The following is a 127,876-nucleotide window of genomic DNA, read 5'->3' on the forward strand; positions in this document are numbered from 1 at the left end:
CTATACCTATTTGAACATTTTTTTAGTGGTTGCTCAATATATATCCTTAACTTTTCACAGTCTGCTTAGAATTAACATTGTACACTTCATATAAAATGTTAAGGAGACAGTAAGTGCCTAGTTCTCCTGACAGCAGTTCTGTACGTTTTTATTACATCTGTCAAGATGTATCAACAAATGTTATAAACCCCCGGTATAGTTTTATAATTTTTGCTTTTTAAATAGTCCTATGTATGTTAAAGAAATTAAGACAAGCAAAGAAGATGGTCTTTGATATGTATTTGTATATTTCCTCTTTTCAGTGCTCTTCATTACTTCTTGAAGGTCCAGATTTCTATCAAGTATCATTTCATTCAGCCGAGAGAACTTCCTTTAGCATTTCTTATAGTCCAGGTTTGGTGACAACAGATTTATCACTTATCTTAAATTTGTCTTTATTTCACTTTCATTCATTTTTTTTTTTTCTTAATGGAAAACAAAGGACGGTATATGTTAGTTGTAATGCATGCATTTGGATCCCAGCTCCTTGCTAAACAGTCCCGTGCCTCCGGCCCTGCCTCGGGTGGTCAGTGCCATATGGACACCATGTTCTGCCTGACGCCACCCACTTGAATGCACCAGTCGGAACTCCTTTGGCCTGGCTTTCATTGCTTCAGCAGATCACTTAGAGGATGGTCCATTGTCAAAGAGATGATTCTTGCAAGGAATGCATGTCTGGCAAACAGCCTCTAGCTTGTAGATCGTTGTGGAATCTGTGATAACGAGGATTCTGTATCTTCCTCTAATTGAAGAAAATTTCTTGCAGTTTTGTGTGATGACGATGTGTGGTTCTTGACGTCGGAATGAACTGATACAATTCTAACAGTAGAATTCCTACTGTTACACATTCCTGTGGCACTGGTGCAGTTTGTACCGAATTGCTTTATAGTTTTCAAGGTGAGCTTGACATTTTGGGATTACTAGTACATCTGCTTTACATACCAGGGAACTTTTCCGAATATGGGTGAAAGTTTTGGTTACTTCCTGGTTGTTCCTACAATGGTGATTTCCATGGGCAAAATCTGAAACAGTCCCTCTGGGGGTGGTGCTTCAATCTTCCTTCCACATCCTGTGGTGGTTTGTGAAGAATGCTATCCTTACTGTGAACATCTAGATCAATTCTGTGGACGTTTCTTTATTATCCCAAAAACTGCAGAGAACAGGGGTTTTGTAATAACTGATTCAGAAATTCCCTTGCACTTTAGGAATGCCTAATAATAAGCAAAAGCAATGAGAGAGGTGAATATTACCCTGTACTTAAGAAAACTCAATTCTGCTGCCCCATCAGATTGTCTACTAAGTCTAAATGGAAGATGTAAAAAAAAAATTGAAGTGGAAAATTGTGAAGGATTCCTTCTCTCCAAGACCTACAGTGGAAATGCCTCTTAGGAATTAGTTTTTTAATTAACTACTAAAATATTGTAAGTTTAGTCTCCTAATAAATTGAGTATTGTTACTGGAAGAGGTCTTGTAAACGAATCAGCTGAAACGTCACTTCTACTTACGAGAATAAAAAAAAAAAAATGTTAAGTAACGTTATTAACTTCCTGTCATGTTTGTTTCTTGGCAAGTCCAGACCCTCTTACCAATCCAGTTTCACTGAATATGAGCTCATTTTTCCTGTTTTGATATTTTTCTTGAAGGCTTTAATTTTAGTAGTTGAAATCATCTTAAAGAAGATAAAGGACATATTGGATAAAAAGATGAAAGCATTAAGAAGGAAGGGAAAAAACCCTTCATTTCCTTGGAGCAGACATTGTTATTCACAGTGTTTAGGAAGAAATGGTAAACACCGTGGCAGTAAGACAAATAATGATTTGCATCCCAAAGGCTGTTGCATGTAGTCATGTATTAAGCCATAAGAGAAAAAAATCAACCCAGTTTTCCCTTGGAAAAGCTTAAGAGGCAGAGGGAGTAAGGTCAGAATCTTATAGCTCAATGGAAAATTACACCAGCTATTAAAAAATTCTGAATTCTACTTCATACCATGCAATCCACAACAGGGTTATACCGAGGAGAGGTCTCGGTGACCAGGTCTGAGGAAGGGACAGGGTGTGTTCTAGTCCACCGTGGTGCAGAAGAGGTAGGTTCACCCTATGAAGGGTTAGATGTGAAACAGTGTGTGGTCTCAGCGGGCTGTGGTACTCTTCACTCTCTTATTTTATTTTTTTATTGAAGTATAGTTGATTTACAATGTTGCATTGGTTTCAGGTGTACAGCAAAGTGATTCAGAGATATTATATATATCCTTTTTCAGATTCTTTTCCCTTATAGATTATTATAAGATATTGACTGTAGTTCCCTGTGCTATACAGTAGGACCGTGTTGTTTATGTATTTTATGTACAGTAGTGTGTGTGTGTTAATCCTAAACTCCTAATTTATCTCTCCCCCCTTTCCCCTTTGGTAACCATAAGTTTGTTTTCTATGTCTGTGAGTATGTTTCTGTTTCATAGGTAAGTTCATTTGTGTCATATTTTAGGTTCCACATATAAGTGATGTCATGTGGCATTCGTCTTTCTCTTTCTAGCTTCACTTAGTGTGATAATGTCTAGGTCCATCCATGTTGCTGCAAGTGGCATTATTTTCTTATTTTTTTATGGCTGAGTAATATTCCATTGTATGTATGTACCACATCTTTATCCATTCATCTGTCTGTGGACATTTAGGTTACTTCCATGTCTTGGCTATTGTAAATTTCACCTTCATTCTTTGAAGATATTCTTGCTGAATATCTCGGCTGACAGTTTTTTTTATTCCTTTCAGTTCTTTAAAGATACTGCTCCACTGTCTTCTGGCCTTCACTGTTTTTAGGATGTTACTCATTCTTTATATTGTTCTCTTATAAGCAGTCTGTGTTTTCTCTGGAAGCTTTTGGGATTTCCTCTTTTTGGTTTTCAATATTTTTATCATGTACCCATGTGTATCTGTTTGTGTTTATCCTGCTTGAGAGCCTTTAAGCTTCTTGAACTTGTATGTCGTCCACTACATTTGGTAAACGTTAGGCCTTTACTTTCCAACAGGTCTCTGAGGCTTTTGTTTTTAATTTCTTTTCTTTTCTGTAATTCAGATTGTATAATTTCTATTTATTGAGCTTCATATTCACTAATGAGTTCTTCTCTATTAAGCCTTACTCAATAAGTTTTTAATTTCATCTATTGGTGTTTTTTCAGTTCCTGAATATCTATTTCTTTTTATAGTAATGTTTCTCTGAGATTTCCAAACCATTCATTGATGATGTGTGTAGTTTCTTTTTCATCCTTAAAGATTTTTAATAACTGCCCCAAATGCTTGTCTCTGTTTTCAACATTTGGTCATCTCAGCTATCAGTTCATTTTCTAATATGAGCAGACAGAGTCAGAGGAGTTACGATGACTCACCCAAAGTTACTCGGTCAGTTGTAGTGGAAGAGGGAGTCCAGCCGTGTCTTCCGACTCCAGATCTCTTACGTCTTCCTCTGCATCGCACTGTCTCTTCAAACTTTGTGTCATGGCATTTCCCAGGGAAATTTACGATTTGAGAGAGAGAATGTGGATCAGTAAATAGATTTTCTGGTCAAGTTATAATGGCTACAATGTAGAGAAGATAAATCTGGGAGCTTCAGTGTGCATTAAATTTTCACATGTCCCACTATTTATTTTTTTTTAAAGGAATATTTATTTATTTGTTTGTTTATTTATGGCTGCGTTGGGTCTTCGTTGCTGCACGTGGGCTTTCTCTAGTTGAGGCGAGCGGGGGCTACTCTTTGTTGCAGTGCGTGGGCTTCTCATTGCGGTGGCTTCTCTCGTTGCAGAGCACGGGCTCTAGAGTGCAGGCTTAGTAGTTGTGGCACGTGGGCTCAGTAGTTGCAGCTCACGGGCTCTAGAGCACAGGCTCAGTAGTTGTGGCTCGCGGGCTCTAGAGCTCAGTCTCAGTAGTTGTGGCTCGCGGGCTCAGTAGTTGTGGCTCATGGGCTCAGTAGTTGTGTCGTGGGCTCTATAGCACAGGCTCAGTAGTTGTGGCGCTCGGGCTTAGCTGCTCCGCGGCATGTGGGATCTTCCTGGACCAGGGCTCGAACCCACGTTTCCTGCATTGGCAGGCGGATTGTTAACCACTGCGCCACCAGGGAAGCCCCTCAAGTGTCCCGCTATTCAGAGTAGCTCCTCACGTGGAGCATCAGTGTGTGACGGTAGTGGGCGTGGTGGGCGTGCTGCGGGCATGCGCCGGGGAAGGAAGGTAAAGCTCGCTGTGTGGGGTGCCTCTAGCAGCTTCAGTCTCACCAGGGGGACAGGGACAACGGGAAAGAAGTCTGATTGATTTCACGTACCCCTGGGTGGCCATCAGAAAGGAGCCAGTCAGGTTTTCTTTAGGACTGGCCTTACTCTCAGTGTGATGTTATGACAGAGCCTCCAAAACAGTGTCCTTTCACCTGTCAGCTTTGACCTAATCTTTTTCAGGATGGGAACGAGGTTCCTTTTATAATTCATTTTAAGAGGCTTAAGATGCAAATGCGAGGATGACATGTCTGTGCTGGCGGCATAACACAGAAAGGATGGTGGTCAGTGACAGCTCGGAAGTAGCACTGACCGTGTGCTAGGCAGTGTTCTGAGAGCTTCTTGTGTGTTATTTCATTTTAATACAACAAGCTGCTGAGATGAAGAAAGGGTATCTTTTTATAGTACATTAAGACGTAAGAGGCGCCTTGTCCTCGGTCACAGTTAAAAGGTGACGGAGCTGAGGTTGACACTCAGGGGCCCCAGAGTCCACGTCTCAGCTGCTTTTATGACTGAGAAGCCTGCTCCTGCCCCGGCGAGGCCCTGCACCCGGAGCGGTGACTGCGTGCGGATCTGCCTCCATCCCCTGCTGGCCACGGCAGGCGCTGGTCGCAGTTCAGGCACTTGGGTTTTCCTGCACCTCAGAGCCTCCTCGGCGGGTGCCCAGGAGTCACCGCTCAGCAGTCACAAGGAGGGTCCCCTTTGCCGCCCCAAGGAGCTCTTCTCCAATGACCCTTTGCCTCTAATCCATGGTCCAAAGCGCATTTGCACTAGAATGGAATGAGCTAATAAGCAGGGGAGACTGCTAATAACGGATTCAGAGGAGAGGACCAGGGAAAGAAAATAAATGAAATGAGAGGAGACAGAGGAGTGTCAAGGGGAATCTGGGGGGGCGAAAGCTTCCTCATGCTGGCGCACTGGCCTCCACCGAGCACGTTTGTCCCTCCGTCCCCATAAACCATTGCGTGGAGATGGTGCCGCCTGCCGCTGGGGCTGAGGACACTCTTTGCGGGGTTCCTTGTGACGGTTTATGACAGCTCGTCGGGTGCGGTGGATGTGTGGCTAACCTAGGACGTGGAGTGTTCCTGACCTGCATGACGGGACAGTGCGGGATCCTCGACTGCCCTCTGCACGAGTAGGAGTGTCACAGCTGCAGCCTACAGGTCCCAGGAGGCACGGTACCTGGTGCAGGGCTGCTGCCTCTGCGCTTGGTTTACCCGTCATTTCAGGTTTCTGAACGCCGTGCAGTTTTCTAAACAGAAAGGGGAAATATTTCGCTAACTCATTGCATAAGACGTCTGTTTAACACTGCTTTGTTTCTCATTGCCCAGGTGTTTAAGGAGGAGAAGTACTTGAAGGATGCCATGGAGTGCAGCGATGTGATTTGGCAGCGAGGTTTGCTGCGGAAGGGCTATGGGATCTGCCATGGGACCGCTGGGAACGGCTACTCTTTCCTTTCCCTTTACCACCTCACGCGGGATAAGAAGTACCTCTACCGCGCTTGCAAGGTAAGGACATCTCTATCCAGACCACTTCTGAACCCTCCAGGGCACACACAGAGCCCACATACAGCTCTCTCCTCCTTCAGACGTGTTTCTCCCAGCTCTGTGGTTCCTTCTGCAGAGCCTTGTCCCTGGCGGCCACGTGCCTTGGCCGTTCCATCTGTACAATGGGACTGAGGGGTGGAAATGCATTCTGGAGTCCCATGACCTGTTAGGATGCCCTCCTGTGCATTTATTAGCTTCATGACTTTGGGGCGCCCCTTCTTCAAGCCTCAGTTTCCTCATCTGTAAAAATACTACCCGCCTCCTAAATTTGTTCCAGGAAGAATTAATTGAGGTAACGGGCAGGTCGTCGGTAGTTGCCCCTGCTTAAAATCCTCCAGTGGTTTCCCACTGCCCGTGAGCGGCACCCACAGCCCCGAAGTGGAGAGCCCCGTGCGCCTCGGCCCCTGACTGCCTCTCCCCCGCCTTGTCCCATGCTCTCCACGGGGAGCAGCGTTCCTGGGACTTCCCCGAAATCTGCCTGGTGGAGGCAACCTCTGAGGTCTCCCCGGTGATAGAGTCACCAGAGCACTCACCGTGCGCTTCTGCTTGTTCTTGAGTGTGCCGCACCCTAGACCACGAGCTGCGTGATCTTCCTAGTCAACGTCCCAACCCTACCTAGTACCTAGGGCAGCGCCGGCACCAAGGACAGGCTTAATAAATACGCATCGGATGTGCGAAAATGGACGCACAAAACAAGACTCAGTAAATGTTTGCTGGTGTTTTTATTACTATACACACTTCACAAAATAAAGTTACAGGAACACAGAAAAAAAGATTGGAAGGAAATGCACCAAAATGTCCAGTGACCCTTGATAGAGGCATTCGGGTGGCTTATTCTGTATATTTATTACTGTTCTGAAGCCTTTTCTCACACCAGATGGAACAGAGCCCTCCGACCCGGTGCCCCGAGACACGCACGCGGTCGTGGTGCCCACACTCAACAGAGGCCACGCAGGGTATTGTGGGGATGCAGAGGGCAGGTGCCTGACCCGGGCGTCAGGGGTGCCATGTAGGCTGAGACCCAGAGCAGAGCTGGAGCGTGAGCAAGCGGGTGGGAGTGGTGCCGCCAGCCAAGGAAGCTGGCGGGGTGAGCACCCTGGGGCCCGCAGCGTTCCCTTGGCCAGAGCAGAGCAGGGCAGGAGCTGGGGTCAGTGAGGCGAGGGGCAGTTCGGTTGGACGGCAGTCACAGTAGCAGATGGGTAAGAAAATATGGGGATTGGGGAAGGCTTCATGGGGGCTGAGGCACAGCTAGTTTTCTAAAGATGTGGAGCTTTTCAGGTGGGCCAGGAAGGCAGGGCATGGGGAGGCGAAGTGCACCCCAGTAGGAGAAGAGCCCCTGCAGAGCCGCAGAGGCAGGCACGGCACAGTGAAGCCTGACCCCGAGCGCTCAGCATGGGAGGGTGCAAGGCCGAGGGGTGAAGTCAGAGGGGCCGAGGCCAAAGAAAGCTGGTCCTTCCCCTTAGTCAGTAGATCTGAGCCTTGGTTACACCTTAGAATCACTGGAGCTTTAAAAGGGTGCCTGGGGCTTCCCTGGTGGCGCAGTGGTTGAGAGTCCGCCTGCCGATGCAGGGGACACGGGTTCGTGCCCCGGTCCGGGAGGATCCCACATGCCGCGGAGCGGCTGGGCCCGTGAGCCATGGCCGCTGAGCCTGCGCATCTGGAGCCTGTGCTCCGCAATGGGAGAGGCCACAGCAGTGAGAGGCCCGCGTACCGCAAAAAAAAAAAAAAATATGAGTGCCTGGACCCCACCCTGGGCCCGGTTCTGTGGGAGCCCAGGCCCCCAGGTGCCAGCTCCTGGGTGGTTCTCATCTGCAGGCGGGGCTTCCCAAAGGTTTGTGATTCATGTCCAGACTCCTCTCAGAAGGATCGCCGTGACCACGGTGGAATGGATGAGGTAGAGGTAAACAATTTGGGTTTCTCCAAATTGTTGTTTAATAATTAATGCAAGAAATGTTGAGTTATAAACCCAAGGGTTGGCTGTGATACTAAAGAGGAGAGATTCAGAAACACTTAAGGTATTGATACAGCTGATTCACTTTGTTATAAAGTGGAAAGTAACACACCAGTGTAAAGCAAGTATACTCCAGTAAGGATGTTAAAAAAATAAATTCCTCTTGATAGACACTAAAAAAAAAACAGGTATTGAGCTGAGCCCACAGAATTCAGTGGGTTTTTTTAATGTGGAGAAGACAGAAATGTATGAATGTCTCTCTGATCTCTAAGGAAACCAGATAGATGGTGGTGCATCAAACAAGCTAGAAGAGTGAGCAGATTTGGAGGGTAGAAAGTTTTATGGTATATGTGCTGAATTTATGATTCTTTATATACATATGACAAAAAATAAGTTACCTTAAGCAAAGAAGGGAAATTTATTATAATGTTATAAAAATCCATTGAAGAGGTTTAAGAAGAAGGGGTCGGGGAGCTCAGAGGAAATTGCTGATAAAGCTAAGGGATGAGTTTTCAAGATGAGCAGGGTGGGCAGTGGGCAGTGGGTGGGCCGGCCGGGGAGCAGTGGGGAGAGAAGGGAGGGAGGGCTGCGTGTTCAGTAGAGGGGCTGGCGGTGAGCCCAGAGAGCGCAGCCAGGCGAGCGGTTTCAGAGCCAGCGTTTTAATCTGGACGGAGCGCCTGCAGGGGCAGGAGGCGGTGCTTAGAAAAGACCGGAGGTTGTTGGGTTGTGAGATTTCTTACTTCAGCCTTCCCAACAACCTTCCTAGGTAAATTCCCCCCCCCTACGGAGGAGGAAACAGGCCTAGGCAGGTGACAGAGCTTGCCAGGACTCACCTGCTCAGAAGAGGTGGTGCCGAGTCCCTCCGAGCTCACACTCCTGACCACTCTGTTGCCTGGGAGTCTGCTTTCTTTGATTCTTGGTGAATGCACTGCAGTGTCTTAGGCGTTCCATTTTCACCAAGTGAAATCCCCACGCTTAAAAAGAAATGTCTTTCTCCCTAGTTTGCAGAATGGTGCCTAGAATATGGAACACATGGTTGCCGCATTCCTGACAGACCCTATTCTCTCTTTGAAGGTAAGAGTGAGGGAAAGCTCCGGGTTTAAGTATGTGGGTGTGTGCATTTGGTTCTCCTGACTCTGCACCATCACAGTTGATCTTAAATCGCTGCACAGCTGGTAAATACCGTGAGCAGAGTCGTTCATTGCAGAAAATTCTATTGAGCCTCTTTACCTTGCCTGTTTTGTGTGTGAACTTCCTCCAAGTAGTTTTAGATCTTTTGTGACCCGGATAGGCATAGGCTGTCTGCTGCTCAGTAATGGAAGAAAGTAACGTTTACTCCTGTGCGTTTCATCGGTAATGTGCGTGGAGTATTGATCTGTTCACAGCAGACTTGGTCAGTTACTTAAATGTATTAAGTCATGTAAAGAAGTACAAATAATTAATATTAGTAATTTTAAAGTATTAGTAAATACAAGTATTAGTAGTTGGAAAAAATAATGAGAATATTGAAGACAGTTCTGAAAAACAAGAGCAATGAAAGAAACCAGCAGACACATTGCGAGTCTGCTCCAGGCACACACGATACATAGCATTAATTCGGGAAAACAAAGCGGAAGTCCTACAGAGACTCAGATATTCTTTGTTTAGTGTGTGTGTGTGTGTAATGGTAATTTGGAACATAGGCCACAGAAACCAGAGGGCAAACGTTAATGGTGTTACGATAAATGGATGGTGACTTTTTAATTACTTTAGAAATCATCTTAAAGTGTCAAGATACCTTTTATAGTAATTCCAAAATAAATTTCAGAAGGAATAAATGAATACTTTTTAAAACATCAGAAAGTAGATGGGTGTTGCATTTTGTCAGGTGCCTTTCTTGCATCGGTTGATAAGATCACGCGGTTTTTCTTCTTCGGGCCCCTAGCAGTGTGGATCACATTGGTTGATTTTCAGATATTAAGCCAACCTTGCATCTCGGGAATGACCCTTACTTGGCCATGGTGTACAGTTCTTCTCATGTATTGCAGAATCATATTTGCTAATTGTTGTCGGTGATTTTTGTGTCTATATTCATGAAGAATATTGGCCTGTAGTTTTCCGTTCTTATACTGTGTTTGTCTGGTTTTGCCATCTGGGTAATACTGGCCTAATAAACTGTGAGAAGTACCTTCTCTGTTTTCTGTAATAGATTGTATATTAATTGGTGGAAGAATTCTCATTTAAATGTTTGGTAGCATTCTTCAGCGAAACCTTCCTAGCCGAGAGATTTCTTTTCCGGGAGTCTGAAGTTTACAAATTCAGTTTGTTTAATAGGTTACAAGGCTGTTCGAGTTATCTGTTTCATATTCAGTGAGTTTTAGTAGTTTGTATTTTCAAGATATTGCTCCAGTTCACCTGAGGGGTTAAATTTCTGTGCATAAAAAGCTTTGGTGGCAGTCCTTCGTTATCTTCTTGATGTCTGAACTGTCTGTCGTGCTAATGCCCTGTTTTATTTCTGCTACTGAGATTTTAATTATATAATAGATAAACCAGCAAAAATTAGAGCATTTGTCATTATCTTTTGCAGAATAAGATCTTTTTAATATTCAAAGAAACTGTAACGAAAAAATGTTTCTCAGAATAAAAATTTTCGTCTTCTGGGTCATAAAAATGAGGTGTATTTGTATCAGATATAACACAGTTAATACCTGAACTCTAAATGGAGTTGATTCAGGTTCATAAATTCAAGTTGATCATGGCAAATTCAAAGCCCCAGCGGGTGAAAAAGCTTGGAATGTACCCTCCCGAGAGGCTGGGAAGCTCTTGCATTCTTCTGGGCCCCTGTGCCTCACAAGTGCCTGGCAGGAGACACTGACTAGGTTCTCGTTGGATGGGTGAGTGTCGGTGTGGAGGCCACTAGGCTGGAAGGGCCCACAGCGCCCAGGACCCTTTGTGGAGGAGCTCCCTCCTGCCAAGGGATCCTTCGGGTAGGCTGCTGAGTTACTGCAGTGATTGGCGGTGGGGATTTTGACCAAGCAAGTAAAGTTCGTTTTAAAATAACATTTTTGAAACCCAAAATGCAACCTTCCGTTTGGAATAAGAACGTAAAGGCTCTGAGAGGACGTTTATATGTTGGAATATCACCGTAGCAGCGCGCTTAACCTTTTTGTTAGCACTTCTGTGAAATCATCTCAAAGTGTCAAGATACAAGATTAAAGCTCAGAAACCAATTATTTTTAAAATTAAGAGAATGAAGAAAACTGGTATTACCTGCTGGGTGCTGATGTGAAGATTTCCTTTTTGTGTGTGTGAAGTTATTTTCAAAGTCCTCCCCACCTTTCCCACATCCTTACAGCCCCAGTAAAGGCAGCCATCAGAGGTCACTCGGTTCTGGACCCTGCCACGCACCCTTTCTCACGAAGGACCGCGTTTTGCGTTGCAGGTATGGCTGGCACTGTTCACTTCCTCTCCGACATCCTGGCCCCAGAGGCATCACGGTTTCCAGCATTTGAACTCGGCTCTCCACAGAAGGATACAAAGGTGCAAAAAGACGACTGAGAGATCCAACTGGACCAGAAGCCACCGGCTTGCTTAGTGCCTGACACAGAACCAAGTGTGAATCCTGAAAGAGGGAGAAAAAGGAGAAGCAGGCACCCTCCCAGAACCCTGTGTCAGAATGTGATGACAGACCATCCCATCAGCGTTCTGTAACAGTGTCCCCTCACTGGTGTACAATATGAATTCCTCGTGTCCAGTTCTCTGTAGTGTGTGCATGTCTCTTGGTGTTTGCTGTCTGTAGGTGTAGGTTGTTCTAAACGGAAGCCCTTCTCTGTCCATGAGCCCGAGCTGGCTGTGCATGAGGGCACGCGGCAGCCTCTTCGCTGTACATAATATTTAAAGTGGGGTGTTTTCTGTACTGACAAACAGGAAATAGGCAGGTGGTGTCTCTCCTATGTAACAGAAGATTCTCCGCAGTGATGTCCCAGTCATAAGACTTTCCAGCATTTTCTGTGGGTACCTTTCAGATCAGCACGAGAGAAAGACCACTCCAGAAATGAAAAAAAATAGAACAGGTAGAGGGAGTTTGCTGGAGTAGGGGGTGGTGAGCCTTTCCACCAGGTAGAATGCTCCCTCTTTGTGTTTTGTGCTCACCTCAGTGTTTTTAAGAAGCCAGAGGGGGTGCATTGCAGCTCTGCTGGGGCTCCCATTCTCAGGCTCTTCGTGTGAAGTTCCGGACCCTGCTCGCAATCCAGGGCAGCTCGTGCCCTGGGGGGTGGACTCATGACACCAGGGCCACTCGAGGGAGCCGTTTTCGTGGCCACATTGTAAATCATGTAGCCGTGACTGGGGGTTGGCCAGTCTAGACTCAGTGTGTGTTAGTAGAGTAGGCTGCGCCTCAGTTCTGTCAGTGTTGCAACAGTGTTACAAGCACAGCGGGCACAATCCCAGACGCACGATGAGCGGAAGGATATGCGTCTCTTCCATGTCCCTCCAGCTGAACTCACTCCAGAGTTTGCTAAGTCGTCCAAATACAAATTTGGAATGAATTTAGTCCTTATTTCTGTCTACTATTTGGGTGATAAAAGTCTCACCTTTGATGAAACGTATTAGGCATAAAGTACTAGTCTGCATTTATGCATATGGAAAACAGTCTCCTACCCAAGAAAATTACGATTCTGTCTGTCTGACAGTTTTTATTTTAAAACTGGGCGTTAATTTGGCTTAGCATACCCTCAGTAATTTTACCTTGTACATCTGTTTTTAGAAGAGTTTTGCTGTCATGGTATGAGTGGTCTAGGACTTTGTACAGACTTCTCATGAGCTACGGCCAGTTCATAAAAGACAAGATAGGTCTCTCTGATGGTCTGGTCCTTATCTACAAGGGACTGCCAGATGTTTATCAGCCTCGTTTCCACTCCTTTCATAAAGGTGAGAGAGTGTCCATGTAGAAGACAGATCCCTTCACACGTGTGTAATTCTGTGCAGTCCTCAGGACCCTGCTGAGCCTTGGCGGTGGGCCCGACTCCCGAACACGTGCCCTTCGGTTTCTAAATGACGCCTCATGAGTCTCCGTCACGACTGTTCAAGTTAGGATGATGACTTCCATGGGTATAAATCCTCACGGTTGTGTTGTAACCGTCTTCCCGGGCCTGCTCATGTGCGTCCCCGGGGCCTGCAGGCGGGACGTGAGTGAGCCGAGGGGCTGTTTGTCCGAAGAGCTCCCCTGGTGTCGCAGCTCAGCCCAGCTGCAGTGCTGCCACCTCGCGGGGCTTCGGCACGGAGTTTTACCCAAGCCGCCGCATTTCTCAGGGGGGCCAGTGGGGCTGCACAGGGTTCACCCCCCTCAGCAAGAGGGGGCAGCGCGTGGAGGCCCTGGTCCTGGCCACGTGTCTCCTGACCGGAAGCAGTGAGGGTGACCCTTCGTGACACCTGGGCGTCACGATGCCTTGTATGTTCGGCTTGTTTCTGCCTCGCACACTGAGGGAAGATGGAGTGCTTGTGAGGTAAACGGAGGAGATTGTATTTGCAGGGTTTTTTTAGAAGCCAGCTGGACTGACCCCTCCCGCTGGCCCACCAGATGTCAACAGAGACGCAGTCTGTGACTCCACAGTAACCCGCTTCCTGGGGCGCGACACGGGCGGCTGCACGGTGCCAGGTCCAGCTCTCAGTCCCCAGAGGCAGCGGGACAGAGGAGTCCCAGAGCTGGTTTAGTGGTTGTGATGAGTGCAATTTCGGACCTCAGAGCAGCTCACGGTGATTTCTTAGTTTGTGTATCCAAGATGTGTCTAAGTGTGTAAAATAATGTGTACGCACAATGCCATTTTAAAATAAGAAAGAGAAAACGTTGATGTCCACAGAAACTCTGTGGGGTTCCCTGTTTCGGTACTTAGTAAAAACATGGTTTTGTTGTGACACTTGCGGGGTCTTCGTCTCTTCTCACCTCTGCCTTTGAGAGCGACGGTTGGAAGCCTTGGCCACTGTTCTGAAGATGGCCTTCCTCGTGGAAAACGTGGCCGTTGCTCACGTTATGGCGTCCTAGGTGCTTCACTAGAATGACGGCTTTCTCTCTCTATCCCAAGGGCCTCCGAGCCCTGGGCAGTACCAAGAGAAGCCTGTCTTGAGCCTGCCCATGTGACAGGCCTTTACACTCACAGTCACCGTGAATGGCCCCAGCACGGCTGGGGTCACGGCGTGCATGGCGGTGGGCACTTTTCTCATCACTGTCTTACAAATGAGAAAGCTGATGGCCTTGACCAGGGTCACAGCCCGAATGAGGGACAGTCAGGCTTCCGACCCGACGGTTCTTGCCAGTGGCCATACTTCTGACTTGTACTCAGTACCTCTTCCCCTACGTGCCCAACACGGAAGGTGAGAAATTGAAATCCCGGAGAGGCCCTGTCATCTGTGCTCCTGCCCTCCTGGGTCCCTCGAACCATTCAGTGCAATTCCATACTCTTAACTTCGTAAGGCAGTTCTCAACCGCTATTACTCATTTGCTAAATTCACAAAAGCAGGACCCAGGCGTGAGGTCCAGGTCCCCCAAACGTTTTTACAGACTGTCTTTACTCCTTCCCAGTCTCTCTGCTGAGCTTCAAGGGCCCCTTCCTTTCAGGTCTCTGTTTTTCCACATCATGTTTTCTGGAGGAGAGCCAGGTGTCCATTCCAACCAGACGGTCACCCCCAGCACCTGTCAGCCTTCTGTCAAACTGGCCGGTGGCCTGGAAGGCAGTGCTGCGTCGTCGCTTCTCCTGATCAGAGGAAGGCCGCAGGCTCCTCCACGGCCCCTGCTCCCTGGGGTGGGGTCGCTGGGTGACGGAGGCTACGACGCGTCCAGTCGGCCTCACAACGCGCCCCTGCCCCCATTTCCCTCTCCAGTTTGCTCAAGTCCTCCACCCAGCATGCCAGGCCTTGTGCTCTGTGCTGAGAGTGACGGCGACAGCCACCCTCCTGCAGCTTGCCCGGCCCCGCGACGGACGCCTGCGGAAGGGCGCAGCCCCGCTCAGGCTCAGGGCCGGCCCGCCTGTGTCAGCACCTCGGACAGCTCCTCCGCAGCGCGGGCGCGGCGGCGGGCCTCCGGGCGTGCACTTCTGCCAATGGCGGGAGGGCACCGCGGCGAAGTGTGACCGGTTCAGCCTTGCGGCGCCGTGACCTCTGGCGTGAGGCTGCGGCTGGCCCCCGTCGTCAAGGAGCCTGTGGAGTGGGCATCCAGCGCAGAGGCTGGAGCAGCCTGTGTGAATTTGGATCAGCCGTTTCCTAGAGTCTCTCTGTGTAATCAGGACCTTATTTGGACTAACCAACCTTATTTGGTTAGTGGAATAACAAATGGAGAAAGCATCTAGCACGTGGAAGTGCTCTGTGATGGGGGAGTTGAAGGTGTGCGTGTAGTGCTTGTGTGTGAAGAAACGGGCTCACTCTCCTGAGCAATGAAATGAAAACCCAGGTCTGCCCAGCTCCAAAATCCCAGGCCACGCCACCATCGCGCACCACTGCTCTGCCTAGCATCCCCGAGCTTTCGGCCATCGTGGGCATGGGCGTGTGTGTGCCCAGCCGCACCAGGGTCCTTCAAGGGGAAGAGTCTGCCACGGGGGCAAGGAGGAACCAAGCCACAGTTTCAGGCTTACACAAAATCTAAAAGTTCAGAGAGGCTGGGTGCTCCGTCCTCCAGCCTGATCTTTGTTCAATGCCCCTGGAGGTCTTCCCGCTTCTGCACCAGGTAGATCCTTGTGGCTTTCATAAGATCATCATCAGATGCAGTGCTGGTCACATGTTAACAGGGACCTCACGCCCTCCTTAAAGTATTGTTCGCGAGAGAATAAAACATGTAGCAAGCAGCATGATCGCATATCCACCCATAATCATACAGATGTCTCCCACGGTCCCACGAACTGAGGAAGCCAGCTTTTCAAACCGTTTCGTCAGAGAGGCCACAGGGTTATCCAGCGCTTTATGCTTGGCTGCTGGGAACTAAAAGGGGGGTAACGAACAGGACGGTGCTGCCTCCAGAGGCTCTCCGGTAGCAGGAAGGGCCATGCTCCCTGCAGCTGAGCTGAAAGTTCTGAGAACTTGCCTGCCTGAAGGGCGTCGTTGTTCTGCCCTGACACTTGAATCAGAGATTGTTTAGAGAATTCTGCACTGGAAGCCACTTTCCTCCTGAAATTTCGAGGCATCATACTGACTTCTAGCTTCCAGTGTTACCTCCGAGAACCTCAGAGCCGCAGTGATTGTTTCCTTGTGCTCAGATGTTGTGTTTTGATGTGAGCACTTTGCAAATTGTACAGTTTTATCTCTGTCACAATGATGAGCCTAGTCCTGGGTTTTTTTTTTTTTTTCTTTAACATCTTTATTGGAGTATAATTGCTTTACAATGGTGTGTTAGTTTCTGCTGTATAACAAAGTGAATCAGCTATACATATACATATATCCCCATATCTCCTCCCTCTTGCGTCTCCCTCCCACCCTCCCTACCCCACCCCTCTAGGTGGTCACAAAGCACCGAGCTGATCTCTCTGTGCTATGTGGCTGCTTCCCACTAGCTATCTATTTTATATTTGGTAGTGTATATATGTCCATGCCACTCTCTGGCTTCGTCCCAGCTTACCCTTACCGCTCCCCGTGTCCTCAAGTCCATTCTCTATGTCTGCATCTTTATTCCTGTCCTGCCCCTAGGTTCTTCAGAACTTTTTTTTTTTTTTAGATTCCATACATATGTGTTAGAATACATATGTTTTTTTTAGATTCCATACATATGTGTTAGAATACATATGTGTCCTCAAGTCCATTCTCTATGTCTGCATCTTTATTCCTATTCCTGTCCTGCCCCTAGGTTCTTCAGAACTTTTTTTTTTTTTTAGATTCCATACATATGTGTTAGAATACGGTATTTGCTTTTCTCTTTCTGACTTACTTCACTCTGTATGACAGACTCTAGGTCCATCCACCTCACCACAAATAACTCAATTTCGTTTCTTTTTATGGCTGAGTAAGATTCCACTGTATCTATGTGCCACATCTTCTTTATCCATTCATCTGTCGATGTAGTCCTGGGTTCTTGGTAGGCCCTTCCAATCTGGGAACTCGTGTGTTTCAATTCTAGGAAATTTTCTTGAATTATTTCTTAATGTTTTTTTCCCCTCCACCTTTTTGCTTTCCTTTCCAAGAGATTTCAACTTTATTTTCAAATCCTTCCATTGTGTGTTTAGTTCCAGGAGTTTTTCTTGTTCTCAGGGTATCTTTTGTGTATATCCTCTTCTTGTTGCAATATTTTATCTCCTTGAGGATGTTAATTTACTCAACACATAGTCATGAAGGGCTTATTCAATGCCACACATTATTCTGGGCACTTGGAATCCATCAGTGATCAAAACAGTCAAAAAGTTTTATCTTGTAGAGTTTGTGTAGCAGCGAGAGACAAGCAATAAGGCTAAATAGACAGATTTTCTCCTATAAGGTAATAAATAATATGGAAAAAAGATAGAATAAAACAAAATAAGAGGGACTGATGGTGGAGAGAACACAAATTACTGTTTTAAACAGGATGGTCAGAGTAAGACTAGAGACGGTGACATTTGAGCCAAGACTTGAAGAAATTAAAGGAGTTGGCCAGATGAGTATCTGTGGAAAGAGCACCTGACAAAGGCCGTGCCCTGTTCAAGAGTGGAGTGAATGACCACGCGGGGGAGGGGGCGGGGAGGAAGGAAGGCCCGGGCCTGGAAGGCCATTCGGAGGAGTTTGGCTTTTGCTCTGGGTGAAGTACAGAGCCACTGGAGGGTTTGAGCAAAGGAAGGACGTTATCTGATTTATGCGTCGAAGGGGACATCCTGAGAGAATGCCTGGTGGACCTAGGGAAACCAGAAGGCTGGTCCAGGAGAGAGATGATGTGGGCTTGGCGAGAATGGTCGGCCTCTTGCTGTGTCCTAGAGCCAGTAGGATTCCTGACGGCCAGTGCAGAGCATGAGAGAGCAGAGTTAGCCTTGGAAGGGGCGTCGCCAGCAGCTGAGATGTGGAAGAGGCCAGTCGGGGGTCCGGGCATGTGGAGTCTGAGGTGACCGGGGACGGCTGGAGTTTGGAGAGAAATCTGGGAGGGAACTGTCACTTTGGAGTCATTTGCATATTGATTATTTACAGCTGTGAGCTGAGAGAGCTCACCCAGAAAGTGCGGGGAAAGGGAATAGGGAAGGAAGGAGCTAAGGCAGAGCCTTGGCCACATAACACCAAGAATCGGGAGGAGTTTGCTCCAGCAAAGGAGGATGAGAAGAAGACCTCTACCTCATTGGGTAGAGGTCTGTTTTCCTGGAGGCCAGTGAGGAAATTTTACGTGTGCAGAGGAGTGACCAGCTGCTTCAGCCGATCCTGATAAGTGAGAGAAATGCTAGGAGTTGGCCATTGCATCCAGCAGCCTGGAGGTCCTTGGTGAATTGGTGAGCAGGACAGACAACGCTAAAGGGAGTTTGGTTGCAAAAGAGAGGAAAGAAATGGGGCCATAGTTGGTAAGAGAAATAAGATCAAGAAAAAACTTTTTTTTTTTTTAAATAACAGCATGTTTGTAAACCAATGTGATCCAATGGGAGCTTTTAAAAAACATGATGTAGGGATTTCCCTGGCGGCTCAGTGGTTAAGAATCCGCGTGCCAATGCAGGGGACACAGGTTCAATCCCTGGTCCGGGAAGACCCCACACGCTGCAGAGCAACTAAGCCCGTGTGCCACAACTACTGAGCCCGCGTGCTGCAACCACTGAAACCTCTGTGCTCTAGGGCCTGTGCTCCGCAACAAGAGAGGCCACCGCCATGAGAAGCCCGCACGCTGCAGCAATGAGCAGCCCCCGCTCGCCGCAATCAGAGAAAAGCCCGCACGCAGCAATGAAGACCCAACGCAGCCAAAAATAAAATTATTATTATAATAATGTGCTGCGTAATCAGTACCAGTGTCACACCTGAGAAAACTAACAGTGATGCTGTAACACGGGGCATCCAGGCCACGTCCGGTGCCCCGACCGAGTCAGGAGGGCTTTAAGTCTGTATTGTTGTTGTTTTGCGTCAGCATCCAATCTAGGTTCCTGCTTCCTATTTTGTTAATCTTTTCATAACCTAGGACACTCACCTGCTTTTTTGTTTTGTTTTTAACGATATCAACTTTCTGAAGACACCAGGACTGTTGTCTTATAAATCTCCCCCATGAGTTTGTCTGATTCTTTCCCCACGGAAACTTGTCCTGCCATCTCCCCACTTCCTGAAACTTGGAGGTTCAGTTTGGACTCTGGAGCTACACTGTCCAGTATGGTAACCACTAGCCACCGATGAGTATCTGAATGTAAATTAGTTTCATGAAGATTAAGTTAAATTTTAAAATCCAGTCCCTGCATCTCCCTAGCCTCATTTCTTTTTTTTTTTTTTTAACATCTGTTGGACTATAATTGCTTTACAATGTTGTGTTAGTTTCTGCTGTATAACAAGGTGAATCAACTATATGTATCCTAGCCTCATTTCAAGTGCCCAATATCCACATTTAGCCCGTGGCTACTGTACTGGACAGTGCAAGTATTTCCATCATCATAAAAATGTCTGTCAGACGACACTGCTCCAGATGTGGTTATATCCTGGTTGGACATTTTTGGCAAGACTGTTTCTTAGGTGGTATTTTGTACTCCGTACTGCATCACATGCAGAGGCCTGGTTGGGAGTCCCAGGGTGTCCTGAGGGACTTGTAAACTGCACTAGGAATATCACACGCCCTCCACATCCTTCTGTGGTCGTCAGTCGGGATGCTACATCCTGTGATGGAAAGATTTCTAGGGAAAAGAAAATAAAATCAAAGAATTTTAGAGCTGAGAGGGAAGTTTGATTATTTTATAAGCAGCTAAGGAAACTGAGGCCCATAGAGGTTCAAGACTTGCCCAAGGTCACTATGCTGATTGGAAGCAGAGAATCACCTTCGACAAGCATCTTCTTACTCCTGGCCATTCATGTATCAGAGTTGAAAATACCCTGTGGCAACTGAGATCACACTACTAAAAAAATCACAAAATACCTTTTGTTGAGTATCAGTGTTAGGTACTGTATTTAGTCCTTAAAAAAATTACTTCTCACAACCACCCCACAAGGAAGGTTACTTACAGAAAATCTCTGATTCACAGGAATTTATTGTTTCAGGTAATAAACCTAGAATTGGTTCAACCCTATGAAAGCTGGTATCTCTGTGATCATCTTGGCCTTTCCATCATGGTCACAAGGTAGCTGCTGCAGCTCCAGATATCACATCAGTGTTGAAAGCAGGGTGAACCTGCATGTGGCGGTGCCAGCAACTCCAGTCTCATTCATGACAAAAGTGAAATCTTTCCCAGAGGCCCAGAGTAGACTTCTGTAGTATCTATCATTGGCCAAGACTGGGCCCGTTGCAAAGAAAATGTGTGGCTCTTCTGGCTTCTACAGAAGAAACAGGGAAGGGAATGGGGGTTGGATTAAACCAAACAACATGGAGGTGTTCCTGTCCTCACGGTTCGGTTGAGGAAGCTGAGGCTCAGAGTGCAGAACCCCTCACCGGGGGCTAACCAGTGAGTTTAAGCGGCAGAGATGCTTCGACTCCGGAGCCCACGATGAGTGCGGTGTGCTCACTGAAGAATGAAAATGAGGACTCGGGTTGCCAGGTCTGGGCTGGTTCACACACTTCAAGGGGTAGGATGTGTGTGTCCTCAAAGAACAGGGGAGAGGCTGCCCCAGACCGTGATGCTGCCACCCGAATAATAAGCTGAGGAAGGACATTGAGGAGAAGAGTGCCGCAGGTATCTGGGGGTGGACAGCTTACAGAAGTCTTACTTACTCCACTCGTAATATATACTTAAAGCTACATTTCATGTATCTATATACTTAATGCCGTATATATTCAGTGCTATGTTTCTATATCATAAATATTTCATAAATATATTTATTTAATATATGCCATATTTCATGTTTTCTCCCCAACCTTCTCTCTTCCATGAGAGCTTGGTCTTTCCAGCCTTGGTCTTGCCAACCACACACCTCTCGAGAAGGTGCTTCTCACAGTTGGTGAGAGATTCATGTAATAAATGATACAAACTGAACAAAAATGGGGCTTCCGGCCCCTGCTCAAGTTGGCAGCTATGCATGGACCGTGGCTCATACTCAGTGCCTGCCAAGCCTGGTGGGACACGTCAGCACAATCTTCCCAGTGGGAATATTTGCCGAAAGCCCGGGAAAATGTACAGATGCTTCGAGCCAGCAATTTAAGCCTCAGGTTTTATTCTGAGGAAATAAATGTGGATGAACATTTAAAATGGTCACAGGCTCGCTCAGCACAGCATTGTCCATAATAGGGGAAAATGAGCAACAGTTTTTGCAAAAGAAGCAAGTTGGAGAAATACATTAATACCGAAAAGTGAAACAAAACATATATGTGGTAAAATTAGGAAGAAAGGCAGGCGGTGGTAGGCGGCGCAATGGAGCCGCTGCGCGGGGCGCCTCCGTCCTGCGTCCTGAGTGGCTTGCGTGTTCACGTGAGTACATCTGCTCTGCAGCATCCGCAGTTACGCCAGCAAACTGAGAGGCGTCACCAGAAAGCCTGGTTTTCCACGGCAGCCACCGTCCTGGGGGTTTGTAGGCGATCTCGGCCCGCACAGTCATCCGGGACTAGGCGTCCACGGCCCGGGGACCGGACTGGCGCGGGAGGGAGCGCCTCGGGGCCCGGCGGGAGTTCAGGGCGACTCGGGTCCCCTGCGTCCTCGCCCCACCACCGGCCCGGCCCCTCGCCGCTCGCTCCCGAGCGTCCGGCCGGCATCCACCGTACGCCTTAGGCAAAAGTTACACTCATTATTCTGGGTGTGTAGAATACTTTGCTGTTTAAAAATGAAAAATAAAATGGAGCGACCCCCAAATTAGATCGGAGTGTGTGGGTTAAATCACCTGCGGCGCAGCCGTGTGGTGGGGCGCTGTTTAATCATTGCAGGGAAGAAGCAGGAGACTATTTAAATGCCAGGAAAAATGCTAGAGGAAAGTGGGCTACGAAGGATCCCGCGGTGCACCTGTGTCGTCAGAGCGAGGGACCTAGAAAGCGACGGAAACACGCCCAGCCGCAGTCTCGGGATACTGGGGTCGCAGGTGATTTCAGTTTACCTTTTGCTTTGTGCTTTCCTGTACGGTCTACATTTTAGATTAAAAATAAAGGCACGGGTTGGGTTTTGAGTAAAAAAGTATCAGCAGGGACTTTGCCAAGAAGGGCTAAGCAGGGTCCCCTCCTGGAGCCTCCCCGGGGCCGCCCCACCCGCTTCGCGCAGGTGCCGCGCCCCAGCCTGGCTCGGGGCGGGGCGGGGCCCAGTCTCCCGTCCCCTCTCTGGGCGGGCGATCTGGGCGCAGAAGCCGCGGTCCCCGGTCCCGGGCTCATCGCGGGGTGTCGCGTGCGTCGCTGGCTGTCCAACGCGCACCACACCCTGGGCGCCTCCGTAGCCCCACTTTCCAGATGGGGAAACGGGGACACCAGGACGTCCCGTGCCCCCAGTCGTCAGGGCGACTCCGAGGCAGGGCGTCCGGAACGCCCGTCCATGGGCGCGTATGGTCTCTCCGTGCCCACCCGGCTCCACCGCGAGCGCTAAGCCAGGGCCCTCACCACAACACAGGGCGACGAGGACGGCCGGCGAGAGCAAGCGCAGAAGGTGGGCAGAGGGAGGCGGTCTCCAAGGTCAGCGCGCCCAGAGCGTCCTCCCCAGGCTCTGGGGGACTCGGCTGGCCGGGCACCGGCCTGAGCTAGGCGCGGACGTGCCTTCCCAGGGCTCCCCAGAACCGAACCACACGTGCCGGGCACTGGGACCTTTGGGTACTTGAGGACGAGACACACGGACCCTCCCCGCTCCGCCGCCTGGAGGGAGGGACCGGGCTTCGCATCTCCCCAGGGGAGCGCAGAGAAGGGGCGTGGAGAGCGGGACTGCCTGCCCGGGGACCTGGAGACTGGAGGCCTCCCGCCCACCAGACTCTGCCCTCGGTGGATCCTGTCACCTTCTTTCTGCCCCGCTCACCCCTCCACCCATCCAACTCCTGCACCTGCATCCTAGGGCCCAGCCCTAGACTCCGGTGAGAAAGGTCCTAGCAGCCTGTGAGTACAACCTCGTCACCTCTGAGGGGAGAAACTCATTCAAGGGCACGAGTGGGTAGCAGGTTTTGGGGGATGGGGCTCTGGCGAGAGGACACGACTTCTGCCACCCGTATCCGCATCTCTTCTGCACCCACACGGGGGCACGCTGCTAACTTCCTCCTGACCATGACAGGCGTGAAGAAGCCAACTACCGCCTTTCCCTCCCTACCCTTGCTTGAGAGCAACTCACCTTCTATTTCAGAAACTACAGTTTCTGATCTCGCACTTTTTTGCCTTGATAACTATCATGGACTTTTGGGAGTTCAGTGAAATTTGGGAGGGACAGACAAGAGTGAGTACTGTTTGCCATCTCCAGTCATGACCTTTGATGTGTAAATGACCTGCTCCCGTTTCACTGGGGGAAGCTGAGGACCAGCGGGTTGTCCAGTGAGGCGTCTAAATCAGCTCTGCGTTCCCCACCAGCAGGCAGGCTGGCCTCTTCCACCTTATTTCCTGTCCTGTTTTAATATAGTAAATTATAAGACACTTTTTGATAAACATTATCTCAGTTGGTGATTCATCTAAAATACAGCCTAACTGTAGCAGCTATAGATCTGTGAGAGAAATACAGTTTCTGACCAAATAAAGTTGGATTCTTTCTTTTTTTAAATAAATTTATTTATTTATTTTTGGCTGCATTGGGTCTTCGTTGTTGCGCGCGGGCTTTCTCTAGTTGTGGCGAGCGGGGGCTACTCTTCTTTGTGGTGCGCGGGCTTCTCATTGCAGTGGCTTCTCTTTGTTGTGAAGCATGGGCTCTAGGTGCACAGGCTTCAGTAGTTGCAGCACGTGGGCTCAGCAGTTGTGGCACACGGGCTTAGTAGCTCCGCGGCATGTGGGATCTTCCCGGGCCAGGGCTCGAACCCGTGTACCCTGCATTGGCAGGCGGATTCTTAACCACTGGGCCACCAGGGAAGCCCTAGAGTTGGATTTTTAAAATCAAGGCTCCCCTACCTATGCAAAGTACACTCAGGCCCCCAGATAATTAATATCAGTATTAGCTGTGAGTCCACATAATTAATGCTTCTGTCTTCCTATTCTGAGAATTTTTTCCTTAGCTAGATATTTTAAATGTGTTGGTGAAACAAAAGTTCCTTATCTTCTTGGATAGCATCTAATTTCCAGTTCTCCTGAGACTGGGTGCATTCCTCACGCACTCCATCCACCCCACCCAGCTGAACTGAGAGCCCACTGTGCATCCTTCTTTAGAAACGTCGTCTCTCCCCTCTTTCCCACTCCCCAGCAAAAGAGTCAAAGCACACACCCAAATTTATTTTTATTTTGCATACATAGGAAACATGACCCTATCAAAAGTACAGAAAAGAGAAATAAGCCAAGTGTTACAAGAGGAAAAGCACGCACGGATCTGCTCCCAGCTCCTCCTGGCCACACCTGCTACGGAACTCTGTGGAACTTCACACACCAGGAACTGGACCGGCTCCAAGCGGTGGGCACTGTCCACCGACAGCACGGGGGGAAACAGAATGGGCAGGAAATGTCACTGCGAGTGGAATTTCCACACACAGTGTCAGTGCCTGGGTTCTCACCCTGGTTCAAGGGAAAACAAAATTTATCTCACACAAACATGAATATAAGATTGTTGAGTGCTACGTAAATCACTGTCTCAAGATCATTTGCTATCAAAAAGATAAACAGAATTTCGTCACGGACATTTGGGTGGCTACTCAGATGCACCCAATCCAGCTCGGGGGAAACTGGACCTGAAGATGCAAAACGAATGACCTGGAGGAAGAGGACCTTCCGGACCCATGCAGCTGTCCTGGGTTGTAAACAGCAAATGTTGCGCTTCGTTGTCTCATTCGAATCAAGGACTTGAGTGCGGGGAGGTACTAAGTTGGGCACAGGAGTTCGGAGGTCACACTCGGTGGTCAAAGACACCGGCAGCAGCATCCGTGTTCACAGACTGTTTCCAAGGGGTTCATCTGGCTCCAGGAGCGTCCTGTGGAATTCCCGGGGATCCCCCACCCTTAGAAAAGGTAAGTCAGTGTGGCCCCATCCTGATTCCTCACTCCTACGCCACAGACGTGTCCCAGTAGAGCAGGGACACGGAGACTAGGGCTAGGGAATGAAAACCCTCAGTATCCACTCGGTGAGATGTCCTGACGCTCAGGTTCAATGAGTGACAACTCCTCAAGAGGCTCTGTTGAGTTCATTTCAAAAATAAGCACTCTGGGCTTCCCTGGTGGCGCAATGGTTGGGAGTCGGCCTGCCGATGCAGGGGACACGGGTTCGTGCCCCGGTCAGGAAGATCCCACATGCCGCGGACCGGCTGGGCCCGTGAGCCATGGCCGCTGAGCCTGCGTGTCCGGAGACTGTGCTCCGCAACGGGAGAGGCCACAGCAGTGAGAGGCCCGCGTACCGCAAAATAAAAAAAAAATGCACTCCACCCCACCACTACATATACAGGGACCTACATGTCTCGGCTATGCGGCTTTGCCCTTCCTATACGTGACCTGTCAGGTCTCACTCTGGGTTTAAATACGCGACCGTGGGCATTACTCACTACGCAGAAGAACAGGACCCCGGCCCCCTGACAACCCCAGGACTACCTGTGATCCCAGGGCCAGAGAGGTTTCTGAGCCAGGCTTTGCGTTTCCAACCAGATCTTCTTTATTCTAATTTTGATGAATTCATCATCAGTGAAGCCTGTTCAGTCCTTTCTGAAGAGATCGCTCTGCAGTCCTGGGGTCTTGCGTTCCCGCCTCTTTCTTAGCAAGCTCCTCCCGCTCGGAGCCCGGCGCACACCTGCTGAGGCCAACCAGCCAGGGCCCAGGCCTGCCCAACCCAGGCTCGAGCCACTGACTGCGCCCTGCTGGGACACCTCTCTCCAGAGGCTGACGTGGCTTCCCAGCCGGATGCGCCTGTCTGCTTTGAAAGTGTCCATCACAACGCACCGTCAGAGCTACCTCAGGGGACGGCGCAGAGCTGTCTGGCCGTGATCACAGGCCAGAGAGCTGCCGATGTCCAGGAAAGACTCCGAGTCTGACCTCAGGACAGGACTCCACGCCATCTTCCACAGGACACACTGAAAAGGGCTCGAACACTCTTTTCCCCAAGTCAGACCAAGAGCTCATCAAATGCAATGTCCGGTTGGAGGCAGGGGGCAATTTCCCATGAATTTAAATAACGTTCCTTAGTGACTTTCAGGTAACTATAGACAGCAACTTGGCCTGATTCTAGATCCCCATCTCCTTGAGGTGCAAGCCGTGCCCAGGGCTCTCCCAGCCCTGGCTGTGCAGAGGGCAGCTCTGGTCTTCAGGAAGGGGATGGAGAAGACGGGGCTCCGAGGCTGCGCCACCAACGCCTGTTTTCTCTGAGAGCCTTTGGAAGAGGAAGACTGATGGGCAAGGGGCTCACACAGCTGGCCCTGTGGTGCCTCGTTTCAGACGGGCCGCCTGCCGTGTGTGGGGCCTTCCGGGCGCCCTGGGCCCCTCCTCGCGTTCACGCGTACTCACCTGCACGCGCCCTGCCTCACCTTCTGCCGGGGTCTCTCCCCTGAGGGTCTGGATGCGCCACCCTTGGGGGTCAACCCTCGGGACTCTCCACTCGGCCAGAGCACAGATGACATTGGAAACAGAAGCAACAGAGGAGACACGAGGTGAATTCAAATACTGGTCCTCCAAGGAAAACTTGAAAGGAAGCTGTGCTTGCTTTGAAGATATCAGAAAGGAATTTGCCCTTAGTGGCTCAGAAGACCATTCCTGGAGGTGAACAGTGATGGGGCGCCAGGGAGGGCGGGTGACAGCCTCCCCCGGCTACTTGGCCTTCACCACCTGTTCATATGGGGGCGGTGGCGTGTTGCAGTAGGAAGGGGGCGGTGGGTAGGCCATGCTTCCCTGGGGTGAGTTGGGTTGGACCTGGAAAGCCATCGCCACAGGGTTCCCAGCAGGGTTCATCCCTGGTCCTCCAGGGTCGGTGTAAAACGGCAGCCCCAGCTGCTGGGCTCCTGAAAGACAGGCAAGCAGATGTGAGCACAGCAGAAAAAACCCACAGCCCATCACAGCCAGGGCCCAGACACAGCAGGGCACCTGGGATCAGGTGATGAGCAAAGGGGACATGCCAGCCCCCGCCTCCTGGAGCTTCTCCTCTACTGGATGCAGACAGCCAGAAAGCACCACAACCCAAGAGGGTGTCTAAGTGATGGAGGGACGTCAGCGGGATCAGGTGTGGCAGGGACCAAGCCGCAGCCGAGTGACACACCAGGGCAGCTCTGCCAAGACCTTGGGGAGGTACACCCAAAAATTACCGACAGAGAGGGCCGAGTGTCCCTTAGAGCCTAAAAAGCCTGGGCGTAGAAAGGTAAGTCAACTCAGAGAGAACTGAAAAGAGGACCCTGTATTCCCGAATCTCGGCCAGAATCATCACCGGCACCTCCACGCACTTTTTGAGAACAGTTTGCTGAAGTATCAGCTCCACTCCCACCTGCTGGATTAACGTTTAATCAGGGCAGATTACCTGTCATCCAGGTGAGCCCAATTCCCAGATAAGGCGACGACCTACGGGGCGGATGCCAGCGGGGTGGGCTGACATGTCTGTGGACTCTCTCCCTGCCCTGGATGCTGCAGGAGAAGGATGCTCTTGTCTCAGGGAGACTGTAGGATGCAGGCTGAGCCCTGCTGCGGGCCAGGGTGCAGGGCACGGGGGTCCAGAGAGCATAGACGGTGACAAGAGGGAATATACTGGTCACCCTGCCCAAAATCTAGCCCTAACTCTCTTTTTCTTTTTCTTTTTTTTTTTTTTTGCGGTACGCAGGCCTCTCACTGCTGTGGCCTCTCCCGTTGCGGAGCACAGGCTCCGGACGCGCAGGCTCAGCGGCCATGGCTCACGGGCCTAGCCGCTCCGCGGCATGTGGGATCTTCCCGGACCGGGGCACGAACCCGCGTCCCCTGCATCGGCAGGCGGACTCTCAACCACGGCGCCACCAGGGAAGCCCTCTCTTTTTCTATTTTAACAGTAGAAATACCTGAGCTGCTGCTTTGGAGCCTATTCCTTTGATCTGCTTTTTCTGATCGTGTTGACAACATGACAGGATACTGACTAAACAATTAAAGAATCGAGAAGAGAAACTGTGGGCTCCGGGTTTTATGTGGGCTGGGCTAGGCCTCATTCAACCCAGGAGACACTCGGGCACAGAGAGGTCGTCTCTGTGTGTGTATCGTTTAGGGTCTTTTTTTGTGCAAACCTTCCTCTGCCACAGTTTAACTGAATAAAGGTCAGATTCCCGGAAAGATGCCCACCAAGGTGTGCAGGATGTCTTGGAAATCTACAAGTGTGCTGAAGGAGAGCGTACAGGACAGAAACACCTGGCCAGAGATGCACTCAAGGGTGTCGGGAGGACAGCAGTCAGCCACGGGTGGCACCTTAATCAGCTCCTGCCTCATCTCACACCTGTGTGGCCCAACAGACGGCACCTGCTTCTACTGGTGCGTCTTGCCTGCTGCCAGGAGACGCGCTCGTTTACAAGACATGTTTGTATACAAGCCCGTGACCAGCCAGGACCGTGTGCTTCTCAAGGGCAGAGATTATATTTTATTTATCTCTGAATCCCTTTATATTTTATACAAATAAAAAGTTAAAGATGAATAAAAAGAAGCTAATGTAATAGTCTGGGAAAGACACAATAGAAGCCTCTGAATATGAGAGAAGAAATGGGGAGGAGAGAATGAGAGAGGGGCTCTGGAGGTGTATCCAGGGACCTGGGACCAGCTCAGTGTGGAGCGTGTCGGGAGGAGGAGAGGCCTGCGTCGGAAAGGCCCGGCTTCTGGCGTTGATAAGGGGCTCACCAGGCGAGAGAGGGGACAGAGGAAAAGGGCAGGGCCCGCGGGAGCCCAGGCAGCTCTGGGGGCCTTCTTTGTGGAAGTGGCAGCACAGACGTGGCCTTGGCCGAAACCTCCCAGGAGGAGTGTGTAGAAGGGACAGAGGACGGCTGGGGAGAGCAGCGCAGACAAGGCCAGCACTCAAACGAGGAGAAACACAGGAGGCGTAGGCGGCGGCAAAGACTGAAAGGAGAATGCGAGCAAAGAGTGAAGCAGTGAGGCGGGAGCTGTGTCACCGAGCGGGGTTCGGGAGGGGACAGGGCAGCACCGCGCCTTCTCAGCCCACAGGACATTTGGGATTTCTGGCCAACAGTTTCAGCACCATGGCTGGCACAGGAGCCCAGCTGCCGGGGCAAACAGCTGCTCCAGGGTAAGGGGTGAAGACCAGAGGGGAGAGGTGGTGGCTAAAGGGATGCACGACAAGGGCAGACGTGTTTTTGTTTTTGTTTTTTTATTTAAAAAACTGCTTTAAGGGACTTCCCTGGTGGCGCAGCGGTTAAGAATCCGCCTGCCAATGCAGGAGACACGGGTTCGATCCCTGGTCCAGGAGGATCCCACATGCCGCAGAGCAACTAAGCCCGTGCGCCACAACTACTGAGCCTGCCCTCTAGAGCTCGCGAGCCACAACTACTGAGCCTGCCCTCTAGAGCTCGCGAGCCACAACTACTGAGCCTGCGCTCTAGAGCTCGTGAGCCACAACTACTGAGCCTGCCCTCTAGAGCTCGCAAGCCACAACTACTGAGCCTGTGCTCTAGAACTCGTGAGCCACAACTACTGAGCCTGCACTCTAGAGCCCGTGAGCCACAACGACTGAGCCCGCGTGCCACAACTACTGAAGCGCATGTGCCTAGAGCCTGTGCTCCACAAGAGAAGCCACCGCAATGAGAAGCCCGTGCACTGCAATGAAGAGTAGCCCCGGCTCACCACAACTAGAGAAAGCCCACATGCAGCAACAAAGACCCAACAGAGCCAAAACAAAACAAAACAAAACAGAAAAAAACTGCTTTAAATTAAGGTACAGTTGATTTACAAGATTATATTAGTTTCAGGTGTACAACACAGTGATTCTAAATTTTTATAGATTATACTCCATTTAAAGTTATTACAAAATAATGGCTATATTTCCCTGGGTTGTACAATATATCCTTGTTTATTATTTTAGACATAGCAGTTTGTACCTCTTAACCTCCTACCCCTATCTTGCCCCTCCATCCTTCCCTCTCCCCACTGGTAACCACTAGTTTGCTCTCTATGTCTGTGAGTCTGCTTCTGTGTTGTTATATTCATTCGTTGTATTTTTTAGATCCCACATATAAGTGATAACAGACAGTATCTGTCTTTCTCTGTCTGACTTACTTCACTTAGCATGATACCCTCCAGGTCCATCCACATTGTTATACATGGCAAAATTTTATTCTTTTTTATGGCTGAGTAACAGTCCATTGTGTGTGTGTGTGTGTGTGTGTGTGTGTGTGTGATGCAGTATATATATATATACACACATATATACACCAGGTCTTCTTATCCATTCATCTGTTGATGGACACTTAGTTTACTTCCATATTTTGGCTACTGTACATAGAGCTGCTAAGAATACTGGGTGGCATGTACTTTTCAAATCAGTGTTTTCATTTTCTTTGGATGTTTTACCCAGGAGTAGAACTGCAGGATCATTTTATTTCTATTAGTTCTATTTTTAGTTTTTTGAGGAACCTCCATGCTGTTTTCCACAGTGGCTGCACCAACTTATATTCCCACCAACAGTGCACAGGGTTCCCTTTTCTCCACATCCTTGCTAACTTGTTGATGTTAGCCATTCTGACAGGTGTGAGGTGATATCTCGGTGTGACTCTGATTTGCATTTCCCCGGTGATCAGTGATGCTGAGCGTCCTTTCATGTACCTATTGGCCACCTGGATATCTTCTCTGGAAATATGTCTATTCAGGTCTTCTGCCCATTTTTTAATCAGGTTGTTTGGTTTTTTGTTGTTGAGTTACATGAGTTCTTTATATATTTTGGATATTAACCCCTTATATATGATTTGCAAATCTTTTCTCCCATTCAGAAGGTTCCCTTTTTGTTTTGACGATGGTTTCCTTCCCTGTTAAAAGCTTTTTAGTTTGATGTAGTCCCATTTGTTTATTTTTGCTTTTGTCTCCTTTGCCTTAGGAGACAGATCCAAAAAATATTGCTATAACATGTCAAAGAGTGTTCTGCTTTATGTTGTCTCCTAGGAGTTTTATGTTTCAGGGCTTACGTTTAGGTCTTTAATCCATTTTGAGTTTATTTTTGTATATGGTATGAGAAAATATTCTAATCTCATTCTTTTACATGTAGCTGTCTAGTTTTCCCAGCACCACTTACTGAAGAGACTGTGTTTTCCCCACTGTATATTCTTACGGTAGAAGTATTTTTAAGGATGGGAAATGCTTGAGTGCGTTTATAGAGGTAGGGGCAGAAATACAGGAAAGAGAGAGGATTTCTACAGAGAATATAAGCTCAATGATGGCAGGGACCTTATAAGCCTGGTTCAACATTTGAACGCCACTGTCTAGCAAAGAGCCTGGTACACAGGAGGGCACCCAGCACGTCCTGTCAATTGGGCAGAGAGAAGCAGCACACAGGGACCCACAGTTCCGTGCGTGGGAAGAAGGACCCGGCGCTCACACAGGCAGCCTCTGTACTGCGTGCCACTGCGGGTCGGTGATTTGAGCAGACACATTCCAAAGTCCTCAAAGAAGACATGCTCACAGACAGTAGCAAAATGGTGACAAAGAGCGGCACAGCCAACTGGCATGGGATTCAAAGTAGCCGGGACTGTAAGGGTACAGAAGTGATGGCCAGGAGACAAGGGGACACCTGCACCATCTCCCTGACTTAGCGGGGGCGGAATGTGGGAGAAGAGAACTTGCCCTTCAATTCTGAAGGCTTACGGTGGATGGTTTAGTTAGAGAAAGAAAAGACAGAGTGTCTGTGAAGAAGCTGGAGTTAGAGGAAGACTGTTTCTCCAGGAGATAGAGAGGAAAGGACCAGGAGAAGTGGGCAAAACAGCTGCAGCCACACCGCTGCCCCGCTGTTCCCTCATCTGCATTGCATCTCTACCCTATGCAGAGGGCGCGGTGGGGACAGCAAGGGTATCGGCATTGCATCCACTTTCCTGAAGACACGGAGGCTCAGCGAGACAAAACTTCCCAAGGTCACACAGCTGCTATATGGAGGCACTGGAATTTGAACCCAGTAGTGTACTGGCAAGCCCAGGCTCTTTCCACTGTGACGTGTGTCTCATAACGGGGTGAGGAAACGGGGGAAGAAGTTCCGGCTAAAGAGGGACGGGCAAACCCAGAGAAGGCTGGTGACGTGAGGGACCTACATTCTGGGCGCCATCCCAGGACTAAGGGCTTGGCTGAGGGCTGTCACGGCCCAGGCTCCCCGGGCTCCACCACCCGCCCCGGGCTGCGCTCTTAACCCGGCCACAGCCTCCTTCTCCAGAGACTTGAAGTTATTCCACCCCCTGCAGCCATCGTCTCTTCCTCCTTGAGAGTCTCTGTGCGATTTGAGGGGGAGCCCTAGATTCAGCAGAGATGTGTTGACTGACAGGCGCCCCACCCGAGCGGACACACCGTTTAATGCAGTTGCCCAAGATTTTTGTATTTATGATCATTAAACATGATCCAATATAACTTTACTTTGGTTACACTAGGTTTACACGTTATACTAGCTTTACAAAACAAATTAGGTAGATTTCCATAATTTTCTATACTTGTAGTAATTCATAAGCATTGACGTGAACTGTTTCTTCAAAGTTTCAAAGATACCATCTGCCAAAGGAGGGCCTGGCCGCCAAGCTTTCTTAACGACGACCCTGCCGCCACTCGGCCAAGCTCACCGGCCAGTAAGTCATGAGGAGATAAGCTAGGCCAACCTTTTCTTGGGATGCAGAAGAACCTGGCTGGCCGCAGAGAACGGAGTGGGAACGCAGGACAGCTGATGGCCACCTGAGAAAGACCGAGTGGTCTGCCAGCAATGGGTCCGCCGGGTCCCAGGGCCCTGCTGTCTGACTCCATCCGTTCCCCGCGCCTTTACAATCAGCCCAGCTCAGAGCTGGCTCCAGTGTTCTCTTCCTCCACACGCTGCCTGTGTTCTCACGGTTTAATCAGAGCCCAGGCGCTACACCCACCTCCTCCAGCGAGGCTGCTTCTCAAGGTTCAGGCAGGTTTCTCAAACACATTCCAGCAGACACAGAGCTCACCCCTCCACCTGTGACTCGAATGTCCTGTATTCGTTCCCCTCCGTGTCACCACAGCCACCAATCCACTCACAGGACAGTAAGCCGAGTTCCCGTACGAGAGATAAAAAGCCCTCCGTCATCAGGTTCTTACCTGTTTCGAAGTCTCATTTCTCACCATCCTGCCTCATTCTTTACCTCCCAACAACCCAATTGCTTGCACCCTGCCCACCTCTCCCTCACCCTCGTGAGAGAGCAGCTCCTGGGCATCCAACGTGCAGACCACTCCCCCTGGGACGTCCTTCCCCATCTTCACACCACTGCTCCCCGGCCTCTCATCGGGTCAATTCCCATTTATCTTTCAAGTCTCAAATCAGAATCACAGCTCACTGACTCCCACCCCCATCCTAGCTGGATTAGGTACCCTGTCCTCTTGGCACCCAGAACAAAACCTGCATATCGGCACCGCAGTTCAGTAGAATACTTTGAGTCTCTGCACTTGAGGAGAGGATTCCACTCACCTGGGAACCCTCGGAGCCCAGAGCAGCCCCTGGCATTGCAGCAGACATTGAATGGAAGAAGGGACGAATAGTGATTCTGGTCTGGACTTTGCCTCTGCCACACCATGCTGGACACACACGGCAGCTTCCTGAGACAGGCCTCTTCCTGATGTGACGCGAAGAACTGGCTGCCCCAGCCCAGCAAGCCTGCACCAACCCCACCCGTTGCCCTCGAGGACAGAAGCATCTGAAGGGATGACCCCCAACTCCCTATCACAAGTGATGGGGGGTCTGGGGCTGTGATCTTTGTACCAGAGGTGTGCTGCAGGCGTGTCTGGAATATTCACGCAGTGTGGTCACTCACACCAGAGGGTAACGAGAAACAGTGGCAAATGGGTCCAATTTAACTGTTATTTTTATGTTAACGGTCACAACTCATGGATATTGCTGGGAACTGGAAGGATGGGATCAAAACATCTGAGCACCTTAGAATATTAAAGAAATAGAACAGATGGGAGGTGGATAAATTAGGTACTTGTCAAGAACATAGACCCTGAGGTGAACAAACACAGGGATGGAACTTGCTAGAGAGACTGGTTGAGGGCACAGGCAATAGGAACGGAGCCTGTACCCTCGTGGTGAGTGTGACGGTTACCCGGGCTAGATGGGGCACCAGCTGGCACAGAGGACGAGGGGGTCCCAGACATTCAATACGCTTGGCTCATTTGGCTAAAGCAGAACCCTTGACAAGACACTGACCTGGCTGGGCATTCAAGCTCCCACAGAGAAGAGAAACGGAGAGGAGACAGACTCAGTTCTGACTCACTCAGGGAGGTGGAGGGAAGAAGACACCATCGTATGTGTGAGAACCACAGACAGGGGAGGCCAGGCAAGAACGGGTATGTGCCACAGACTTGAGAGAGATCATTTCAAAAATGTCCCCCCAGATCTACAAATGATTGAATGGCAAAAGACTCTAGAGTCCAAAGCATTTTAAAATCATAGTCAATCAATGGAACAGGACAGAAAGTCCAGAAATAAACCCACACACCTATGGTCAATTAATCTATGACAAAGGAGGCAAGAATATACAATGGAGAGAAGACAGTCTCCTCAATAAGTGGTTCTGGGAAAACTGGACAGCTACATGGAAAAGAATGAAATTAAAACATACTTTCACACCATACACAAAAATAAACTCCAAGTGGATGAAAGACCGAAATGTAAGGCTGGATACGATACAACTCTTAGAGGAAAACATAGGCAGAACACTCTTTGACATAAATCGAAGCAAGATCTTTTTCAATCCACCTCCTAGAGTAATGAAAATAAAAACAAAAATAAACAAATGGGATCTAATTAAACTTAAAAGCTCTTGCACAGCAAAGGAAATCATAATCAAAATGAAAAGATAACCTTCAGAATGGGAGAAAATATTTGCAAACGAAGCAACCGACAAGGGATTGACCTCTAAAATATACAAACAGCTCATGCAGCTCAATATCAAAAAAACCAACAACTCAATCAAAAAATGGGTGGAAGATCTAAATAGACATTTCTCCAAAGAAGATACACAGGTGACCAAAAAGCACGTGAAAAGATACTCAACACCACTAATTATTAGAAAAATGCAAATCAAAACTACAATGAGGTATCACCTCACACCAGTCAGAATGACCATCATCAAAAAATCTACAAACAAGAAATGCTGGAGAGGGTGTGGAGAAAAGGGAACCCTCCTACACTGTTGGTGGGAATGTAAATTGGTGCAGCCACTATGGAGAACAGTACGAAGGTTCCTTAAAATACTAAAAATAAAACTACCATTATGACCCAGCAATCCCACTCCTGGGCATGTACCCAGAGAAAACCATAATTCGAAAAGACACATGCACCCCAATGTTCACTGCAGCACTATTTACAACAGCCAGGATATGGAAGCAACCTAAATGTCCATCAACAGAGGAATGGATAAAGAAGCAGTGGTACATGTATACGATGGAATATTACTCAACCATAAAAAAAGAATGAAATAATGCCATTTGTAGCAATATGGATGGGCCCAGGGACTGTCATACTGAGTGAAGTAATTCAGACAGAGAAAGACAAATATCATATGATATCGCTTATATGTGGAATCTAAAAAAGGGGTACAAATGGGCTTATGTACAAAATAGAAATAGAGTTACAGATGTAGAAAACCAACTTATGGTTACCAGGGGGTAAGGGTGGGAGGGATAAATTGGGAGATTGGGATTGACATGTACACACTACTATATATAAAATAGATAACTAATAAGGACCTGCTGTATAGCACAGGGAACTCTACTCAATACTCTGTAATGGCCTATATGGGAAAAGAACCTAAAACAGGTGGATATATGTATATGTATAACTGATTAACTTTACTGTACACTTGAAACTAACACAACATTGTAAATCAACTATACTCCAATAAAAATTTTTTTTAAATAATAAAATTATTATTTCAACTCCATAATCGCAAATAAGCAGGGTGATAAGAAAAATTTCAAAGGTCCCAGGGCTTCCCTGGTGGCGCAGTGGTTGAGAGTCCGCCTGCCAACGCAGGGGACACGGGTTCGTGCCCCGGTCCAGGAAGATCCCACATGCCGCGGAGAGGCTGGGCCCGTGAGCCATGGCCACTGGGCCTGCGTGTCCGGAGACTGTGCTCCGCAACGGGAGAGGCCATAACAGTGAGAGGCCCACGTACCACAAAAAAAAAAAAAAAAAGGTCCCAAACCAAGCCAATATGACTGATCCTACACAACAAAATTGAAAGTGGGAATATCCTCAGAAACAAACGCAGAATGGAATCAGGTAAAATAAAGCCCAACAGAGCTGAAGCTTGGTACAGACTCTGAACCAAAGAAAGAACCTTTTAAGTATATGCATGGGGGGTTAAAGAAGATTCAGAAACAAAGCAAATGGGCCAGAGAAAGGCCTCCAATCTTATTCTCTGTCAAAGCGAATGATTTGCAAAACTGAAACAGAGATTGAAACATGAGTGAGAGAAAATGAAACTCCGAGATAAGTCAGAACTGACTGGGCTTTGGGGAGAGCATTCAGATGGCCTGACTGACACAGTACCACACTGTAGAAAGTGAGAAAGGAAACCCGTATTTAAGCCCTATAGTAATACTATGAGGTATATATTATTTATTCCCAATTTATAGATTCAAAAGCTGATGGCCAAAGATATTATGTAACTTGCCCAGGGATCTTCTCCCACTGGACACTGCCGGATCTGTAAGCCCCGAAGGGTCCGTCCTGCATCCCAGGATGTGTAGAGGCAGCAGTGAGGACAGATGGCAGCGGGGGGACCGGCCTGAGCTCCAGCAGGCTGCTAAGCATGAAGGTAAACCAGGAGCCTCCGTCTTTGTGATTTTTTGTCACAAGAGATTACTCTCAAAAATAATTTTAGGCTGGCTGAATTAGGGTGTGTGTTACTTGCAGCCAAAACACCTGAGCTAATTCTTGGAGAGCACATTCTCATGACCAATAGACAAGTGTCCCCCCTTCATAACTTGCCCCCTTTCCTCTAAGCCTTCTGGTTTAATTTTGTTTTATGTTGCATCTATTCATGTTGCTAAATTGTCTCAGCTACTAAAAATACTTTTTCAGTTCATCCTCCAGGAATTTTTTTTAGGTATATAACGATACACTGTTTTTGTACAAAGAGAGTTTTGTTTCTCCTTCCTAATGATTAAATATTTTCATGTTAATACTTAAGCCAAGAATTTCTACAACAGTGTTAAATATTGATACTAAATATCCTAATTTTATTACTTTTACTGTTACACTAAGTATGTTGTTGGCAGCAGGTCTACAGTACAAAGTGAATTCATTAGAAAATTACTAAACATTCCCACTGGGACTTCCTCGGTGGTCCACGGGCTAAGACTCCATGCTCCCAATGCAGGGGACCTGGGTTTGATCCTTGCTCAGGGAGCTAAATCCCACATGCAGCAACTAGAGGTCATGCATGCAGCAACTAAGACCCAGCACAGCCAAATAAATAAATAAATAATTTTTAACATATACATTAAAATAACGTCATTGCTGGTAACACTGGGCTGAGCGTGTATCATTGAGGACTTGGTCCTCACCTCCAAGGACCCCAAACATACACTCTAAGTCTCTGTTATATTAAGAAAGAGCCTTATGTTTCTAGACGTACTACAGTTTACATTACTACTTTTGAGTTTTGATAAGAAATGTATATTGAACTTTGTCAACAGCCTTTTCAGCATCTACTGAGATACTCACTGATCTTTTCAAAAATTAAAACAAACCTAGAGAATGTTTATTGGTTATAAACAAATGACTCAAACCTGAGATCAGGTGATGGACATTTTAGGTTCAAGCAAAACAGCACTTTCACCGCTCCATGTTTTCGATACCACAAAGCACTCACCATAAGTCGTTTCCATCCATCACCATACACTTGGCCCCTTCACCCATTTTGCCCACACTGCTTCCCCTCTGGAAACCACTAATCTGTTCTCTGTGTCTATGATTTGGCTTTTGTTTTGTTCGTTCACTTGTTTTATTAGATTTTACATATGAGTGAAATCATACAGTTTTTGTCTTTCTTCATCTGACTTATTTCAAAAAGCATAATACCTTCAAGGTCTTCCTATGTTGTTACGAATGGCGGGATTTCATTCTTTTTTATGGCTGAGTTGTATTTCACTGTGTATATATACCACATCTTTCTTCATTCATCCACTGATGGGCACTTAGGTTGTGTCCATGTCTTGGCTACTGTAAATAATGCTGCAGTGAACATAGGGGTGCATAATCTTTTTGATTTAGGGTTTTCATGTTCTTTGGATAAAAACCCAGAGGTGAAATAGCTGGGTCATATGATAGTTCTATTATTAATTTTTTGCGAAATCTCCATACCGTTTTCAATAGTGGCTGCACCAATTTACATTCCGATCAACAGTGCACGAGGGCTCCCTTCTCTCCCCATCCTCTCCAACATTAGTTATTTTTTGTCTTTTCAATAATAGCCACTGTAACAGGTGTAAGGTGATATCTCATTGTGGTTTTGATTTGCATTTCCCTAATAATTAATGATGGCTAACATTTTTTTTTTTCTTGCGGTACGCGGGGCCCTCACCGCTGTGGCCTTTCCCGTTGCGGAGCACAGGCTCCAGACGCGCAGGCCCAGTGGCCATGGCTCACGGGCCCAGCCGCTCTGCGGCATGTGGGATCCTCCCGGACCGGGGCACGAACCCGCGTCCCCTGCATCGGCAGGCGGACTCCCAACCATTGCGCCTACCAGGGAAGCCCCCGCTAACATTTTTTCATGTGCCTATTGGCCATCTGTATGTCTTCTTTGGAAAAATGTCTGTTGAGATCTGCCAACTTTTAATCAGATTTGTTTTTTGTTGTTGGGTGTATGAGTTCTTTGTATATTTTGGATATTAACCCCATATTGGATATATGATTTGCAAATATCTTCTCCCATTCAGCAGGTTGTCTTTTTGTTTTGATGATAGTTTCCTTCACTGTGCAGAAGCTTTTTAGTTTGATGTTGTCCCATTTGTTGATTTTTGATTTTGTTTCTCTTGCCTTTGAATTTAGATCCACAAAAACGTCACTAAGATAGATGTCAATGAGGTTACCACCTATGTTTTCTTCTAGGAGTTTTATGGTTTCCTCTTATATTCAAGTCTTTAATAAAATTTGAGCTAATTTTTGTATATGGTGTAAAACAGGGGTCTTTTGCATGTGGCTGTCCAGTTTTCCCAACTGCATTTATTGCAAAAGATTATCCTTTCTCAATTGTATGTTCTTTGTCATAATTTAATTGTGCATATATGTGTGGGTATATTTCTGGGCTCTCTACTCTGTTCCATTCACCTATGTGTCTGTTTTGACTACTGTAGCTTTGTAGTATAGTTTAAAACCAGGGCACATGATACGTCCAGCTTTTTTCTTCTTTCTCAAGATTGTTTTGGCTATTTGGGATCTTTTGTGTTTCTATACAAATTTTAGAATTATTTGTTCTAGTTCTGTGAAAAAATGCCATTGGAATTTTGATAGGGACTGCAATGAACCTGTAGAGTGCTTTGGGTAGTATGGACATTTTAACAACATTAATTCTTCCAGTACATAAACATGGAGTATTGTTCCCTTTATTTGTGTCTTCTTCAATTTCTTTCATCAGCATCTTATAGCTTGTAGTGTACAGGTCTTTCACTTCCTTGGTTAAATTTATTCCAAGGTATTTTATTCTTTTTGAGGCAATCATAAATGGGGCTGTTTTCTTAATTTCTCTTTCTGATAGTTTATTAGTATATCATTGAGGACTTGATCCTTGCCTTCAAGGATGCTCAAGGAACACATACTCTAAGTCTTTATTATATTAAGAAAAAGACTTACATTGCTACTTACATTACTAGTTAAAACTACCTTATTAGTTTTGAAAGAGTTTTGGTGAGGAATGTATATTAAATTTTATCGACAGCCTTTTCAGCATCCACTGAGGTACTTGTTGCATTTTTCGTTGCCTTTTTGTTATTGTAAAATACACATAACATAAAATTTACCATCTTAACCATTTTTAAGTATATGATTCAGTGGCATTAAATACACTCACATTGTTGTGCAACCATCACCAAGATACATCCCCATAACTCTCTTCATCTTGTAAAACTGAAAATCTACATCCATTAAATAGTAACTTCCCCAAAATCCACTCCCTCAAGCCCTAGACAACCACCATTACATTTTCTGTCTTTATGATTCTGACTACTCTAAGTGCCACATATAAGTGGAATCATACAGTATTAGTCTTGTGATTGGCTTATTGCACTTAGAATAATATCTTCAAAATTCATCCATGTTGTAGCATATCAGAATTCCTTCCTTTTTAAGGCTGAATAATATTCCATTGTGTGTATTTGCTTATCCGTTCATCAGTTGATGGACACTTGGGTGCTTCCACAGTTTAGTAATTGGGAATAATGCTGCTATGAACATGGGTGTACAAATATCCCTTCGAGATTCTGCTTTCAATTTCTCTGGGTATGTACCCAGAAGTGGAATTGCTGGATTGTATGGTAATTCTATTTTTAATTTTTTGAGGAACCTGCATACTGTTTCCACAGTGGTTGTACTATTTTACATTCCCACCAGCAGTGCAAAAGGTTCCAATTTCTCCACATCCTTGCCAACACTTGTTTTCTGCTTTTTGATAGTAGCTATCTTAATGGGTGTGAGGTGGTATCTTGTAGTTTTGTTTTTTTTTTTTTTGGGCTGCATTGGGTCTTCGTTGCTGCTCATGGGCTTTCTCTAGCTGTGGCGAGCAAGGGATACTCTTCGCCATGGTGCGTGGGCTTCTCATTGTGGTGGCTTCTCTTGTTGCAAAGCGTGGGCTCCAGGCACGTGGCCTTCCGTAGTTGTGGCTCCCAGGCTCCAGAGTGCAGCCTCAGTAGTTGTGGTGCACAGGCGTTGTTGCTCCGCGGTACGTGGGATCATCCTGAACCAGGGCTCGAACACGTGTCCCCAGCATCGGCAGGCGGATTCTTAACCACTGCCCCACCAGGGAAGTGCCTATCTTGTAGTTTTGATTTGTATTTCCCTAATGATTACTGAGCATCTTTTCATGTACTTGCTAACCATTCGTATCTTCTCTGGAGAAATGAGCATTCAATTCCTTTGCCCATTTTTTTTTTTTTTTTTTTGCGGTACGCGGGGCTCTCACTGCTGTGGTCCCTCCCACTGTGGAGCACAGGCTCCGGACGCCAGCGGCCATGGCTCACGAGCCCAGCCGCTCCTGCGGCATGTGGGATCCTCCCGCACCGGGGCACGAACCCAGGTCCCCTGCATCAGCAGGCGGACTCTCAACCACTGCACCACCAGGGAAGCCCCCTTTGCCCATTTTTGAATAGGGCTGTTTTATTTTTTCATTGTTGAATTTTAGGAGTTCTATATTTAATCTGGATATTAATTGCTTATCAAATATATGATTTGCAAATATTTTCTCCTGTTGTGGAGGCAGCCTTTTAACTCTATTCATAGTGTCCTTTAATGCACAATTTAAAAAATTTTTCATGAAGTCCAATTTGCCTGTTTTTTTATTTTATTACCCACACCTTTGGTATCATGTCCAAGAAATCACTGCTGACGCTAATGTTCAGACACTTTGTCCTTGTTTTCTTCTAAGAGTTTTATTGTTTTAAGTCTTACATTTAGGACCTTGATCCACTTTGAGTTAAATTTTGTATATGGTGTTAGGTAAGGGTCCAACTTGATTCTTTTGCATGTGGATATTCAGTTTTCCCAGCACCATTTGTTGGAAAAGACTGTCCTTTCCCCATGGAGTGGTCTTGGTACCCTTGTCAAAAAACATTTGACCATACATGTGAGGGTTTACTGTTGGGTTCTCTATTCTATTCTGTTGGTCTATATGTCTGCCTTTATGCCCTCACCAGACTGTTTTGATTAATGTAGCTATGTAGTAAATTTTGAAATCAGGAAGTGTGAGTCCTCCAATTTTTTCTTCTTTTTCAAGACTGTTTCGGCTATTTGGGGTCCTCTGAGATTCCATATTAATTTTAGGATGGGTTTTTCCTACCTGGAAAAAAATCACTGGGATTTTAATTGGATTTGCATTGAATCTGTAGATCATATCGGGTGGTACTGACATTCTAACAATACTGTCTTACAATCAATGAACATAAAATCTGTTTCCATTTATTTACATCTTTTAAAATTTCTTCAGGCAATGTTTTATAGTTTTCACTGTACAAGACTTTCACCTTCTTGGTTAATTAATTCCTAATTATTTTCTTCTCCTTGATGTTATTACTAATGGAGTTTTTGGGTAATTTCCTTCTCACATTGTTCGTGTATAGAAACTTAACTGATTCTTGTGTGTTGACTTTGTGTCCTGCTACTTTGCTGAATTCATTTATCATTTCTAACAGTTTTGTTTTCTAGAATCCGTATGTTTTACTACACACAAGATCATATTAGCTGCAAAGAGAGACAATTTGACTTCTTTCTCTCTAATTTTGATGTCTTTATTTTTCTTGATTTATTCCTTTGGCAAGAATTTCCAGCACTATGTTGAAGAGAAATGGTAAAAGCAGGTATCCCTTGCCTTGCTCCTGATCTTTGAGAAAAAATTTTCAGTCTTTCACCATCAGGTATGATGTAAGCTGTGAGGTTTTCATATATGGATTTTATGAGGTAGTTTTATGAGGTAGTTTCTATTCCTAGTTTATTGAGTGTTTTGATCATGAAAGGGTGTTCCATTTTGTCATTTTTTCTGCATCAATTGATAAAATCATTTCTTTCCTTCATTATGTTGACAGGATGTATTACTCCAACCAATTTTTATATGTTGAACCAACCTTACATTACAGGAAATGTTTGCTACTACTTTGTTGAGGATTTTTACATCAATGTTGATCAAGGACATTGGCCTGTAATTTTTTTTTTTTGTAGTGTCTTTGTCTGGCTTTGGTATCAGGATAATGCTGGCCTCACAGAATGAGTTAAGAAATGTTCCTACCTCTTCAATATGGGGGGAAAGTGTGAGAAGGATTGATATTAGTTCTTATTCAAATATTTGGTAAAATTCACCACTGAAGCCATTAGGTCCAAGGCTTTACTTTGTTTGGAGTTTTCTGATGACTGATTCAGTCTCCTTACTAGTTATAGGTCTATTCAGACTTTCGATTTCTTCATGATTTAGTCTTGGTAGGTTTTATGTTTCTAGAAATTTGTCCTATCTAATTAACCCAATTTTTTGCTGTACAATTGTTCTCTCGTATAATCATTTTTATTTCTGTAGAATTGGTAGTAATGTCCTACTTTCATTTCTGATTTTAGTAATTTATGCCTTGTATTTTTCTTCCTAAGGGAAAAAAATATATATATATATAGCTACCCAGCTCTCTTTTGGTTACTATTTAAAGATAAGGAATATATTTTCCTTCCTTTCATTTTCAACCTGTGTTTTGGGGTCTGAAATGTACGATGCAGTGAATGATACAAATTCAGTAGAAACTATACTTGGAATTTTGATCTTTTCCTGGGCTAGTGATATGTGATAAGATCCTCTCTCACGATTCTGGACAGTGGCAGCTAACCACAGCTCCCAGTCAGCCATGTGATCACAAGGGTAAAGAGCCGGTTCACTCACAACCATTCTGTACCCAGACAACCATTCTGTTTTTCACTTTCTGTACAGTATTCAATAAATTACATGAGTTATTCACACTTTATTATTAAATAGGCTTTGTGTTAGATGATTTTGCCCAACTGTAGGGTAGTGTAAGTTTTCTGAGCACATTTAAGATAACTAGGCTAAGCTATGGTGTTCAATAGGTTAAGTGTATTAAATGCATTTTCAACTTATTATATTTTCAATTTAAGATGGGTTTCCGGGGGAATTCCCTGGTGGTGCAGTGGTTAAGAATCTGCCTGCCAATGCAAGGGACATGGGTTCGAGCCCTGGTCCAGGAAGATCCCACATGTCGCGGAGCAACTAAGCCTGTGCGCCACAACCACAGAGCCTGCAAGTCACAACTACTGAGCCCATGCACCACAACTACTAAAGCCCGAGCGCCTAGAGCCCCTGCTCCGCAACAAGAGAAGCCACCGCAGTGAGAAGCCCGTGCACCACAACAAAGAGTATCCCCCGCTCATTGCAACTAGAGAAAGCCCACGCGCAGCAACAAAGACCCAACGCAGCCAATGATATAAATAAATAAATAAATAAATAAAACAAAAACAATAAGATGGGTTTCCAGGACCCTATCATAAGCCGAGGAAGATCTGTGTTTGGATCACGTGTTTATCCATTCTGCCAATCTCTGTCTTTCGACTGGAGAGTTTAATCCATTTACATTTGAAGTATTTACCAATAAGGAGGGATTTACTTCTGTCATTGTGCTATTTGTTTTCTATATGCTTTACAGCTTTCTGGGCCCTCATTTTCTGCATTATTGACTTATGTTTTTAGTGGCTTTTTTGAAGTGCAATGTTTTATGTTTAGTGGAGCTTTTGAAAGCAATGTTTAATTCCTTTCTCATTTCTTTTTGTGTATTCTATAGCTGTTTCTTTGTGGTTAACATCCTACTGTTAGACACTGTTCAGTCATCCATCAGTTCCAGGACCCCCTGAAGACATGAACGTCTGTGGATGCTCAAAGTCCTTTATAGAAAATTATATAGTATTTGCATATAACCTATGCACATCCTCCTGTTTACTTTAAGTCATCTCTAGATTACTCATAATACCTAACACCATGTAACTGCTATGTAAATAGTTGCCAGCATGTGTCAAATTCAAGTTTTGCATTTTGGAACGTTCTGAAATTGTTAAAAAATATTTTTGATCAACCGTTGGTTGAATCCATGTATGCAGAACCCGTGGATACAGAGGGCTCACTGTAATTTGAATTTATACCAGCTTAACGTCAATAACATACAAAAACTGCTCATTTTCCGTTCTGTCCCCACCCTTTTCAGTGGTTGCTGTCACAAAATCACATCTTCATATGTTGTGTGCTCTCCAAAACATAAACTAATAATTCTTTTAAATGTATTAGTCTCTTAAATTATGTAGAAAAGAAGATTTGGAGTTACAATCAACATTATAGTAATACTAGCTTTTGTCCTAATAACTATTTTTTTCTTTAAACGTAATAGTCTATTAAATCATGTAGAAAACAAAAAGTAAAGTACAAACCACTGCTCCAATAATACTGGCTTTATAATTGCCCAGGTATTTACCTTGATTGAGATCTTCATTTCTCCATACAGCTTCGAATACCTGTCTAGTGCCCTTTCATTTCACTTGCAGGTCTCCCTTGAGCATTTCTTGAAGGGCAAGGTCTAGTGGTCATGAACTCCCTTGCTTTGATTTATCTGGGAAAGTCTTAAGTCCTCCCTCAATTTTGAAGGACACTTTTGCCAGATATAGGATTCTTGGTTGACAGTTTTTATTCTTTTATTTGAATGTATTGTCCCACAGCCTTCTGGCCTCCATAACTTCTGATGAGAAATCTGCTCATAATCACATCAAGGGTCCCTTGTTTGTGATGACTTGCTTCTTCCTGCTACTTTCAAGCTTTTCTCTTTGTGCTTGGCTTTTGAAAGTTGATTATGTGTCTTGGTGTGGGTCTCTGAGTTCCTCTTACTTGGAGTGGTTGTTTATATTCATGTCTTCCATCAGATTTTGGAAGTTTTGGGCTGTTATTTCTTTAAATAATGCTCCTTTTATCTCTCTTCTCCTTCTGAGACTCCCACCCCACGATGCCTAAGCTGATCTGCTTGATGAAGTCCCCCAGGTCTGAGGCTCTGTTCACTTTTCTTCAATCTTGTTTCTTTCTGTTCCTCAGACTACATAATTTCCATTGTCTTATCTTCAAGTTTGCTGATCCTTTCTTCTGTCTACTCAAATCTGCCTTTGAATCATGTAGTGAATTTTTCATTTTGGTTATTGTACTTTTCAGCTCCAGAATTTTTTGTTCATATCTTTTTAGGGTTTCTGTCTTTCTATTGATATTTCTATTTTGCAGACACATTTTTTTGTTTTTGTTTTGATTCTCTCCACATCTTACTTTCGTTCTCTGAGCATCTTTAAGACAGTTGCTTCAAAAGATTTGTCTAAGGCTTCCCTGGTGGTGCAGTGGTTGGGAGTCCGCCTGCCGATGCAGGGGACGCAGGTTTGTGCCCCGGTCCGGGAAGATCCCACATGCTGCGGAGCAGCTGGGCCCGTGAACCATGGCTGCTGAGCCTGCACGTCTGGAGCCCGTGCTCCGCAACAAGAGAGGCCGTGATAGTGAGAGGCCTGTGCACCGCAATGAGCGGTGGCCCCTGCTCACCGCAACTGGAGAGGGCCCATGCGCAGAAACAGGGACCCAACGCAGCCAAAAATAAATTAATTAATTTTAAAAAAAAGATTTGTCTAGCAGATGTGCTGTAGGTCTTTTCCAGGGACAGTCTGTTGGTTTGATTTTTTTTCCTTTGGATGAACCATATTTTCCTGTTTCTTTCTATGGTTTTTTGATCACTGGACATTTGAATCGAATAATGTGATAAGTCTGGAAATCAGATTCTCTCCCTTCCCCGGTGTTTGCTATTTTCTCGTTTTTGTTTCTGCTTATTGTTTTGGGTTTTTGTTGCTGTTATTGTAGGCTGACTCTGTGCAGAGGAAAAGCCTGAGGTGTAAACTTGTCTTCTCAAGTCTTTTCTGAGCCTTTCACTGGGGATGTGCAGTCACTTACTAATTTTTCCTGTATACACAGTTGTTTTGAATGTTCTAGTATTTAATGCCTGGCTCCCAAGAGGGGAAAAAGTGAAAAATAAAGGGGTATGGGGAAGGGCACCAGACATTTAAATCCCCTGGAGGTCACTTCAGCTGGAAGGGGAGGTGCAACAACAGTGGCTGCCTCCTCTTTCCTCAGAAGCAGCAAACAGCAATCAGAGCACAGATCCCCAATATCTGGAGGACAGAGTCCTTTCTGCCGCCTGTCTCCTGCAGGCTGCCCCAGAATCCTCTGCACAGCTGCCTGCCATGTGGCCTAGGGTGAGGGACAGTTAGCTGCTACTGTGTCCAGAGCGGATACTGACCAAAATTAGCTGCAATTTACCCTCCAAGCTTTCCCCTGGAAGTTACAAGCCTTCAACAGATTTCAGAGTTCCAAAACAGTTACGTCAGATAGATTCTGCCAGGACAGTTTTTGTCTAGGTGAAGGGAAAGAATCCTGGTGCTTCTGACTCCACCTTCTTCCCAGAATTTGCTGCCAATCATTGCTTTTTGATATAACTTGCAATGTTAACAGCTTGCTCTCTTTGGACATGGTAGTTTACTTCTCTGACACATTGTTTAATTCAGTTTCCCAAGATTTTTGTATTTATGATCATTAAACATGATCCAATATAATTTTATTTTGGTTACACTAGTTTTACAAGTTACACTAGCTTTACAAAACAAATTAGGTAATTTCCATAACTTTCTATACTTGTAGTAATTCGTAAGCATTGACATGAACTGTTTCTTAAAAGTTTCAAAGATACCATATGAATTTGGAGCCATTCTGAGAGCTAACTCTTTGAAAACATCCTCAAACTCTTGCTTGCTTTGTGGACCACTGAAATTTTCAATATTCTAAGGAATCTTTGGTAATGTACACTTTCCTATCCGACCAAAATTTTCCATTTCAGGAGTACTTCTTTGTAATTTTTAATCTCCTCTGGATATGTAATGTTTCAATTTATGATTTTACTTTTTCTTTATCCAGCTTTACTAACTAGATTTATCAGGGATGGGATTGGCAATGTCATTTACTTTATTTAAAATTTACTTTATTGAAGTACAGTTGATTTACAACGTTGTGTTAATTTCTGCTGTACAGCAAAGTGACATATATATATATTCTTTTTTATATTCTTTTCCATTATGGTTTATTACAGGATATTGAATATAGTTCCCTGTGCTATACAGTAGGATCTTGTTGTTTATCCATTCTATACATAATAGTTTGCATCTGGAAATCCCAAACGCCCACTCCATCCCTCTCCCACCCCTTTCCCCCTTGGAAACCACAAGTCTGTTCTTTATGGCTGTGAGCCTGTTTCTGTTTTGTAGAGAAGTTCACTTGTGTCATATTTTAGAGTCTACATGTAAGTGATATCATATGGTATTTGTCTTTCTCTTTCTGACTTACTTCACTTAATATGATAAGTCCACCCATGTTGCTGCAAATGGCATCATTTCATTCTTTTTATGGCTGAGTAATATTCCATTGTGTATATATACCACATCTTCCTTAGCCACTTATCTGTCGATGGACATTTAGGTTGCTTCCATGTCTTGGCTATTGCAAATACTGCTGCTGTGAACATAGGGGTGCATGTATCTTTTCCAATTATAGTTTTTTCTGGATCTATATTAGCAATATCGTTTACTTTTATTGCCTTTCACCAAGCACTAACTTTTAGATCTGCAAATCAATTTTTCTTTTTCCTGTAATTAATTTTTATTTTTTATTATGTACTTCTTACTGCTTTCTGTGAGTTTATTAATTTCTGAACCTCTTTCAAGGAGAGGTCAGCTAATTCACCTTCTTATTTTAAACTTGTAACAAAGAATAAGGCTATGAATTTACCTTTAAATGTCAGTTCACTTACATTGCATATGTTTTTGTATTAATTTTTCATTGATACGTCATTCACTGAGCCTGTGCGTCTGGAGCCTGTGCTCCGCAACGGGAGAGGCCACAACAGTGAGAGGCCCGCGTACCACAAAAAAAAAAAAAGAAAGAAAGAAAAGAGGCCGCCGTGTGCAGGCAGCTCAGCTCCCGGGCCCCAGCCCAGGCCTGACGCTGTGGGCCAAGCACACGTGGCATCTTGCATCTGTGGCCACACGGGCCACTAAAAATCCATGTCATGAAGACAGAAGGAAAAGGAAATTCATTAGTCTTTTACCCATTTCTCTGATCTACTGTCTGCTTCTTGAAAAAAAAAAAAATCAAAGGACTGACAACTCAGACTAAGCCAGATAAAATCTAGGTTTGGCCTCCCATTTTAACTGAAAATTTGCACTTTGCCCTATGCTGGAGCATAGATTTGAAGCTATTCAAATCTTTCCAAATATGAAAGAATAAAAATCCACTTATGCATGAAAAGTGGTACTAACCCTGAGAGAAAGTTTAAGCTACAGCAACCTCGGAACTGTTGTGGAAAACACATATTCAGATTTTTAGCAACGTTTTAAAAAAATAATAAAAGAAAACCCGGTGGAGTGTTTGGTGGAATAAAACTATAAAAACCAGACCAGCAAATGCCCATCTCAGCATCTCTGTGTCTAAAGGGCAGATGAGAGAGAGCTCTTCCCACACTCAATCCCCCAACTTCTTTCTTTTTTCTTTGAGGTGTGATCGACATACAAAAAGGTGAACATATGTAACGTCTACAACTTGATGAGTTCAGAAATCCATATACACCGTGAAGCCATCACCACAATATATGCCATAAACCTATCCATCACCTCCAAGCATTTCCTGCTGCCCTCTGAATTTGTGATGACACAACATAAGACCTCCACTCAGCAAAGGCGTGTGTATACGACACAGTGTTACTAACTATAGGTCCCACGCTGTACAGCAGATCTTAGGACTTATCTTACAGAACCGGAACTCTGTAAAAACTGGAACAGAACTCTAGATGTCCGACTGTCTCCCTATGGCGTGTGATGAATAGAGGGAGCCCGCCCACACTCTGGAGGTGGGAAGCCTGACGGGGCAGGTGGCATGCAGGGAGCCACGCGGCCACTGGCCCACCACACGGGCCCAAAGACAGGAGCTCAAGGAGCAGTGCCTCCCCAGCCCTGCAGAGTCCCTGGCGCCCCCTGCCCCCAAAGGGAAGGGAAACATCTCACATGTAATTTCAAAACAAGGAACGGGCCCATGTCCCGAGGGAAACTTGAATTCACCCACCACAGTATGTCTGAGGTTTAGGTAGTTAAAGCAGTGTTTTATAAGAATTAGGAAACCACGAATTCTTTTTGACCCTGGGGCACCACTCTGGGTAATGTTCCCTACATAGGCCAAATGTAACTTGTGCAGACATGTCTATAGCAGCACAATTAATAAGTACTCACAATACTCATAAACGCACAGCAAACGCTTATTGAATGAACGAATGAAAAGCAAAACAAAAGAAAACAAATGATCAGCAAGGACAGACTATCTAAGCAAATCACCATTTAGTAACACGATTAATATTTAGTCCAGAAGCATTAAGAATGTCATGGACAGTACAGTTTCTACATAAAAATTTACACATGAAATAATGTTTAGGAAAAAAAGAGCAAATAACGTGCTGCATACACGTGCATAAAAGATGCACCAAGAATTAGGTAAGAACAAGAGGTGACAGACATACAACACAGCAGACATTGCACTTATTATCAGCACAAATGCACAGTAAGGTTGATCATCAGAACTTAAATGAATGAACATGGCCTGAATTTTTTCTTCCAGCATATTCCGTGGCAGAGAACATGCTTACAGAGAACATGTAAACTGAAAGGAGGAGAGACAAGGACAGAGGGCTTGGCTGACCTGGAGTGGGGTTCGGGGGCTGCCTGGTGTAGGACACGTTGAACGCCGGCTCCTCGATCAGCGGCGGGGGGTACATGCGCCTCCGGATGAAGAAGCCGGCTCCACAGCAGAAGAGCACGCCCATCATCAGGAGGAACCTGGGCGAGAGCACAGGGTGAGGCCCCAGGCAGAGGCCCGGGCAGACGGCAGGGCTCCCTGGCTGGTCCTCCCCGACCACCTTCCCCCGGGACGGGCCCGGTGGAGCACACCAGGGAGACAGCTGGCTTGCAGAGCTCTGGGTGGCCCTGGATGGAGGCCACTCATGCTGAGAAGCTCTCAAAGTGAGCTTTCTGCTTCAAAAGCTCCAAATGGCCGTTGGCTTCAAAGGGCTGGTGCAATTACCTTCCTGACCTCAACTCGATATTTTAGTCAAAACAGGAGATGCCTTTTCAATCCAGTTTGAACACTACTGCTGGTCTTCACTGTCTATTTCCCCCATTTTTCTTTACTGTCAAAGCAAGAAGAGTAAGCACGTGATCCTTTCTAGCAGTTTTCTCTCCATTATTATATGAACATCCATAAAAAATATTTTTTTAAGTGCCCTTCCTAGAGCACTTCTTAATTATAGAGAAACTATAGGAATAGAGAAAACGCTCACAGTCAATAAACAGGCTGTTTTTCAATCTCTAGGTTCTAAGTATGGCTGAACCTTCTACCATGACCCTACAGTCTAACGGACACAGAGCGGACGGCTAAGGATCGGACCTTTGTTCAAATCATCTAAGAATTCTCAGATGTATCACTGGCATTCAGTAAATAATGAATGAATGAATGACTCTTCCCCCCTCACATTTGCACTATACCCATTTTTCTAGAAACAGGGGGAGTCATTCTGAGAAGGGCCGAGTTGTCTGTTCCACACAGACATAACTGAGAAACTTGCCCATCTCTAAACTGATATGACGATGGGACTCACAGAACCTTCCAGAACCTCACTCAACACGCACACACACTCTTGTAAAGGATGCACACACAGCAGAGCTGGCCATGTCATGGTCTAAAGGCACCTGTCCACACACAAATGAAATTTAAGAAAAGAGGAGACAATAAAGCCTTCAAGAATAATTAACATAATGTTAAGGGTTAAATTAAGTCCATTAGTCAGTCAGTAAGCGTTTACCGGACAACCTTGGAACGCTGAACACGAACAAAGATCAGGGGCACCAGACAGGAAATGATTCAGGAAAAGGACTGAAATTGTGGCTTTCTGATCTCTCATCTAATTCATTATTCATTCAACAAAAATTTTAAGCACCTGCCATGATCCCAGCACCAGTCTGTGCATTCCAGGGCGTAAGACAGGTGGGGTCTCCCCCTCACTGAACTTGAGTTCTCATAGGGGAGGGGGACAGTAAACAACAAATTAACAAAAGTGTTTATTTACAACTCTGACAGTGCTAAGAAAAGCAAGGATGCAACATAGGTTCGGGGTGGGAGTGGCGGGTAAAATATACATAACACACAACTCTGTTCATCATTTCAAGGGTACAATTCAATGCAACAAGAGGGTTAACAAGGGCATCTGTCAGAGTGAGGAAGCTTCTTTTCCTTCAAAGCAACATCTGAGCTGAGCCTGAATGATGGAAAGAAAGAGACAAATTGAAGGGAAGGGAAGGAGCTTTCTTCCTGGGTGGAAAGAACAGCACAAGTGCTCCCACACGAAAAGCTGGGTGGGTGACAGACCCGGAGAGGATAGCTGTGAGCTGCAGATGGGGAGGGGGGTCAGAGGGGCGCAGTCTTGGGGAGCTAGAGGAATCCAAGGTGTGCAAAACAAGGCCCTCTCCGAAGTCAGATGCTGGAATCCAAAGGGGACAGCTTCATTTGGACTCCATGATAATCTTACATTCAACCCTGGGTCCAACTCTAAACACCTGAGCAGAAAGGTAAAGCACAGGGAGGCTAAATGCACAAGAGGGTTTCCCTTCTCAGTAACACTACTGCTCACTCCCAAGGGACCAGGCTCTCTGGATTAGAAATGCAGAAGCCATACGAGATCTTGGTCTCTTCCATGAGACAAGCCAAAATGTTGGTTACACCATCAAATGGAATACATATTTCTTCCTAGACAAATAAAAGTGATACACACCTCACACCGTGGACTGCTGGAGAGCACACAGGTGCAAGCAAATAAGAACAAAGTCACATGGCAGGAGACCAACTCCCGGCTTAGGGGGCAATCATCAGACTCATTCCTTACTGAAGCAGTAGGTCTGAGAGAAACTAACAAGGGTGCAGGGGAATGAGCTTCTGGGAACAGCGGGAGGAAGCAGGGTGTCAGTGAGGGAAGGCGTGCCACGGTAAGAAAGCAGCTCTTGGAAGTGCTGTTACAGGACGATTGTTTCCTAGACATTCTCTTCCACTGCTGAGCGGGTCTGGGGAGCTTCCCTGGGATCAAGAGAGGAAGTTTGTGCCTTTTCTGTCATCAAAAGTAATCCGGTTTCTTCAATTCGTTTTTCCAGTCCCTTCCTGCCTCCCCCCCCGCAGCACTTGGAACAGCAGTTCTCAGCTCCCAATGCAGGCCCCAGGCAGCAGCAGAGCCCCTGCAGATCCAGGGCCGACCTGCCCCAGCCCCCAGCCCCGTGGGAGCCCTGGCAGCAGGGCTGCACTCACCTGCCAGGCTGCACTCTGTTGCAGTGTGCTCTCCAACTCTACACCTTCTCTGATCCTGGGGATTTCATTAGACTATCCTGGTTAAAGATTACTTAAGATTTTAGAGCTGGCAGGGACTTCTGAAAGCATTCTCCTCCAAAACCTCTTGTGTTATGGTAAGGAGCCCAAATTCCTCCAGAGTCAAGTGGGACCAGCTTGGAGAGCCGCCCTCCTTCCACGCGATGCCCAGCTCCATCCTGCCAACCTCCTGCCTGCCCTGCAAACCTGCCCCCACACCAGCTCCCCATCACCCCCTCACCAGGGGCATGCCTACGTCCCTGCCCTGCAATGTGCTGGGCCCTTCGCAGGCAAGGCCCTCGCTGAGTGCAGTGTGCTGGGCCCTTCGCAGGGAAGGCCCTCGCTGAGTGCAATGTGCTGGGCCCTTCGCAGGCAAGGCCCTCGCTGAGTGCAGTGTGCTGGGCCCTTCGCAGGGAAGGCCCTCGCTGAGTGCAATGTGCTGGGCCCTTCGCAGGGAAGGCCCTCGCTGAGTGCAATGTGCTGGGCCCTTCGCAGGGAAGGCCCTCGCTGAGAGCAGTGTGGTGGGCCCTTCGCAGGGAAGGCCCTCGCTGAGTGCAATGTGCTGGGCCCTTCGCAGGGAAGGCCCTCGCTGAGAGCAGTGTGGTGGGCCCTTCGCAGGGAAGGCCCTCGCTGAGTGTAGTGTGCTGGGCCCTTCGCAGGGAAGGCCCTCGCTAAGAGCAGTGTGCTGGGCCCTTCGCAGGGAAGGCCCTCGCTGAGGCCCGGTCAGAAGCTGTCCAGCTCCCTCCCCAACGTCTGTGGCATCAGAGGCTGCACGCTTTGTTTCCAGAACACTGGTCTAAAACTCTCCATGTGTCTAGATATCTGTCTGTTTCAGGAGCCCGGCTGCCATGGGGCCTTCTCCACACCAGACACATAACTGAGAGAAGGAACCCATGGAGCGGAAACCCTGTGTCCTCTGACTTCAGCTGGGGCACCTCAGACTTGCATCTCAAGGTACTCTCTGGCTGTATCCCCAGTTTAGAAGCTGCTATCTGGTATCAGAATCTCAACTCAGAGAACTCAACCAAACCTTCTGGTATCTGGCACCCCGACCTTGGAGACCTGCCCTCCTTCCATGGCTCTCATGAGATGCCTCTGTGTAGGGACCCACTGGCTCGCTGAGGTGCCCTGACCCTGACAAGTGACGCTGGCCAACAGCTCAGAAGCACCGGCTACCAGCTGAGGGAACGAACGCTTCCAAGGAAGGTCGACAGAAGCTGCTCTAGCAGCCAGGCCCTCAGAGCTCTCCTGGACTTTCCATTTTTCCTTCTTTCTAATCACGTGATGTCTAAACTTTGACACGTTTTCTTATTTTTAAGGAGCATTTCCACAATCTCATCATCATTCGTCTGGTGTTTCAAGCCAACCTGAAGCACGGCTGATCCCTTTCGGGACCCTCGACCACAAGGCCCCGGAGAGGCAAGTTCTGAGGGGGCGCGTGTGTAAAGCCAGGCAAAGCTCTGAAATGCCCCCTCCCCCGGCCCTCCTCACCCCAGCTTTGGTACCAGTCCCTTCCACCTTGATAGGTACACAGAGGTGTTAACATGTGGAAAATCTCAGGGTAAAAAAGTTCTCCTTCTATTACAGAGTTTGAGGCACTAGCAACTAGGAGGTGGGGAGAAGCCAACACCAGCGTGGCACTGTTCAGAGCCCGATGTGACAGGTGAGTCCAGCCCCCAAATGGCCAAAGCCCCATCAAGGAGGTGGTGATGGTGAGAACGAAAAGAGGGTCTCCTATTAAAGAAAACGTGGCAGGTGGAGTACCCACTTCCTGCTGACTTCCCTAATCAAACATTAGGAACAGCTGTCAGGAGGCAAAGGCAAAAATCTCACCAAAAATGCAAGTGTCTGCCACCACACGCTCTGGAAAGGCCTTAAAGTCTTTAGACGTCAGGAATGTCAGAACCTGAAACCCATGAAGAAGCTTAAACCTTAAAGCTGGGTCCTAATCCCTCACGGGGTTTGCCTCGAAGACTGTACCTCTGCAGTGGTGCAGAGGAGAGCGCGGCAGGCACAGGAAATGCCCTTTTGGTTTTAGGCAAATCCTTTCCCACACGTACTCTGCCATCTCTGTCATCTGAAGCCTATCTCTTATCTACAGAGTCAAATGAATCTTCAGACAAGCCTCCAAACCATCCTCTGAGGTTGGCCACTCACGGGAGGTTCCTCTCCTTAGTGGAAACTCTGCATCCTATCCTTTTAGGACTCTGTCAGCTTTACTCCCTCGTTCTCTCCCGAGGTCCAATCTTACAGACTCCAGACAGCTTTTCCAACTTCCCCCAGTAAAGCTGGAAGATGGGCAAGGATGCGGGCTGTCTGTCTGGAAAGTCAGGACTCAGCGGACACAATGCGAATACGGAAGATTTCCAGGCAGTGGAAACTTTATAACGAGATGGGCTGATTCTCTGGTTAACACAACTGGCCTCAGCTCCGTTTCAGAAATCGGTGGAGGAGCCGCTGAAGGACCAGGCTTCTGTACAGTCCAGCTTCCAAAAGAGTAAGTCTTCTTTCCGAGCCACAAGTCTGTGGAAATGGGGACGAGTTTCTCCAAACTCCGTGAGCAGAAGTGCTTGACGTGAAGCCAGCCCCAACGTACCTGCTTTCTTGAGGCCACCCGGAGACCACGGTGCCTCAGGGGGAGGTGATGTCACCTTGGCTGTGACAAACTGACCGGGCAGAGCCCTGGGGGAGGGCAGGGGGAGCAGATGAGACCAGGAAGAGTCGTGACCTACCAAAAATACCAGAGCCTCTGTATGGAGAGGGCACGCACACAGCACCTGGAGCCACAGCAGTCCTCGTAAGGGCGGCATCTGCAGGAGAGAGGGTACAGGCCGTCAGCATGCTGCGGAAGAAGGGCCAGAGCAGTCGGGAGGTCCAGGCAGACTTCAGTGCAAAGGACAGAACTGCCACCACTGCATTTTAGGAAACTAGTGGAGCTGTGGTAGTCCAAACGGGTGGCCCAAACGGAAGGTGCTGAGAGGGACAGTGTCATGCAAAGCTGTCTGCTACATATCCTGTGGGCAGAATCACAGTGGTTTCCTTCCGGGGAAGCCCTGTAACTGGATGACCAAACACCTGCATGAAACCAGAGGGGAGCGTCAGAGCGCTGTAGACCCTGCTCAGCGCTGACCCCCGTCAGAAGATGGGAATCTGTACCGACAAGGCCAGCGAGGTCAAGGGCAGAGGTTACGAAGTTAGACAAGTCAGGTGGTTTAGTCCTGGTCTTGCCACTTACCAGCTGCAGGACTTCTAGCAAGTTATTAAACCTCTGTGAACCTCAGTTTCCCCATAAGCAAAAGGGGTGGGTGGGCAGGAGCTCCTTACAGCGTTGTTTTAAGTCTGAAGGCCAGCATCCTCGTGTGAACTGCTGACAAGGGCCAGGGCTCCTCACACCTGTCCTGCCCCCGCGATGCTGACGCTCACAGCGCTCAGCACCTTCCCTCCCCCAGAAGATCCCTGAGAAAGGCCCTCGCCCTCCGAGGGCAGGTCCAGAGCAGCCAGGGGCCAGGCTCCAAGCGGTTATTTTGGCCTCCTTCAATATTCCCACTCTTCTCCAGCCCCGCCTTCTTTATGAAAAGAGAGGAGCTGTGAAAACATCTGCACTTTGGTTTTCACAGAGACACTTTCACTAAAGCAATTTCAATCCAAGTGGCAGTGGACTGGGTGTGTGCGAGGGTGGGCAAGGCTGTTTCTCAATCATATTAAATGATCACAGAATTGTGATCTAGGTTCCCGGCAATTTTTTTCTTTTAAAAACAAAGAAGTAGTTGGGAGAAATGCACAATTTGATCCAAGACCTTGGACACAATTTGTAGGTAATTCCAGTACAAATTGACTTGTTTTATGTAGAAAATAGCTCCCTATAAAACATTAGTTAAGGGTTTCCCTGGTGGCGCAGTGGTTGAGAGTCCGCCTGCTGACGCAGGGGACGCGGATTCGTGCCCCGGTCCGGGAAGACCCCACATGCCGCAGAGTGGCTGGGCCCGTGAGCCGTGGCCGCTGAGCCTGCGTGTCCGGAGCCTGTGCTCCGCAATGGGAGAGGCCACAGCAGTGAGAGGCCCGCGTACTGCAAAACAAAAACGAAACAAAACAAACAAACGAACAAACAAAAACATTAGTTAAGATGGAGAGTTATGAGTTACAATGGAACTCAGCACACCTGAGCTCCAGCGCTGCTTTTCCTTCTTTGGCTCCTAGGGCTTTACCTCTAGGTCTTTAAACACCCAGCACCCAATCACTGCTAAATCCTCTATCCTTTCAAGGACAAACTGAGCTGAGAGACCCCCACTGAACCACTGCCATCACACACACACACACACACACACACACACACACACACACACACACACGCTTCTCCACATGATCAGACGTTTCCCGCCCATTCCTCCCACAGTCTATGAATATCTCATGATTTTGACGAGATGCTCCAATAAGCTGGTGACACAAGCTAATCTGCTTAACTTGACTTAACCAACCAAGATCTAGCAGAGCACTGAAGTGTGCGCTTCAAAACACTACTGGTTCCCACAACCCATGCATCTAACAAAAAGTCACTGAAGTGCCACTCTGAACTCGGTCTGTGCTGGGTCCTGGGGGTGGAGCAATGAAAACCCAAACAGAAGTCCCTGCCATGGAGGAGCTTTCTTTCTAGAAGAGGGAGACAAACAACAAGCAAGAAAAACATGAACTGGGTCAGATGGCATAAGTTCCACCACGGTGAAAAATAAAGCAGAAGCCGGCGGATCAATAGCACGGGGGAGGGAGTGGTGGATGATACAGTTTAAGACCAGGTGTCAGGGATGATTCACTGAGAGGGTGACATATGACCAGTCAGAGATCCAGCCTGGCTATGATGTGGGCCAGCACAAGGGCCTCAGTGCTGGGAGAGGAGCGCTGGCTCCAGGGTGGCTGGTCCGCTGGCCCTCCAGCTGCATTGTGGAGAGGAAGGCTAGGTACAGAGTGGAAGACAAAATGAAATGCCCGGCGTAGGGCAGTCAGGGCGTCTAGGCCAGGGCTGGACCAGCAGTGCATGAACCGCATCATCTGCTAACACCACGTACAGCACCGTCCACAGGAACTCCTTGGTGTGTGCGGGTGTGTGTGCATGTGTGTAGAGGGAGTGGGGGAGCGCTCAAGGGAGATGTGGACTTCTCCCTTTTAGCTTATGTGGAGTTCGGACAATTAATTGTAAACAAAAAGAGATGGGACTGTTTCCGATCATGAACTTGCAAAGACAAGCGTCCTTAGCAACTATGTTAGATTCATGATAAATGTGATAATGTGGTAAAGAGAATTCAAAGAGGGCCCCCAGATTCCTGCCCCCCCCTAGAGTACATGGCCTGCATGATCTCCTGCCCTTAAATGTGGAGGGTCCTGTGAATATGATGGGATGGCCACTCCCATGATTATGGAACATTACATAAGGTGGTATGTTGTGTAAGACGGCTATAGCAGACCGGGGGCTCTCCTGCTGGCTTGAAGAAGAGAGCTAGGACTAAGGGTGATCTCCAAGAGTTGGGTGCAACCCCAGCCAGTCAGCAAGGAAACTGGGACTTCAGTCCTACAACCTCAAGGACAGGAATTCTGCCATCAACCTGAACGAATTTACAAGAGGACCCTAAGCTCCAAAAGGGGGCACAACCCAGCCACCTCCTGGTTTCAGCTTTGTGATACCTGGAGCAAGGGACCCAACGGTGCTGTGCCCAGACTTGTTATCTATAGGACTTGTAAGATAATAAATACATGTGGCTTCAATCTGGCTTTGGTCACATCCTACATTCTAGATGGCAGGTCAGTGCTTCACAACTGTCTCATTTAACACACAAGGTAAACATTATCAACCCCATGTTTGAAATAAGCTCAGAAAACAAGGCGCTAGGGATGTCACGCCTCCTCTCAGCCCAGGTCACTGTCTGCTGAAGCCAAGAAAGGATTTGGTCAGTATTTCAGGAAGGCATTTTGCATAGACACTGCCTCTTCAGTGACACTGAGTCTTCTGTCGCCAAAGGGCCACTTTCTCAGATCCCACTTGGTATTCCTGTTCTTCCAGGGCTCTGCTTAACAAGCTGCTGTGGACATCAGCACGAGGGTGTGTCGTGCTCATGAACGGTGACCGTGTAAGACTCCACAACCATTTAGCTCATGCGAATAAACCAACTGGAGAGGACTAAGAAGGGCAGTGGAGGGATGCCTACGAAAGTGAAAGGGGGTGAGAAGGTGTAGAGGGGAAGGTGATGTTTAATGTGGCAGAATTTAAAGTTTCCCAGAAAGCAAACCAAGCCCAGAAGAAACAGGAGGGAAAGATGGGAATTCAGCAAGACCATGGTAACAGACAATGTGAAGGAAGCATAGAATCCTTGGGTAAATGGCAGGAGGTCCTTGGGATGGAGCCACAGACAGAAATTCAGCAACTTTTTTTTTTTGCAGTACGCAGGCCTCTCACTGTTGTGGCCTCTCCCGTTGCGGAGCACAGGCTCCAGACGCACAGGCTCAGCGGCCATGGCTCACGGGGGCCCAGCCACTCCGCGGCACGTGGGATCTTCCCGGACCGGGGCACGAACCCATGTCCCCTGCATCGGCAGGCGGACTCTCAACCACTGCGCCACCAGGGAAGCCCCAGCAACCACTCTTTAATAATGCCTGAAGGGGTTCTTGCTTTAACTTGGAACTGCATATTGGCCAAATCGCCTACACCGTTCCATGCCAAGAACTCTCTACAATTAGTAGACGATAACGTAAGCATGAAGACAGAACTAACTTAGTAAGATGTGACATCGGGTAAAAGTATGGTGTTGATTTGGGAAGCACTACCAAAGTTCCCACAATATTATACAACAGAACAGTGTTTTCAACTATCGTGACCCACTAGTCACGATATGATTATGAAATCAAGTTATTGGGTTGTGACACGTATTTTACAAAGGTAAAGATCTTTTTTTAAAAATCAGAGGGCAATCCCACAAAAGAAGTGTTCTGTGAAACGTACGTTTTGGTCACACATACAGCCACACAGATATACGTATTCCTTCAAAGCTACTGTTGTGGAGGCCCCAGGTCAAAAGCGGACAGGCTCAAATTTCTGTTGTATCTAGATGGGCTTCTTTCATCCTCCTGGTAGGTTCTGGGCAGCTGCAGGTCCAAGTCCCCTGGCTAGCAGATCACTTCCTGATGTCAGTGGTGCTGGGCTAAGGGTTCTTTCTGGTCCCCCATGACTTCTGCCTGGGTGACACTGGGTCAGACGGCTGTTGCATTTTTGCTCCTAATTCTACTAGATGACCTGCAGTGATCAAATTCTAGAAGCTGCAGCTCTCGTTCCCTCTCCGGTGGGAATGCCCCCACTCATCTGCCGACTATCAACAGCTCTCAATGAGGGCGGGAGGTGGCTGCAGGGGATGGAGAACGCGGATGGCAGACATCTGCAGCTTAGGGGCAGAGAGACTGTGATCTTCCCAACTCAGAACAATTTCTCTCCCATTGTTGTACCACTTTTACTACCAAGATGTTTCCCAGAGAGTAGCCTGGCCCTGACTATGATTAGAGCTGCCCAGCTCTGGGTACAGTGAGGGCTGAAGGGCACCTGGAGTCCATTCCAGCCTGGCAACTGTGAACTTGGTATAAAACAGGAAAGCAGATACAGGGATAAACATTTAGTGAGGTTTTCTTTTCTTTTTTGTATGTGGGAAACTCTGGAGACCACGCTCAGAAGCTTTGGGAGGTGATGGGAGACACTGGTGATGCAGAGGGATGTTTTCATGACTGAACTGTGTCTCCTCAAAATGCCCGTGTTGAAGCCCTTACCCTCAGTGTGACTGTATCTAAAGATGGGACCTTTAAAGAGGTAAATAAGGCTAAATGAGGCCATAAGGGTGGGACCCTAATTTGTTAAAACACGTCCCTTCAGAGTTATATTCATAAGGAAATATCTGCTGCTTTGAAACCTAAGCCCCTGCAGCATACTACAGTGTTCCCATGTTAGAAGAAGCACACAACACAAGGATCTCCACAAGCTTTTAAACGTATGTAGAGCCTCCTGTCTCGAATTACACACACACACACACACACACACGCACCTCAGCCTAAGAATGAAGATTATAAGTATGCTGATTTTTATACAATGGAATACACTCAGCCGTAAGAAAGAATGAAACAATGCCATTTGCAGCGACACGGAAGGACCTAGAGATGATCATACTAAGTGAAGTAAGTCAGACAAAGAAAGACAAAAATCATATGATATCACTTATATGTGGAATCTAAAATATGACACAGATGAACTTACTTATGAAACAGAAACAGACTCACAGACATAGAAGACAAACTTAACGGTTACCGAAGGGGAAAGGGGGTGAGGGAGGGACACAGTAGGAGTTTGGGGTTAGCAGATACAAACTACTATGTACAAAATGTAAACAACAAGGTCCTACCATACAGCACAGGGAACTATATTCAATATCCTGTAATAAACCACAATGGAAAAGAATATGAAAAAGAATATGTATATGTATAACTGAATCACTTTGCTGAAACTGACACATTGTAAATCAACTACACTTCAATAAAAAAATGAAAAAAATAAAAACATTTTTTAAGAAAGTATATCGATTTTGAGTTCCTAATTCAAATTACTTCCCGCAGGCAAGACTCAACATCTAAGTGCTCTACCTCTCACTTTTCTGGATCCAAATTTGGAACACCAGCAGAAACGTGCGTTGTCAACTGGTTATCCGCTTTCTTTTCTCAAAACAGAGTGTCCTTTACGCTCTCTTGTTTAGCTGAAGACCCATGCACCCCAAGCACACTTGTGGCCCATGTGCAGTCCTGGCCTGGCCCCCGATGTGGATGCTGGGCAGTGCCAACCACTCGAAGGGGCACGCAGTTACCCGTGGGGCGACACTGTCACCCCCCTTCTCTCTGCTGCTTTCTTCCAATGAACCTGTTGGTAAATTGGGGCCCTAAGCACACACCTGCTGACATTCCAAACAGCTGTAATTCTGAAAAGAATGTTAAAAGTAGCCAACATTAGCAGGCAGTCTAGCTACTAACTAAGTCATCATCCAACACACCAGGTCTATTGCTCCCAGTGCCCAAGCCTTGAGATGGCACTGGTGTTCCAAAGGACGGCTGAAGACTGACTAAGCCCGTGACCTTCACTGTACTGCATGCAGAACAAATCAGGACGGAGACAACAGAACTGAATTTTCCTTCTCGTTCTACTCTGTGTGCCAGACCCTCAAACTTGCAGTAGAAAGGACATTGCTTTTAACTACTAAATCTACTCCCGGACATATCTAATTATAGGTCTAGGAGTCTGAAACACACACGCCTGCTTTAGAAGAGTGAAAAGAGCATGTACATTAGCAGAAATGGGTCCCTGGAGTTGCTTCCTGTTAAGCAAGTATTCTCCACCGTATCCCAGGATCCAAACACACACTTCTGATAAGGTAAGAAAACGAACGGTCCACTCCGAGCAGGTGTGAATTTGTAATTGGGTACATCACACAGGTAAAATCAGGGTGTGTAGCCTTTCCCCCCCAGGATATGAAAGGTGATGTGGTTCTGACGATGCTTGTGTCTAGAAGTATATCTGCCACAAGTTAGAGATTAAATGCAAATATAACAGGATGGCCCCTTTGGCAGTTTGCGGAGCCTAAGAAGTAAGCACATGCCGTCTCGGCACTGCCCAGGAGGGGAGCGGTCTGCCCACCACACACATCCATTCTTAGCCTTCGAGTCACAGAAGTCTCAGGAATAAAGACAGCGCATCAAGTCAGGGAGTGTCCAATGTTAATAAAGTTACAAACTCTCTTAAAAAAAATGGCCAACTGTTGCTAAGTAGGGTTTTTCATGTGGCGTAAAATGGTCACTTACATTTCAACCGATTCATGGAAAATCAACTCAGCATCTAGTAGAGCAACTAAACTATGAGTCGAGTCTTCAGGGTGGAAGCCTAGAGATGGAGTTTATGGGGGATGGATTTTTTTTTTTTTTTTTTGGTGTTAAAGAACGGGACATGGCTGAAACAGAAAACTTCAGGGTTCTAAGTAAATTCCCATCAACCCCATCTCATGCACGAGGCCAATCCTTCCTGCACCTTCTGGGTTAAGTCTCAGCGGACCATGCTCTCCCTTCTATGTATCAGCCAGGACAGTTTTTTTTTCCTGTCCAATCCCCAGTTTCTTAGCTTGATGGTTGGTCTGGTCTCCTCAATTATATACCGTATGGATCTTGATACCTGGACCTGCTTCTTACGCTGCTTTTATTGTCATCTGCCTTTTCCAAGGCAGGTGCTTAAAGAAGGCTTCCTGAGTTAGAATCAGGAAGTATATTCAAGGTTATCAGAGATTTCCAATTAATCTGTGAGAAACTGGGCTCCTTGAAAAAACTAAACACAGCCCCACAAGGTCAGAGAAAATTCCAAAAGGGAAGTGAAATTCAGGGGCAGCGCCGAGGTTGGCCAGTCCCTCAGCCATACGACACCCTTGGCAGGTGTCCCCTGAGAGCCTGAAGAGCTCTGTCCCTCCTGCCTTGTAGGGAGGAACTCACCCCCAGCACATCCTTGACTCACCTTCCCTCTTGACCACCCCACCAGAGGCTGCCCACACCTCCCATGGCCGTTCCAGCAAGAGCCAGTCCTTCAACATCAGAAGTGGTTCTCATGTTTCTGGAACCTTCTCTCCTCCAGGAAAGCATGCCCAGTTCGGGTAAAATCTTGGTTCCCCATGCTCAGGAAAAATGCCCATTCACTCTCACGACTGCAGCCTTAGACAGTACTAACATTTTTAGCAACCATAACACAGCTGAGTCAGAAGGAACTTTCTGTCAACTAAACTTCCAAGCTTTTCTGAGCCAGTAAGTTCTATCTTCCCATCCTGGACTGGTACAGGGCTTAGGGATCTAAACAGAGGATCTTACAGTTATCCATTGTAACATTTAAACGTGTGCAATCTGGCTCATTATTTTAGCCAGTCAGAATGGGATCCTCATTCTGTCACTCAAGGCACTCCTAGCTTTCTGTCACTTAAATGAAGAATCAAGCTTTGTTGGGACCCAGGAGTGCCGAACACATCCAGCCAATTCTACTCCTCCTCTCTGCAATGATCACATGGCGATGACTTAGCACGGCAATGTCCACAGACAGCCCCACGGTAAGGTCAGGTGCAGAACGAGGCTTGGGCCTGAACAGAAAGTGGAATCTTTTCACATCCTGAACCATAATCCGGAATCCGAGATCTTCCCAAAGTCTGACAGGCTGCCTGGAGTAAGCAAATCAACGGAAGAGAATGAGAGGTCACTCCACATAGAGAGTCCTGGCCTAGCTGCATGGCAAGTCAGAGAGGAGACAGCCAGCAGTGTAGGCAGAAAGGGAGGGCCCTGCAGCAGGAGAGGGGGGACATGCACCCAGGCACGTGGCCCAAACACCACCAGGTGCCCTCTGATCAGCTGTCTCGGACAGATCAGTTCACTGCCTGGATATAAAGAAAGCAGAAGTGAATCTTATGGTATTTGAATTATATATTAATTTTAAAAGAGGAAGGAAGGGGCTTCCCTGGTGGCACAGTGGTTGAGAGTCCGCCTGCCGATGCAGGGGACGCGGGTTCGTGCCCTGGTCCAGGAAGATCCCACATGCCGCGGAGCGGCTGGGCCCGTGAGCCATGGCCGCTGAGCCTGCGCGTCCGGAGCCTGTGCTCCGCAGCGGGAGAGACCACAACAGTGAGAGGCCCGCATACCGCAAAAAAAAAAAAAAAAAATGAGGAAGGAAGGAAAGGAGGGAGGGAGAGGGAGAAAGAAGGAAAGGAAAGGTAAAGAAAAAGAAAAGAGATGGAGGGCTTCTCTGGTGGCGCAGTGGTTACGAATCTGTCTGCCAATTCAGGGGACACAGGTTCGAGCCCTGGTCCAGGAAGATCCCACATGCCGCGGAGCAACTAAGCCCACGCGCCACAACTACTGAACCTGCGCTCTAGAGCCCGCGCACCTGGAGCCCGTGCTCCGCCACAAGAGAAGCCACGCACCGCAACGAAGAGCAGCCCCCGCTCGCCACAACTAGAGAGAGCCCGTGCACAGCAACGAAGACCCAATGCAGCCGAAAATAAATACACAAAATAAATAAAAATTTTTAAAAACTTTGAAAAAGAAAGAGCTGGATGCGATACCCCTCTCTCTACAACCTGAGAATGTGACTGCTACAGCATGCCTTCCATATTTTCATTCAAATCAATTATAAAATAGTGATGATGAAGCCAATGGTCAAAGACCTTCCTTCCATGGTGGTATTTTACTAATTGTACTTTTATAGGTACGGCTATTACACTAGCCACAAATCTACCTAACTGGCCTGTCTGTTTAGACCAGACTTTCTATCTTATCAGCTGAAATACGGAGTGAGTTGCTATTAAATGTCTTCATGCACCTCGGGCACACTGTCAAGCCACAGATCTCCCCGTCTCACGGTCCCATCGAAAACATGAGCCCAACCTCACAGGACATTAACAGGCAAACCCAAATTAGTTCCAAATGATCACAAAAGGCCCCTTTACTAATCTCTTTTAGATGATTCTCCCGAAGCCTTCACGGAGGTTCCCTACCACTCTGCGCTGGGTGATGAGCCCGCTTTTCATCTTTCGCACGTGCGCTGTTAAAATCTCACCCCAGTAGGCTGCTTGCTTCCTTAGCGTACTGACATCCTGGGAATTCCCGCCTCTTCCCTCCTTAAACTAGGTCTCTGTGATCTTCATGACATTTCGGGTTTCCCACTAATTCCCCGAAGCACTCTTCCCGTTCAGATGGATATCAATGTGCCACAGCCACCTCTTTCCCAATATTGAGTCTATCGTCCTAAAATATACTACTCACCACCAATTCTACCTTCCTATAACAAGCTTTTAAAATATTATTTAATGTTTCAATATTTATTTATTTTTAGCCTTATTACGGCCTAACATGGCAGACCATCTCTCCAGCCTTTTCTTAAGGGCCCAAACCTGCCATGGGAAAGTTCTCCGTTTGAACGAAGTAGCAGAACCCTCCACCTGTGGGCGTATAACAGGAAAGGAGGCAGCCCGGGAGGAACCTCTGCAGCTTCAGGTGGTCACTCTGTGACGAGCACTCTGGAAAGCAGTGGTTCTCGACCCTGGCTCACACCCCAATTACTGGGCAGCTTTAAGACACGCCTCTGCCTGTGGGTTGGTAATCGCTCCTCAGGTGAGTCTAGGACACAGCCGGGACGGAGAACCACCCGCCTGTCGGTGTTTCCTCTCGGGGCACCCGGCAGGAACATAGCAGGGGAGGAGACGCTGTTTTGGCTTTCCTGATCGTTTTTTTTAAAAAACAGTTCTACTGATGTATAATCGATATACAAAGAACTGTACGTATTTAATAGGTACAGTATGTCGAGTTTGGACACACACAAACCCGTGACACCATCATCACACAAGAGGTAATAGACATATTCTCATAAGTTTCAATATTGAATATCTGTGAGAAAAAGTCATTTCAAAAGAACTTTCGGGCTTCCCTGGTGGTGCAGTGGTTAAGAATCCGCCTGCCAGTGCAGGGGACACGGGTTCGAGCCCTGGCCCAGGAAGATCCCACATGCCATGGAGCAACTAAGCCCATACGCCACAACTACCGAGCCTGCGCTCTAGAGCCCGTGAGCCACAACTACTGAGCCCACGTGCCGCAACTACTGAAGCCCATGCGCCTAGAGCCCGTGCTCCACAACAAGAGAAGCCACTGCAATGAGAAGCCCACGCACCACAACGAAGAATAGCTCCCACTCACCGCAACTAGAGAAAGCCGGCATGCAGCCACAAAGACCCAACGCAGCCAAAAATAAATATATTAAATAAATAAAATTTAAAAAAAAAAGAACTTTCATCTCTCCAATCACAGGTTTTAGACCTTATACGTGTCTGGCTGTCAAGTCAAAAACTTCACAGATCTGAGGATGAATTGACGGTTCTTTCTGTCAATCTCAGCTGACAATTCTTATGTCAGAATATTTTCCTTCCAGTCTGACTTGATTTCCCTGACAGGCGGGGATGTGCCCGTCTGTGGAAACAGATAGTTAGAGTTTGATGACCTTTTAACACTTCATGGCAAAGTCACACATCTATGGGCTCTAAAGAGGGGACCACAGTGGCTCTAATGAGAACTGACCTTGAGCCTTTGGGGGTTGGGAGGACAGGTGCCCTGGGAGTCATTCCTCCAGAGACACATCTTTTACCAGAAAACATCTCAAACTGGAATAAACCTAAATTGTTTGTACTTATGGGATTTACATAGGGAAATTCCACTCTACTTCTTCCACGGAGAAAGTATTATAAGTGGTTATTATAAGCCCTAAAATTAAAAGACCAAATGGGTTAGAAAGTGCTCATTTCCTTGCCATTTTAACCCTTGAAAAGCTGCTGCCTCCAAGTCCAGCTGCCCCCGGAGCTGAGTGAGCGGACGAGGAAAGATGGCCTAGACGCTTTCCCATGACTGCTGACCTTGGCTGGCTCCAGATTTTGAAACTCTGCCCTTGTGTTTCTGGGGTAAGGGTTTCTCCTCTTCCACCTTTCAGTAAATTGACAATCATTTAATATCAGTTCTATTCAACTCTAACCTGGAAAACAAGAAACTTATCCTTCTATAGCTTGGGTTGATTAAGCCTTAGGTTAAAAAATAAACGCTGGTCAGTGAGGTAATACTGAACATGAAAAACAGAAGTCCTCCTGTGGTCTTATAGAATTGAAACCTGACACTAGGTTTCATTTCAGTGAAATAACACAAGTAAGGCAAACATAAATGGCATGATGAGTGTGGCCATGAGCTCTGGAAAGCAGACAGATTCCAGTCCCCGTTAGCTCAAAAATCTAGAAACCTGGATTCAGGCTGACACCCGGCTGACTTTCTCAGCTTGACTTTTACTTGAGTTGGTTTAACTTTCCTTACCTGCTCAGAACTCTCAAATCTACATTCTGTCCGTGGACCCTCCTGAGCTGCAGAAGCAAAGCCCCACTGCCTGGATGCTCTGCGAGAACTTCAACTCACCGCCCCCCTCTCCCCCTTCTGCGAAACCCCTCGCTGAACCCGTTCTCTGCACCCTCTCTCACTGTCTGCCAAGCAGAGACCACTCTTCAGCCCCACACTGATGCTTCTGAGAGACACTGGAGCCCACCGACTGGTCTCTCAGCCCATCTTCACTGAAAGAGACCCTCCACACTGTGCCCTTACTACACAGCAACCTCCTTAGCTCCAGTCTCCACCTCCCAGCCCAGTGCTGTGCCAGCAGCCTTCTGAGAGGCCAAGCTGGTGCTGTCGCCTTGCTTTGTGCAGAAGGAAGTCTCAGCTGCTCAGAAGGACATTCAAGGCCCCTCCCCGTCCTTATTCATCTCAGCCCCTGCCGCAGGCAGGGCAGCCTACACTCCAGCCTTGTGCTGCCCCAAATTCACTCTCACTAGAGCCTCTGAAACTGCTCGTCAGCCGTCAAAGGTCAGCTCTGTGAGGTCTTTCTCAGCACCATCCCCTCGTCCTCCCCGCCAGGCCAGGATCCTCCCTTTGCTGGGTCTCCAGCTCTGACCATGTACAATATTTGTTCACCGTTAAAGGCATCTATAGATCCGCCACCAGACCATGAGCTCAAGAGCAATCCTATCTCATTCCTCTACGTATAGCCCAGGTGCCTACCGTGGTTCCCGGCACATCATATGTGTTTGCCTTCAGCGGAAGTGATGTCGTAGCAGGAAGAGACTCCCTAGGATGAGACAACACATAACTAACAAGAACCCAGAGAACAAAGCGTCCTCTGATTACGGTGTTACACGCGGTGGTGCTGAGGACGGTAGAAAGCAGCCGCTCTCACACCCTGATGGCCGATTACATCATGACAACGTTTGGGAAACTAACAGCATTTATTAAAATACGAGACAAGCATAACCTTTGCTTCAGCAATTCTATTTCTGCAAATCCATCTCACAACAAAATGAGTTCTAGTACGTGTAGGAAGATGTTTAGCGAGTACGGGGACGTATCAGAATCCTTTCTCCAAGCTCCGGGGACCAGATATGTGGAGACTGAGAACTGTCTGGACTCGTGAAGTATAAGATATGTAACCACGTGCTATATAACATTACCAGCAGAAATCTGCACTGAAATACACAAAACATCTGTTAAAGTTCTCAAACAAGAAGGCCGTTAGCCTGAGGGGGCTCTGACAGGTGCGTTGCCTTTGGAAGCAAACTGAAACCTAAGGCAGAGTGGAGTGTGAATGCCTCACATTGGGAAGGAAACCAATGACCAACAGCCAACAGGACTTTCCCAGACTAGGCAATCTCTTAAACTGTAGCCAATCAAATCACTTCCTCGTTTGATTCTCTATAAACACCTCGCCCCTGGCTTCTGGCGGTGGAATGCTCGTCACTGCCCAATGTGAATTGATGTCTCCTCAGATAAACTCCTGAAAACGTTAATATGCCTCAAACACAAACGTTAATATGTGTTTTAGCACATCCTACTAAATGGAATTCTAAAAAGAATTTTAAAAGCCTCGTGTTGTCCAAATCCATTCCTGCTGCCAATTATTAAAAAATTTGTTTATGATCACTGTCTCAAATTCTGGAACAACAGGTAAGGATATGCAGACCTTCAGTGGTAAAAACAAAAGTGGCACTACCTGAATGTACAATGATTATAACGGAATGTGTAAATGAACTATGGTAACTCCCCAGGGAACACTCTGTCATTAAGAAAAGCAATGAGGTGGCTGTGTATACTGATTTAGAAGCAGATTTATAATCTATAGTTAAGGGGAAAAAATCCAGTTACAGAATATATAGAGAAACATGACATTTTAGAGGCTGTCTTAGTCTGTTCCGGCTGCTGTAACAAAATACCACCGGCTTACAAACAACATAAATTTACTTCTCACAGTTCTGGGGGCTGGGAGGTCCAAGATCAAGCTCACGGTCGTGTTTTGGTGAGGGCCCCCTTCTGGTTCACAGTCTGTGTCCTCACGTGGTGGATGGCGCAAGGGAGCCCTCTGGAGGCTCTTTTACAAGAGCACGAATCCCATTTACAAAGGCTCCACCCTCAGGACCTCAGCTCCTCCCAAAGTCCTTACTTCCTAATACTATCACCTTTGGGGGTTAGGACTCCACATGTGAATTTTGGGGGGACACAAATATTCAGACCACAACAGGAGTCTAGCGACCCGAAAGGGGGATGACGGTGAAACTTTTCTCCCTGTTCTAAGGACACGAAAATGCCCCCAACTTACACCAGCAGTCTTCAGTGAGAAGCCCGACACAAGGAGTGAGGGAGGAGAAAAATTCTTCTTTAGAGTATCTGTCCCCAGACCAGACACCTCCCCCTCCCCAGGCTGCTTCCAAAGGCTGTGCTCAGCTGCTTCATCAGCTGAAGCCTCCCCTCCCCTGCCCCACCCTGCACACACCTCAGGCTCCCCAAGCTGCTGGGGAGCTGGGCACAGAGGGCGCAGGGCACCGGGCCCAGGTCACAACACAGCCTGCTACGGCTCGGGGCGACCTTGTGTCGCAGGGCCCCTGAACTGACCTTGGCACCAACCTCCTAGCTGGGTGCGGGCTCTGCAAAGCCTGAATCTGGGATCTTGATCTGACACCTGCAAACACTTCACCCATTCACACCATTAATTATTCACAGCCGAGAAATGAACCCAGAAAGAAAGACACGATAAACCAGGGTAATGGGAGTACTTTGAAAGAAGCTTCAACACTGCAATGGGAAACTTGGGCACAGGGCCTGAGAATGGCCTGGTCGAAATCGATAGCCAGGGGAGGGCAGTGCTGGAAGGAACGGCCCTTCCTAGAGCTGCAGGTGGGCCTGAGGCCTGCCTCTGTGTCTCTACTCCCAGGGTTGGTACACACTCACTCCCTCCCCCGTAGCGGTGGTGTGCACGTAACAGGTACTCGACAAAGCACACACCAGGGTCATCAGTGCATGACCCTGATGTGTGTCCTCACTGTTTCATGCATCCTATCTTCCTTTTATATGTCTGACCAAAGTGCTTTCCAACCATCTGTTCCCTTTCACTCTCTCCCTTGAGCTGGGCAGTTGGGGATTCCCTCAAGTCTCAGTGGAGATGATTAAGACAAGCGTCCCCACATTCTCTCCTTCAGTGGTACTTAGAGCTGAACCAGAAACTAGAATAAGTGTGCAAACACAACACCCAGGACCCAAATGCCCTGCAGCTCTGTTCCATCCACGTGGCGGCCAGAGGTGTGACCCAGTCAGACAATAAGACCCCTGAAGACACTGTGGGCCCAGGTGGGTGCTTAGAATCTCCTGCGGTCAATTACCTCATTTGTAAAACTAGGTAGGGAGGGTCTTAAGGTTTCCTTAGTATTCCAGGAGAATATAGGTAAATCAAGGACCCACTTTGGGTCCCTTCCCACTGGCCAGCTCTACAGAGCGCCACTGGTTCATCTTGTTTTTAAATCACTGGTGTCTAGTTAAGAAGACCCAAGCCATTTCTAACTTACCCTCAATTTTCTGGAAGGAATTACCAGATCCAATTCTATTCATAAAGAACAGGAAACAGGCACATCTAAATCACCAGCTTTCTCTGGCTTGTTTAAAATCAAATGAAAACAGTCATGGTTTAAGTAAGCATCCATGTACCTGACTGCCACGAAGGCCCAGTTCAGCACCTAGTAAGACGTCTCAGGAACCTCACAGTCTGGAGCAGGGAGTGGTCACAGGCTCCCAGATCCATTCCACCATCTGACTGTGTGATTAACATCTCCTCCCCACTGTTGTGTCAATACTAAGACCTGCAGAAGAAAGATGACTCACTGCTTAGAAAGGAAATGTTAGGTGATTGCTTTGTACTTGGCAAGCAAGGTTGGACCCTTAATGCGCTAAAATCCATCTCTTATCTGTACCCTTGTCTCTGCTACAACACACAAGCCTGCTTGGTCGTTCACTGTTTGTTCTCTATGCTCTAAGTTATTCCGCACAGCCAGCCAGAGGGTGTCATAGAATTAAGCAGTAGAAGACCTTGGAGATTATATAGCCCAGGAAGTTGGGGCCCAGAAAGGTTAGGAGATTTGATCGAGATCACAGAGCAACCTAATGGCAGAGCAGGGCTAGAGGTCTCTTGACATTAGGTCCCTAAAACAATTTCCATCACTGAAGAATGGCAGTGAGTCACTCTTTCCTTCCCCAACCCTGCTCCAGGCCACCACGTGTGAGTTACTAAATGAGTACCGAGTGCTTTCCATGTGCCTGACAGTGTGTCAGCACGGAAGATAGAACTCGTGCCCTCAACGAACCCCCAGTCTAGGGAGGAAACAATGGATGTTTTATTTCAGCAACAGTAAGTCCGAGGATGGAGCGTGGTACCAAAGGACGAGAAGGACACAGGTCCCTCAGCTGAAACGGAGGGAAAAGAAGGGAGGGGAGGAGAGAAGGGCCACCCTCAAAAGCTCTCGGAAGAGTATACACGTAGCGTGCTCAGAAAAGTCCACTGCGTGCCGTAAGCACTCAATGAATGTCAGCTGTTATTACTCTTAGTCTTTGTATTACGATTAATTCCTGGACAATTTCCTCGCCGCCGTGGAGGGCTCCACCTCAGCTACAGTCTGGGAAAACTCAGGGACACGCTCTGCTCTGTCTTGGTCTGAGGGAGACACGGAAGCATGGGTGGCTCCCAGTGAGTGCTGGCGGGTGTGCCAGGGCACTGACGTCCTTCCACCACCGTGAACTTCGGAGAAGGCCCTGAGGTCCCTGGGCCCCATACTTGGAGACTCACACGAGTCCAAGCGGCCGACACAGACTCAGCAGCCTCCGCCTTCCACCTGGTTCTGCCTCCCACCTCTGCCCTTGGACACTCACATCCTTCCGTGGACGGCGGCTGTGGGCAAGCGAGCCTCGGGGCTACAGATCTCAGCAGAAAGTGTGACATTTCTCATCGACAGAGAGACACCGCTCCTGGTCTGAGAGGCCCCCTCTGCCCACAAGGGGGTTGACTGTGGCCGTGGTGGTCCACCAGGGCCCCTCTGGACACTGGAGACAAGCGGAAGGGCCCTCCCAGAATCACCAGGAGCGTACCCCACAGTGAGACGGGTTCGCCCAGCCCTCCTGCCTCTCTCTGGGGCAGCAGTGCCCATATCTAAAGTCAGGGGTCCCATCTGGTCACCTCTGGACACAGACCCACTGACCCTCTCCAAGCCACCAGGAAACTGCAGAGATCAGTGATGATTATAGACGCTAGGGACGCACAGGGCAGTATCTACCCTCTCAGAAACTGAATGTGGTAGTGACCATGACCACAGCCACGGGACCCCAAGAACCAAGGCGTAGAGGCCAAGGGGTCTGCTGGCGAGAGCAGCTGAAGCACAGCCAGCCCCGTGCCCCGTGCCTGCCCTCCTGCACATGCAGGAGCGGAGCCCTGGGTGCAGCTCCCAGCAGGACAGGCGCTCCCGCCAGCCACCAGGGCATAGAAGTGCTCCAGGATGTGACACTGCACTGGGACTCTTCCCTGACAACTGCCACCTTGGTCTGCAGTGCCCTCTGGACTCTGAACACACAGGAAGGAAGCCAGGCCCTACAGACGTGTGTAGCCCTGCACGGCCAGCGGCAAGGACTCCTCAGCAGGCCCGTCCCCATCTGCTCACCTCGCCCGCCCCTGCAGCAGACAGAGGGGCTGAATGAGCAAGTCCTTGGCCCAAGAACAACTCAAGTCGAGAATGAAAGCAAAGGGACGGGACTGGTGAGGCCACGTGACCCCCCTGCTATTTTTAAATCACACCGTTGCTAAGAGGACGTATCCAGTAAGCCCAGAACGAAAGCACAAAAAACGTACATTTTAGGACTTCCCTGGTGGTGCAGGGAATCTGCCTGCCAATGCAGGGGACACGGGTTTGAGCCCTGGTCCGGGAAGATCCCACATGCTGCGGAACAACTAAGCCTGTGCGCCACAATTACTGAGCCTGTGCTCTAGAGCCCATGAGCCGCAACTACTGAGCCCACAAGCCGCAACTACTGAGTCCACGAGCCACAACTACTGAAGCCTGCACTCTACAGCCTGCAAGCCACAGCTACCGAAGCCTGCACTCTAGAACCCATGAGCCACAACTACTGAGCCCACGAGCCACAACTACTGAAGCCTGCACTCTACAGCCCGCGAACCACAACTACTGAGCCCGTAAGCCAAAATTACTAAGCCCCCATGCTGCAACTACTGAAGCCTGCACGCCTAGAGCCTGTGCTCTGCAACAAGAGAAGCCACTGCAATGAGAAGCCCACGCACCACAAGGAAGAGTAGCCCCCACTCGCCGCAACTAGAGAAAGCCCGTGCACAGCAATGAAGACCCAACACAGCCAAAAAACAAAAAAAGGTACATTTTAATTAAAAGCTTTTGAGGGCTTCCTTGGTGGCGCAGTGGTTGAGAGTCCGCCTGCCGATGCAGGGTATACGGGTTCGTGCCCCGGTCTGGGAGGATCCCACATGCCGCAGAGCAGCTGGGCCCGTGAGCCATGGCCACTGAGCCTGCATGTCTGGAGACTGTGCTCCGCAACGGGAGAGGCCACAACAGTGAGAGGCCCGTGTACCGCAAAAAAAAAAAAAAAAAAAAAAAGCTTTTGAAAGCTCAGCCTGTAGATAGGAAAGAAAGGTAGTGAAGGACAGATGGAAAGAAAAAAATCATAGGAAAGAGGGTTGAAATATGTGTTGCTTCTCTGTTCAGATTCCAAAGGGACTTTTTCTTCAAAAATGAAAATACATTTTGCTTGTACATATACATATTCCATAAATGAACAAATTAAAGAAATCAAAAACCTTGATGAAGGGAGAGGGCAGACAGAGATACAGTTTGGATCAACAAACCAATCAGGGGAGAGTCATTTTACACGTCCAGGTAGCTACAGTGGAAACCTAATTATCTTTTTAAAAAATTAGCCTCTAGTAGCTTGATGACTACAATGCTAGAATGAAATTCAGGAACATGAAGACAGACAAAGGAAGCAGAAGGAGTGTCTACTTCTGGGACTTTTGGTGAGTCAAATGAAATTAGATTTCAAAAGCAAGAGTAAAATCTGTAAAACAAGTGTGTGACCTGCACGTTCTCTCCCCAGTGTGCTCCATGGTAAGTTATAAGCACAAAACAGAGGTGTTGTTTGTAACATGTTTTTCCACAGGGGGAAACCCTCAAACAGAATAAAAATACCATCTTGAGTCAACATATCTTTCAGGAATTATCTATCTAGGAGAATCTTACACAAAGCACTTTGCCCAGAAGAAATGGAAGGTAGAATATACCAGGAATATATTTGTTAAATGAGATCTGTCATAACTCATGATTTTTCAATTTAATGTTAAAGGTGCTTCAAAATATTAACTGGTCGGTCACACATTATTGTGTCCCAGCTCCCTGGGGCACAGCACCACCCCTGACCTGCACCACCGGACCCCAACAGCCGGCATGTGGCAGACACTCAACAGGCATTGGGGGATTGAATGAGGGAGGTGTAGCATCCGGCTCCTCGAGCAGTAAGCACATGGCACCGGACGTGTGTCCAGAGGCAGGTCTGGTGTGCCATGCAAACCACAGTGCTGGACCTTGATGCCCGGGCCCCCAGCAAGGGCAAGCTTGGGCTGTAAGCGAGTCTCCTTTACCTGCACCACCATCTGTGCCACGTCCACAGAAACCACGATGGGGTTGGCTTCCGGGAACGACACACAGGCGCAAGTGCTTCTAGCCTAGGTTGTGATCGGTCTGCGGCTGGTATCTAGCCTGCAGCAAATCGATCCTTGAGCAACGAAAGCTGGGACAGAGTAGAATACATCTAAGTCACTGCTCCTGACTCCCCTTGGATATAAGCACTCCATTGCCCCAGCTTGATGGAAAGCAGGGAGATGAGTTTTCACATGCTAAATGGAGCGGACGGTAAAAAGCAGCTCTTCTGCCAGCAGCACACTGAGCCCGTGGGTGTGTCAGGACACCAACACGCCTCAAGGGTGGAGGCAAGTGGCAAGGTCGGTTTGTGTAAGAACCAACCTTGTGTGCATACACAGCACAGATGCAGGCTACGCTTGGGTGTGTATACATCTGCGTATGATTTCCGTGCTGGCCATGCACAGGCCCTGAACTACAACCCAGAAGGTCAACACTCATGTTCACAGTTCACGAAGAAGCTAACTGAGGAAGGTCAAGGGGCTAGGAAATGATGGAGCAGTGATGGAAACGTCCGGAACTGGACAAAGGTAGTGACCTCACAACACTATGACTATACTGTATGCCACCGCGCTGTTCACTTCAAAATGGTTAATTCTGTGATGTAAATTTCACCTGTACTTTTTTTTTAATTGAAGTATAGTTGATTTACAATGTTGTGTTTCAGGTGGACAGCAAAGTAATTGTTATGCATATATGTGTGTGTATATATATATATATATATCTATATATATATATATACACACACACACATATATATATACACATATATAAATATATATATATTCTTTTTCAGATTCTTTTCCTTATAGGTTATTGTAAAGTATTGAGTAGAGTTGCCTGTGCTATAAAGTAGGTCCCTGTTGTTTATCTAGTTTATATATAGCAGTGTGTGTATGTTAATCCCAAACTCCTAACTTATCCCTCCCCCTACCTTCCCCCTTTGGTAACCATAAGTTTGTTTTCTAAGTCTGTGGGTCTATTTCTGTTTTGTATATAAGTTCATGTGTATCTTTTTTTTATATTCCACATATAAGTGATAATCACATGATAGCTGTCTTTCTCTGTCTGGCTTACTTCACTTAGTATGATAATCTCCAGGTCCATCCATGTTGCCACAAATGGCATAATTTCATTCTTTTTTATGGCTGAGTAATATTGCATTATATATGTGGCGTGTATATATATATATATATATATATACCACATCTCCTTTATCCATTCTTCCGTTGATGGTCATTTAGGTTGGTTCCATGTCTTAGCTATTGTAAGTAACGCTGCAATGAACATTGCGGTGCATGTATCTTTTAAATAAGAGTTGTCATCTTTTCTGGGTATATGCCCAGACGTAGGATTGCAGGATAATGTTGTAGTTTTATTTTTAGTTTTTAAAGAACCTCCATACTGTTCTCCACAGTGGCTGCACCAATTTACATTATCAGCAACAGTGTAGGAGGGTTCCCTTTTCTCCACACCCTCTCTAGCATTTGTTGTTTGTAGATTTTCTGATGATGCCCATTCTAACCGGTGTGAGGTGATACTTCATTGTAGTTTTGATTTGCATTTCTCTAATAATTAGTGATGTTGAGCAGCTTTTCATGTGCTTCTTGGCCATCTGTGTGTACTCTTTGGAGAAAGGTCTGTTTAGATCTTCTGCCTATTTTTGGATTGGGTTCTTTGTTTTTTTGATATTGAGCTGTATGTGCTGCCTGTATATTTTGGAGATTAATCCTTTGTCAGTTGCTTCATTTGTAAATATTTTCTCCCATTCTGAGGGTTGTCTTTTCATCTTGTTTATGGTTTCCTTTGCTGTGCAAAAGCTTTGAAGTTTCATTAGGTTCCATTTGTTTATTTTTGTTTTTATTTCCATTACTCTAGGAGGTGGATCAAAAAAGATCCTGCTATGATTTATGTCAAAGAGTGTTCTTCCTATGTTTTCCTCTAAGAGTTTCATAGTGTCTGGTCTTACATTTAGGTCTCTAATCCATTTTGAGTTTATTTTTGTGGATGGTGTTAGGGAGTATTCTAATTTCATTCTTTTACACGTAGCTGTCCAGTTTTCCCAGCACCACTTATTGAAGAGACTGTCTTTTCTCCATTGAATATCCTTGCCTCCTTTGTATAGATTAGTTGACCATAGGTGTGTGGGTTTATCTCTGGGCTTTCTATCCTGTTCCATTGATCTATATTTCTGTTTTTGTGCCAGTACCATATTGTCTTGATTGCTGTAGCTTTGTAGTATAGTCTGAAGTCAGGGAGTCTGATTCCTCCAACTCCATTTTTTCCCCTCAAGACTGATTTGGCTATTCGGGGTCTTTTGTGTCTCCATACAAATTTTAAGATTTTTTTTGTTCTAGTTCTATTAAAAAAAATGCCATTGGTAATTTGATAGGGATTGCATTGAATCTGTAGATTGCTTTGGGTAGTAGAGTCATTTTAACAATGTTGATTCTTCCAATCCAAGAACATGGAATATCTCTCCATCTGTTGGTATCATCTTTAATTTCTTTCAACAGTGTCTTATAGTTTTCTGCATACAGGTCTTTTGTCTTCCTAGGTAGGTTTATTCCTAGGTATTTTATTCTTTTTGTTGCAATGGTAAATGGGAGTGTTTCCTTAATTTCTCTTTTAGATTTTTCATCATTAGTGTTTAGGAATGCAAAAGAGTTCTGTGCATTAATTTTGTATCCTGCAACTTTACCAAATTCATTGATTAGCTCTAGTAATTTTCTGGTGGCATCTTTAGGATTCTCTATGTATATTATCATGTCATCTGCAAACAGTGACAGTTTTACTTCTTCTTTTCCTATTTGGATTCCTTTTATTTCTTTTTCTTCTCTGATTGCTGTGACTAGGACTTCCAAAACTATGTTGAATAATAGTGGCAAGAGTGGACATCCTTGTCTTGTCCTGATCTTAGAGGAAATGCCTTCAGTTTTTCACCATTGAGAATGATGTTTGCTATGGGTTTGTCATACAGGGCTTTTATTATGTTGAGGTAGGTTCCCTCTATGCCCACTTTCTGGAGAGTTTTTATCATAAATGGGTGTTGAATTTTGTCAAACGCTTTTTCTGCATCTATTGAGATGATCATATGGTTTTTCTTCTTCAATTTGTTAATATGGTGTATCACATTGATTGATTTGCATATATTGAAGAATCCTTGCATCCCCGGGATTAATCCCACTTCATCATGGTGTATGATCCTTTTAATGTGTTGTTGGATTTTGTTTGCTAATATTTTGTTGAGGATTTTTGCATCTATATCCATCAGTGATATTGGTCTGTAATTTTCTTTTTTAGTAGTATCTTGGTCTGGTTTTGGTTTTAGGGTGGTGATGGCCTCATAGAATGAGTTTGGGAGTTTTCCTTCCTCTGCAATTTTTTGGAAGAGTTTGAGAAGGATGGGTGTTAGCTCTTCTCTAAATGTTTGATAGAATTCACCTGTGAAGCCATACGGTCCTGGACTTTAGTTTGTTGGAAGATTTTTAATCACAGTTTGAATTTCATTACTTGTGATTGGTCTGTTCATATTTTCTATTTCTTCCTGGTTCAGTCTTGGAAGGTTATACCTTTCTAAGAATTTGTCCATTTCTTCCAGGTTGTACATTTTATTGGCATAGAGTTGTTTGTAGTAATCTCTTATAATCCTTTGTATTTCTGCAATGTCAGTTGTGATTTCTCCTTTTTCATTTGTAATTTTATTGATTTGAGTCCTCTCCCTCTTGATGAGTCTGGCTAACGGTTTATCAATTTTGTTTATCTTCTCGAAGAACCAGCTTTTAGTTTTATTGATCTTTGCCATTGTTTTCTTTGTTTCTAATTCATTTATTTCTGCTCTGATCTTTATGATTTTTTTCCTTCTGCTCACTTTGGGTTTTGTTTGTTCTTCTTTCTCTAGTTCCTATAGGTGTAATGTTAGATTGTTTGAGATTTTTCTTGTTTCTTGAGGTAGGCTTGTATAGCTACAAACTTCCCTCTTAGAACTGCTTTTGCTGCATCCCATAGGTTTGGGATCGTTGTGTTTTCATTGTCATTTGTCTCTAGGTATTTTTTGATTTCCTCTTTGATTTCTTCAGTGATCTCTTGGTTATTTAGTAACGTATTGTTTAGTCTCCACGTGTTTGTGCTTTTTACGTTTTTTTCCCTGTAACTGATTTCTAATCTCATAGCGTTGTGGTCACAAAAGATGCTTGATATGATTTCAATTTTCTTAAATTTACTGAGGCTTGATTTGTGACCCAAGATGTGATCCTGGAGAATGTTCCATGTGCACTTGAGAAGAAAGTGTAATCTGCGGTTTTTGGATGGAATGTCCTATAACTAACAATTAAATCCGTCTGGTTTATTGTGTCATTTAAAGCTTGTGTTTCCTTATTAATTTTCTGTTTGGATGATCTGTCCTTTGGTGTAAGTGAGGTGTTAAAGTCCCCCACTATTATTGTGTTACTGTCAATTTCCTCTTTTAGAGCTGTTAGCAGTTGCCTTACATATTGAGGTGCTCCTATGTTGGGTGTATATATATTTCTAATTGTTATATCTTCTTCTTGGATTGATCCCTTGATCATTATGTAGTGTCCTTCCTTGTCTCTTGTAACATTCTTTATTTTAAAGTCTATTTTATCTGATATAAGTATTGCTACTCCAGCTTTCTTTTGATATCCATTTGCATGGAATATCTTTTTCCATCTCCTCACTTTCAGTCTGAATGTGTCCCTAGCTCTGAAGTGGGTCTCTTGTAGACAGCATATATATGGGTCTTGTTTTTGTATCCATTCAGCAAGCCTGTGTCTTTTGGTTGGAGCATTTAATCCATTCACATTTAAAATAATTATCAATATGTATGTTCCTATTACGATTTTCTTAATTGTTGTGGGTTTGTTTTTGTAGGTCCTTTTCTTCTCTTGTGTTTCCCACTTAGAGAAGTTCCTTTAGCATTTGTTGTAGAGCTGGTTTGGTGGTGCTGAATTCTCTCAGCTTTTGCTTGTCTGTAAAGCTTTTGATTTCTCCATCGAATCTGAATGAGATCCTTGCTGGGTAGAGTAATCTTTGTTGTAGGTTCTTCCCTTTCATCACTTTAAGTATATCATGCCACTCCCTTCTGGCTTGTAGTGTTTCTGCTGAGTAATCAGCTGTTAACCTTATGGGAGTTCCCTTGTATGTTATTTGTCATTTTTCCCTTGTTGCTTTCAATAATTTTTCTTTGTCTTTAATTTTTGCCAATTTGATTACTATGTGTCTCAGCGTGTTTCTCCCTGGGTTCATCCTGTATGGGACTCTGTACTTCCTGGACTTGGGTGGCTGTTTCCTTTCCCATGTTAGGGAAGTTTTCGACTATAATCTCTTCAAATATTTTCTCGGGTCCTTTCTCTCTCTCTCTTCTCCTTTTGGGACCCCTATAATGTGAATGCTGTTGCGTTTAATGTTGTCCCAGAGGTCTCTTAGGCTGTCTTTATTCCTTTTCATTCTTTTTTCTTTATTCTGCTCTGCAGCAGTGAATTCCACCATTCTGTCTTCCAGGTCACTTATCTGTTCTTCTGCCTCAGTTATTCTGCAATTCCTTCTAGTGTAGTTTTCATTTCAGTTATTGTGCTGTTCATCTCTGTTTGTTTGTTCTTTAATTCTTCTAGGTCTTTGTTAAACATTTCTTCCATCTTCTCGATCTTTGCCTCCATTCTTTTTCCGAGGTCCTGGATCACCTTCACTATCGTTATTCTGAATTCTTTTTCTGGAAGGTTGCCTATCCTCACTTCATTTCATTGTTTTTCTGGGGTTTTATCTTGTTCCTTCATCTGGTACATAGCCCTCTGACTTTTCATCTTGTCTATCTTTCTGTGAATGTGGTTTTTGTTCCACAGGCTGCAGGATTGTAGTTCTTCTTGCTTCTGCTGTCTGCCCTGTGGTGGATGAGGCTATCTAAGAGGCTTGCGCAAGTTACCTGATGGGAGGGACTGGTGGTGGGTAGAGCTGGCTGTTGCTTTGGTGGGCAGAGCTAAGTAAAACTTTAATCCACTTGTCTGCTGATGGGTGGGGCTGAGTTCCCTCCCTGTTGGTTTTTTGGCCTGAGGCAACCCAACACTGGAGCTTACCTGGGCTCTTTGGTGGGGCTAATGGTGGAATCTGGGAGGGCTCACGCCAAGGAGTACTTCCCAGAACTTCTGCTGCCAGTGTCCTTGTCCTCACGGTGACACACAGCCATACCCCGCCTCTGCAGGAGACCCTCCAACACTAGCAGGTAGGTCTGGTCCAGTCTCCTATGGGGTCACTGCTCCTTCCCCTGGGTCCCGAGGCACACACTACTTTGTGTGTGCCCTCCAAGTGTGGAGTATCTGTTTCCCCCAGTCCTGTCGAAATCTTGCAATCAAATCCCACTAGCCTTCAAAGTCTGATTCTCTAGGAATTCCTCCTCCCATTGCCAGGCCACGAGGTTGGGAAGCCTGACGTGGGGCTCAGAACCTTCACTCCAGTGGGTGGACTTCTGTGGTATAAGTGTTCTCCAGTTTGTGAGTCACCCACCCAGCAGTTATGGGATTTGATTTTATTGTGATTGTGCCCCTCCTACTGGTGTCTCATTGTGGCTACTCCTTTGTCTTTGGATGTGGGGTATCCTTTTTGCTGAGTTCCAGTGTCTTCCTGTCCATGACTGTTCAACAGTTAGTTGTAATTCTGGTGTTGCTACAAGAGGGAGTGAGAGCACGTCCTTTTACTCCACCATCTTGAACCCAGTGTATGATCCTTTTAATGTACTGTTGGATTAAGTATGCTTGTATTTTGTCAAGGATTTTTGCACCTATGTTCATCAGTGATATTGGCCTGTAATTTTCTTTTTTTGTGGTAAGTTTCATCTCAGTTTTGTAAAAAAGTAATAGAGCAAATATTTGACCCCTGATCTTCTGGACCCCAGAAAACTTAAAAATCTATTTAAGTACAAGGTTCCAGAATATGGGAAATGAAATCAGGGCAAAACAAGCTGGTAGTAAACAAACTGCAAACGTGAAGACAAGCATCGAGTGCCATGCACTGTGCCATGTACTATGCCACACACTGAGGCCAAACAGATGCACACATCAAGGCCCAATCTCAGAAGCCCTCAATGGACACACAACACTGTGTGAGAACTCTCTAAGATGCTATATCAGAGCCAACTAGGAAGGAGGAACTTAGGACCCTGCCCGGCAGAGAACAAGGAAATGCCTGAGAGGAACCAGCAGAGCCAATGCTGACCAGTGGTGGTGACTGGATGGAAAAGCATCCACTCAAATCCACTTAACATTCAGGGATGTCCCCTGTGTGCCAGGCACTGTCCTAGGCATTGAGAGTTCATTTAAAAGTTGTGGGCCCTAATAGGGACATGAAAAGAAGCTCAATATTGCTAATTATTAGAGAAATGCAAATTAAAACTACAATGAAGTGCCAGCTCACACCAGTCAAGATGGCCATCATCAGAAAGTGTACAAACAATAAATGCTGGAGAGGTTGTGGAGAAAAGGGAACCCTCCTCCACTGTTGGTGGAAATGTAAACTGGTGCAGCCACTATGGAGAACAGTGTGGAGGTTCCTTAAAAATCTAAAAATAGAGCTACCATATGATCCTGCAATTCCGCTCCTGGGCATATATCTGGAAAAGACAAAAGCTCTAATTCAAACATGCACCCCAGTGTTCAATGCAGCAGTATGTACAGTAGCTAAGACATGGAAGCAGCCTAAATGTCTCTCACCAGATGAATGGATAAGGAAGATGTGGTACATATATACAATGGATTATTACTCAGCCATAAAAAAGAATGAAATAATGCCATTTGCAGCAACATGAATGGACCTAGAGATTATCATACTAAGCAAAATAAGTCAGAAAGAGAAAGACAAATACCATATATCATTTATGTGTGGAATCTAAAACACAACACAAATGAACATATCTACAAAACAGAAACAGACATAGAGAACAGACTTGTGGTTGCCAAGGGGAGGGGTGGGGGAGGGAAGGGTTGGGAGTTTGGGATTAGCACATGCTATAATATACAGGATAGGTAAACAACAAGGTCCTACCATATAGCACAGGGAACTACATTCAATATCTTGTGATAAACCATAATGGAAAAGAATATGAAAAGGAATATATATATGTATAACTGAATCACTTTGCTGTATAGCAGAAATTAACACAACATTGTAAATCAACTATACTTCAACAAAAATTTTTTTAAAAGAATGAAATAATGCCATTTGCAGCAACGTGGGTGGACCTAGAGATTATCATACTAAGCTGAAGTAAACCAGACAGAGAAAGACATATATCACATGACATCACTTATATGTGGAATCTAAAAAATGATACAAATGAACTTACATAAGTTCATTAATGCAAAACAGAAATATACTCACAGACATAGAGAACAAACTTATGGCTACCAAAGGGGGAAGGGGGGAAGGATAAATTAGAAGTTTGGGATTAACAGGCACAACTACTAGATAAAATAGATAAACAGCAAGGACCTACTGTTGTACAGGGAACTAAATTCAATACCTTGTAATAACCTATAATGGAAAAGAATCTGATAAGAATATATATTCTTTATATATATATATATATATATAAATAACTGAGTCACTTTGCTGTACACCTGAAACTAACACAACATTGTAAATAAACTTTACTTCAATTAAAAAAAAAGACAAATAAGAAAAATTTTTAAATAAAGCTGTGGGCCTTGCCTTCATGGGACTCACAATAAAGAAGATAAAACCAGCCAAGTATCATGGAAGCCTGTTTACAGTTGGCTAAGGATTTGAACTTTGTTCCTGATGTTTTTAAGTAGGAGAGTGACACAAAATTTTCAGTAATTTAGAAAGAAGTGAGAACTTGATGGGAGAAGAGAATGAAAGGAGATCCATTATAAAGTCATCTAGAGCATCACTGGAATTCCTATCAAAATTCCAATGGCATTTTTACAGAAATAGAAAAAACAATCCTAAAATTTGTATGGAATCACAAAAGACCTTGAATAGCCAAAGCAACCCTGAAAAGAACTAAGCTGGAGGTATCACACTCCCTGACTTCAGATTATACAACAAAGCTACAGTAATAAAACAGTTTGGTACTGACATGAATATAGACACACTAACCAATGGAACAGAATAAAAAGCCCAGAAATAAACCCTACCATAAAAGGTCAACTAATATTTAACACAAGAGCCAAAAGCATCCAATGGGGAAAGATAGTCTCTTTAACAAATAGCTCTGGGAAAACTGAAGAAACACATGCAGAAAAATGAAATTGAACCCTTATCTTATACCACTCACAAAAATTAACTTGAAATGGATCTAAAACTCCTAGAAGAAACTGTAGGGAAGAAACTGAAACTCCTCAACACTGGTCTTGGCAATGACTTTGGACATGACACCAAAAGCACAAACAACAAAAAACAAAAGGGACTGGGACTACATCAAACTAAAACACTTCTGTTCAGCAGAAGAAACACTCAACAAAATGAAAAGGCAGTCTACTGAATGGAAGAAAATATTTGCAAACCATATATCAGATAAGGGATTAATATCTAAAACATACAAGGAACTCATATAACTCAACAGCAAAAACACCAAATAATCCAATTAAAAAATGGGCAGAGGAACTGAACAGATCATTTTCCAAAGAAGACACAGAGATAGCCAACAGGTACATGAAAATGTGCTCAATCATCACGGAAATGCAAACCAAAACCACACAGAGGTATCACCTCACACCTGTTAGAATGGCTATCATCAAAAATACAAGATAAGTGTTGGTGTGGAAAAAATGTGAACCCTGTGCACTGCTGGTAGGAATGTAAATTGGTACAGCCACTACGGAGAACAGCAAAAAATTAAAAATAGAGCTGCCAATTCTACTTCTGGGTGTATATGCAAAGGAAGTGGAAACAAGATCTCAAAGAGGTATCTGCAATCTTATGGTTCATTGTAGCATCATTCACAATAGCCAAGACATGGAAACAACCTGTCTGTCGATGGATGAATGGATAAAGACGATCTGGTACATATATACACAATGGAATTTTATTCAGTCCTGAGAAGGAGGGAAATCCTGCCATTTGCAACAACATAGATGGACTTTGAGGGCATTATGCTAAGCGAAATAAGACAGAGAAAGATAAATCGCTATGATCTCACTTACATGTGGAATCTAAAACACAGAACTCTTAGAAAAAGAGGGTAGGACTTCCCTGGTGGCACAGTGGTTAAGAATCCACCTGTCGGGCTTCCCTGGTGGCGCAGTGGTTGGGAGTCTGCCTGCCGATGCAGGGGACACGGGTTCGTGCCCCGGTCCGGGAGGATCCCACATGCCGCAGAGCGGCTGGGCCCGTGAGCCATGGCCGCTGAGCCTGAGCATCCGGAGCCTGTGCTCCGCAACGGGAGAGGCCACAACAGTGAGAAGCCCGCGTACCACACACACAAAAAAAAAATCCACCTGCCAATGCAGGGGACACGGGTTCAAGCCCTGGTCCAGGAAGATCCCACATGCCACGGAACAACTAAGCCTGTGCGCCACAACTACTGAGCTTGTGCTCTAGAGCCCGCGAACTACAACTACTGAGCCTGAGTGCCACAACTACTGAAGCCTGTGCGCCTAGAGCCCGTGCTCCGCAAGGAGAAGCCCGTGCATCGCAATGAAGAGCAGCCCCTGCTCGCCACAGCTAGAGAAAGCCCGTGCGCAGCAACGAAGACCCAATGCAGCCAAAAATAAATAAATAAATGTATTAAAAAGAAAAAGAGGGTAGCATGGTGGTTACCAGGGACTGGGGCAGGGGGCGTGGAATGAGGAGACGTGTTAAGGAGTACAAACTTCCAGTTAGAAGATAAATAAGTAGTTCTGGGGCTCGAATGTACAGCATGGTGATTATAGTTAATAATACTTTATTATATACTTTAAAGTTACTAAAAGAGTACATGTTTAATGTTCTCATCACCAGAAGAATGTAATTATGTGATGTGATGTAGGTGTTAGCTAACGCTATTGTGGTAGTCATTTTGTAATATATAAGTGTATCAAATCATCACGTTATATACCTTAAACCTATACAGTGTTATACGCCAATTATAGCTCAGCAACACTGGGCGGGGGGAGTTTATAGAGTGCTTCAGATGAGCATCGACAGAGGCATGGACTCAGGTGGAGGCAGTGGGAACAGAGAGGAGAGGAATGGCTAGGGGATTAAGTGATATAAATTCATGTAAGGGACGTAAAACTGCCTAGCCTATATTAAGTGCTCAATGAATGCCACCTGTTGTTACTTTTATACTGAGCTTCAGTACTCTAAAGGCAGAGTGACTTTACTTTTTAATTTTTAGGACCCTTCCCCTCACCATCAGCAGAGAAGAGAGGTGAAAGGAATCCAAACCAGCAGGTCTGAGTGACAAAACAGGGCTTGTCTCTGTATTTTCTGTCAATGCAAAAACACTTTCAAAATATGTAGTGAATAAATAAACGTATAAAGGAACAAACGAGCAAGTAAGTACAAGAACAGCAAGGACCTCTGACTACCAACCTCTGAAAAACCAGGAAATGGTTCATCAGCTGATCTACAAAACAGCTGGAGAAAGAGCTCAAAGGAAGACACGGTTGATTCACACCTGCCACACCTGCGTAAGAAGTTGAATCAAGAACTAAAGCTTCCCAGGGAAAACCCATTGTACTAAGAACCAAGTTTTTCCTCTTCCTTTTATCCCACAACCATTTTTCTTCAACCTGACAACTCTGTAATTAGAACCGAAGCCCTTTTGCTGCTGCTTTACCTTCCAAGTGGATTTTGTCTTTTTGCAGTTGCAGAGGATTTCTGCCAGGACTCCCACCATGTAGGGCAGTAAGGACTCCTGCTTGTTGATATGAAGCCAAGGCTGGAAAACTGCCCATTTCCCTGTGCTTCGTCCCAATTCACAGCCCAGCAACCTTCCCCACCTACACTGGTCTCTCTGAGATTAAAAACTCCCCAAGAATGCCAGGTAAGAAAAACATACATCTTGGCCAATTAAGAACTAATCCTCTTTGTGTAGTATTTCCTGTCCAATCTCCCTATATACTAGAAAAGAGAGTGTTTCTTCTATAACACAATTATATGCATTACTGAAATTTCTCGTGTTTCACAAAATTCAATACAAGAGTTTCTGGGGAAAATTAATTTGGCTTATTCCACTCAAAACTCACAGAACTTCAAAACACTATCAAAAATAATAATTAATAATCTAGAGAGTTAATCTGGCCACCTAGGCAGAGCTAGTGGCTAACACAGCAGATATTAAAAATACAGAAAAACAATAGGGAGAAAATATGGCAATGCTTTAATAAGAGTAATATTGGCAGGTGCTGAGGGCACAGGAAGAGGCATAACCTGCCCTGAACCAAGAACCATACAAGGCTGACTGCACCTGCCTGGGGAGGAGGGGCCCGGCTGGGTGACCCTTGTGATCACTGTTGTCTCTCTCTCTCTCTCTCTCTCTCTCTCACAGTCACAGCAGCTGAGCTAAGTACTTTGTCCTGTCTTGCTCAAGTTCAAAATTCTTTCCCACTACCTTTGCTCCCTTTGCCTAGGGAGATTTGTATAAACCAGCATAACTCTGGCCTTGTTCAGACATTTTGCCCTTTGTGACCAATCATGTACAAGCTAACATGCCTCACAGAACAGAGCACCCAGAATTCCAAGCTGTCCTCAGAGCAGCTGGTCAGGGCAGGGAGATTATCCTTAGGGAGGTCGCCTGCTCATTGTGGGGTGGAGGCAGGTGAAACCAGGGGTGGAGGCCTCGTGAGGCTGGGCATGCCCCATCCCATAACCAGTCCTGTGACCTAGGAAAGAAATAATTCCCAGAGAAAGATGTGACCACAGAATCAAACCAACAGATAAGTGCAAATACTTACATATAATAGGTTGGATAGAGTCCTTCAAAATACCAGCAATGCTTTTTGGCCTCTGTGCACTGGAAATAGAAGAAAAGCTTTGTCAGTGAAAAGTAGTTTGCATATTGTTGAGAAGATCCCATGAAAAGAAACAAGGGAGGATGAGTGAATGCAGCTTAAAGTGTGAGAAGCAGGGGTTGGGGGGACGATGAACTAGAGGGAGATCCACCCCCAACATGACTTGTTATTTCTTCAAATTTTTTAAAAGAGAGGAAAACATCTATTTCCCTATCATTTTGATAGCTTTTCATAGCTCTAAATACAAGGGGTGGGGGGACTTCCCTGGTGGTCCAGTGGCTAAGATTCTGTGCTCCCAATGCACGGGTCCTGGGTTCGATCCCTGGTCGGGGAACTAGATCCCACATGCCGCAAGTAAGAGTTCGCATATCGCAACTAAAGACCCAGCAGGCTGCAACGAAGATCCTGTGTGCCACAGCTAAGACCCAGCCCAGCCAAATAAATAAATAAATAAACGGGGATGAATAATTCACTAAAAATGCAGATTAAAAACAATCCATTCTTAAAAATTCACATGGTATGATACTTCAAATATCTAAAGAATGATAGAAGTAAATTATTACAAAGATTTCCCCCGGGCTTCCCTGGTGGCGCAGTGGTTGAGAGTCCGCCTGCCGATGCAGGGGACACGGGTTCGTGCCCCGGTCTGGGAAGGTCCCACATGCCGCGGAGCGGCTGGGCCCGTGAGCCATGGCCGCTGAGCCTGCGCGTCCGGAGCCTGTCCTCCGCAACGGGAGAGGCCACGACAGTGAGAGGCCCGCGTAACGCATAAAAAAAAAAAAAAAAAAGATTTCCCCCAATATTTGGTTTTGAAAGACATTTCCCAGAGTCTTAACATTTCTAGACCTTTATATTTCAGAATACAGCTGACCCTCGAACAATGCGGACGTTCGGGACACCCACTGTCCACACAGTTGAAAATTCGCGTAGAACTTTGGTCAGCCCTCCGTCCCCACAGATGGTGTAGTGCTGTCGTATTTACCACGGAAAACAATTCAGGTATAAGTGGATCCATGCAGTTCAAACCTACGTTGTTCAAGGGTCCACTGTCTTCCAAAAGCCATATTCAAGTCGTTGATTCCCCAGTGGGCACCCATGTCTGCCAGACTCCGTGAGGCAGAACTGACCTGACGCATCCGCGGGGGCCCTGCCCTTGATCATTCCCAGGGAGGAGAAAGACGGAAGAGGGGGACAAGGAGAGACTTCCCTGTGTTTTCCGAGGAAGTTGATGCTGAACTTTCTGGAGGGGAAGGCAGGGCAGAGCAGGTGCGATGCCACCCTGGAGGCTTCAGTATCTCAAACACCTGACAAGTAAGAGGAAGCCAGCTGCACCAACTGTAAGTGAGCGCTCCGAGCAGAAACGCTCTGACCTAGCTGAGCAAGGCTCTTCTAAAATTAATCCACTCATGCCATCACTTTAAAAATACACAACTTCCTACCTCCATGATCCACGTTCATCATTCCCTACCAGCAGGAAAAGGCACAGTGAAAACAAAGCTTTCTTTGGGCAAGACAGGGACGAACTGTCTCGTCCAGCGCCTACCCCTGCGGGAGTATGGTGATGCCCTCCTGCCTCAGTCTGCCTGACAGCTGTAGAAGTTCAGAAACAGACCCCAAATCTATTGCAGAATGCCAAGGGAGAGGTGAGTTCAAATGTTATGTGTTGGACTTCCCTGGTGGTACAGTGGTTAAGAATCCACTTGCCAATGCAGGGGACACGGGTTCTGAGCCCTGGTCCGGGAAGATCCCACATGCTGCGGAACAACTAAGCCCGTGCACCACAACTTCTGAGCCTGCACTCTAGAGCCCACGTGCCTAGTGCCCGTGCTCTGCAACAAGAGAAGCCACCGCGGTGAGAAGCCTGCGCACCGCAAGGAAGACCCAACGCAGCCAAAAATAAATAAATAAAATTTAAAAAAAAAACAAAACCTCCCTTCCTGCTGCCCTGGCCACCCCAAAAGGCATCTCAATGGAGACTCAGGGCAATGCACCCAGATTTTTTTTTAAATCCACTCTCCCCAGCCCAAAGAGATTCCCTAAGTGCCATCACGGAGCTCCTACACAGGCCACCCCTTTGCCAGGAGTAACCACATGGAGGGAGGTGGGATTAACACTCACACGAAACTTACAAGAACACCCTCTCCTCCTGGGCCCTCAGATGCCACTAGCTCCACCCACTGGCGCTCAGACCTCCCAGTCTCTTCCCAGCGTTTGCTGGGGTATCCAGTAACTCCACTGGTGCTTGTTTGTTACTCTTTCTCAGTTCTTTGCTGATAACCTTTCACCATTTTTCACTAAGCCACTCAAGTAAGACCAATTTTTAAAGTATGAACCCCGTTTGTTCCTTTATTAGAGATTCTCTTAAGAAAATGTTGCGGCCATATTTCCTGAGAAGAGAAAAATCCCTTTTAAACTGAGCTGCCTAGAAGTTAAGTTCTTGAAATGTGCTAATATCCAGGCAACGTCTTCACTACTTATGGACGCTGGACTTTTTACAACAGCTTTCCTGTAAGGAATGTCGATACCGTAGCAACACGTATATATGGTACCTCACAAAAGTTAACACATTATTATATCATTTTAGAGCTGGAGAATAGGAAGAACGCAAGTCACTTTTCATGAGTCAACTGAAAAACACTGAATGAGGACTGGGGAGCTCTGATCCCTTCCATCGCTGAGCCTCTCCTCCAGTAAACGCTGGTTAACGGCACACCGGTGTGAAAGTCGGTTTGCACAGCATCCGAGAGGCCTCGTGCTAAAAATGGAGATGAGCTTCCACAGGTAGGAAGTGCAGAGGGAGATTCCTGCTGGAAACCACCCAGGATGAAGAGCCAGTTCCTGCCAAGTGAAAGTCCACCAGCAGAGCCACAGTTAGCCTACCGATTGCAATTTCCAAATCAGCATAAACACCAGGATTCAGGGCGGAGCCAGACAGCTGGAACTTTGCAGATGTGGTCAAAATGGGAGTTTGTAAAGGATGAGTGAGGCGGGGCTTTCCAGAATACTGCCCAACAATGCTGGGCTGTCAGAGGCAACCCCACAGGCAGGCAGATGGCAGCATGGGGAAAAGCAGACAGAAGCACTGTGCCAGGTTCCACGGCACAGGGGCCCAGATGAATCCACCCGATAGAGGAAGGATGGATTAAAGCCTAGAAAATTGGGTTCCAATCCTGACTGCCACTCACCAGCCATGTCGCCAGTTAGTCCGGATCTCAGCTTCCTTACTTCTAAAACAGGACAGATCGGTGCTTTGTGACCACCTAGAGGGGTGGGATAGGGCGGGTGGGAAGGAGACGCAAGAGGGAGGAGATATGGGGATATATGTATATGTACAGCTGATTCACTTTGTTATAAAGCAGAAACTAACACACCACTGTAAAGCAATTATACTCCAATAAAGATGTTATAAAAAAATAAATAAAACAGGACAGACTGTCCTCCCTGCTGAATGTATAAGACGGCTTTATGAGGTAACTGAGACCGCACATATCTAAATGCCAGACCGGGGTGTAGCTGACTAAATGCCACAGCCACAGTTAGCAACTCTATCCCGAAATGCGCACCCTGAAGCCAGCTTTCTCAATTCTCTAGAACAAATGACTTCCAAGGCTCATTTTTCCCGCGATCATCTATCATTTAAGCAGAAGCCATGCTTCCGAACCTCTTGAGAACAAAGATTCTAAATATGTAATACCTTACATTTTGGAAAACTCTGTGGTATGCAGTTTTCCAAAATCTCCCTAAAAACAATAAACCCTTCTCCAAAAAGACTTTGAAAAGTAAATACGGGGGGAAAAAAATCAATTTCAGGGTTTTATGTCTACCCCTAGAAGTAGCTGTATGCATTCTGCAAAGATACTACCGTGATTTCTCAAAAACTGACCATCTACTGAAACAGAAAATACACTTGTTAGAAGAGGTCAGGTCGGCTACTTTCTGTCACTGACTGGGCGCCCACAATAGCCAAGATGCTCTACCAGGTTCCGGGCAAACGGCAGGCCTTCCAAGAGCTCATGATGTGTCTACTGGAAGCACTGATAGCACAACCATCTATTTCCTGAAGAGAGTGTAAAGAGTAGCGGCATACAATTTATAAACTATTAACAAAGCAGAATCTGTGGAACTGTGAGAGAACATCCAGTGTCAGGAGAAATCCAAGTGAGGAATCTAAGCTTTAACCTGGAAAGGCTTGTAAGACATCTGTACTCAGGAAAGAATCCCAGTGGTCTGTTATTGAAGGACTAGGATATCTATAAATGTAGTTAAGCCCTCCTAAATATAGTTATCCATAGTTAGCCAAGATCTAAATAAGCCCCAAAGAACAAATCCTTGATAATCCCAAATAATAACCCTCATACTGACATAAATTATTCTACATCTATCTCTACCGCCTATAGGAAGAACCAGGATACCACCGTTTAATAAAATAGTACATCCTTTTTCCATTCCAAGTTCAAAGAATAGCTCTACCACAATTCTGATCGACTCTGAGAGAAGCGAATCCACCTGTGACTTTGGGACACGTGGTAGTCAAGAGCAAAGTCGAAGGGATTCAAAGCGCTGAGGATTTTATCTAAATCCTACCCCTCTTCCTTCTGTTCAGTGGCGGTTTAGGTGGGATCTTTAAATGAACAGCAAACTGACAAACGAGGGCTTCACCCACAGAACTAATCCCACCCACACCTGGAAAGTAAGGATCCTTATTTTACTTATTGTGGTAATAACTTTAGCCAGTCTGTCCGTGGGCCAGTAAGCCCACAGTCTGCTGTGCCCCAAGAGAAATCAGCCCGACGACTCTCTCCGCGCTGTGCTGGGACAAGGTGCTGCTTTCACGTTCGTCAAAAGCTGAACTCAGATGCGCCTTGAGATCCAGCTGCGTCCAGTTCAGCCCAGTTAGCATGGGCTCCACACTCTGCGGTCTGAAGGAGGGAGCCTCCCGGACGCTGGCGGGTTTTGTGCTCAGGACCAGGGAGAGAGGCACGAGGCATGGAGAGGCCTTGAAGTCTGATCAAGAATTTATGGAGGGAGTGACAGTTAGTTATCTCAAGGTCTCTGAATTTCAAATAATAAATAGGAATGATCATGCTTTAAATTCCTGTACTGGAATTTAAATCAATTCCCTAAGTGTTTATTACTTAATCCTTGGGCTTCTGGACATTCTTTTTTTTTCAGGAACACATTTCCAAGGAACCTTGGTTTTTTTGTGTTTGTTTTTGTTTTGTTGTTGCTGCTGTTTTTAGAAATAAGAGTACGAGGCCGCTCATAAACATCATTTATTAAAGGGAATAAAAGCAGAGAAACTCAAGAAAACAGAAATAAAAAATCTCCCAGTTTCTTACAGAAGAAACCACCTCATATATGGCCAGCAAATAACCAACAGAGATGTAGCGCTATCTACTAATATCCTGAAGATCTTAGGGTCATGGAGACTATAAGACATAAGTAGTCCCAGCTGCATATCCCTGGGAAAATTCTGTGAACTCCCATAACATACTCTAAATAAAGTCTCTTTGCTTTATCTGCTTTGGTTTTTCATAATAGAATGGTAGGAGAGCAGATTTCCTCAAGTTCAATTAGATCACCAAAATTAAAAGGAAAATAGAGGAAAGCATTCAAATAGAATAAGATTAATGCCCTTAAACAATAAAGAGCTTATATAATTCAATAAGAAAAGATAAAAACCCCAATAGGAAAAACATAAAAGTAATAGAAGTGAGAATTCTTCAAAGAAGAAAAGCAAAAGGTCAATAAACCTATTTCAAAAGATGCAGTTCATTATTAATCAAATAAATGTAAATTATAATAGTATGGATTTATATATCAAATTATTTAATGAAAAAGAAAAAGACCTAGTATCTACAGTTGATGAGGGCATGAAGGAAAATACATATCACATGATACTGTTGGGAGTATAATGTCTCAGGAGGACAATTTTTCAATATATGTCAAAGAACCTTTGAAATGTACATAACTTAAACAGGGTTATTAACATTTATCCCTTGTCCATCATCGGATGAATGGATAAAGAAGATGTGGCACATATATACAATGGAATATTACTCAGCCATAAAAAGAAACGAAATTGAGCTATTTGTAATGAGGTGGATACACCTAGAGTCTGTCATACAGAGTGAAGTAAGTCAGAAAGAGAAAGACAAATACCGTATGCTAACACATATATATGGAATTTAAGAAAAAAGAATGTCATGAAGAACCTAGGGGTAAGACAGGAATAAAGACACAGACCTACTAGAGAAGGGACTTGAGGATATGGGGAGGGGGAAGGGTGAGCTGTGACAAAGCGAGAGAGGCATGGACATATATACACTACCAAACGTAAGGTAGATAGCTAGTGGGAAGCAGCCGCACAGCACAGGGAGATCAGCTCGGTGCTTTGTGACCGCCTGGAGTTGGGGGGGGGGGGGATAGGGAGGGTGGGAGGGTGGGAGGGAGGGAGACGCAAGAGGGAAGAGATATGGGGATATATGTATAACTGATTCACTTTGTTATAAAGCAGAAACTAACACACCATTGTAAAGCAATTATACTCCAATAAAGATGTAAAAAAAACACATTTATCCCAAGGAAATAATATTAACAATTGTGAAAAAATGTTATTAATAAATATTGGAACTAACCAAAATTTTCAGAATATGGGTTTGGCTAACAGTATTATAACACATCCAAAAGACATTGTAGAGAAGCATACAATAGCACGGGAATATTTTGCTAAGAAAAATAAAGTCAGTAAAATAGTATATCTAAGATAGTATATTTTTGTTATAAATCATAGGAGAGAGAAAATAATATGAAAAGATATATTTCAAAATACTGATGATAAATGTCACTTTAAAAAGCAGATCATTTGCGGTCCAATACAGAATTCGAGAGTGGATATAAAGAGATATTGAAATTAAGGAAATATAATTGGTTGACAAAAGTAAACATTATCCAGGTAGGAATTAAATAAGAAGTAACAGATAAGCAAAGTTTGTTAAAAAGAATATACAAGGCCAGAAGGGGTTACTGAAACAAATACGTAGTCAGTAATTAAAACCGTATTTATAAAAATTTTAACATCATGGAAAATGCTCATTTTATGCAGTCAGTCTTAAACACATTACATATACTTGATTTTAACAATATGAAAATAAATATTAATGTATATTCATAGGAAAAAGAATGGGACTATATATAAGCTTAACTTTATAGTGTTATTTTTTGGACAGTGTGATTTCTTTCGGGTTACTTGACAAATATCTCTCTGTTGAGTCTTAAGTTCCTCTAACAATAATCAGAAGATGTCGTGGTAACAGCAGGCACATAACCCTAAATTAACGCAAAAGACAGGATCCCCTGGAGCACTCCTGTTCACCTGAGCACAAGAGTTCGGAAAACCACGTTATTCTGTTAACACAATTATCAATAGAAAGCGCAATTTATGAGACTGTCATGTCATCCAAGTTCTAACTCAACGTGAGGTTTAATTTATACACCACTGCGTTGGAAAAGCCACACTCCCCCTGTGCTTCCCTCACACACAATGACCACACTCACGGCACCTCTGATGCCCGATGTGCGTGGGCTTCCCCCTCACCAAGCAATGCTCCGACACCAGCCGGGGGTCCTACAATTCAACTCCATCTGACACTACCTGGAGACAGCGTCAGAGCCCACAGGTCAAGGGCTCAGTCCTCCATGACTGCCCTACTCCCCTCCCCTCTCAGACGTCAATCGCAAGTCCAGGTTGTCACCTGTGCTCCTGACCAACCGGCTATAGATTGGAGGTTCCCACGACCCCCTCCTTGGGTTCCGTTAATTTGCTAGAGCAGCTCACAGAACTCATGGAAACATTTTACTCACTAGATCACTGGTTTATTGTAAAGGGATATAACTCGGGAGCAGCCAGATGGAAGCAATGCATAGGGGAAGGTCTGGGGGAAGGGCAGGGCACAGTCTCCATGCTCTCTGTGTACCGCTCTTCCCGAATCTCCACGTGGTCACCCTGGAAGCCTGTGAACCCCATCCTTTTGGGTTTTTATGGAGGCTTCATTACACAGGCATGATGAAACCATTGGCCATTGGTAAACAGATTCAATCTCCCGCTCTTGTCCGTTCCTCTGGAGATCTGGGGGTGGACTGAAAGTTCCAATCATCTAATCACATGGCTGGTTCCCCTGGAAGCAGCCCCCATCCTTAGACTACCTACGGGCTTTCCAAAAGTCACTTCCTTAACCTAACAACAGACACCTTTACAGGGGTATATATTCCTCACTATAAGTCACAAAATCACAACCATAAAAGTCACTCATTTTCTTTCTTTTCTTTCTTTTGGGGGGCTCGAGCTGCACAGCTTGTGGGATCTTAGTTCCCTGACCAGGGATTGAACCCAGGTCCTCGGCAGTGAAAGCATGGAGTACTAGCCACTGGACCACCAAGGAGTTCCTAAAAGTCACCCATTTTCAATGCACAGCTTGCTGAGTTTTAGAAATTTACGCAGCTGTGCATTCAACACCACAATCAAGTTTTAGAACATTTCCATCCCCCGTAAAAGTTCTCTCATTTCCTTCTGCAGTCAAGTCCAGCTCCCACTGCAGCCCAGGCAACACTAACCAATTCTCCATCTCCATAGCTCTGCCTTTCCTACAAGGTTCAATTAAATAAGAATCATACAACTTATAGTCTTTTATGTCTGCATATGTCCATCAACCTTGCATTTATCAGCAGTTCACTCCTTTTCAGTGCTAAATAGTATTCTCTTGAATGGATACACCACAATTTGTTTATCCATTCATTTGGGTTGTTTCCTCGTTTTGGCTACTATGAATAAGGCTGCTATGAACATTTACATACAGGTCTTTGTCTGGACCTGTGTCTTCATTTCTTGGGTAGATACCTGGGAGTGGAATTGTTGGGTCAGGTGGCAACTCTACATTTAACTTTTTGAGGAACCTCCTGTTTTCCAAGCAGCCGCACTATTTTACATTCCCACCAGCAATGTATGAGGTTCCAGTTTCTCCACATTAATCATCTGGTATTGTACTGGTATCCCACTGTGGTTTTAACTGGCATTTCCCTAATAACGAGGTAGAGCATCTTTTCACTCCGGATCAATTGTAAGGTAAAAATAGCAGCCGCCATTTATGGAGAACCTATTATCCTCCAGGGGCTTTTCATATGAAATCTCATTCAACAGCGTAACAGCCCTGGGAATTAGGCAGCTTATGTACTTACAGGTGGGTAAACTGAGTACGGGAGAGGTGAATGAACTTGGCCAAGGTTAACACAAGAAGCAAGCAGAAAGTTGGGTTTGAATGAGGTCAGTCGGTTTCTAACGTCGGGGCACTTTCTCTGGCAGTATATAGACGTTGCCGTTTCCTGTGCCACAATCTCATTCTTTGGGATGTCGGACACATCTCTCACAAGGGGTCAGAAAGAGATTTATTTTAGGCATCACTTCACTGTCTAGAAGAAAACTAAAATGACAATTGAAACCACACGGAAGAGCCCACCTCCATCTCCTTTTACGGGTTCTTAGGGGTTATACTTCAGCTATGTCAACTACCAACTACTGCATCTCTGAGAGCAAAATCAAAACAAAGGTACTCAGAATGGCTGACCTGCCACGAACAACCACAAACCAAGGGGGCCCAAAGCCCGTCTTAGAGGCAAACCACAAAACAACCCCTCGTGCCCTTAGAAGAGAGTTCTTAGCTACTAAAAATACTCAGAGGTGCAACTTCGGGGCACAAAACAACATGAAGTGAATGCACGGGCTGCAGCCCAAAGAGTTTATGTGACAAATTTTCCAAATGCCCCAAAACATAATTCATTCAGAAACTGACGACTAGGAGATTTAATTAGAATGATCTGAAAGCAGTGATAACAGATGGAAACAGCAGTGCCACTGTTATCTGCTGGCAACAAACGAATATAATCAACCTTGGTTATGGGCTCAATTCCAACAGAAGCACTACAGAAAGACCAGACCTTCAATACTCTCCCTAAGGGCCTAATCCAGGAAAGGCACCCCTTTCAACGGCACTGCCTGGAGCTCAAGAGCTGCAACGTGAAGAGGCCAACAGAGCAGCTCAGCAACCGCGGGCCGGGGGCCAGGGGACACGCTGCTTTAATGACCTCATGGGGAGTGAGTGAGAATGTGAGAAAGATACGTTGTTTCCAACCACATCACACAGTCCCCCCAAATGGGATAACAGATATATACTGGGCCTAAGTCTTTACCAGCAGACCCAAAACTTAACCACCAGACAGAGGAGAAAATAGCAACTTCTCAGCTTGTGTGGAGAGGAATGCCTAGAAAGACTGATTAGAAACAGCAGCAGCTTTGAGAGCAAAAATGCCAGAGTAGGTAAGGATTCCCTAACTTAGGTTGTGTACTGCCCTCCCTCCCTATTCGATTTATGTTCTGGAAGGAATGTGTGTCAGATTGTGTGATGACAGATAGGTTTCTAAAAGTCTGGATTCTAACTGTAAAGAGGACAAGAGAGTGACAAGAGCTGAGGTTTGACGTGGCTCCCCATGGTCAGAGGCGACGTGACCTACCCCTCACCCTGGGGCAGGAACCTGCAGCCCTTTGCTTGTGCCCCGCAAATCCCATCCTGCAGCTTCGACTTACCAGGGGCATCCCTGTGCCGACTCCACGGCAGCCGCCACTCCTCCTTCAGGTCTCAGCTTAAACATGAAGTTCCTCCTAGATCTGAATCTACCCAGGAGGACTCTGCTGAACTGACCACCCCAGTGCCGTCTGAGCCCCATGCGTGCATCTCCTGGACTCTCGTCTCTCCAGGAAATGCACAGCGAGCGCAGTGCTTGGCGTTACCTGCTGTCACCACCCTTGCCCCTCCTAAACGGGAGGGCAGGGACACATCGGCATGACCTCACACTTGGCCCTTGCAGGTACACGGTGCATAATATCTGAGTTTAAAAAGTGAAAGGAAATATGCCCTGAAACAGTCCAGGGCACGTAGTCTGAATGACCTGCTGGCCCACACCTGACAGCGGCTACACTCAACCGATCTCATGGGGACATCACCGTCTTGATGCTCTGTTTTGGGTGCCACCTCACCTTTTCTCCTACTGAGGAAGTGGGCTGGGGTGGGCTGGGGGAAAACACCCACAGGGAGGAGGACAGCAGAACTCGGGTCAAAAAGGAAAGCAATTCTTTAAGTATCGTAGACAGCCATGGCTTTCCGCCCAATGCAGCACATTTCTGGAAGAATGTCAGCAAACTTTTTACAGCTCTGTCTCCTAGCTTGTCAGCTATCATTTCTAAGAGCTGTCACTGTGTCCTGCTTATTAAAATCTGTGACGGAGATTGTTTTGTATGGCTTTTTTGTCCTTAAGGGAACGGGGGATGGAGAGAGAAGAGGAAGACCGTCTGGTGGTAAAAAAGCAAATGCAAGCAGATGACAAATTCCACTGGTGGACTCAGCTTCCATTCTCATGCAGCTTTCTCCTGTGCAGTCCTGGCAAGGACAAGGTCCCGCGACAGTTACCTGCGGCACGTGCCGATTCTACTCCCAGGGCGGGCAGCTGTTTGGGAAGCTGGGGCTGCCCACAGCCTCACGCTGCATCTCTGCCTCCGTCTGTCATTCAGAGCCCGATGTTCAGTATTGCCCCCACTGGCTTTCTGCTTCTGAGTTTGCTCTGCAGTTTCCCCAAGTCTGACCTCAAGTCCCCCACGTGTCTCCATTGTGGCCCTCTTGCGGGTGTCCTGAGCACAACACATGCCAGAATGCGATGCTGTGCGGGGTTCTCTACTGAGCCGGGGACCTCTCTCCACCTGCCGCCTGGCACCTTGACCCCGTGCCTGCTGGAACCTCACGCTGGCATCCCAGCAGAGAGCCTCCACCGCCTCTGGCCCCTCGGGCTCCTAGCTGGGAGCAGCAGCGCCACCCAAGACAGCATTCCAGCCCGCCAGGGCCAGCTCCGCCCCACGCACCTGGTCAGCGAGCCTGGTCCGGGGCCAGGAGATGAAGAGCGAGCGCGTGTGGGCTTGCCCGTGGTAAAGGAAGGGATGCGGAAGACGAGGAGAGGCAGGTGGAGACCAGTGGGGACAGGAGAGCCCAGGGCCGCTCCTGCACCCCGGGAGGCCAGGCTCGGGGCGCTGCTGGCACTGCACCTGCCTCCCTCCCTTCTCACGAGACTTTACAAGGCTCAGGTGGCTACACAGGGCTCTGCAGAGGACAGCCCAGAGGGAAGCAGAGCAAGCACACCCACTCCTTGCTTGCGGTTCTCCAGTGGATCCCCATTCATTGCACGTTTCTCTTTTCTTCTTTCCTGGAGATCACAAAACCCTTCCTTCTGAACATAATTTGAGCCTAGACAGGACTGCATACATACGGAACAAGCAAAAGTGGTGGGGCTCAGAGAGCCTGGCCTGTACCGGTTTCCCCAGAAACCCTGAAAATGCCTCACTGACAGATTAAAATCCAGACAACCAGGGAAGGTCCTGGCCACGGCCCCCAGCCCGCTAGAGCTCCAGTCTCTGCCACTCCACAGCCACCTTCCATCCCCTGCCATCCACCGCCACTAGAGGGCGAGCTCCTGAAGGCAAGTCTAGGTCTTTACCTCCACCTGCAATGCTCTTCCCTGGAGCTCCCATGGTTTGGGGCCCGGCTCAGTGTCGCGTGGGTGAAAATTTCCTGAACTTTCAGAAAAGGAGATGTGAGTTTTCTCCTTGGGGCTCTATTTACTAAAATCATTAGCACAAAAGGTTTCATTTGCATTATCTTATTTGGTCCTAAAAGTGTTGTACGAATGGGCAGGCTGCTGAGGCCGGAGGCCTGCTTGGCGTGGGGTGGGCCGTCCCATGCTGTGATCGGGGGGGACCGTCCCTCTTACATCAGGGAGCGCGTCGCGCCCACCCGGCAGCTGGTAGGAGGCTGTCTCCAAGTGCCTGTGTGCTTTCCCCGTCAGGCCCACTCTTTCACACCCCTGCCCACCCACTGCTGGGGTGCTCTCCTCCCGCAGACCAGGCGTCTCGGGAGTTTAGGGGTCCTGTCACATCCGCCCTGTGACCGCCAGTGGCCGCCAGTGTCTGGCCCAGGGCAGGGGTTCAGGAAACGCTTTTGTGGAAATGCTCACGTATCCTCCCCCTCTTGTGTCTGCTCAAAAGTTTTAATTTGAGGGCTTCCCTGGTGGCGCAGTGGTTGAGAGTCCGCCTGACGATGCAGGGGACGCGGGTTTGTGCCCCGGTCCGGGAGGACCCCGCGTGCCGCGGAGCGGCTGGGCCCGTGAGCCATGGCCACTGAGCCTGTGCGTCCGGAGCCTGTGCTTTGCAACGCGAGAGGCCACAACAGTGAGAGGCCCGCGTACGGCAAAAAAAAAAAAAAAGTTTTAATTTGATTTGACTAAACACACTGCAGTTTGGACCCCGGCCCTGCTCACTTTCCAGTTAACACCGAGGCGACACTCCGCGCAGCGAGGACAGACAACTTGAAAGCCCAGCGTGCTGTGAGGGCTGCTGAGGGAACGAAGAGGGACAAGGTCCCGGCGCGTCTCCAAAAGAAGGTAGAGAGTGATGGGAAAGCACGTGACATGCGCAGGATTGAACAGTAAGACTGATCTGAAAACAAAACACCGCTGGTGGAGGACACCGGCCGGGGTGCTGGGGAGAGTGACGACAGGGCAGCAGTTCTGACGACTGTCGGGGCAGGGCGTCAGCAGCAGGAAGGGCACGCTTCCCCCCAACCCCCGTCCCGGGTCAAGGCAGGCACACCGCGCTGCTCCCCGCAAGACGGGAAATGCACTAACTCCCCAGAACTTTCACAGAAAGTGAACAGAATAGATCGTACAGTGTGAAATCCATAGCTCTTGCAGCCGGACTGCGGACGGAGGCAGAAGAACTGGCGGCAGAACTGGATTTAGAGTTGTGTCTAAGAAGTTTGGAGGGTTTAATAGAAACTCCGAGTAGTCAGAAACTTGTGGAGGGAGGGGACTGGCCATTTTCTGACAGCCGACCGAACGTCGATGGTGAGTCAAAGACCTTTCCACCTAACCCTGTGTAATGCCCTAACTGGGAAGGGCTGTCAGGACCCTCTTCCGGAGCCAGCTGGACCTGTGGGGAGAAAGGCTGCTGCCCCATAGTCCATCTGTGTGCCCTGAGCACCCACAGTGCTTAGCAAAGCCATGAAAGACGAGCCACGCACCTCTTGCAAGCCCCTCTAAGGTGAGGCAGCTAGCACTTTCGCTCGCACATCATTCCTGAGGATGCTTTCACTACGAGAAAATCGAGGGACTTCCCTGGTGGTCCAGTGGCTAAGACTCGGCGCTCCCAATGCAGCGGGCCTGGGTTCGATCCCTGGTCAGGGAACTAGATCCCACATGCTGCAACTAAGAGTTAGTTAGCATGCCGCAACTAAAGATCCCACGTGCGGGAACGAAGATCCCGCGTGCCGCAACTAAGACCCGGTACAGCCAAATAAATAAATATTTAAAAAGAAAGAAAATCGACATGAACCACACCCAGCAGGGAACAGCGATCAGGCCATCCGCTTTTGAGCAAGTAGAGGCATACTGTACGTCAGACAAAGTAACCTTACGTTCGAGTTTTGGGGAAGATAAGGTACAACGTCCGAACAACACTCTTCTTTCTGAGAAGAGACGCCCCAGCTTTGCGCCAGGCTTCGGCAAACTCAACCATCCGCCCTACGACCACCTGAATGGATAAGGCTATCCTGTGTTCAGTCCAGCGTCACGCTGGGTGCCAGGAAAGACACAGAGCAAAGAAGCACAGTCAGTGGCTGGCCCACAGTTACCTGCCATCGACAGGCCACACGAACGAAACCCATTACAGAGCGACCGTAAATAAAACGCTGACTCCGCTCATATCCTCACCCATTAAATGCAGATAATAACATCTCCCTCACTGAGGGTGTTATAAAGACTCTATGAGCTAATATGTGTAAAAGCAAGAACATGGGACTGCCACCCTTTCCCTGGCCGTCAAGAAACAACCAACCTTCCTGTATCTTCCAGGTCTTCCCACTCCAACTGCTCCAAACCATTTCATGAAACTCCAACTCCAAAACTATCCACAAAAGTTCATCCTCCCAAAACCCACTTAGTAAGTGCTAGTAAGTGCTGACTGCCATGCCAGGTACTGGGGGGGGGGGGGCACAGGGGTACTTGCCCAAGAGTTTCATGGGGCACTGTAGTAACGAAAAGCTAGAAACTACCTAAATGTCCATGAAAAGAGAGCAGATGAAGAGAGTCATGTCATTCATATAAAGGAACACTCTGCCATTCTAAGGGGAATGCAGTAGGTCGGTGCATGCCAACGTGGAAATAGCTCCAAGCAATATCCCTTATGAAAAAAGGAGAAACAAGATGCAGACCACTGTGTGTAATATGATCCCATCTGTGTCCCTTTAACAAGGTATCTAGTATATACATTTTTTAAAAGTTCAGAGGGCAGCAAAAGAAACTTAACAGTAGCTACCTCTGCAGAGAGGCTAGAGTTGGGGAGGAACTGGGGAGGGAGAGAGGCCCTCGCGTTCCGTTTCATACCCCTTTTTAACCATATACGTGCATTCATTTTGTTTAAAAAAAACCATCAAATCAGTTATCTATGAAACTATAGAACAGGATCAACATAGATGAAATCCCCAGATCATTTAAGAATGCCATTTCAGTTCATATCCACCACTTTTTAAAAAGCTCCAAACTGAATTCACTTTTTCCCGATTCATCTCTCTCTGCCCGTCCTTAAAACTAATGAGCCATGAAACGGCCAAATGTGAGTCTGAAAGGCTCGAATTCACATCTGGATAATCATCAGCTCTTCATGAGCAAGGGCCACAGCCCACTCAGACCAGCCTTGGGCACAGCTCACGTTCTCTCTAACAGACTGCGGGGTCTGAAGGAGGACGGCCGCCCCGGGCACGCCGCCTTGGTCCTGGGACGGTGACGCTCGTAGGCAGGCTCAATAAATGCACATGGAACTGTACACACACAGCCCCCATGTGGTGGAACAGCTACTGAAAAGAACACTGATGAATGAGCACAGGTACAGCCCAACTTAGAAAGCGATCGCATCTCAAAAGTCTATTTCTTTTTTTTTTTTTTTTTTTTTGGTACGCGGGCCTCTCACTGTTGTGGCCTCTCCCGTTGTGGAGCACAGGCTCCGGATACGCAGGCTCAGCGGCCATGGCTCGCAGGCCCAGCTGCTCCGCGGCATGTGGGATCTTCCCGGACCGGGGCACGAACCCACGTCCCCTAGCATCGGCAGGCGGAGTCTCAACCACTGCGCCACCAGGGAAGCCCCCAAAAGTCTATTTCTAAACCGATGGCTTAGAATTTAGGACCCATTTTCTCACAGAAATAATGGTATACATGTGGCTAAACTTCCTGGCTAGCCAACCAATTTCTTCTTAGCTCATGAAATAAATGAACCCCCCTCTGTCGTTGTGATTGGCTCAGAACTGTCTGCTGGGGACCCCCGCCCGTGCTTCCTCAGCCCGCCTCCCTGCAGGAGTGAAGCACCCCCGCACTGGCTACAGCACTGGAGGTTGATCAGCCTCGAGGACCAACTCTCTTCCAGGTCCCACTTGCTGCCCCACACCAGCCTGAGGCAGAGGCTGAAAAAGAAAGGTTTAGGGATGCCCGGCTGAAGGCAACGGATCCCTCCAGACACTGGAAAGGTCCTTGCCTCCAATGAGGCTTCGATATTGAAAACTCATTACTGATTTCCCTGCCAAGATGCATTTGGACAGAGTCTATGCCGTTGCCACACAGCTTCTGTCTTATTTATTTTTATGTCTGACTTTGATCTCAAAAAAGGTCTGAGGAGACTATAGAAATAAATACCAATTAAAAACACAAGGCATGGGCTTCCCTGGTGGCGCAGTGGTTGAGAGTCTGCCTGCCAGTGCAGGGGACACGGGTTCGTGCCCCGGTCCGGGAGGATCCCACATGCCGCAGAGCGGCTGGGCCCGTGAGCCATGGCTGCTGAGCCTGCATGTCCAGAGCCTGTGCTCCGCAGCGGGAGAGGCCACAGCAGTGAGAGGCCTGTGTACCGAAAAAAAAAAAAAAAACCACAAGGCAAAAACACCAAAGGCAAATGTATTGAAAGAAAAAACAGAAAAATAAACGGGACTACAGCAAAATTTAAAACTGTTATGCTGGGACTTCCCTGGTGGCGCAGTGGTTGATAGTCCACCTGCCAATGCAGGGGACATGGGTTCAGTCTCTGGTCCGGGAAGATTCCACATGCTGCGGAGCAACTAAGCCCGTGCGCCACAACTACTGAGCCTGTGCTCTAGAGCCCACAAGCCACAACTACTGAGCCCGTGAGCCACAACTACTGAAGCCCACGTGCCTAGAGCCCATGCTCCGCAACAAGAGAAGCCACTGCAATGAGAAGCCCGCGCACCGCAACAAAGAGTAGCCCCCGCTCCCCACAACTAGAGAAAGCCCGTGCACGGCAATGAAGACACAACGCAGCCAAAACAAACAAACAAAAAAAAACTGTTATGCTGCAAACGACACCATCAAGAAAGTACAAAGGCAACCCATAGAACGGGAGAAAATATTTGCCAGTCCTACAGCTGATAAGCAACTTCTAAAAAGAAGTCTTAAAACTCATCAATAAAAAGACAACCCATGAAAAAAGGACAAAGGAATGACTGTGGTAATACATTTGCACAACTCTGTGAGTGTTGAAAACCACTGACTTGCACACTTTAAATGGTGAATTGCATGTATGTGGATTATAACTCAATAAAATTGTTCTTCTTTAAATGGGCAATTATTTGAATAGATATTTCTCCAAGGAAGAAATACAGATGGCCATTAAGCACATAAAAAGACGCTCAACATCATTAGTCATTAAGAAAATGCAAGTCAAAATCACAATGAGACACCACACTCACTAGGATGGCTATGATAAAAAGGACACAATTAAAAGTGTTGACAAGGATGTGAGAAACTGGAGCCCTCGTACATTGATTCTGAGAGTATAAAATGGTGCAGCCGCTTTGAGAAACAGTCTGGCTGATTTTCAAAAGGCTAAACAGTGAGCATATGACCCAGCAATTTCATGCCCAGGTATGCACTCAACAGAGATTAAAACATACATCCATATAAAAACTTGTACACAAATGCCCAGAGCAGCATTATTCATTAAAAAAAAAAAAAAGTGGAAACAACTCAAAAAGTACATCAACGGATGAATAAATACTTTGGCCTATTCCTGGGCAATAAAAAAGGAATGAAGTACTAATACGTGCTATAACAGGGAAGAAGCCAGTCACAGGAGACCACATATTGTACGCTCCATTTACATAACATGTCCGTAACGAGTAAATTTAGAGAGACAGAAAGTAGATCAACAGTTGCTTAGGGCTGGGCACGGGGTGGGGCCGAATGGGGAGTGACTGCTAATACGCATGGGGTTTCTTTCAGGAGGTAAAACATATTCTAAAATTAGATCATGGTGATGGTTGCATAACCCTGTGAATATACTAGAATATATTGAACTGTACAATTTAAGCGGGCCAAGTGTATGGTATGTGAATTATATCTCAATTAAACTGCTTTAAAAAAAATATAAGAGCACCTAGCATGTATTCGTTTGTGTTAATTTCTAAGATACATTTTTTTTTTAATGACAGCTGAGCAAAATGGAAACAAGAAGAGGAAGATATCAATAGGATGAAACTGGAATGAACTACATACATGAAATAACACAACGTTGGTGATCTGGGGCAGTATGGCTGGTGGAGGTGGGTGCCCAGCTTCCAGAGGCCAAGGCAGACAGAAATGTGATCGGCCGGAATATCCCATGATCCATCAGATGGGAAAAAATTCAAAGAGGATCAGTCATCTTTCTGATCTCGGAATGTTCTTCCCAAGGAGAACACAGTGTGATTGGCATGAAAGAGAGTTCAGGGTTCCAGGGGGGGCCTCCCCAGAGGGCAACTGCAACTGACAAATGTCATCTGATGTTAAACTCTGGAAAATGCTGTTGAGGATTTCTACAGAGCTGGTGGAGACCTTGGGAGCTCAGCCACACATTCTAAATAAACTAAGTTAATGAAAACATGAGGCCTCTTTTAACTCAAGGAAAAACAAAAAACTTGTACAATAAAAGAGGTAAAATGTTAGTGTTCTACATGGCTCAACAGTCAGCAAAGTTTAAACAGTCATAATAATGAGGATCTGGGTAGGGATTTAGCCAAATATTGTGTACAAACTGTGTCGTGCGTGTATTGCTATAACCGAATACGCTGAGAGGACAGAGGGAGAGAGACTGAATAGATAATGTCCAACACCGCTGAGTCTACAGCTAGAAGTATATGTGTATTATTTTTAAATCTGGAGGCAAATATTAAATGAACCAGCTAAAATAGTTGAACGTCGTTGCCTTTCAGAAGCAGACCACCATAGCAGAGGCATAAGGGGGCTACTCTTCTTAGTTTTAAGCTCTGGCACTATTCAGCGTTTCCACTGATATGCATATGTCACTTTCTTAAAAATAAAAAATAATAGGGCTTCCCTGGTGGCGCAGTGGTTAGGAGTCCGCCTGCCGAGGCAGGGGACGCGGGTTCGTGCCCCGGTCCGGGAAGATCCCACATGCCGCGGAGTGGCTGGGCCCGTGAGCCATGGCCGCTGAGCCTGCGCGTCTGGAGCCTGTGCTCCTCAACGGGAGAGGCCACGACAGTGAGAGGCCCGCGTACCGCAAAAAAATAATAATAATAATAAAATAAAAATAAACCAGCTACATACAGCAAACATCATTTATAGTCAGTATAAGCTGTGAACATGGCTTCTAGCAAAGAAGGTACCGGGTGAGACCAGGTGAGGAGCCCCTGGTGCTGTGGTGGAGGAGCTCGCCCACCTGCCGGCACCTGGCCGGGGCCCCCCGCCAGCCCCAGCACGGCCGACACGCATGGGTGCAGTCCACACTGTGTCCTTTCCTGCTCCCACCTTCTGGCCAGGTGGGCATAGCTGACTTTACCCAGAGAGAAGTGCAGGTATGATGACACCCTGGTGTGACTGGAAAAATAAAACAGACATGACTGCAGCTGGAGTCCCAGCTTGTGGGCCGCACTGGTTACACGTCCGACAGAGCTCGGGGTGGCTGTGCCCCTATTCTGCTTCCAAGGCCCCTGAGAAGCCCCCCACGTGGGTTTGTGTTAGCTGTACCCCTTCCCAGGAGTGCCCCAGGTTGAGAATGGTTACACAGAGAGAACCTAGAAAGAAAAGGGAAAGCGAGGCAGGAAGCTAGGGTAACACTGAGCTAAGCCTAAGTTCAACATGGAATCCTGCAACAGGAAAAGACACAAGTGGGAAAACTAGTGAAATTCAAATAAAGCCAGAAGTTTAATTAATCGTAACATTATCAATGTAGGTTTGTTTTTTTTAAGCAAATATAGTGCGGCAATATCGGATGTTAAATTAGCGGAAAATGGGTAAGAGGTATACAGGAACTCTACATTAGCTTTGTAACTTTTCTATAAATCTAAACTCTTCTCAAAGTTCAAAGCTGACTAAAAATATACATATTGTGCCAAAAAACAAATAGACAACAACAACGTCAACAAAACCTGAAGTAAGGCTCCTGGCTTTCAAGTGCAAAGAGCAGAGGCAGGCGGGATGGGGAAGGACTGCTCGGGGTGACCGTCCCTCAAGCCTCGCCCTGAGGCTTCATCCTGAGCGTGAGGGGAAGCCTCTGGGACACGGGCTGATGGGCAGGCCTCGGGGTACAGATGAGTGAACCCGCAGGTAAGCACAGAAGTGAGCTTGGCGAGTCAGCTCTCCTGACCCACAGGATGCCAAGTGTCCAGCGTGGCAGAAGGCTGGGCCCTTCATACTCCCTGAGACCTGGACTTCAGCAGCCCCAGGTCAGTGGTAAGGACATGGGGGCAGCTGGCACGGCTCTAGGAAGCAGAGCGGGATGTTGGTGCGCTAGATATTTTTCCAATCCTCTCAGCTCATGCCTGCTAACATTCCTGTCAAACCCTGCCCCCCACTCTGAGGCTGCGGAACAAGACACAAGAGACTCCAGGGATTTCACAAATAGAATCCCGCAGGAGGACGGTCACCCCGTCCCCCGGAGGCCCGAAGAGGACGAGGGGCGCCCAAGTGACCTCTGAGGCTCCTCCTAACTGTCATGCCACGTGGAGTACTGAGGTGGGCATATTGGCCAAGCTTACAGTGAAGTCCTGTTCTGCGACATTTAAGTGCAGGGATCCATAACTTATACTTAGGTCTCTGCATACCAATAAATCTTGCCAGCTTCTCGGGAGTTACAGAACCATGTAAACTCGAGAAACAGCAGGAAAATTCCTTTACAGAGACCTCTGAACGCCCAGAACTAAATGCACCAATCATTCAAGCCCTTACCGGAAGCTGGGCTCGGAATGGTCATCTCCAGCTAGCCACCCACGGATGCGTTTTGTTTGGTCCACAGCAGTTTTAAGATAAGGAAACTTTACAGAAAGAGCTAGGTTTTCAGCTTTTTGTGACAAATCCAAGGCCCCGTCAATCACCTAGACCTTGAGTGGTACCTACCGTCTCCCTCCCCCTGCCCGCCCCCCCCCCCCACATGCCTTTCGCGTGATGGGATTGCTCTGGATCACCACCTTCCTTCCCATTACTTGGGATGAGATGAAGCTAGGAGTAAACGAAATATGAGGAAAAGCTGGCAAATGTTATGGGTTCTGCAACAGGTACTACAGGATAACGAAAAAACAGCGTCTCCCAGTAACCAACAAGATCTACAATCTTAGGAGGGAGAGAGGGGCCGTCTTGTTTTATCACCATTTATGTCTCGGAACAGCCTGGAGTGACGACAGTGGGGCTGGTCACATACAGGGCCTGGTGTCAGCACTGGAGGAGGGTCATGTGAGGTCCTGCGTGGCAGGGAGAAGGCACATCTGAGAGGTTTCCCAGCCGACAACGGACAGTCCAGGCAGCGGGAGACCAGGTATTCCAAATGGACCCGAAACTACCTAAAGGCTTGATAAAGGAGACAGGACTAACTCATCATAAACCATTCCCAAGCATTACAAACACCCAGACTCTTAAAGCAAAGGCCCATTTCTACAGACATCAGGGGACAAGAAGGTTAGCAAGGGGCCCAAGTCTTTTACCATCTGCCTTTCCCTCAGGGCAAGTGGCCCCCAGATTAGGCATCCACAATCCACGGAACAGGAGTCTTGGTGATATGGCTTAATTTCTACCAAAACCCCCAAATCTGTGACTCATCTGGACAAAAGCTGAGAAAGGCAGTGACCCTCAAACATCATTTTTGCAACTGGGACAGAACCAGGGCCCCGTGTTCTTAGAGACCTTCTCACTTTTCCCATCCTTCAAAACACTCTGCTCTACCTTCACATCCTCCCCAGGGGGACTGGTAGAGTCAGGGCTGCACGGGCGGATACTCTGCACTGAACACCTACCCTGAAGACAAAACAAAGAGAGGAAGCATATGCTGACGCGTGCAAGGCTTTATCAACTTCCTGTACCCCAAACGCTACATTCTAGACAGACACATACCCAACTATATGAAGAAGACTTTGCCTGCTTTCCAGACAAGAGAACGTGGAACTATTCTCAAAGAAATCCCCCAGGCTTCCCTGGTGGCGCAGTGGTTGAGAGTCCGCCTGCCGATGCAGGGGACACGGGTTCGTGCCCCGGTCCGGGGGGATCCCACATGCCGCGGAGCTGCTGGGCCCGTGAGCCATGGCCGCTGAGCCTGTGCGTCCGGAGCCTGTGCTCCACGGTGGAAGAGGCCGCGGCAGTGAGAGGCCCGCATATAGAAATCCCATATATTTAAAAGCTTCCACTTTCTGAAGGAAAAAATGGTGCTCTCAAATCAGGAAAAGGTTCATTTTCACCCACTCCCATCAGGGTGACTGCAGGGACTGACTGCCCTGACCAGGAAAACAGCCCCTGGGTCATCCACATCCAGACTGGGCTGCTTTCCAGGATGCTCCCAGAGCCCAGGTCCCTGAGGACCACAGGGCGGGGGTCAAAGGGCCAGAACAGGAGAGCAGAATGAAGGAGGACACCGGAGAACACGGTGCTTGGGAGAGGGTACGGCATCAGTCCAAGAACTCCCGGCAGAATCCCACTTCCTATCACTGCGTAACTCAGTCCAACCCAACACCAGCCGAGAGGCCAATCTACCTGGCGTGAGAGCGGGACAAAAGGGTGGACTCTTGGTCCGCCTCCGAGAGGACACAGCCAACACCCAGTGAACACACACGTGCTAGTGTCTTAAACCTCTGCGTCTTGTAACATGGGGAAAAAATATTTTTATTCAAATAAGCAAACATATAATATTTGACCCTGTAGTCATATACACTGCAGGAGGGAGTATAAATTTGGCTTAAAAAGTAAACTTTCTGGGGCTTCCCTGGTGGCGCAGTGGTTGAGAGCCCGCCTGCCGATGCACGGGACGTGGGTTCGCACCCCGGTCCGGGAGGATCCCACATGCCAGGGAGCGGCTGGGCCCGTGAGCCATGGCCGCTGAGCCTGTGCGTCCGGAGCCTGTGCTCCGCAACGGGAAAGGCCACAACAGTGAGAGGCCCGCGTACCGCAAAAAAAAAAAAAAAAAAAAAGTAAACTTTCTGAAAGTCAGTCTGGTAAGACACATCAGATGCCTTTAAATCTGTCAATAGGGACTTCCCTGGCAGTCCAGTGGTTAAGACTTCACCTTCCAATGCAGGGGGTGCAGGTTCGACCTCTGGTCAGGGAGCTAAGATCACATATGCCTCGCAGCCAAAAAAACCAAAACGTAAAACAGAAGCAATATTGTAACAAATTCAATAAAGACTTTAAAAATGGTCCACTTCGGGGTCGTTCCTGGTGGCCCAGTGGTTAAGAATCTGCCTGCCCATGCAGGGGACACGGGTTCGAGCCCTGGTCCGGGAAGATCTCACATGCCGCGGAGCAACTAAGCCCATGCGCCACAATGACTGAGCCTGGGCTCTAGAGCTTGTGAGCCACAACGACTGAGCCCATGTGCCACAGCTACTGAAGCCCACGTGCCTAGAGCCCGTGCTCCACAACAAGAGAAGCCACCACAGTGAGAAACACGCACGCTGCAAGGAAGAGCAGCCCCCGCTCGCTGCAACTAGAGGAAGCCCATGCGCAGCAATGAAGACCCAACAAAGCCAAAAATAAATAAATAAATAAGTTTATTTTTTTAAATAAAAATGGTCCACTTCATTCTTTTTTTTTTTTTAATTTATTTGTTTTTTTGGGCTGCGTTGGGTCTGCTGCTGCGCGTGGGCTTTCTCTAGTTGCGGTGAGCGGGGGCTACTCTTTGTTGCAGCGTGCAGGCTTCTCACTGCGTTGGCTCCTCTTGTTGCGGAGCACGGGCTCTAGAGTGCGGGCTCAGTAGTTGTGGCGCACGGGCTTAGTTGCTCCATGGCATGTGGGATCTTCCCGGACCAGGGCTCGAACCCATGTCCCCTGCATTGGCAGGTGGATTCTTAACCACTGCGGCACCAGGGAAGCCCTCCACTTCATTCTTCAAAAAAAAAAACTGTCAATGAGCTCTGGTCTGGTTATCCCATTTCTAGAAACCTATCTTAAAAAAAAAATCCAAAATGCACAAAGATGCTTATCTTAGGATTCTTAAAACACAGGAAAATAAGGAACGAGCTAAATATTCAACATCAGAAGAACGATGAGTCAATCAATAGCGACATCATGAAATATTATACAGCTACTACAATGTTTACAGGTAATTTAAAACGGAATGGAAGGGCTTCCCTGGTGGCGCAGTGGTTAAGAATCCACCCGCCAATGCAGGGGACGCGGGTTCGTGCCCCGGTCCGGGAGGATCCCACATGCCGCGGAGCGGCTGGGCCCGTAAGCCATGGCCGCTGAGCCTGCGCGTCCAGAGCCTGTGCTCCGCAACAGGGGAGGCCACAGCGGTGAGAGGCCCGCGTACCGCAAAAAAACAAAACAAAACGAAAAAAACGGAATGGGAGTGATCATGACAGGAGAATACAAAACTTTACACATGTTATGACCACTGTATGAAGAATGCAAAGAAAATGGCTGGAAGGAAAACGTCATTCGACATTGACAGCTCCTGTCCTGGTGAATTATGAGACGTGGTTTTGTTTCTCTGTGTATTTCTCTAGTTTAAAATTATTCCATGATTAGAATGCATTAGTTTCATTTTCATAATAAACATAGCAATGTTTTAACTATGCAGTTGGAAAGTCAGAGATTACACTGGCTTGAGGCATCAGGACAGGCTTCCCGGGGTAGGCTGTATTTGAAGTGAAAACAGAAAGACAAAGAGAGAGGGCGTTCCCAGGGTGGGGAACAGCGCCACCAGAAGCAAAGGGACAGGTTCTTCTGTGGAAACACTGATCAGTCCAGTTTGGTTGGCAAATTACCTACAAATTTCCTAGCGGGCTGAAACAGCACAAGACGTGTTCGGTGCCAAATCAGATTCTGAGCACACCTCACATCTCCAAGGTCAATTTTCCCATCCAAGCGAATGTCTAAAGTGCACAAAAATAAATGGAGACGGGTCGTCTTATTCATTCCTCCCAAGGGAAGCCCTGAGTGGGGAGGGTCCACGAGGCAGAGAAAGAGGGCTTGGATTCCCTCTGGTACAGGAAGAAGGCAGGCGGAAACACAGCGAAGGAGGGAATGGAAGTTGGAGCACGCGGACAATACAAAGTGGGTGCTGAACTGATAAAGGGCGGAGAGGTGGAGGGACGGCACTGGAAGGCAAGTCAGAGACCAGCGACAGGACCAAGGCCATGGTGGGACCCGCTGCCATCGAGGCCCGGGCCTTCTGCTGGGTTTTAACATGCATTGCATGGGTAAGGCAGTCCATTAAAGGACTAGACGAGACGGACAAACACGATCGACTTTGGGATTTAGGAGCAGCAAGGAAAGAAGTTAGGTGATTTCAAAAGCTCTGCACAAAATGCATCTCCCCGCAAGAAGCTTAAGTTGTCTTCACAGGCTGTTCTCTCCACACCGTCTCTAGAAATGGGGTGGCAAGTATTTTCCTTCCCACCTTACATTGAACGGCTATTCCTATCAGAAAGCATAAGACATTTTAAGGACGTAAGGCACGGTCTACTAAATGTCTCTTACCTGGCAGACTTCACACTCACACACCCCCGGCAAGAGTTCCCCTGGGTTACAAAGGAAGTCCAGGAAAGCTAAGCGACATGCCCCAAAACGAAATGCTAGAAGTCAGTTTAAAACTCATGTCTGCCTGGCTCCAAAGTTGCCCTTTTGCTACCACATCACATCACCTCCCCAAACTGGGGGAGACCTCAGGTCATGGAGTCTGACCTACCAAGCAGCTGACGGAGATTCATTCATAGAAAAAAGTGATAAGGCAGCCGGTGGAGCCCTGTTCTCCCAGGAGAATGTCCAAGTGCCAACTGTGCTAAACTCGGAAAGTTGACAGAACGCTGTGAAGAAGAGACACAGGATTCCCCAGACTGTACCCTTGAACCCAAAGAAAAAAGTACACACAGCACTGGCTGCAAAGTGCTGATCAACGATGACATACTTTAGGAAAGACACGCAACCAAGACCTGCGCCTCGCGCTAGTCAAAGTCAGGGCGGAGCTCTCTGTCTGGGTGTCAGTGTTGCTACAGCAAAAAAGACAAACGCTTGACAACATAATTACAACTGTCAATCTTCCTACAAGGAATTAAACTCGGAAACCATTCAGGGAGCAACAGTAGGTACAGGAGTTAACTGCATCTCATAACCTTATTCCCAGTGTGCATTACACCGCCAGGAGGTTATTGCTGGAAAGGAACCATCGTTCATCTGTCGTACCGGCTAATTTTAAATTTTCAATTCAAGATTTTTTTTTTCACAAAAAGGAGAGGTTTGGGGAAAAGTTTTTTTTTTTTTTTTTTTTTTTTTGGCGGTACGCGGGCCTCTCACTGTTGCGGCCTCTCCCGCTGCGGAGCACAGGCTCCGGACGCGCAGGCTCAGCGGCCGTGGCTCACGGGCCCAGCCGCTCCGCGGCATGTGGGATCTTCCCGGACCGGGGCACGAACCCGCGTCCCCTGCATCGTCAGGCGGACTCTCAACCACTGCGCCACCAGGGAAGCCCTGGGGGAAAGTTTTTAATGCCTCTAGTCCCTAGCAACTATAGTTCCACCACCTAGCATAATTTAATGGGGATATATTTTCATTTCCACTTTTGTACCACTTGGGAGGAAGAGTCAGGGCAGGGCTGGTGGCGTTCTCACCAGTGAAAAATCTTTGTAAGAGGCCTGCTTTCAAAGTGAGCGAAAGAAAAGACTAGCCTGGGGAGCCAGAGGCTGTTTACCTATAACATAGACCCTAAAACAAGGTTCCTAGGCTTGGCTGTAAGCGCCAATTCACCTCCTGCCAGACAAACAATATTTAGATTACAGACCTAGGCCTAAAGGTTTTGGTTTTGCTTTAAATATTTCCCGAAACAAAACCAATGAGACACACTGGGGCTCCCCTTAGACCTACCAGACGCCCCCAGTCCCTATATCCCCAACCCCAGCAGCTCCATCCCTGCACACACCACAGCTGCTTACGTCATTCACCACCACGTCAGAAGCCCTCCCAACCTCTGATTCCACTGGTATCACCGTGCTCCATGTCCTGCACACACAAACACACACACACACACACACACACACACACACACACACACACACATTCACTCACACCCTTCCTAAGCCGCACAGCCAGGCGTCGTTTCCTTCCAGACCCTGGAGCCTCACAGCAGGGCTGCTCCCAAGTCTGTCCTGGTCGGCACCATGGACGGCACACTGCACAACACGGTGGGTGCCATTTAGAAAGACTCTGCTCTGACAGGCATATCCTGGTTGCATCTTAGCAACGCTGCCCACCCTGTTCAAAATTTACAATCTTGGATCTCTTTCCCTCCAACCCGTTGTGATTTCCAAAAAGTGAACCCTTATCCGGAACTGTGATCACGGGTAAAGAGAGGCGAGGCAGAAAGAACAAGCCATTCAGAGGCCCTCCTCCCCCATTTACTGCTGACGAGACAGGCTCTAAAACTCGTACAGTGATCAGTTAATTCTCGTAAGATAAAAAAACACACTTAAAAATGTGTGACGTCTGCTGCCTCACTCTTAGACACAGCACCTGGTCAGGGCAAGGGCGTGGAGTCAGCAAGGCTTGGGACAGGACAGAAACACCACACATCACCTAAGGAATGGACGGGGCACCGATGGGCCTTTGAACTAAGCTAAGGGTGGGTGAAATTTTAGGTTCATTCATGGATTTCAAATAAGGAAGTGACAGCTTGGATTAGGGTTTCAAGAGATCACACAGGCAGAAGGAAGAGGGCCATCCACAGGGAGAACAGCCAGGACTGAGGCTGGCGCACAGGACGGAGGCCTGAGAGAGGTGCATTCTAGAACCTTGGAGGAGGAGTCAACAGGACTGCGGAGAATGCAGAGGGGGCGGGGCTGGAGTGGTCCAGGTTTCTGGAGCAGCCTCCTGGCTGGGTGGCGTGGCCACTGACCAAGATGAAAACGAACGGGGGCCACTTGGAGAAAGGATGGGCTCTGTTTCAGATACAGGGTCTGAGAGATTTCTATTAGGCAACTGGATCAATAAGGGCTGTCACTGAGCAGGGAATTCTTGGGCTAGAAACATAGATTCTGGAGACATTGGCGTAAATATTGTGATTGAAGATTTAGATGTGAATGAGATTCCTCGGGATCTTTCAGAGAATGAGAAGACGAGGAGGTGCTCAACCAAGCCTAGAAGACATGAGCATCGAAGGTGCAGACGAGAGGTCAGGACGGGGATGGTGAAAGAAGAGCCCCTGAGGAGGGATGCTGCTGTGTGCTGGGAAGAAGAGTTTCAGGAACTGGTGCTGCTTCCAAGTTAGCCCATTACGCTGAAACATGCTTGTAAGCCAAAGGACGATCACCTGAAACTTAAGGTACACAGAGAAATACACCTTTAAAAAGTCTTTTTAAAAAGTATCAGCCTGTCTGCAGACTTGGGGGAAGTAGCAAAAAAAAAGGGGAAGGAAAGCAGCGAAACGCGGGGCTGGGATAGAAGGTGAGGGTGCGGGGGATTGGGCAAGGCGGGGGCCCTGTGTCGACACCCCCCTCACCCGTCAGCACTGCTGCCCCCTCCCTTCTCCCCGGCTCAAACCGCAGCCCTTGAAGGACAACATGTATAACAGATGCTGACTTGCAACAACCACTAAACTTTAGTGCCTCAGTTTCCCCACACGGGAAAGCTGAAAAGAAAGCTCCTACCATCTTCAACTGCACACGTGACCTTTAATAAATCACTTAACTTCTCAACCTTAGTTTGCACCCTGTAAAGTGGAGTGACGACATTTACAAGGTTCGCGTGGGGAACACAAGTAAGGCACACAACTAAAACGGTGCGCGGCACACTGAGCGCCGGTGAGATCTGGCTCTTACGGGTGGGAGTGCCATCTTAGCCCAGTGTATTGTTCTAGGTGGCCCTTTCCCTAAGTGTCCAAGTAGCAAAAGCTAAGTATGGGCCCTTCATCTCCCTGCCCCATACCTCATTATTAAATACAGCAGTAGTGGCTAATTATTTTCACAGGAGTGGCATGCCTTTGGCTGAGAACATAATTCTTTATGATGAGTTTTAAAAAGAAAACCAAATTTCACTCACATAATTTCTACTTACCAAGGCCTTTCAAGGATTATAATCCCACTGATTTAAAGACTATTTGGGACTTCCCTGGCGGTCCAGTGGTTAAGACTCCGCGCTTCCACTGCAGGGGGCACAGGTTCGATCCCTGGTGGGGGAACTAAGATCCCATATACTACGCAGCCAACAAAAAAAAAAAGACCGCTTGCACTAGAATTCCTTCAGTGAGCTCTACTAATGAAAATAAAGAGAGGAAATAAATACAAATTAATGAATAATGCCAAAGAGTTCGTAAACCAAAACCCACTCTTTTGCTTGTTTTCTTTTATATGTGCTCTAAGATATTTTGCAACAGATTTTCATAATAATTTCTACATGGCAATGCCACAATGGGTATGTGTGCAGGGACCAAGCAGTCACATTTACGAATACAAGGCGCTCGCCTAGCACCTCTGCAGCCTGCTTCTGGAGTCTTCCACTCCCACAGCGCCTGTCAAGCCCCCTTAAACCTTCGCTAACCCGTGGTGGCACAAAGCGCTGGGCCCCTGACTGCAGCCTACCTAGCAAGGTAGGGGTTCCGGGGGGCTGGTGGGGGGCAGCTCAGCAGGAGATATGACTCAAAGGCCACAAAGACAACCCAATGAGGCACTCTGGTTCCTGAGCTACCTTCCAGATCTTAAGCTTGTTTATCTGTTTCTGGATTCCGTGAACCAAAATTCCCATATTCCCCATTTTCATATACTATTTACAATAAAGATATATCACTTAGGGTAACACGGCTGAATTTCTCAGACTCTGAGAATGAAAAAGTCCTAAACGTGAACCATCTAGCAGGAACTCCTTCCAGGGCAGCCCAGACAGGACCCGCAGAGAAGAGAACATTATTATTATACGCACGTAAACACCTGGGGCAGGGGAACCAACAGTATTTAAGAACAGAAACCCTGAAGCCAGTCTGACGAGGTTGGAATCCTGGCTCTAGCTAGGAAACCTTGGACAAGCTTCTTAATCTCTTGTGCCTCACCTGGTTCACCTGCAAGATGGATATAACGCAGCACTAAACTCAGAGAAGGGTTGTAGAGATGAAACGTCAAGTGTTTAAAGCCGTGCTTAGCAGGATATCAGCAAGATGTCTGAATAGAAGGTGCCCAGCTCACATCCCCCACATAAAGAACAAACTGACATCCGTCTACAGACCAAAGGGTCCTCATGGGAGCTTTGGGATCCAGGTACAACGCTGCAAAACCCTGGTGGAGCCCAAGACCGAGAAGAGTCGCTTGGAGAAGGCAGGCTCACTGACAGTGGCCCTGGCTACAGACCGAAAGCAGCCCTTCCCCCATGGACTCGGCTGTGGCCCAGCTTGGCCATGGTCCTGCACAGAGCCATGCTGCCTAGGGACCAGGAGGTGCCACCCTGTCTATGCCCCTGTTAACAGGATCTCCAACCTCAGACCCGACTGCAGATCTGAAGTGGTCCTGTGACCTGGCCCCAGCCCCACTCTAAGGTGGTTTAGAGTCACTCCTGCCGGCCCAGGGACCCAGCAATACACACCTTTGCCCCTGGTAGCAGGACTGCTGACTTCAGTCCCAACTGCAGGCCCTCAAGGGGCCCTATGACTTGATTCCAGGCCCAATATGCCATGGTCCAGGGGCAATACCGCCCACCTAGGAAACCAGTGTGAGACACGCCTGTCCGAGCCCCCACTGGCAGGTCTGCTGACCTCAGTTCTGATTGCAAATCCTGAAGCAGCCCTGTGACCCTATTCTAACCCCACTCTACCCTGGTCCCAGAGGCAGTGCTGCCTACCCAGAGACCTGGTGGGAGCATGCTTAGGGATACAGCGGATGCCACCCTCATCCATGACCCTGGTAACAGGCCTAGAAATGGCACCATGACCAGGCTGCTCAACCACAGTCCTGGAGGGAGGCCCATCACCCAGGTGATAGACAGGATTCAAACCATCTGCATCCCCAGTAACAAGCCTGCCAACGGTGAACACAACTGCAGACCTGGCAGCAGCCAAGTGACCAGGCTCTAGCCCTGCTCAAATGCAATCCCTGAGGCAGTCCCATCAGTCTGGGGACAGAGCAGCAGAAGATCTTTACCTACTAAAATCCAGCCTGTAAAGACAGGAAGAGGTGTTTGCTCCTTCAGATGCACGGACATCAACACAAGGCTACACGGATAACAATGAGTCAGGCAAACATGCCCCACCACAGGAAACTAATAAAGCTCCAGTAACCAACCATAAAGAATTGGAAATCTATGACTTGCCTCTCAAAGAATTCAAAATAATCGTCTTAAGGAAGCTCAATAAGATACAAGAGAACATAGTAGACAACTCAACAAAATCGGGATAACGATACATGAACAAGATGAGAATTTCAAAAAAGAGGAATCATCAAAAAAGACCCAAACAGAAATTCTGGAACTGAGGAACACAATGAATGAAATGAAAAATCCAACAGATTTCTTCAACACTACCTGACCAAGAAGAAGAAAGAATCTGTGAACTCAAAAACAGGTCATTTGAAATTATCCAGTCAGAGGGGGGCGGGAAATGAAACATAGTGAAGACAGCCAAAGGGATTTATGGGACACCATCAAGCAACTCAACAGATGCTCTATGGGACTCTGAAAAGGAGAAAAGAGAGAGAAAGGACCAGAAAGTTTAGTTAAAGGAATAATGGCTGAAACTTTCCCAAATCTTGAGAGGGATATGCCCATCCAGGTTCCTGAAGCTCAAAGGTCCCCAAACAGGATCAACCCAAAGAATGTTACACAGAAACACATTATAATTAAATTATCAACAGTCAAAGACAAAGAGAAAATTTTAAAAGCAGCAAGAGAAAAAAGGATTTATGATATACAGAGGACCCCTATAAGGCTATAAGTGGATTTCTCAGCAGAAAATTTACAAGCCGGGAGACTGTGGGAAAATATATTGAAAGTGATGAAAGAAAAAGATGACCAATGAAGAATACTATACCCAGCAAAGCTGCCCTTCAGAAATGAAGACAAGACAAAGACTTTCTCAGACAAACAAAATCACCACTAGATGATGGTGGTGACTAGGGAATCATCACCACTACACCTGTCTTACAAGAAATGCTAAAGGGCATTCTTCAAGAGGAAGAAAGGAACAAAGAAACTACAAAAAAGTCAGAAAATACTGAACAAAATGGCAAGAGTAAGTTCTTACCTGTCAATAATGACTTTAAATGTAAACAGATTAAATTATCCAATCAAGAAAACAAAGTGGCTAAATCAATGAGAATACAATATCCAACTATATGCTGCATGCAAGAGACTCAAGCCTTAAAAGTACACATAGGCTTAAACGGACGGAAGAAGATATTCCATGCAAATGTTAACCAAAAGAGAGTGGGAGTGGCTACACAGTTGTCCCTCTTTTTTTTTTTTTTTTTTGCGGTACGCGGGCCTCTCACTGCTGTGGCCTCTCCCGTTGCGGAGCACAGGCTCCGGACACGCAGGCTCAGCGGCCATGGCTCACGGGCCCAGCTGCTCCGCGGCATGTGGGATCTTCCCGGACCGGGGCACGAACCAGTGTCCCCTGCGTCGGCAGGCGGACTCTCAACCACTGCGCCACCCGGGAAGCCCCAGTTGTCCTAAGCTGTCTTAACGACACTGCGCCAGTGTTGAACTATGCTAGTCCACTTTTACGCAGATGTTTTTTGATAAATACGTACACAGTACTACACGGTCCACAGTTGGTTGAATTTGTGAATACAGAGGGCTCACTGTAGCGTTACATGCAGTTGGCACCCCTAACCCCCATTGTTCAAGGGTAAACCCTTCTTATATTAGACAAAATTGACCTTAAGTCAAAACTGTCAAAAGAGACAAAGAAGGTCATTACATAATGATAAAAGGTCAATTCAACAGGAAACTGTAAGTTATAAATATATATTTACCCACCATCAAAGCATCTAAATATATAAAGCAAATACTGACAGATCTAAAGGGAGAAATAGACAGAAACACAATAATAACAGGAGAGTTCAGTATCCCACTCTCAAACTGGGTAAGTCACCCAAAGAGAATACCAGTAAGGAAACAGCAGAACTGAACAACACTATAGACCAAATAGACCTAACAGACATATACAGAACTTTCCATCAACAACAGAAGAATACACACACTTCTCAAGTGCGCACAGAACATTCTGCAAGACAGATCACATCACAGTTCACAAAACAGGTTGTAAAAATTTCAAACAGATCAAAGCATTACCAGTTCAAAGCCTTAAATGTTAAGACCTGAAACTGTAAAACACCCAGAAGAAAACACAGGGAAAAAGCTCCTTGACGTGGGTCTTGGCAGTATTTTGTTGAATATGACACCAAAAGCAGAGGCAACAAAAGTAAAAATAAACAAGTAACTAAATATCTAACTAGATAACTTCTGCACAGCAAAGGAATCAACAAAATGAAAAGGCAACCTGCAGAGGGGTATAAAATACTTGTAAACCAAACCTGATAAGCGGTTAATATCTAAAATATACAAGAAACTCATACAACTCAGTAACCAAAAAATAAAACAAACAAACAAACAAAACAATAAATAACCCAGTAAAATTGGGCAAAGTACCTGAAAATACATTTTCCCAGAGAAGACGTACAGATGGCCAACGGGTACCTGAAAAGCAGCTCAACATCACTAATTATCAGGGAAATGTAAATCAAAACCACAATGAGATATCACCTAACACCTGTTATAATGGCTATTATCAAAACCACAAGAGAACAAGTGCTGGCAAGGATGTGGAGCAAAGGGAACACTTACACACTATTAATGGGAATGTAAACTGGTGCAGCCATTATGGAAAACAGTATGGAGACCCCTCAACAAATTAAGAATAGAGCTACCATATGATTCAACAATCCCGATTCTGGATACGAATCCAAAAGAAATAACATCATTATCTTGAAGAGATATCTGAACCCTCATGCTCACTGCAGCATTATTTGCAGTAGCTAAGATAAGGAAACAACCCTGGTGTCCAACAATGGATGAATAAAGAAAGCATTTATATATATATATATAAACATATTAAACATATTGATATATAATACATATTTATATAAAATAAAATTTAATTTATTTATATATTGATTTAAATTTTACATATTTATATGTATGTATTTATTTAAATAAAATAAAGTAAATAAATATACATATATTTAAATAAAAGTAACTTATTTAAATAAATTTATTTATTTAGAAAATATGATGTTATATGTATAATGGAATATGATTCAGTCTTAAAAAAGAAGAATATACTGGGACTTCCCTGGCGGTCCAGTGGTTAAGACTTTGCCTTCCAATTCCAGGGGTACAGTTTGATCCCTGGTCAGAGAGCTAAGATCCCACACGAGTTGCAGCCAAAAAACCAAAAAACATAAAACAGAAGCAATATTGTAACAAATTCAATAAAGACTTTAAAAATGATCCACATCAAAAAAAAAAAAATCTTAAAAAAAAAGAACACCCTGCCATTTAACAACATAGATGAACCTGGAGGACATTATGCTAAGTGAAATAAGACAACTCACAAATACTACATAATCTTACTTATATGTGGAATGTAAAAGAGTTAAACTCATAGAAGCAGAGGGTAGATGGCAGTTGCCAAGAGTTGAGAGGATGGGGAAATGAAAAGGTGTTGGTCAAAGGGTACAGAGATTCAGTTATGTGGGATGAATAAGTTCTGGAGATTTAAGGTACAGCATGGTGACTGTAATTAATAAAACTGTACTTGAAATTTTCTGAGAGAATTGATCTTAAGTGTTCTCACCACACATACACAAGGTGACGTGAGGTGTGAAGTATTAACGAGCTTGAATGGGGTGATCATTTCACAATATATACACATATCAAACCAGCACATTATACTCCTTAAATATATATAATTTTAATTTGTCAAGTATACCTCAGTAAAGCTGGAAAAAAGAGAAAAAGAAAATTTGAAAGTATGAAAAAAAATAGTCTTCCGCACATAGTAAACACACAGTAAGTGCTAGTTATCACATCATCATCATCTCTTATAAATCAGAGAAAGTAAATAATGTTGGAGAGTTTTAAAAATACTCTAAGATGTTTCAAAAAAGTAATTGGGCTTCCCTGATGGTGCAGTGGTTGAGAGTCCGCCTGCCGATGTAGGGGACACGGGTTTGTGCCCCGGTCCGGGAAGATCCCACGTGCCGCGGAGCGGCTGGGCCCGTGAGCCATGGCCGCTGAGCCTGCACGTCCGTAGCCTGTGCTCCACAACGGGAGAGGCCACAACAGTGAGAGGCCCGTGTACCGCAAAAAAAAAAAAAAAAAAAAAGTAATTAACGCCACATACTAGCAAGGTCTCTATATATGTTTATATCTGAAACACTGGATTGATTTTTTATTCGAAAATGCTGGTCCTTGAGGACCCATCTAACACCATCCTCCTCCAAAACGAGTTTCCCATTGGGAAATATTGAGTCGGAGCGAGGGAACCAAGTCATACTGCTAGGCCAGGACAGAACAAACACATCTATGTCCTAACAGAGATGCTGTGGAGGTTGATTTATTTGCACATCATGAAGGATTGTTGCGACCCACAATGCAACCACAAGGACAGAATCCTGTGACTGAGGGCAGAAAGCCTTCTAGTGGATACACAGTCTCATGAGTACTCCATAATTAGAGGCACACAAGAAAATCCTATTTTTTCACATGTTTACTTTAAACTTTTCCCAAGAGAAATAAATGTAAACTCATACAACAATGTGAATGTTTCACACCTGCTGACTTGTTTACATGTGCACAACTGAATGGAAGATACCGCTTTCATCAGTGGGGGGACTCTGCCACCCTATAAATGCTCTGCTGATACCAATTCCAACCATCTCTGCTCAGGAGACGGCTCTCCCAGGAGCCGTGATCTCCTGTACAGAGGTAGGGTGATAGCCAAAGACCCCGCAGAGTAAGGACTTCAGACCATGGCCTAAAACACAGCAGGCTAAAGGGACAACACCAGACCCTGGCATCACAGGTGAAGCTGACTATTTTAGCGTCCTCAGACCTTTTCAGCAATAAAAACGCAGACTTGCTAAAAACCAGAGGAGAAAGCAAAGGGAAGGTCAGAGTTCAAGGTCAGAGAGGAGCCAGCTTCGATGAAAAGCTTTAAATCACTTTAAGTTTCCTTCTGAAGACTTACCTGTATTAATTATATCTGTGCTCAAAGTACATGGACAACTTAGGTCAGGTGGATGTCAGGTGTTAGGTGGACAGTAAAGGTTTCCTTTATTCTGGTTCCCTCACCTCTCTGAGATGATGATTTCAATGAGATCCTGAGTCAACTACCAAAAGAACTAGACACACAACCAATTCTGACCACAAGGGAGGGATGCACAAAAGGTCTCAATTCTAGTTGTGACAATCATCACTAAATCAACCTACTTCTACTCTTGGCAGCTGTACGAAATACGTCACCACCAGGTCATGCTGACACTTGGAAAGGGACCAGATGGAGGCCTAATGAAGAGGCTGACCCCTCTAGTCTTATGGGAGAAGTATGATTCCTGTCCAGGAGGAGGTCTCCAAGAACAGCCACTGCCCACAGAGCTGACCACATGGCAGCCGGACCAGCTGCCACAGTGATGCCTCTCACACCCGGTTCAGCTGACCAAAGCCCAGGTGTCATGATTTTGAACACCAGTTCCTTTCCTGCAAGAAAGTGGTAAAAGCACCAAGTACATCAAGTAACCTGTGGTCTCAATTCCACATACTGTTAAAAATGCAATTTCTAGACCTTAACCCCCACAGGCCCTCTTTCCTAAAACTGACCTGCCTGGGAACACAGGCTCTGGTGAAGATGCTGGTCAAGTGGCCATGCTAGTTCCCCTTTCACAAACACCCTTCATCTCTCTACAAAACAAAGTACACTTCCCACCCATTCCTACTCTGACAGGATGTGCTGGTCTAGAACTGAAAACTGTTCAGGGTATCTTTCTAAGGCCATTGCAAATACTGGTATCAACTCTGTCAAAGAGACATTACTCTGCCGCTTGTTAAAATGGTAAGGAAGACTTTATTCAAGACTATGGCACCAGGGCTCCCCTGGTGGCGCAGCGGCTGGGAGTCCGCCTGCCGATGCAGGGGACGCGGGTTCGTGCCCCGGTCCGGGAGGATCCCACATGCCGCGGAGCGGCTGGGCCCGTGAGCCATGGCCGCTGAGCCTGCGCGTCCGGAGCCTGTGCTCCGCAACGGGAGAGGCCACAACAGTGAGAGGGCCCCGTAACGTGAAAAAAAAAAAAAAAAGACTATGGCACCAGGGGAGAGTGTGATGAGCTCAATCCCAAACTCAAAAAGGACAAGTGGGGATTTACAGCCAAGGAACAGAGTGAAGGAATCAAGGGACCGAACATCACTAAGAGGACATATCAAGGGGAGGGGCATTCTTGCTAAGTTGATTTAACAGAATTCTTGCTGAAGGCAGGTCAAAGTAATCGCATATCAAGGATAGGGGGATAATTTAGCAAGATTCTTGCTAAACGTGGGTCAGTGCAGACAGACGAAGAAGGCCAGGGAGAGGCCCAGCCAAGAAGACAGCACAGAGGAACCTCACGGAAGTTCCGTCAAGGAGACTACCTTTGTCAACACATACTTTACACCTCAGGCGCTCTCAAATTCTTTGCTTTAAATTAAATTGAAAAATGACCTGATCATAGTTTACTGTGAGGTTTGGGCCATGACTCAGAAGAAGTTCAATATGAAACTTCTTCCATTGCTACCAGTGATACATGATCCAGCTGAAAAATAAAATCCTCCCCCACCGCACTCAGAAAATTATTGCCAGTGAACTTTTCTGTTTACTAATATCCCGTTGGTAATATATTTAGTGTTTCCATCGAATGTGTAATAGCTGTGATAACTCTGTTAGTAAATTTTTAATCTTTTAATCCTTTATCTGAGGAAACGTTTTAAAAATTAACTCGATATATATTTTGTGACCAAGAAAAGGATGGCAAAAACAGACTTTCAAGCGTAGATTTCATTAAAGTTCTGTGTGGGAAGCAGAATGAAGCAGATCAAAGAGAAAAGGAGGTGATGTAAAATTTCCAACTGTTAAAGATGAGCTTGTTTGCATATTTTTAAAGGAATAGAATGCCTAAAAGTTGAGAATTATGTTTTATTCAGGAGATACACTGAGGACTTAAGCCCTGGAGACAGGCTCTCAGGTAGCTCTGAGGGACTATTCTGAAGAGGTCGGGGAGGAGGGAAGAGATAGATATATAGAAAGAGAGAGATATC

At 46.5% G+C, this 127,876-nt stretch overlaps 2 protein-coding genes across 2 annotated transcripts in view; one reads left to right on the plus strand and one right to left on the minus strand.

Moving 5' to 3' along the window:
• Nucleotides 1–11,524, plus strand: part of LANCL2 (LanC like glutathione S-transferase 2) — a 56,791-nt gene extending 45,267 nt beyond the window's left edge. Inside the window, exons 7-9 of the mRNA XM_065883888.1 lie at nt 5,623–5,799; nt 8,791–8,863; nt 11,211–11,524. Of these exons, the coding sequence (XP_065739960.1) occupies nt 5,623–5,799; nt 8,791–8,863; nt 11,211–11,326 (366 nt within the window). The 3' untranslated portion in view covers nt 11,327–11,524. The remainder of the gene's footprint in view (nt 1–5,622; nt 5,800–8,790; nt 8,864–11,210) is intronic.
• Nucleotides 11,525–26,677: 15,153 nt separating this feature from the next.
• On the minus strand, nt 26,678–90,384 carry VOPP1 (VOPP1 WW domain binding protein). The gene is made up of 5 exons (XM_065884347.1): nt 90,379–90,384; nt 88,883–88,941; nt 56,019–56,096; nt 50,581–50,717; nt 26,678–26,868 (listed from the first exon to the last, which is right to left on the minus strand). The coding sequence occupies exons 1-5, from the start codon at nt 90,382–90,384 to the stop codon at nt 26,678–26,680; spliced, it is 471 nt and encodes a 156-aa protein (XP_065740419.1).
• Nucleotides 90,385–127,876: the final 37,492 nt, after the last annotated feature.

Source organism: Phocoena phocoena, chromosome 9 (genome assembly GCF_963924675.1).
Source record: "Phocoena phocoena chromosome 9, mPhoPho1.1, whole genome shotgun sequence".
Classification (NCBI taxonomy): Eukaryota; Metazoa; Chordata; class Mammalia; order Artiodactyla; family Phocoenidae; genus Phocoena; species Phocoena phocoena.

Excerpts from the sequence above, each read along its gene's own strand:
- VOPP1 (XM_065884347.1), bottom strand. Across the intron at positions 56,097-88,882 it reads CTCTATCCAACCTATTATAT|ATGCCGCCCTTACGAGGACT; the intron begins GTAAGTATTTGC and ends TCTCTCCTGCAG. Across the intron at positions 50,718-56,018 it reads CAGAGGCTCTGGTATTTTTG|GTTCCTCCTGATGATGGGCG; the intron begins GTAGGTCACGAC and ends GCTCTCGCCCAG.